General features: G+C 39.1%; 2 protein-coding genes across 6 annotated transcripts; both read left to right on the top strand.

The window, feature by feature from the left end:
- Positions 1–5,490: 5,490 nt before the first annotated feature.
- Positions 5,491–16,411, top strand: apip (APAF1 interacting protein). 2 transcript variants are annotated; one of them, XM_075466627.1, is made up of 8 exons: positions 5,491–5,569; positions 10,285–10,353; positions 11,336–11,436; positions 12,796–12,844; positions 12,932–13,049; positions 14,260–14,395; positions 15,526–15,693; positions 15,849–16,411. In XM_075466627.1, the coding sequence occupies exons 2-8, from the start codon at positions 10,288–10,290 to the stop codon at positions 15,946–15,948; spliced, it is 738 nt and encodes a 245-aa protein (XP_075322742.1). In that variant the 5' UTR covers positions 5,491–5,569; positions 10,285–10,287; the 3' UTR covers positions 15,949–16,411. The 2 variants fall into 2 exon arrangements, with proteins under 2 accessions (XP_075322742.1, XP_075322749.1); XM_075466634.1 differs by lacking the exon at positions 5,491–5,569 and adding an exon at positions 5,998–6,079.
- A 54,110-nt stretch (positions 16,412–70,521) lies between these two features.
- Positions 70,522–125,779, top strand: LOC142380694 (leucine-rich repeat-containing protein 4C-like). 4 transcript variants are annotated; one of them, XM_075466608.1, is made up of 3 exons: positions 70,522–70,973; positions 101,734–101,839; positions 120,953–125,779. In XM_075466608.1, the coding sequence occupies exon 3, from the start codon at positions 120,980–120,982 to the stop codon at positions 122,873–122,875; it is 1,896 nt and encodes a 631-aa protein (XP_075322723.1). In that variant the 5' UTR covers positions 70,522–70,973; positions 101,734–101,839; positions 120,953–120,979; the 3' UTR covers positions 122,876–125,779. The 4 variants fall into 4 exon arrangements, with proteins under 4 accessions (XP_075322723.1, XP_075322717.1, XP_075322731.1 ...); XM_075466602.1 differs by having other exon boundaries at positions 70,522–71,574; XM_075466616.1 differs by lacking the exon at positions 101,734–101,839.
- Positions 125,780–133,278: the final 7,499 nt, after the last annotated feature.

Raw genomic sequence — 133,278 nt, 5'->3', positions numbered from 1 at the left:
AGAGGTTAAAATGGGTTTTGTTAGGAAGAGGAGCTTTTATCACTGAGCTCAGACTCACAGTCATGTACATGTATGTGACAATAGAAATGTATTCTTTTTAGTAGAGATAGGTTTTCTTGAAAACTGTTGTCATGGATAGTCCTGTGTAACAAGAGGATTTGTATCCTGAAAGCAATGCTGCAGTTTTAGAAATACTCTGTTTACCTCAGTATATATTCTTATTTTCATTAAATCGATGAGTGAGGTAACATGGAACCTGGAAAAATCACTAGAATTTATTTTTTCCCAAACCAACTTAATGATCTTCAACAAAAACAGCTTGCTTTTTTAAATGTATTTATTGACTTAAGTGATGAGGTTTATTCTTGATGTTATAACACTTCTACATACTATTGAATTTAAGCACCAAAATTGAAGTTGTGTGATAATCCAGTTAATGCACCTAAAAAAACAACAACAAACATTTAATGAATCTCGAAAGGAAACAATATCGGCTGAAAATTCTGCTGAGAATAATTTCTGCTGGATTCATTCTGGCATGACTGCTTTGTCTGCAGTAACTTCACAGCAGGAACTGTCAACTCTTGTACACCAGCCCAGCTGTTTGCTTGTAGAAAAGCAATTGAGCTAATTAGGCTACATAAGATCACAAAAACACATCAGAATATGTAATATTTTAAGGTAATCACCAATTAATTTATCAACTGATGCAACAGCTGTTCAGTGAAGGTAAAGAGAGAAAAGTGATATTCTTTCAGTGCAAGAAAGAGTTTGATGCTGTAATTAATGGGAAGAATGTGGCGAGGCAGAGAGCTGTGCTGGGCTTAAACACAGTTTGACTCCTGGCTTTGGGGATGCAATCACTGAACAGTATAACTTTACATTCAACAAACAGGCACTAATCCAGCTTGTAGCTGTGTGAGCCAACAAGCTAAGCTAACACACACACACTAATGTGTAGATAAAAGGAAAACACTTAAAAAGTCTCTTTTCTTTTTCATTTGTTTAGATCAAAATTGTGTGTGACCCTGGACGACGAACTGTCGTTCTCGCCAAACATCGCATCAGTGACCCGTTCCTGCCGATTCCTCCTCTACAACATCCGGAGGATTCGCCCCTTCCTCACCGACAAGGCAGCACAGGTGCTCATCCAGGCTCTTGTCATCTCCCGCCTGGACTACTGCAACTCCCTCCTTGCTGGCGCCCCGGCTTCTGCCATCAGACCTCTGGAGCTGATTCAGAAAGCTGCTGCTCGTCTGGTGTTCAACCTCCCCAAGTTCTCCCACACCACTCCCCTTCTCCGCTCTCTACACTGGCTCCCTGTAGCTGCTCGCATCCAGTTTAAGACTCTGGTGCTGGCCTACAGGGCAGTGGAAGGAACAGCTCCTTCATACCTCCAGGCTATGGTCAAGCCCTACACCCCCGCCCGACCACTTCGCTCTGCGACCACCAGGCACCTGGCTGCCCCGTCACTCAGTGGTCCCTGCGCACGATCGACACGGTCACGGCTTTTCTCTGTTCTGGCACCCCGATGGTGGAACGATCTCCCAACTGATGTCAGGACAGTTGAGTCGCTGCCCATCTTTCGCCGCAGGCTGAAAACCCACCTCTTCAGGAAACACTACCCTGATCCACCCTCTTAGGACAGCACCTGCGCCGTCCTAGTTCCTTACGCACTTATTGTTTCCTCCACCACTGGCACCCTCTAAATTTTCATTACCCCCTACCCGAACCAGGGTTTGAATCCCAGTCCTGCTTTTCTTACCTCTTTTATGTCTTCCCCTACCCGAACCAGGGTTTGCATCCCATTCCTGCTTTTCTTACCTCTTTTATTTCTTCCCCTACCAGAACCAGGGTTTGCATCCCCACCCCGCTGTGACTGGTGTGCAGTTGGTGAGAGGCTGGTTGGTTATCACACTTACTCTAGCACTAGTTTTGCTCTTAGCTGTTTGGTATTAGAAGGAAATGCACTTATGATTTCTTGTGACCTGAAGTTCTTTTGCCTACCGATGTTGAACGCACTTATTGTAAGTCGCTTTGGTTAAAAGCGTTTGCAAAATGACCGTAATGTAATGTAATGTAATGTGTCATCTCTTGTGTTGTGCCACCAGCTGATGTAAAAAAAATACAAAAAAAAATGTAAAAAGATGAAAACCTATTATAAAGATTTTTTTAACTAAACACAGCAGCAGTCAGATCTAAACAGGTATATTTGTAGAAACACTTTCACAACATCTCTAATTACTCAGAGCGATAATGAGATCATCTTTCCTTATTATCTCACATGATTATCTCACAATTTCATGACTTTAACTCATAAAGGTGTTTAAATGTGTAGGAAATGCTAACAATTTCCATGACAATGTACTTTTTTTTCACATGACTGTATGCCAACTACTGACACTCATTTTGTTTTTGGTTAATGTAATGTTCTAAAAATGTTTTCCTGCATATGTCCTGTTTATGTCAAAATGTGCAATGTTTTTCCAAGATGAAGATATGTCTGCATATCCACAGAATTTCTCTTGAAAATTACTTTTTTCCTTTACAAGGAACTAACTGGTTTTACCTAACTGTTTCCTTATTTCAACAGTTTAGAATTTCATTTCCTGGAAGATTAAGATGTAATCTTCTCTCCTTGTTAAACAAAAAAAACAGCAATCAGGTTCCCGTGAACACTGACATATATAATGTTGTTTTTTAAAAATCTAAAATGCTTGAATATCACTTAATTTACTTATTTTTTTTCATGTTCATGTCACTTGTTGCAGCTGGAGAATTTGATTAAGCTTTATTCAGTTAGACTGTGACTAACCTTTGCCTAATTAAAAGTTACAAAATGCAGGGTGTATATTTAATGCCTCCTCTTGTGCACGTGGGTGCAGTGGACATCAGAAAGAATCAGTCTGAAGTCTTAAAAAAAGACTTTAAGACTATTTGAGAGTCTTGATAAAGTGGCGATACCAACGTTGATTCGTGGACCTCTCCCAAACATCGACAGGAGGATAAACAAATTCAGCCGGCTGCTTCAGTTGGCTTCAGAGGACTGCATTTCACTGAGAACTTTAATCTTTTCTGGCAAAGAGATGATCTGTTTTAAGGAAAAGGCCCACACCTGAACAGAGGTGGAGTGAGATGACTGATAGATAATCTCCTCCACACTCCAGGACCGGTCTGGGCTGTCTAAACGAGCTGTAAGACAGCTGCAGTACATCCAGAACGCTGCTGCTCGAGTCCTGACAAGAACCAGGAAATAAGACCATATTAGTCCAGTGCTCAGGTCTCTGTACTGGCTTCCTGTCGTTCAGAGAATAGACTTTAAAACAGCTCTGCTTGTGTACAAGTCTCTTCATGGTCTCGCGCCAAAGTACATCTCTGACATGTTAGAGCCATATGAACCAACTCGGGCTCTGAGAACCTCAGGGAGGGATCTCCTGCTGGTGCCCAGAGTCAGGACTAAACAAGCTGAGGCTGCGTTTCAGTTTTATGCTCCTAACATCTGGAACAGCCTTCCAGAAGATGTGAGACAGGCCTCAACTCTGACAATGTTTAAATCCAGGCTGAAAACAGTTCTATTTAGCTGTGCAATGACAACTGAAAGTATTTTATCTGCACTCTTCGCTTTTAATTTAATTAATTAATTTACTGATTATGGATAATTGATTATTTTTTATGTTTTATGGAATGATTTTGTTTTCCTTCTTGTGATTTTATGTAGCTATGAAGCACTTTGAATTGCCTTGTGTATGAATTGTGCTCTACAAATAAACTTGCCTTGCCTTACCTCTTCTTCCTCTCTCTCTTTTTATTACTCATCCAAATCTACAGTGTTGTCTACTTTAATATTCATGATTGGGCTTCAGTTTCACTCGAAGTTTCCAGCTACATCCACATACGCCCCCCAACAAAAACAAGTACTCTTTTACACCAAAACGTAACATTTGGCATATAAGGCTGATTCGCAGATAGGACTAAAATTGTTGGGGTTTTTTTTGGCACCTGAAGTCAAACTAAAGCATTTTGATGTGAAAACATCCTTAAAGACCGATAGGGCGATCCATTTCATAGCTTTTCCTTTCGATGTATCAAACACAGTTTACCCAGCTATAATCTTTTATTCAAAAACCACCAACTTTGTCAGTTCATGAAAGAAGAAAAGCCTTTGATTATGTCCCGCGTTATAACAATCTAAAATGGGAGAAACTTCTTAGCGTCTGTCAAATATTTACGCCACTATCATGCATCTGACTGATTGCAGTTCTGTATTGAGACGTAAAAGAGTTTGGAATGGAGCTGACGGATGATTGCTGCGAGGATGACTTGAATAAAGCTCCTCTCATTTGTCCTGTGTGCATGACTTAGTGAAGTCTGGCTGAAAAAAATCTCTGAGACTGATTGAAATGTGACTGTTGTGGTGAGTCTGAGACATATGTTCATGGGTCCTCTTCATGAAGGTTATTTTCATCATTGTTTGATTTGTTATCTAACCAGTAATACACAGCACTTGACTATAGATTGCACTTATAATCCTTGCTGTACTTATATATTTTACCCTGCCATAAGAGCCCTTTAAATGCAATAAGGAACGGCAGTAATCAAGATATAATAGCCTCTACAACACTTTTGGCATCAAGACTGTAGACTGAAAAAATAGCCTTTACTCTTAGGTTGGAAACTGAGGTTTCTTCTAATCTCTATTCAAATTTACTCAATTTAGTATAGTACTTTAAATTAACTATGAATCATTCGTACAAATGAGCAAAAAGTCTGGTTTTATTCAGCTCAGTTTCATGGTAAATAGTGAAAAAAGTACGACACAAAATTGACTTTATTTGTGCAGATGGACACAAATTGGGCATTTTTGTTGTTGTTTTGTTGGTTTCCGTAATGACATTTAAATTATTTTGTCTCAGTTTTATATAATCAGCTTGCTGGTGCTTTTGCAATCTGCTTATCTGTCTATGCCAGGCCTATAATTATTTAGAAGAAAAAAAACGAGATTCAACTTTATTATTGTGGCAACGAAATGCAGTTTAACATGAAAAAGTGCATGTGCATACTGTTCTGTTCAATGAGCAGGTTGGGAGACTGACTTGGCCCCAACATCACACTTCCACGGGTATTTTACAGCCTTCCATGAAGCTCCTCAGCACAAAGCAGGCAAGAAATAGTTTTTTTTTTCTCATGTGCAGCATCCAGTCTCTCCTCTATGGGACCTTATACAGAGCTACCAGGACAGTCATGCTGAATACAGACCATATCACAATTTTAGGCTGGAAAGATGCAACCTCTGCTCGCCAGTTGAGAGGATTCTTGCTGCATCCCTCAGGAACAAGTGTTCTCTTGAATACAGTCATTATTAAAGATTCAGTTCCACAGAATAAAACACAATAAAACACCAAGAGGGATGTCAGGAGTTGGTGCTTGGTTGTTTCCGCTGAAGTGACTGACGCGACCCAGTCTAGCATGCGATGCGTCACTTTTGGACGTCGTACGTTGATGACGTAATGTTCGCGGCGACACACTGATTTAGACAAGTATACATCCATGGTCTGATAGCATACGTGCGGTAAGTAGTGGTTTCCTGTCGTATGTATTTCATGGCTATTGACGCCACAGTTGTGAGTCCGACACACAATAAGTTTGGAAGCTGACCGAATCTGCTTTTAATGTGTAACAGCCAGCTGCAAGTTAGCCAGTGCTGTTAGCACATAACTTGTTTTAGCCTTTAACGAGATGACAAACCTCTTCTCGCGACAGAACTGAAGCAGAAGTACGGTCAATGAGCGTAGTCAGCTGCAGCTGAACGACACACGTCGTGCCCATAAGCCAAACGACTTAGAAGTTTCTTTTTTCTCTCCAAAATAAAATGAAGGTTGACATAAATGCTAGCACAACTGGTCAGATCTTGATCGATGTATCTCATAATTCTGCATATGTTGCATTTCTTTATGAAGGCTTTCTTAACGCGAGAGGCAGAGACAGTAAACTTCAAGACATTCAGCCGCCTCCTACTCTCTATGTGGGAGATCATTGAGCATGTTATTAGAGCCGAATCCACAGCACAGACGTTGTTTAAGTAAGTTGAATGGCGATTGTGTCTGATGGCTCTGTGTTTATGAAATCAGGACTTTATCAGAGCAGAATGACTGGGCACAGTCCTAATGGGCAGCTTTTCAGTCACATTTCATGATGCATAAGTCTAAAAAACGAGAAAATACATGAATGAGTTCGTCTGTAATAATATACACGTTTGTTTTACTGTTTTTACAAACTTTGACCATGTGTGGAGTGCTAAGCTGACATGATCTGTATTTTCAAAGCAACTCCAAGAGTTTCATCTCGGGAATCTGGCATTGTATGCGAAACAGCAAAGTTTATCTTTTCAGAGCATTTTCTTTCATTAGTTTTTATGGCTGAACCTATCAAAAATAGGGCTACACTCTTAACTCTTAAATTATCCTTATAAAAAATATGACCACCACCCTAATATCGAGTTGGTTCTCATGCTGCCTAAAGAGCTTTGACCTGTCAGGGCATGGACAAATAACATCAAAGGTTAATGAGCCGTGTTACTCACTCTGCCTGTCAGTGGTTTTGGTGTTGAAAGCTGAATTTTATGAAAGTTGATGGAGAGGCAGAGCATGGCTTAAAGGTGGGGTAGGGGATCTTTTTCTGGAGCATTTTTTTTACATATTGCTTGTAATACTCTTCACACCCCCATTGCAACCAATTAATTAAAAGTTTTGACACAAATATGAAAAGTTTTAGTGGCCTCTAGAACGTACAATCAAGGAAAAACACTATCCAATCATACTGAACGGACCGTTAACGATGATTGGATTCTAATGCCGTCTATCAAACTGCAATCTGCTCCTCCCTACCCCTCCTCCCCCCTGTGCGCGTACCCTTCTTCGTGAACGAATTACGCGTCCAGAAGCTTGGCAGGAAGCTAAACTAGAGCCAGCTTGGCTAGCACCTAGCATTATTAGACGTATAGTTAGCATATACTAAATACGGCAACGATTGCTGTCAGAACAGCGCTCATGCACCTTCGTGCTCGTGCACGTTCATGTACTCTAGAGGCGGGCCTTAGGGGGGAAAGTGAAGAAAATAGTTGGGACTTTTGACCTGTGTATTTTCAAAATGCAGCTTCGCTGGACTCAAAATCCAGGATCTCCAACCTTACCTTTAAGGCAGTGTTTCCCAACCCTGGTCCTCAAGGCACACTGCCCTGCATGTTTTCCATGTTTCCCTGCTCCAGCACACCTGATTCAAATAATTGGGTCAGGAATGCTGAGGATGACCCATTCATTTGAATCAGGTGTGCTGGAGCAGGAAACACTGGCTTAAAGGGATATGCCACCCCCAGACCAAATTAAGTGTATCCCCGCATTCCCGAGACATAAATAAGTGTGTGGGAGCGTTTTCCTGGCGACCCAGGCATTGTCCGAATCTCACAGCACTGACCACTGCTTGGTTTCGCGTAATACCTCCATGCTAGCGTCGCCAGTCGAAATATAACTCAACCTCTGTTTCGAACACAGATGGGACAGTGGGGGGGGGGATTCCCAATGACGTAGCGGGGAGTGTGCGTCGGCTGTGTTGTCCGCACCGGAAACTAGTTCCCAAACCGACATGAGAAAACCAAACCTTCCGTGTTGATTTACACACTCATTTGCACTCGATGTGAAAGTACACCACTCACACAGTAATTAGAAGGTAAATCAAGTAAATTAATTCACGTTGGGCGAAATATTTCGATTGGCGACGCTAGCATGGAGGTATGACGCGAAACCAAGCAGTGGTCATTGCTGTGAGATTCGAACAATGCCTGGGTCGCCAGGAAAACGCTCCCACACACTTATTTATGTCTCGGGAATGCGGGGATACACTTAATTTGGCATGGGGGTGGCGTATCCCTTTAAGGAAGTAACCTTTAAATTTTCGTCCAAATCAAGATGACACTCTTTAACATTCCAGGAATGAGCACAGATCTTAGCAAAAGATTGGTTTCTGAATGCCTTTCTGGTTTTTAAAACTCACTGCCAGTTAGACTATAAAAAAAACCCAAGAAAAAAACCTCATAAATATATTGCATTTTTGTCAAATGCAAAACATGCACTCTTTTTTTTAAATGTGTCTATGTTTGCCATATTTCTCATATGGCCTATATCCACAGATGTTTAACATTAACAGACTTCAACCATGCAGATGTTGAAGGTTTGAAATATGTTCTGCAAGACAATTGTTTTGTGGGTCAAATGCATAAACTCTGTTGCTGTACCGTGTGAGTTTGTCAGTTTTCCGTTTAATCAGGGCACAGGGATTTTATTGACACAGCTGTGAATCAGAGAGCTACTGTAACAACCTGATCTTATCTACTTTGTTTAATGGCAGAGGCTTGCTCATCCAAGAGAGTGTGTTCTGACATGTACCACATATTCAAAGCAGTTTCAAAAGAGTTTGCGGCTGTAAACAGGATCCATTTGTAAAGCAGAGATGCAAAGAAACATTCTCAACAATAGGTGGGATTGTTGCCTGTGATATTAAGCCTCTGCATTATGAATTAAAATGTTGGTAATTACAAGTGAACTATAAAAAATGAGAAAACATGAGACTTTTGATTATTTCCAGTCAGTTCATTAGCTGCTTATTTTACAATTAGTCTATAATGACTCAAAATAGTGAAAAAATGTCTGCTATGAATTTGCAAAGACCGAGGCAACTTTTGAACATTTCAGTGCAGAAGGTCAAGTGAAATGTAAACTAAAACCTCGCAAATCCCTGCTGCAGAGATACTGGAGTGGACAACTGAGCTGAAAAACTTCATGTGCTGATCCATCAAGAAAAGATGGCTGGTTCATAAAAGAAAAAGAAAAGTGAAAACGATGAACATCAGAGATTGAGCAGTGTTGGTTTTCCAGTTGCTTATACCCATTAGTTTGAGAGGGTAGTTTTTCATTAGGCTTATTTGTTGGTTTCAGCATTTGATATAATACATTAAAAAAAAAAAAAAGTGTAAATCTACTGAGTTAAAATGAAAATACAGCAGTATTGTGTCTGCATTTTCTCTTGCAGGAGTAGATCCATTCTTTAGGTGTTAACTGAATAAATCCCTAATACTAATAAACAGCTTCTTCCACAGCAGCTTCAAGTTCAAATGTTGATGCCGTGAAACAGTTCGCTGTTACAATTTGCCTCAGTGGCAAATAGTTAGCCTGATTGCTCAACCAATTTGACTATTAGGCTACTAATACACATTTCCGCTCTTCAAAATGTATCCATCCAGTCACATTTACAAAACTTTATTAGTATTATCTTATATTGCTCCCTTTTAAAAGTCATTGTGTGTCAGTATTTACTGAGAAAGAGCACCCTTCACCATGTTTGTGTGCACAGTTTCCTGCTGCACAATCCAAACATTAAAGCTGCATATACTCACAAATGCAACTGACTGTAGAGTCATTGCTAATGTCTTCGCAGCCCACAGGAAACAGCCAAAGGCTGCCTGTCATGGCTGGGTTTGGATCGTTTTTAATTTTTTGCCCCTTGCGTGTCTTTGTGAAAACTAATGACAGTGCTTTGTGTTTCGTATTGGCAGGTCTACGCTGCTCTCTGCTTAACAACTCAGCACAGCAGTATATCTTAAATATATGTTTTCTGTGGTGTGATTTTTTTTTTTTTTTTATCCAACGTTGCATGAAAGATTCAGCGGAAAATATGTTAGAGATAAAAAGAGACATTGTTTGAACACGTTTTACAAAAGTCCTAGATATTTTGTTTCCAGGTTAATTAGGAATAACTGCGTATCTAAGATAAAAATCAAATATATCTACAATGGTTTGATTGTTTTTCCATAGCTTATAAATGTTAATGATAGAAATCTGTCTTTTTCTTCCTTAAAATAATAGTGTTGAAAGTTTTTTTTATTAATCGGGGAAATTTAAATGATTGACAGTGTTTATCTAGTCTTCAAAAGGAAACCACAGGTTCTACCTAACCGTTGTGAGGGAGGGAAAGACAGAAGAGAAATTACTGAGAAAAGGAATTGTATTTTCTATCACACTTCCTTGTTATTTCCACAGTTACAAGGAAATAACACAAGTCAAAATAAGGGCGTGAAGCACTGACGGAAGATTTTTTTCCTTATTATTTAAGAGCACTAATTGTGTTTTTATATGACACCAAAATCAATGTAACTACAAACATTCCCCAGACGTCCTCTGTCGAGGTTGTAAGTTGTTCTCTGGTGTGGTCAACAGTCCTCTCGTTTTTTTACAGGAGATGTTGACTTTGAGTGGCACCAGCAATGGCTGCCAAGATGCAGGACAAGAGGCCACAGAGAAGCAGGCGAGTATTACTCCTGGCATAAAAAACTCTCAAATATGTCTGTATGAGATTACAGCCCCGATTCCAAAAAATTTGGGATGCAGTGTAAAATGAAAATGAAAAAAGAATGCCACCATTCCATTTTTTTCAATGGAAGACCTTTCATATTTCCAGACAGCGTGGCTTTGTAGTAGAAAAGCCTGGGTGCTGGACGAGCCCGCCTGCAGTCCACGCGGAAAACGTTTGACACATCAGAAAACACAAAATATGAAGAAGAGACGCAGGACTGTTGAGCAGCTGGAATCCTACATCAGACATAAACGGGACAACATTTCTCTCTCACACACATTTATGGACTTGCACAGGGGTAAACATGACCTCATGCCAACTTTTTTGTTACTTGTTGCTGCCACCAAATTCAAGATAAGCTCATTTTTGAACTGAAATAGCTCAATATCTCACTTTTAATATTTGTTAGTTCCCACAGCAGCTGGGATGGTGCTGAAGACATCTCAATATCAACCTCTGCGGGCAACATGCAATGGAAAAATAAAGTGCTTATCTCTTTGTTCTAAATGGATTCAACTTTTCCACTGAACATGAAAAGAATATGGGAGCTCATTCTTTGGTTAGATGGTCAGATAGGTCTATTGGCTCAGGTGGTGAAATAAGGTGAATATGCCCAAATGCTGTCTCACAAGATGACTCCCGGTGTTCAAAAGCTTGGCAGAGAGGGAACATTCCAGCATGACAATAAATCAAAGCACCTTTTGAAGAACTATAAAAATCCCCAGATATAATTACAACAGTTAACTCTCAGTAAAAGTCATCAAAAACAAATAAAGTGTTACAGTGGATACCCCAAAACATAATCATTAAAAGCATAGTGCTTATGAATGTATTGATGTGAATTTACAGTTTATTCACACTCACTGATGTGAAGCATTCGTACACTTGAGTCACTCACGACTCAGTGAACAACTTGGCTTTGTGTGTGTTCCAGGAGAAGGAGCATCCCCGTGTTCTCATTCCTGAGTTATGTCGGCTCTTCTATCAACTGGGATGGGTGACGGGAACGGGCGGCGGGATCAGCCTAAGACGAGGGTTCGTACGTAGATAAAATAATGTGAGGCATCAGTAGTGGTCAATTGTTTTCTGCTCTTATTCCATCCTAATTACTTTTAGAAAGGTTTCATCTCACTTCATTCCACTACTTGACATATTGTCATGTAACTCCTTGTTGCATATCTTGGTAATGCCAAATTACCCCTTTTGTTCTGGAGATTGCTTTAGAGGATGTGTGCACTGACAAGAAGCTCAGTGGGTGGTCACTTGTGATAGTTCAGAAAATGTGTGCGAATCTACAGAGAAGGCAGATGGCTTCAGCGTTGCTGTGAAGATGCAGAATTCAAACCGAAGCTTTTGACAGTTTATTACAAACATTTCTGAAGTGCGTTGTGTTAGATGGCAGCTACAAATAAAGCAACACCCATTTAGAAATAAGGAGTGGCAGACTTTTATTGAAGCCAAAGAATGGGTCTTGATAAATGATTATGCATACAATTCCTATAGAAACGTCTGAGCGTCTCTGCAGTACGTGAACAAAGGCTGTCTCTTGCATTTTGTATGAAAAGTAGAAGACTTTTGACACAGCTCCTGTGTCATGAAAGACTGTGCAGGTCATAGCTTATGGCCACAATGTTTAATATCTCCTCATAGTATTTTCTGAGAGTAAACTATATTCATCACGAGGAAACAAGAACAAGATTTTCCAAAGCAAATGTTAAATCGATCAAGCAGCTTTATTGCACATAATGATAATGTTATTCCATAGTTTAGAGAAAATGCCTGCCTTTTATCTGCCAGTGCAGGCCAGAATTTGAAGTTCTGATTCCCGTTTTCCCCCGCGGTTGCTTTGGTTCGACTTAGAAATGGCTCGCAGCCTGAGTCGACCTCACCAAACCTTACATGCAAAATCAAAAAGAAATGTCTTTGCCTGGGTATATTAGTTGCAAGATACACAAAAAGAGAGCACGGTTCTTTATTTTTTTTTTCTTTATTCCGTCACTTGTTGTCACCAAGGCCATTTCTAACTCACATTTACAGCATGAATGCAGTCTACAGCTGCAGAAGATTCGAACTGAAAGTAGCAACAAAGTTATAATACTTTGTGGATTGAGTTTGTTATGCAAGGCTGGAAAAGCCTTTTTATCTCTTTTTTCTACCCAGTGTTGTTTCACATTTTATAACAGCCGCAGTTTAAATCCACTCCACACTGGAGCATTTTCTCTGAATGAAAGACAAAGTAAAGTCAGAGTTGTTACCCAGTTGTTTTATTATCTTGTGGAAAACCACACTGCTCCATAATGTCCTGACAAACTAACTCTTTGATTCCCTCCTCCAAGCGCTAATCAATCAACCCTCTGCTTAATATTAATAAATACCTATTTCTTTTTTTTCCAGAGACCAGATTTACATTGCACCATCAGGTGTCCAGAAAGAGAGAATACAGGTGAGCCGGTTCTAAACACAATGTGAGACTTGACTCAGTAGCCGAGGTGATTCAGTTTTGTTTTTTTTTTCTAACGATGTTCCGCAGCCAGATGATATGTTTGTTTGCGACATGGAGGAGAGAGATATCAGCTGCCCACCTGCCTGGAAGAAGTTAAAGAAGAGCCAGTGCACACCGCTTTTTATGAACGCCTACACGATGAGAGGTTGGTCATTCCAACACATCACATCCCACCGATACTAATCTGTGCGCAGTAGACTGTTACATGTTATAAATAATCCATTTTGTCAGTGTTAAAGCCTGTTCTGTGGTGCACTGCCTTTTAACTTTAGGTGTTTTTAACGATAAATGTTTCTAATTTGAAAGCATTGACTGCATATGAACAAGGAACCTTCTGGTTAGTGAACCGGCCTTTTGAAGCCTCAAGTAGGACTCTTGGAGTTAGAGATTGGTACTCGTGACCTGACTGGACAGTATCAGATCTCTGCGGCTTAATATTTATTTTCTTTGAAAGGACTATATCTACATCTATGAAATGATGCCATAGTGACTCGTGGGAAAAAAATGATTGATGTTGGATTTAATTTCCTAGTAATATATGAGAGAATATTTCATGAGAGAAGTAGATGGTTTTGTTTCATGCTCCTGAATGATGTGATAATGTTCACTGAGACTTTAAACCGACTACATTAACATGTACGGCGATATTCTGATATCGCCCCGATGTCAGACTGCGTTGACTGATTACCTTAACCTAAATAAGGTCATATCGTAAGGAAAAATGATCAAGCTATGTTAAGTATCCCAATCCTAAGTGCATGATGGGGACATGTATGCAACTTAATCACAATATTACATCGTATCAGAGTTTCCATTTGTAGGCGCATCGGGCTGTCAGCAATTTATAGTTGTATTCACATTTTTGTTTGCGGAGTACAACTTACCGTGGGGAATTTGGCAGAAATACTAGTCGTAGTCTGTGTGACGACTGGATTTGGACTGTTTATCATTCTTTGATAGGTTCAGTTGGACCGTTGTCCTTGATATTCATGCTTGAAGAAACGTTACTCAAGTTTCTCCCACCTGTGCCAAGCTCCCAAGCTACTTTTCTTTCTAGTTGGTTTCATGTTCATGATGGCTAATCTGCATTCCGAATTATTTTAAAGAAATGAAGAAATTCTTTTGGCCGGGGGTCTTCCTTCAGGCACGAGCAGTTGCAGGGGAAACAATGTCACATCAAATAAACAGCCATCTTTACAGAGAGACTTTAAAATGGATACGTTCACTCTGAAAGAAAACTTACAAATGAAAGACCAGTTTAAAATTTCCGTCCGTTATAAGGATCATTGGAGAGAGAATATAGCAAAAGGGAAAACTCCCAAACCTAAATCTGCTTTTCCTTTGGTAAAATACAGAGGCGCAGGCAGTTATACACACCCACTCCAAGGCTGCTGTCATGGCAACGCTGCTGTTTCCTGGCAAAGAGTTGAGGATTACACACCAGGAGATGATCAAGGGAATTCGTAAGGGCACCTCAGGCACAAACTACCGGTATGTAATCAAGCAGCAAGCATTAGCAAAGTTAAAAGAAAGTTTTTGGTCAAGTGAAGGGTCCTAAAGGTGCTGTGAAAGAATTATTTTTGGTACTTAGAATAGAAATACAACCTTAACATGTTTGACTTGTAGTGTCTGTTTTTCAGTACACTATAGACCACTGAAGTAAACTAATGTGCAGCTCATCTTGCAGTGATTAGTGAATGGAAAAACTTCCCACCAAGAATAATTTATCACGCCAACGTTTTGGCACCCTTAGTTTAATCCAACTCCAGAAATTTCCCGCATCGTCATCATCATTAGCTGCCAACTCTTCTCTGGAAACCAACATGTTTGGCTCATCACCTCCACCTGGGTTAAGAAAACAGTCATTGTGCATCAGATCAATGCACGTAGGGAACTATTTCATCATAATGGATTTGAAACGGCTCTTCTTTGACCATGGTGCTTACATGTGCCCAGTCTTGTTTTATGTTTCTCAATAACGTCAATGAGGCTGAGAAATATGGGGCTCTGTCATGAAGCCGCTCAGTACGTCACTATTGTTACTGTTTTTTTTTTAATAGTTTTTTCACACTAGGTGTGTTTGTATTTAAGACTTAAAAGATCCAGTCCACAATCTTGTCATGGATAAAAAAGCCTGGGTAAACTACTATTTTAACATTTCAAAGGTTGAATGTTGAGCTTGCTGCTTATCCGTGTGGTCTAATAAAAGAATGTCGGAATGCCTCTCAGTGTAAACAGAAGCTGCAGCAACTGATCGTCTTGATTGATTGATTGTTTTGTCTTTAAAGTGGTGAAAAGGTCGAAGGTTATTGTATTGCTCAACAACCTGTCTGGATTTTGAAATAGAATAGACAACAGAACAGAGAAGCTGTTAGGATGTGGGGAGAACATCAAGTAATCTGACAAAAAGTGCCCATAAAGAGGTTAAGATACTGTACCTTTAAGTACTGAGCCAGATTTACAGTAAGCCTGGCTTGCACAGGATTTGATTTGAAAGTCAAACGATCAGGTGCTATACAGGTAACGGCAGTGTCAAATTTTTTAAATGACTATACTTTGATGGCAAAAGGTAATTAGTTTCTGGCCTTTGTGTCATTTGTATTTTGACTCTGCCTATACAGATACGATGACATGTTGTTGGTGCCGATTATTGAAAACACACCAGAGGAGAAGGACTTGAAAGACCGGATGGCACGGGCAATGGAAGAATACCCAGATTCGTGTGCGGTTCTCGTCCGCCGACATGGTGTCTATGTTTGGGGAGAGTCATGGGAAAAAGCAAAGACGATGTGAGCATCTCCATCCCAACACTATTAACCTTTTTGATCTTGTTTATGACAGAATTTATTAGTAAAATTGTACTGAGGATACATGTGACATAAAAAGCCCTGCTTATTGAAGTCCTTTGATGTATTTACCTCCAACTTTCTTCTGCATTTTGCAGGTGTGAATGCTACGATTACTTGTTTGAAGTTGCTGTCCAGATGAAACAGTGTGGATTGGACCCCTCAGCCCTTCCAACTGAAGAAAAGGGAATAGTCTGACGTTCATTGGTGCTTATTGTGAAGAGACATTTGTTGCAGAAATGTGTGTTGAGTTCAATCAGGGGAGCAGATTGTAATCATTTGCCTCTCACGGAAACCTGCTTCAAAAATTGATGACGTGATGTTAAGGGCAGATTTTGGGTTGAAGATCGAAGACCTGTAATCTGAAAGTACCTGGAAGAACACTGTAAAGCACCTCAGGACAACTCACAAGAGAGCAGCTGTCAAACCAATGTCCTCAGGTTCAAATGCTTTGCTGTTCAAGCCTGACTGCACTGAAATCAAGGTTGTGGTGCATGTCAGGGTGGAGTATAACATGGTGGTCCTTTGACCTGCAATGAATAAAAGATGATGGGATGTTGATAGTGAATAGCAGATTTATAGTTTTAAGGTTTACCTAAACCTGCCAACGTCATTTTGTCTAAAGCATGTTTCAAATTAAACAAATGATACAAAACTGGTACCACTCAAGTGTCTGTGGTCATTTTGTCACACAACTTTTACTGAAAACAAACCCGTGTTGCATAAAAGACCTCTTGCTGTGTTCATTGACATCCTTTAACACCCACACCAGCATTCCATTAGCAAGCAAGCGCGTTTGGTGCAAAAATCGCTCAGTGTCTGTAGATCCTAGCACAGCACGCGTTTTCTTCTGTGCGTACTCATTTCTCATGAAAGCCCGAGCTGTCGTTCTTTTAACAAGCTCCCTCTGCTGCTGCTATCCCTGTGCTGCCACAACTGTACTTGCTCAAAACAGAGCACTGTCAAATGTGCCGCAGGCTTATTTAAAATTGGAAAAAACAAGAAATGCAGTGCAAAACAAGAAAAAGCTTCTTTCGTGCTGCCAAGATTCCTCACTTCCCTGATTAATGAAGAATTCTGGTTAACTCTTCCCAAAAGGGAACTTAACAACAACCTGAGAGTGACATCTTTAAGTTTACAAGAGACAAAATTGTTTGAGCTGAAATGACACTTGATTTTTGAGGAGTGTGTTTTGCTTTTCTGCTGCTGTTAAGTGATTTTTTTTTTTTCTTTTTTTCAGTTTGTGGACTGAAACCACACCAAATATTCAATGTCAAAAGTCAGACTGGAATCTAATGTTCAAATTTTGTCAACCTCAAGCTGCTCATACCAAATCTTACAGCATATTGTCCAGTATTAACTCCATTACGCATTAATATTAAAAATCTTTACCTAATAGCCAAAAGAGTTCAGCAACAGAGATACAGAATAGAATCGGAATACAGAGTTGCACAGAGCTCTAGGGGGCGCTGTGGCACATCCATCGTACCCAGATGCAGGGAATAGGACAGAATGATCTTCTTTCTTTTTCTCAAGGGGGTCTCATTTTTGCTGTGTTGGAGCAGACTATAAAGGAGGTACAGAGGCTTCTTTTTTTATTGCATTTTGTGCACAGCTCCTACCATGTCATCCACTTAGATACTTCTGGGTCATTTGACTCAGGAACCTTGCTGAACATTAATGACTATTCCCAAAATCAGGTTTGTTTTTAGGTAGTGAAAAGAGCATGGAGCAAAAGTATTTAATTGGTCACTTTAGATCTAAGCAATTACATGGAGGCAGAGGTATTTTTTATGGATCAAAATACATCTCTACTTATGTCTTACTAGCAAAGAAAAAAAGCATTTTGGTCTCCTAGATAATTTCAAAATGTTAGTGTCCCAGAATGACCTTTTAGGGAATTGGGAGATAATTACAAGGTAAGACCCTATCTCACTCCCACTATGTCACATTGTATCACTTTCGCTTTTTTCCCCCCACCGATTTAAAAACTGCAAACATCTGACTTTTGAGAGTAATGGGAAATTGTTTAAACAGCATTCAGTTATACTGCTGTAATTTGCATTGATGGGAATACAACACCTGGGTGTACAAGCTAATGTTGTTTTTACATAAAAAGTAGCTTGATTTAATGGGTTGATATAGGAAAAACCCACAAAGACAAGCTTTCTGAACCCTTTCCCAAAGCTAGTAGTAGCGTGTTTATTCTCAGTGTACTGGAAGCTACAGTGTATGTGTTCTGTGCCGCTGTTACATCAGGTCAAATTCCAGTATACGTTGTACATTTGGCGAATAAAGAGTTTCTGATTCTGATTCAGAACCAGTACAGAATCTATGACAACTCCCTGGAAACAAACCAGGAATCATGACAACACAAAGCAAATGGCATTACTCAGTGCACTTTTAAGCTCATGCTTGTATTCGTGCATGGACAAAAAAATATTTCTGCCTTTCAAATATGAGTAATCAGTTATAGAACGTAGCTTTTTATCAAACAACTATCCCGAGGAAAAATAATAAAAACACTTTCACATTGAAGGTAAATGGTCTTGTGATAAAAAGAAGATTCAGTAGATTAACTGTTCCAGGCTGCAGACATGTCTGCTTTTATTCATTCATTCAAATCTGCTGTGTTGTACAGCATAAACAACAACAATTATGAAGATCACTTGAAGACAAAAGAAATAGAAATAGAGGAAAAAATTAGAAGGGAGCTCAGTGATTAAAGTGTTTAGTGTACAGTTAATGGTGTGTGGTGTTTTTGATGTTATGTTGCTTGAAAGTCTTGACAAGAAAGTTAACATCCAATAGAGTTTGGCAATAGACATCACAGTGTAGTGCATTATGTAGCGGTACTACCATACTTTGACAGCTGCCAAAAACCAACAACAAGCACTTTATACCATGACTGTGTACACAACCAGTGCCAAACTCTTGCTGTTATTACTCCTGGGTCATGTACAATCTTGTGAAATAGAAAGTACAACTTTTTCCATTCTAATCTTTTACACTTTATGACTTAAAACATTGTCTAGTCATATATTCAACACGAACAAAGCCTAATTGTATAAGCAATGCCTTTAAAAGAGAAGAAGAGTACGCTCCATGATTCAGCAGCTTGTGGAATCACCTGTAGCAGCGATAACTTCAAGTAATCGTTTTTTTGTATGACATTATCAGTCTCTCACATTTTTTTGGAGGAATTTTGGCCGACGCTTTACAAAATTGCTTTAGTTCATTGAGGTTTGCAGGTATTCATTTGCGCACAGCTTTTTTTAAAGGGACACTGTGTAATTTCTTCCCCCATTTAGTGGTGCAATTTTATTTTGCAAAGTCGAATGAATTTGCTCTCTAGCGCCTCGCGTTTTCAAATGTGCGTTGCAACTTCTTGAACTACGGCAGGCGGTATGTGTCAAGATTCAAGAAGCTATAACTTCAGACTCACGGTCCATACAAACAAAAAGACATCAAGACACACAGTACAAAGGATTACATAACACACATACAATAACACTATAAATACAGATGACAGATAACATGTCAGATAACATAAGTTGACATGTTGCCTTTGGTGTGCAAGCAATGCAATTAGTCATATTCCGGGAGTTACCGGAAGTGACGTCGACGCAGCGTTAGCAGCAGTGTGTAGTTGCTATCTGGAAAGTGTTCTTTTAAATAAACTCCCGGTAAACTTACAAACTTTCTAATGCCTCGTTTTGTGAGTTAAGAGCCTATGTGTACTACGGCAGAAGTTTGGTAACAATCAATGCATTATTAGTGGGATAATTTACGAGATAAAATCTGTTTAGCATTAGCGGCTGTAATAAGCCATTCGGCAGAAATGACGTCACAGTGACGTCATTTCCGCTTGCAGACCTGGCGTTGGGGGAAACGCGATTCGAAGTGCTTTATGTCCCTCTCGGCATTTCGTCGTTTTTCATAGACCGGAAGGACATGGCGGCCTCCATAGAGCTTGCCCGCTCTATGTAGATACAGACAAGTTATTCTTCACTCAGTAGGATAAGTGAGATTTTTGACAGAGATAATTTTACAACAATGAGGACTAATTTATGAATGAATATGTTGATTTGAGCTAATAAATGACTTAATTTATTAGCTACTGTCCCTTTAAGGTTCCGCCACAGCATTTCAATCCGGTTGAGGTCTGGACTTTGACTGGACCATTGCAACACCTTGATTCTTTTCCTTTGCAGACATTCAGTATTTGCCGCTGTGTTTGGGATCATTGTCCCGTTGCATGACCTTCCTTCAGTCAACCATTTAGCTGTTGGACAGATGGTCTCATATTGGACTCTGCTATAAATTAGTATTCAGAGGAGTTCATGGTTGACTCAATGACTGCAAGGTGCCCAGGTCCTGTGGCTGCAAAACACACCCAAATCATCAGCTCTCCACCACCAAGCTTGACATATGTTTGTGCTGATATGCTGTGTTTGGTTTTTGCCAAATAGACTGCTGTGCGTCATGGAAAAACATCTCCTCTTTGTCTTGTCTATCCAAAGAATATTTTTCCAGAGGTCATGTAGTTTTTTTCAGATGCACTTTGCAAACCTAAGCCATGCTACCATGTTCTTTTTGGAGAGAAGTTTCTGAAATAATGTCGCGTTATAACGTGTCATGTTGTTGCTCATCTAAGGTCTAAGCTCAATAGGTAAATATATTTACCTATATTATTTTTCCAATTGACTGTAGACATACGTTTTGATAGTCAGGTCTGTTTTTAATTGTGATGTAAACTGCTGTTTGTTTTTTCGTTTATATGTTGAAGATTAAACTAACTAACATTAAATTGTTATTCCTTAGTATACTAATCTACCTCAGCAATAAGGAGCTGTTTTTTAATGTCATGGGACATTATTTGAAGCGTTAGTGAAGCAGGCACTGTTACTATTTTCACAGTATTTTTTAATACTGGAATCAGGAAAAACACAAACAATACCCAATCCTAGGCTTAAAATTGATCAAGTACAATTTTTTCAATGTGATAATCCATCCTGAATAGTAACAAATAACTATAACTGTCATGTAACTGTTGTAAAGCACAACATGTCCCCTTTGAAATAAAGAAGAGATTTCCTCAAATATAGTATTAGAGCTGATGTATTTGGCTCCCTGTGGATTTTTGAGCTCAAGTAGCACAATGGAGCTTCTATAATAGGGGCCAACATTATGTGTATCACATGTATTCTCACGGGGATGAACATGTGTATATGAAAATGGTTGAGAGGAGCACTCTGTCCTCCCAGTGGTTTCACAGTGAACAACAGAAAAGGAGTGTCATCAAAGGTACAAGACAAAACTAAAAAAGAACAATGTGAGCAGTTTTTGTGTTCATAAATACTGTATGTCATGAGGAATGGAATGCAGCCAGTATTTTTGTCAGACCGAAGGCTACACACAAGATACCATTTTTAAAAGGAAGGAAAGAAAATACTTTGATGGCAATTTATCAAAACATTGGGGGTGGGGGTTGACTGGTATAGGATCTACTGACTGCTGTATATTTAAAATTGATGTAACCTTTACAAAAATTGTTCCATAATTCACTTCTCCATAAAGGAACTTTTAGTAGCAGATAGTTGCTCTTTGAACAAGGCATCTGTGTTTATGAAAAACTGATTTTCATTCCATGTGGCAGACATATTTATTTCTCCAGGAAAAGAGTTAAGTAACTGCTTTAGAATCAGTTTCTTTTCAGGCCCTGAAAAATTTGAAGAATATCATCATCACTATTTTTTTACACTTGCACTGTATCTGTAATGACTGTTGCATCTGTGCTACAGAATCTGCTGCTGCAATCCCCAGACAATACAAACCCCAGCTTTATTTAGGCCTTCCATTAAACGAGTCCAGAGATAGCTCTCTGTTTATTTCTTTGCATGTTGCTTTGAACTCCCTCAAACATCACAACTGATATTTACGTTTGTCGATATAACCTTAAATGTTTGTTCCCCGGATAACCAAGAGATCACATCACTGTTTTTGATTCCTTCTCTCTTTCATTACTGTAGCCATTAGCAGTCCTTCTTGGAGCACATTACCAGTTGCTGTGCAGGGCATCTCATTAAAAGCATTGTGGAAAATGTTATTTTCACCAGCCTTTTCAATCAGTTGAGGGATGTTGAGGGAGCAGCTCAAGTGCTGTGGTGGCGCCTCTCAATCCATAAATCATGTTCAAGTTGTATTAACGTGTTTGGCACCCATGTCTCAGGAGAAGAGGAACACTCATTGCTGTGCCATATTTTTTAGGATATTGATTAAAGTGTAAATGTGTTTATGATTTTTAGCTTCAGTAAAAGCGTTGTGACGGGCCAAATGGTGATATGAATTAATACTATCGATGCTCAGACACGACATGTGTATCAGCCACTCAGCACACAGTCACACATCCATACAGAAAACTCTTGAATCTCACTAATGTATCTTATGGTCAACATATCAGGTAGCACTTTTGCATTTTGACTTTTTGTGACGTCTTCCTGGCATTCTGCCCCTCTTTCACCTTGCATACAGAAAGATGACAGGATGAGAAGAGAAACTGTTTTATATAGTGATTGAAACCATAAAGTAGCACTTTGATTCAGCATGATACAGCCAGCTCTTGTATATATTGCCACTTGTCTTCTATGTGAGATGCGTTTAATTTTACTGCAGCTGCCGAGCTTAAACGCAATGTTTTTCTCTGTACACTTTACCAAGGTTACGAGTATGCATTTTATATATAAAAAAAAAAAATCCTGTAAGTTTTTGAATGGAGTACACTTCAGTCAGTGATTGGTAACAAAGCAATGTGGAGTTTCTTTTGTGAACCCTTGCTTAATACTAAGAGGCTTATCCAGCGACCGCATCCGTGTGACTCATGGGTAAATGAATGAAAGATCATTGTACATGTGCTGATGGACACAAACTGTTCCTCTTTTTTAAAATCAAACCCAGAAAGAGCTGTAGAGCAATGCCCTTCAGCCTTCTTTCATGCCCGCACCATGTTTATGTCTCTTCTAAATGGGGTGGAACTTGTTTCCTGTTAAGACATGAAAAATAAATTGAACAAACAGTGGATATAATTGTTAGTGTCTATTTTGAAACAGGCTAAATAACGTTAAAATTATTTAGTTCAGTTTAAGAAAAGATCGTGGTTGGTTTTAAGATTCATCACCTTGATCATAGCGTAAGTTTACCCGGCATGCAAAGCGGAAGCTACTTTTTAGGTCTATTTGTGATGCCAGGGGTCCTGACAGAAAATCCCTGAGAATGTGTTCGGTGTGACTTGGTGCTTCCGGTCAAGCTAAAAAAAGGAGATTTCACATTTGGTAGATGTCGAGAGACGGCCTACAACTCTAATTCCAAAAAGGTTGGGATGCTGTGTAAAATATAAATTAAAACCGAACGCAATAATTAGCAAATCTCACATGCCGATATTTTATTGACTGTGAAACATATAAAAAATATTGAATTTTGAAAAGCAGGACGTTTCACTATTTTATGAAAAATATTAGCTCATCCTGAAGTGATGGCAGCAACATGTCTTTAAAAGGTTATGGGCCATGTTTATAACTGTGTAGCATCCTTTCTTCTCTGTTGTTGTATGAATATGATCATCTGCTGAGACCACTACCTATTAAAAGAAAACCTATATCGATCTTGCATTAGAAGAGATTATGTTGTTTTACCAGACACAGGCATGTATTGCCAAGGAAATAAATTTAGAAATGTATTATCTAATTAAAAATGCAGCCAATACATCAGAAGTACCTGCAAATGGCCCATCGCTTCATGTCCTCTAGTTGCATAAAGGAAACTGTTTGTGGCAACATGTAAGTTTTAACATTAGGATGGAGTTACATCGAAGCTGCTTTTCAGTGCGTCCATTTTGAAATCTCGCCACCCCCTGCTGGTTGAAAGCCTCATAATAAGCTAAATTTACCGTTCAGCCTGTCTCACTTCTGATTGGTGTGAACAGTTACCAGCTATAAAATGTAATGGAGATAAACACAAGCTGTTACAGACAAAGGGACTGTGTCAGACAAATGCCCATAAAGTGTACTCATTAAGGCTTTTTACAGAGATTCTGTAAATATATCATTCAGGTAGCACCATTAAATTTCCTGCCTGTAATTTCAAGGAAAATGCAGTTAATGGGACAAGGAAACAGTGGCTTAATTAACTTTTATGAGATCTGGACAAAAGCCAATGCATTGAACAAACAGAAAGAATTCAACATTAAATAACTCAATTCTTTAGATATAAAGCACTTCACCTGACAAGTTTAACAATAAATATTTTAAAAAATATGTCAAATTCACTCAATATGAGTTATTTTAATCTCTAACCACAAGGTTAAAAGCAGACCAAAACCAGGACTTAAGATAAAGTGCTGCAACTGGCTCAGGTTACCATTGAAACTTAACCTCTCTATCATGATTGATTTACTGAGCTGAATCCAATATAATAGCATCTAGAGAGCAGACTAAATAAGCATAATAAGCCATATAAATCAAGTGAAGTGGCAGTAGCTGATGGAAGTTCCTGCTAGCAAAGTAAAAAGGTTTTCTTTCCATAATTGCTGCTACAGGTTTCTCGCCATGGCTTGGGAAAAACAAATGATCTGCTCCTCATATTGTCCTCTAAATTCCAATGTGAATCCTTACCCTCAGCAAACTTATCAAACAAGCTGCAGCACTTTGCTGTGAGCCCTCATTTGTTCCTAATCCTTTCACCAAGGCCTCACTTTGTTTTCTTGCCCTCTCTGACTTTGTTGATATAGCTGTAAAAAACCTCACTATTCTTCCTCACAAAACCACTACTAATGTTTCCTCTTTACTGTCGTGCCCAGTGTGTGCCAGACATGTAAGTCAGCAAAGAATACTTAAGAGCGTCTTATTCTTTCGAAGTTGTGAATATTTAAAAGCCCAACCCTTTCTTTGTGTATGTGAGAAATTCTTTTATGCAGCAAAATAGCTTCATTTTTTTTTTCAATCTACTTCAAGGTAGATTGAACATATTTAACATTTTTTCTTTTTTTCCTTCTTTTCTGCTACAGCATTATTTTACAAGAGATCCTACTTCTCCCTGCTACTTTTGGATGTTTTCTATAATGCTGCTCTTTGGCTACTTATGACTCCTGCAGTTCTCAACAATTTTTTTTATCTCCCATACTCTTTGAAGACATAAACTTGCATTCTACCTTTCAGACTTTACATTTCTTCAAATATAGAGCCCAGCATTTTATTTCCACTTACAATGTTACTGTGTTTTACCACCTTTTGATTGATTGATTGATTTTTTAAATTTATTTATTTAGTCATTTATTATTATTATTATTATTATTATTATTAGTAGTAGTAGTAGTAGTAGTAGTAGTAGTATTTTTTATTAGAATTGGTATTATTATTGTTGTTGCTAATATACAATCATTGTAAATATTTATCATTTTTTTGAGCACTTGACTAATTTGAATTTCCCCCATTTTTATTCCCCCATTTAGTATTTTTCTATTCTATTCTATTCTATTATTTGTCCGTGTCTCATTGAGGATCAAAATTTTTCAGATCAACCAGTCATCACTGGACATGTGCCACAAAGGAGCCAATAATTAGATCAATGGCAAAGATGACTGAACACTAGAACATACTGCATGAACTACCAGTTAGAAGTGAATGTTGTTTCCAAAATCTAGCCTGAAAATAATTTCAGTTTTATTATAAACCTAAAAATTGGAGTTTTCATTTTCTTGTTTTAACAATAATGCCTGTTCTGCTCTTAGCTGCATCCTATAACAGGATAAAAAGAGTAGTAACGGTGTGATGTGAATGATCAGTTTAAAACACAGCTTAGGGACTTCAATAGTAAATTTCTTTATTGTTTTTCAATACCACTTATGTGTCATGGTTTATTTGGACTTCCTGAGCAACAGCTTTTGCATTTCCTCTGATCAATACAGAAATGCTGATCTCCATTATGATAAACAGCAGTTTTATTTATAATGCAGGAAACTGCTAGTAGCTGTTGACACTCATTCAGCAGTTATTGGCTCAGTGACAAGTGTTTGTCAGTGCAGTTATATAACTAAAGGAACTAGTTTATCCAACTCTCATTGACTGCTGGCTGGGCTCTTTGAGAAAGCCTTCAGCTTCTCATTTTTCAGTTATGAAATGCTTCACATTGTTTTATTTACTCTGGCTCTGATCTGCAACACGACAAAACCAAACACACACGTACACAAAGGGCAATATTTTACAAAACATGATATTTCAAACAACATATGTTCAATTTTCAATGTTCTGAAGTTGTTTTTTCATTGTTCTGTTGTGGGAAATGTTTTTTTTTCTTTTATTTGTAGGAATAAGTGAAGAACTTACACAGATAGGCATTAAACAAACTGCATTTTCTGCCCTTATGTTAGAAGATTTCTGGTTTCAGTAGGTTTTGAAGACTCTAGGTTTAAATAATCAGTTAGAATCATGTTTACATTCACTTCTCTCACAAGGAAAGATAAATTCGTTACCTACTGGTATTCTATTAAAACAGGGTAAGTGGGGTAAAACCATGAGATGCAGCTTACTCTGACTTGCACTTAGGTGCTGTTACATGTCAGTGCACTTCAGTGAGAAAACCGACTGCAATCAGTTACACAACAAAGAGATAAATTAGAATAAATAGAATAAAATAAATCAATTCAGGGCAGTTACCAACCAGTCCACTTTCAGCCGAAGGAGCATGAATGTATGACAGTGATTTGAATTGATCACTTTTGTTGCTCTGAAACTTGTGCACTGTTATTGTCTGGTGTCTACACACCTTCTACCCAAAGGTTGCAGCCCAAAAATATCCCAGACAGCAGAATAAGAAGAAAAGAGAAAAATAAGAACAGAAGATAGTTTTGACTGATCATTTTTAGCTTGGCACTTTCTGATATGTGATATTTATCTTGTGGTTTTATGATTTATTTAGGCATTTTCACTTCTCTGTTGTGTGTGTGGTGTGTTGTAACTGTGTGACGCTGCCGTCTCGGCTAAGATGGTCTAGCAAAAGAGATCTTTTATCTCAATATGACTGATTAAATAAAGTCTATACGAAAAACACCACCACACACCTCTAAAGGGTCATGTCACATTATTGAGGAATATTCTGCTTAGTATGCTTTTCACTTTGGTCTTTTTATGTATTAATCCAATCACTGCAGTAGAGATCTTGTTTGTTTGTGTGTGTGTGTTTAATATGGTGATGTCATGTTTTGCACCATACTCTGGATATCTGACTGTAGCTCTGCAAATTCACACCCTGTCTGGCTTAGCATTGTCAATAGTAACAAGAGCAGAGAGCAGTGATCACAGCACTGTAACTAACTCCATGGTAACATATATATAGCTGTAGTCTTGAGAAATGCTCCACAATCACAGCCTCAACCAGATCAAGCCAGGATGCTGTCTTAGCTCAGCTCTTTGAAAGCAGGAATCAGCAGTAAATGCATATTATTAAGTGTCACATCATCTCCTCTTTCTGCAGCATCTGCAAAATGTTTGCTTATACTTGCAGTCTAAAACTCTTTGAGTGCCTGGACCAACTTAATGCAAGGTATAGTTTCCACGTTTGTCAGAAAACACACTCTAAGTGTACAAAAATATTTAAATATAACATATATGTTTGTCAAATATATAACTGGTAAACAAATTTCTAATGGCTTTTGCACTTTATAAGCACAATTAAGCACAACAGTAATAGTCTGCCAAGATCAAAAGCATTATCAGCAAATTTCATAGAATCCAATACAGCCTCACTGCATTTTGTGAAGCTGTCGCAACAGGAGTGTTGACTGGTTTTAATGGGGGGAAAACGTTAGCATTTGAAGGCTAGAAAGAGTAGCAGAGGAGTTATCAATGACCATTTGTCAGAGCTCATCTCTTGTCAGACAAAGTCATTTTTTCATCTTTTTTTTTTGTTTTACAGTGTGTAAGATGTAGTGTCAGCTGGTAGTGAAAGCTGCAACTAGCTACCACCCACTCCCAAACTAACAAAAGCTCCATAGCTAGCTGGTTTGTTGTCCCTTCAGGGCTGCTGCAGTAACATTGCTTAGGGGTGTGGAAGGTAATCTGCTGTGTTTTTGAATATGAATAGTTTGTTTTAGGGTAAGGACAAGAAATTGATTCTTATTTTAAGGATTAGTGGTTTAGTTCTACACTAAAGAAAGTTGTTGCACATTGATGCTTTGAGTTTAGGCAACTAAAACACTTGGATAAGTTTAGACATTCAAAACTTAGTTACTCTTATGAGTTGCCTGATAATACACCCTCTTACAACACCTTTAGCATGTCAGACATCACTTTTTTTGTTTAAGCCCTGCGCCATGTGCAAAAGCACAAACACAGAGTATGGATTAAAGAAAGCTTCTAATTAAAGTCATACATTTTCAAGTTTTTCATGAACAAGAAAGACAATTTCAAAATTTTTCTTTCATTATCTATCCTTTGATTGGGTTGGTCAGTCATCTGTGCAACATGACATATAGATCATGAGAAAAGTAGCATGGAAGATTTGTAAGAGAACGCATTATGTGACACCAAATCATTATCCCGTCAAATTCCCTGTGTTTCAGTCTGATAAAGTCAAATGTGAAATAGAATACTGAAACCTAAAACATAATTTTAAGATGTTTGCCAGTTGTATTTGCCAATTACTATTCTGTTATAAGAAATGTTTTTTTTTGGTTGAATATCAAGTTGTTTTTATCTAAATTATGTTGAAATATATACAATAAAAACGTCTTTGTTGGTTATCATTTACTATAAAATTTCATTGTGAATACATATTTGATTCCTTTTCATTAGATTTTGATATAATATAGTAGGACACAATCTCAATAATTCTTTTTTGAAATGTGTGATGATCAATAAACAAAACTTATTTATGGATACTTTATCCATTTTACTGCATCAAAACAGTTGAATTTTATATTTGAGTTTAAGATTCTTTGAGGAGATTCCTGCATTACTGTGCTTCAAACAAGTGGAGATCATTATAACTTTGGCTTTGAGAACACAGCTTTGACTCTGACTTTGGTTTCCTCCTCAGTCGAAGCGCTTTTCCCCAGAGCTCTTAGCAGATCCTCAAACGGATGGATCGTACAAGAAAGACCATCAATAAAAAGATATATTACCTTATGTTACCTTTTTTTGTGCCAATATGAACCCATAGCTAAATCTTTGATTATAAATGAGGGTATCTCTCCTTTATTTCAGAAGAAATCAGAAATAGACTAAATATATAAAAGAAAATGAGGAGCTCTGATTATGAGCCAGACTGATCATTGATTGATGAGAATTCCACGAAATCCTCATGTCCAAATGACAGATGCACCCTAAACTGGGCCTGTAAGGGGACAGGCATTTTATGTAACTCAGAATCTAAGTCTGCAATACAAATGTCTACAAAGAAATCCTCCTGAAAAATAATGCTAATCACAGCTGCACCAGATACTGTCTTTCAGGGCCAGGTCAGTTAAGAATTGTTCAAGTCTCATAAAATGTTTTATTATGTCAAAGTATGGATTAAATTAGCTCGTTTGAACATAGATCTGACTACATCAGTCACCTCGTCAACAGCCCCATAGCCACATTTATGATGTTAAACTGTCTTTGAAACCCCTGAGTCACAGCACAGTGAAAAATGTGCATAACCTGACAAAGATCAAATGGATTATGATCATAAATTCCTGTTATGCACCCTTTCACATTAGTATTGTAAGAGTAGTCAGGAAAGTGATCACAGCTGTGGTAATATGCCTATGAGAAGCTGCACTGACATTTTCAAAGGTATTATAATAATAAAACAAACTCTGCAATGTTGTTTAAAACTAAAAGTTACTTATATTACTATGAAGAATAAGACAAAGTGTTGCAAAGCAACTGGCGTCATAAAACAACGTAAAATAGGGAATAAAAGTAAAGAAAAATAAATTATGGGTTAGTTTACATTGGCAGGCAAATGTTTTCGCACTCCCGGTCGAAATTTCTGTTCATTTGAATATTCAAGTGAGAAGAATATGCACTGAGAAAACAAAAGTAAAACATTCTTTTCAGGAAGTTTAGCTATATGAGTTCATTGTTATAATTTATTCAAAGTTAGGTCATGCCCCAACACTGGTAACATTTTCTAGGAAATTAATACTTTACTACTTGAGTAATTTTGCTAACAGACAAACAAAATAACAAAAACTTGTTGGCAGAGATAATTAAAGTAACTGATCCTTACAAAGAAAGCTATAAAAAGAAAGTAAACAGTTTCCAGGTAGCCATTTCTTAAGTCTAAAATGAAAAGTGGAAGTTTTTTTTGGAATTGGAGATCAAGTGGAAGTCAAGAACCACAAAAACGTCTCCCAGGAAACTGCTCCTTGGATTGCTCCAAAGACAAATTTGAATTTAGAAGAAATTTGTTCATCTGCTCTATTAAAAAATAAATATGTGACCATGTAAAAAAGTCTGGTGGATTCTGCAAGCCCTCAGGGCTGATAGTTAGGCTTCTACAAAAGGACAACGATCTTAAATACAAAATGTGCTATTGACCCCAAACGTTTGCATGTCAGAATGTCATCATTATATTCTATTTTAGACAATTTAGATATTTGATCCATAACTACATTCAGATTTTATATCACATGGGAACTAGATTGTTGATAGCTCATCTTAGAGTTTATAGTCTCATCAGTTTGGTCATAACACGGCAAAGTAAAGGGCAACAACAACAGTTTCTTGTCAAGTCTAGTCAAACAAAGCGCTTTCTGTTTTTACATCATGTTAGCAACGAGAAAAGGAGCGATTTGAATAAAGAAAGTGCAATTTTAAATGGGGGCTGCACGGTGGTGTGGTGGTTAGCACCGTTGCCTCACAGCAAGAGGGTTCCAGGTTCAATTCACAACTGGGGCCTTTGTGTGTGGAGTTTGGATGTTCTCCCCGTGTATGCGTGGGTTCTCTCTGGGTACTCCAGCTCCCTCCCACTGTCCAAAAACATGCATGTTAGGTTATTTGGTGTCTCTAAAAATTGTCCCTAGGAGAGCGTGTGTGGTTGTTTGTCTCTGTGTGGCCCTGTGACGGACTGGCAACCTGTCCAGGGTGTAACCCGCCTCTCGCCCAATGACTGCTGGGATAGGCTCCAGCCCCCCAGCGACCCGACCGACGGATTCAGCGGGTATAGAAAATGGATGGAAATGTTAAATGGTAAAGCTGCCATACTGTAATATTATGTAACATAGCTTTATACATCTAAGACGATCATGTGACAGTTTTGTAGGTGTGGGGGTACTCGCTAAGATTTTTTTTCACAAAATCAGATATGTTGGATTTACACAGGGATATTATGGCAATAATATGGCATGAAACTAACAAATTCATAATGCTCTCACAATTTTTTTTAGTCAACATCAGAAACCTACAAATATTGCCTAATTTGCAGTTGTCGACTGGTGTTTAAGCTGTGTAAGCCTTGTGTAGCAGTCACAGTGCCGTGTGGATTAAGAGTTTTTCAAACTTTGACAAAACCAACATTCCTGTGGGGGATGTTTACGTATGTGGATATAAACCAGATCTTCATTTTCTTTCCACATAGGAAAAAGAGACAGAAACTGCCTAATTTACAACACCCTTAAGAGCTTTTTGGGGAGTCGAACTCCAACAGACACTTGCCATTAAAATTGGAAAACTCGAATGAACAAAGAACTCACTCTTGGAAAAGTGGGACACTTACTATCTTATCTAGACCATAACTCGAAAGTTGACACTTTAACACCCCTTTTCACCAGGAATCCGACCAGATGGCTATACACATGAACTAAGAAGACTCACTTTTAGTCAAATCTTAAACTATATTAAATGTGTTTGATAACCGTGTACAATTTCTTTCAGGTTTCCAGCTTGATCACAAGACGCATATAGAGACAATTTGTACGATTCTGGCTTAAATATTGACAAAGAACTGATTTTGGTGGAAAATGCCCAACCTGCCTGATGGAACCACATTGCCCCCTAGTGGTCTGCAGTGTTGATTAGTTGAGAGGACTCAGTAAAATGGACAATATATGCAACTAGTAACTTCTAACGATGTCCCTTCGGTATCTATTTGGTATTTGTTTAGTGTCCCCATTGTTAACACAGAAATTTGCATCGTGTAATTCACTATTCATTTGTCACGATTTCATAGATATTCATCTGAATTTTGAAAGTCATAATTGTCTTTATCATGTGTGTTATTTTGATGTCTTTATATTACAAGTCTATGTTATATCTTTAATCTGCATATCTTAACAAGATGTGGTGTTTTCAGAATCACCGAGACAAATGTTCTATGAGATGGGAGTAATGGAGAAACACAAAGTTCTTTGTCTAAATCCAGAAATCCCCCTAGCACAGATCACCTTACAGAGACATGCACACAGTTCAAGCATGTCATTGGCTGAAAAAGTAGTGTAAGCCCCGCCTCCGAGAGTCAAAACCCGGAACCGCGGAAAACACAGTCTCTCTTGCTTTCTTGCCCTCTGGCGCTCGGGTGCTTGCTGGCTCGCTTCAGGCGTCTGCGCTTGCCCTCTGGTGCCCTGGATCTTGTTCCAGAAGGGTTCCAACCCAGAGTTTCAGAAGAAGATTTGAGCAGAAAACAGCTGCTCATAGACTTTTAGAAATGGTTTAAGCAGAAGAGAAGAGCTCGCCGGAGTTTGGGAGTTTTCCCATAATCTCAGGAGAGAGCGGAAGGAGGTGTGGATAACGATGCAGCGGACGACCGGAGGAGACCCTCCAGAACCCAGTGAGACCCCGGAGACGAGAAAGAAAGACCCGAACAAAGAAACAGATTGAAATACTCTGAAGATGCACGTTTTACGTGTTCGTGTTCGTCCCTCGCCATCCACGTCCTAACCTCCGCTGTTTCACGCCATCATCACCTTTTCTTACCAAGAAAGCCAACTCCAAGCAACCTTTTATTAATCTTCTGTGAACTTAAGTTCACTTCATCAGAGAAAGCAGCAACGGACCAACTCTGACACAACGATGGATTTGATCATCCCACAGTAAAGCCCTCGACACCATCGTCCCCGTTTCCCGGTGAAAGAAGCAACTGAGACGCTAAAAGGGTCAGCCACCACAGCCAGGAAGGCCCAGAGAGCGGAAGAGAAATCCCCTCGGACCCGCGTGGCCGCTACCATTGGTCCGAAACGACTGAACAGAACTTCAGCACAGTAAGACCGACCCGTTTTCACCTTAAAGTGGGTTTGATGGATGTCTCGAGGCTTTCACAGAATGATAAATTAATCCGAAATGTCAGTACAGTATTTAGATTCAAATAGTCAGCCAACCCAAACTATTTGAATAAATCCAGTATCTTCCCATTCCCCATATTTTATTTTATATTCACTAAGTGTTTTATATAATCACCCATATTCCATGCATCTCCTGTTTGTTTAAAGGTTCATGTCTAAGATCATATCATTGTAATAAACAGCTCATATATCTATATATATGTTATAATCACAGATTGTGTCGTATGCTTTCTTTACGTAATGTCTGTCCAACCAAACGAGAACTTCACGAAAGTAGCGAGATATGAGACTGATTAGGCTATTAATTGAATATTAATTTAACACCAGGATCGTAAGATTCCGAACAGTTTTCCGACCTGACTGTGACTTAAAATTAAGTCAAAACCTAGGTTGGTGGTGCCCCTAAATTCGAGGTAAGGTTTATTTGAGACTGTAAGAACATCTCATAAATCCTTATATTTAATAGGTATATAAATACCCGGTAACGCTACATATTTTTGGTGCCCCGTGCGAGGCGTTTTACGGTAGACTGACTTACGTGAAGGAAAGCATAAACATGATATTGGCTGGTTCATTATCTGTGTGTGAGCAATGCAAGCAGTGGCTGTGTCTGTCTTTATAAACTTAGAATGACTAAAAGCACTTTATCAGAGTAATCGTGGACGCATGATAACTCTCCAAATCCGTGGGTGCGCAATATTAATTGCACACCGCAGAAGAGCAGCCAGCTGTCGCTGTCTCGACCCAGAATAAAGATTGCATGCACAGCGCAAGAACGCTGAATTTAAAGGCCTGGCCGTAGTTGCGAGTTTCCAACACGGTTGATTTGATTTTTTTTATGAGTATCACAAATTCAGCCGCGAGTCCCGGTGAATTTAGTCAACTCAGAGCCTCCTCAAACACAGGAGTTTTGATCCGCTGTAATCTTGCAGCCGGACATAAAAAAAAAGCATCAAGGTGCTATATTGAAACCCCATGAAGTGGGGGAGCGAGTTTAAACGTTGTTTAACGGAGCGTTGTGACGCCTAAAATAAAGTAATACAGATTACTTATTGAAAGTTAAAGCTGCTGAGCTTAACTGAATGAGTCAGAGCCGTCGCTCCTGATAAAATAAATGAATAAAATACACACGGTCACAAAACGTGATCGCATGAATGACTTAAACAGTCAATTGTTTTTGTATTATTAAATAAACGACCGGAACGCCGTGTCTGTTGAACCCAGTTGAAAGAAAAAACTGAGGGTGTGTTTATTTTTAAAATGCTTACAAGCCCTAACTAAAATAATATACGGCAGTAGTGGACAGACCAATTTTGCTGCAGAAAAATTGAGTTGGTGACTCTATTCGTTGTTATTATCAAAGTTGGTGACTTTTAGAAGCATTCTGAACTGAGGCCGCCGTGTCAAGCATTGTGAATGTTGCAAAGCTGTGTTTAAAAGTTTGTGAGCAAACTACAACATCGCTTGTGCACTGTCTGTGAGAGACGTTAACCCTTTCATTCCCCAGTTGAAATGAGGCGAATTCACTGAGTGCTTGAAGGACTATTGGTGGGCGGTGCTAGAAATCGTCACCAGTGACGTCAACTCCTCACTCCCTTCTCTCAAACCCGCCCACTTGAAGCTTTTTGACATGTGAGCGCTTCAGGATCACATTAAATAGGATCACGAAGAAAGCTGATCATTTTGCTTGGTACTAACGAATACCAGCTTTATTTGAAAATTCTTTAATGCATTTGAATCAATTGTTTGACATAAACAATACCAACTTTGTTATTTGGAAACATTAATTGAAGCTAATTTATCTAAAATGTGTGTCTTTCACCAAATCAGATTACCTTAACAGGAACTGATTATAAGACACTAAGGCTTAAAGAAAACAACAGCCCAGAGCTTGTATGTTCCCTTTTGTGTTAGCATTAATGTTTTCCCTCTTTTACCATAACGGTTAATGATAAGCTTCTAAATTAAATGCATTTCTTCCAGTTTTGAGTAAAATAACACAGTCGTGTTTATTTTAACATCATTCCTTATTTGTTTCTCAAGTAAACAAATTCAAAAGGAAGAAATTAATTTCAAGAGAACAATCCTTATTCCCAACTACCTTCACATTAACCCAACTATTTTCCCTTGTTCCAAACTCAAACTTATTTTCAGAAAGAACCCTTTCTGAGACAAGCGAAAAACAAGATGATGGACTTAACAAAAAAGTTGATACTGGGTTATGCCTTAAAGAAAAGATGCATTAAAACACCTGAAACAGAGCCAATCAGTTTAAAACCATCGGCTGAGACAAAAGCTAAAAAGCCCAAAGAAGAATCTCTGACCAAAATGTTAAGTAGTCTAGCTGTGGTGTTCGTTAAACATGCACACCAAGTGATGGAACAAGCCGCTGACAAACTTAAAACTCGGTCACAGAAAAAGCCACAGTTTCAGGAGGAAACCAAATTCCTCCAACACCAACTTGAAGCCACTGAGAGGGCATCCAGCCAAGCTAATGCCCAAGTAACAGAGTTAACAACACAGGTTGAGAACTCAAACCAACAAATTATTCAACTCAATGAAAACAACAAAAAGCTTGAACAGCTACTTCAAAACTGCCAACAAGAGTTGATTTCAACCCAAGTCCAACTGAAGAAGGTGGACCAAGCACAAAAACAGTCCCAGCAATCTCTACACGTGGTTCTGCAGAAAGTGCAGGATTTAACAGCCAAAGTGCCAACTGATGACCAGCATCTTAATGTTGAAAAGGAACAAATGCAGCTGTTGACAGAACAGCCAAGCAAAGCTAAGGATGAGCAAAACGCCGCTCATCCACAGCAGGAACACCTATCAGATAAACCAGAAGGTGTTGAGATAGACCTACGTCAGTCTTTGGAGACTGGACATGAACAGGAAACACATGGTTTCCCCCAGGAAGACAGCAGGAACCCTTTTCCTGAAGTGAAAACAGCCTACAAGAGCTCAATTATTTCACCCCCGTCTTCAACGACAACAAATTCTTTCAGATCTGAAAAGATCGTTTATGATCCAGGTAAACCGGATCAATCATTTCCTACTCTAGGACCCCACGTTCCACAAGCTCCTTCTGACGAAGAGCTTGACAAAATTGCTCGCCATGTGCCCAGATTCGAGCCGACTCTTGGGACGCCACATGACACCCGAGCATATTTGGACGACATTGATTTCTTCCTGCGAAGGTTTCCAAACGCATCAGTTAACAACAAATTCTACTTGATTAAGGTTACATCTAGCCGCGAAGTCAGTAGATTCATTGAACGTCAACCCGATTACATCCGGAACGACTATACACTCCTCTGCCAAACACTCGAACGCGAGTTTTCAGATGAGCTGACCCCATCTGGCTTAACCGCTGCCATGATGGTTAAACAGGGACGGAATGAGCTGCCTCAGCAGTATTATTACCGCCTCCTAAAAGCTTATTTTGGTTTCAGCAACAAGGTAGGAATGGAAGAAGACATGAGTTTCAAAACTCTTTTCCTTCAAAACCTCCATCCAACTACCAGCTATCACTTAGGAGTTATAGCTAACCCTCACACTGCTACCATTCAGCAGCTACGTGAATGGGCCAGTCTAGGTTTCCAAAAACATAGACAAGCTAAACAGCCAGAACCCATCACCACACAGACCCAGAACCCTGGTTCTTGGTCCCCAGAGTTAGAAGTGGGACAAAGTGGCAGACCTCCAGCAGAGGTCCCCCACTGGCCACATTCTCAACGGCCTAAGAAAGGCTCCAAACACAACTATTCCAAATCCTCATGGCCCAGCCATGAACCAACTCACTGCCACAGTGAAAACCACAGTGTTCATTCAAACCCGCAAAAAGACATGTCCTTTCAAAATCGACATGACCAGCAGTCTGCTCGAAACCGCAACCGCAATTATAGACTTCGGTCTCGCTATAAACCATCACACACTGCATGGTCACAACCATCACCAGATCAGAAAACAACTGAGATGAGCAGAGTCATCGACAAGGACCACATCAAATCTCAGCAATGGTCTAGTGAAATAAGTGCCTTCAGTCAAGATGATATTGATAGCCTGAAAAGTCTGCTACTAAAAGAAAAGAAAAAGTTCAGAACCCTGTAATGGCCAACCGTGCTAACAGAGACTTAGAAATGCTAGCCTGTTCCTGGAGGTAGGACCATACACTCCAACAAACATTCTAGTAACCCCGAATACCAAACCTTTAACCATAGCTAATTCTTAAAGGAAGCAAAGAAGCTTACCCTCAAAATATCACTTACCCAATCACGATAAAACTACTCCGTAGTATCATGATGCCTCAAGATTGAATCCAGGACACCTCAGTGTTCAAAACTTCAATTTTCAAGTCTATCATCATCTGGTGACACACTCAACTTACCTTATTTCACCCATGTGACATCTACAAATGGGGGAAACTGGTCTACAACTAAATTAAAAGCAAATTAGCAGTGAAACACTGACAACAGCTTTCACCATGGATCCTTTTAGTTAGAATATCACTCGTTGCTACTGTACAGTGAAGCCCTGTCCAGGACCGCCGCCGCGACAAATATGTTACACATTACTGTTCGTATAAAGTCCTGCGAATATGCTCACACTCAGGTAGTAAACGTGCTCATTTCCTAACTATTAAGAAATACCATTCCTAGATCATGACTCTAACAATGAGTAAAATTCTCCCCTAACATTGATCTTTTTCCAAAAGAAATCTGCATGCTTTTACTAGGATTTTCCATTTGAAATTATATAGGCTTAGAAACTTTTACTTATGAACATTATCTTTAGCTATTAGACATTTACTACGTAGGTTAAGTAAGCTTAACAAAATTACGTTTATAGCCATTGTACGTTTATAGCCATTGTTGTGTCAGAATTGTATTAGGCTGTCTCGAGACACCCACCATAACCCTCTTGAGAGTCCTAGCAACCACCAGACTCGGACACACTGGACTTCTTCACCTGCGATTCGGATCAGCCACGAGTTCAGATCCGATTCGAATGGGGGAATGTAGCAGTCACAGTGCCGTGTGGATTAAGAGTTTTTCAAACTTTGACAAAACCAACATTCCTGTGGGGGATGTTTACGTATGTGGATATAAACCAGATCTTCATTTTCTTTCCACATAGGAAAAAGAGACAGAAACTGCCTAATTTACAACACCCTTAAGAGCTTTTTGGGGAGTCGAACTCCAACAGACACTTGCCATTAAAATTGGAAAACTCGAATGAACAAAGAACTCACTCTTGGAAAAGTGGGACACTTACTATCTTATCTAGACCATAACTCGAAAGTTGACACTTTAACACCCCTTTTCACCAGGAATCCGACCAGATGGCTATACACATGAACTAAGAAGACTCACTTTTAGTCAAATCTTAAACTATATTAAATGTGTTTGATAACCGTGTACAATTTCTTTCAGGTTTCCAGCTTGATCACAAGACGCATATAGAGACAATTTGTACGATTCTGGCTTAAATATTGACAAAGAACTGATTTTGGTGGAAAATGCCCAACCTGCCTGATGGAACCACATTGCCCCCTAGTGGTCTGCAGTGTTGATTAGTTGAGAGGACTCAGTAAAATGGACAATATATGCAACTAGTAACTTCTAACGATGTCCCTTCGGTATCTATTTGGTATTTGTTTAGTGTCCCCATTGTTAACACAGAAATTTGCATCGTGTAATTCACTATTCATTTGTCACGATTTCATAGATATTCATCTGAATTTTGAAAGTCATAATTGTCTTTATCATGTGTGTTATTTTGATGTCTTTATATTACAAGTCTATGTTATATCTTTAATCTGCATATCTTAACAAGATGTGGTGTTTTCAGAATCACCGAGACAAATGTTCTATGAGATGGGAGTAATGGAGAAACACAAAGTTCTTTGTCTAAATCCAGAAATCCCCCTAGCACAGATCACCTTACAGAGACATGCACACAGTTCAAGCATGTCATTGGCTGAAAAAGTAGTGTAAGCCCCGCCTCCGAGAGTCAAAACCCGGAACCGCGGAAAACACAGTCTCTCTTGCTTTCTTGCCCTCTGGCGCTCGGGTGCTTGCTGGCTCGCTTCAGGCGTCTGCGCTTGCCCTCTGGTGCCCTGGATCTTGTTCCAGAAGGGTTCCAACCCAGAGTTTCAGAAGAAGATTTGAGCAGAAAACAGCTGCTCATAGACTTTTAGAAATGGTTTAAGCAGAAGAGAAGAGCTCGCCGGAGTTTGGGAGTTTTCCCATAATCTCAGGAGAGAGCGGAAGGAGGTGTGGATAACGATGCAGCGGACGACCGGAGGAGACCCTCCAGAACCCAGTGAGACCCCGGAGACGAGAAAGAAAGACCCGAACAAAGAAACAGATTGAAATACTCTGAAGATGCACGTTTTACGTGTTCGTGTTCGTCCCTCGCCATCCACGTCCTAACCTCCGCTGTTTCACGCCATCATCACCTTTTCTTACCAAGAAAGCCAACTCCAAGCAACCTTTTATTAATCTTCTGTGAACTTAAGTTCACTTCATCAGAGAAAGCAGCAACGGACCAACTCTGACACAACGATGGATTTGATCATCCCACAGTAAAGCCCTCGACACCATCGTCCCCGTTTCCCGGTGAAAGAAGCAACTGAGACGCTAAAAGGGTCAGCCACCACAGCCAGGAAGGCCCAGAGAGCGGAAGAGAAATCCCCTCGGACCCGCGTGGCCGCTACCATTGGTCCGAAACGACTGAACAGAACTTCAGCACAGTAAGACCGACCCGTTTTCACCTTAAAGTGGGTTTGATGGATGTCTCGAGGCTTTCACAGAATGATAAATTAATCCGAAATGTCAGTACAGTATTTAGATTCAAATAGTCAGCCAACCCAAACTATTTGAATAAATCCAGTATCTTCCCATTCCCCATATTTTATTTTATATTCACTAAGTGTTTTATATAATCACCCATATTCCATGCATCTCCTGTTTGTTTAAAGGTTCATGTCTAAGATCATATCATTGTAATAAACAGCTCATATATCTATATATATGTTATAATCACAGATTGTGTCGTATGCTTTCTTCACGTAATGTCTGTCCAACCAAACGAGAACTTCACGAAAGTAGCGAGATATGAGACTGATTAGGCTATTAATTGAATATTAATTTAACACCAGGATCGTAAGATTCCGAACAGTTTTCCGACCTGACTGTGACTTAAAATTAAGTCAAAACCTAGGTTGGTGGTGCCCCTAAATTCGAGGTAAGGTTTATTTGAGACTGTAAGAACATCTCATAAATCCTTATATTTAATAGGTATATAAATACCCGGTAACGCTACACTTGGCTGAAAAAGCGAAGACACTCCCCTCTTATTTTCAGAGCATAACGTCTCACATGGAGGCCCTACAACTAACAACTTGAGACAAAAATGTCCTATTCTTTTTACATGTCATCGAGGCAGATGGCAGCTTATTCTCTGTCCCACTGCATGGGGCTGATGTCCTGACAAAAGTAGTAGTAGAGTAAATTATGATCAGAAGCACAGCCTAACCATGCCACTTTGAATCCTAAACCTAACTAAGTAATTTTGTTAGAAACTGACCAAGAAACTGTGTTGCCTAACCCTAACAAGTAGTAGTGATAGCTAAACCTAAGAAAGGTTCAGGTGAAACAGTGAGCAAAATCAAAATACAAGGAAGTAAATGAATGAGAAGAAAGTAGAGAAAAACAACTTTTTTATTGTGGCGTCAAAATTGAGTCTCCAATGTTTTTTTTGTCAAATCCTCATCAAGATTTTTCTTCACATCACGCATATCATGCGCCATACCTCCTTTACAAATGGAAGTAGATGAAAGGATTTCATGCAAAGGCTCCTCTGGCAGCCCTTTTCGTTCTTCTTTCCTCCAGGTGAAGTTAAGTAACTGAGAGATCCTTTGAGATGTTTTTTCCTTATATCAGTTTTTGGGTCACATGCCATTAAGACAGACCGCTGGGATAGGCTCCAGACCCCCCGCGACCTGACCAATGGATTCAGTGGGTATAGAAAATGGATGGATGCCGTTGGGACAGATGAGAGAGGACACAAGGAGGCACAAAAAACAGAAATGAGCAGAGCCTTACATTTCCAAAAATGTTTTTGACAAAATTACAACATGGCTGTAAAAAGTTTTGGATCAGAAAAGACTAGATTTGCCTTGTTTTGAAGTTTCGCATCAGAAAAAAACAGATAGAAAAAGGAATTTCTTCAGTTTTACAATTTTAAAAAATCCTATTTTTTTTTCTTTTTCCAAAAAGAGCAGATGGAAACTCCTACTACAAATTAGTTCTGACACAATCAACACCTGACTCACATGACTGATCACATTAACAATAAGCTTTTTCTTCCTCACCAGAGAGTAAACAGGGGAAATACTATCTATTAGGACTATTCAACAGGTACACAGCTGGAATAGTTTCCTGAAGAACTCTCTCCATTTTCTTTCATATAGCCAAGGCAAGTGATTTGAGTGCTTTCTTCCTTGAAGTTTGGTTTCCAGTCAGAAAACACCACCAGGTTTATTACAGTCATAAATGTACCCTATAAGGTCATTGCCCAATTTGGGATGTCGTCCATCTGCACAGGAAATAAAGTTGGTTAAAAAGGACCAAGAAGTTGTGTGCTTTTATGCTTTATAGTTTCAATGTCCTTTAAAAAACTCTCAGCTTTCAGTGTTTGCAGCTTCTTTGCATTTTGACTAGTTGACTGAGACATTTTAAGTTTGCTTAAAATTTGCTTTTACAATATGATCCAAAGAAAGTTTTGATTCATCCACTGATCTCTTGTTCAATCATCAGAAACAAGATGCATCAAAACACAAACTAACAGCTTATTTATTTGCATTTTAAACAGACATGAGCTCACATTTTTGGACTTATTTAGTGAATGTAAGTCCTACTGATTCATTTCTAAGACTGTTTTCACTGATTATGTGTCTATATATAACTGTCAGTGCTGTTTCTATCTATTCAAGTCACTTACGGAATCATTTCTGAGTAATTTTTGTCACTGTTTTGTCAATGTTACTTACCATTTACTGCAGATATTGTGAAGATGGTTCACAAAGTGCTTTTTGTTTTTGTGAGGAAAGTAGTGAGATATAAACGGTTGATCTGTTTACAGAAAAACAAAACAAGGGGTTGAAAAGTGCTAAAATGCTAAGCTGAAGGAAACTGCAGAGTTCAGAGACTTGAAATAGTTACATTTGCAAAAATAAAGTTTCATATAGCCTGCTGACAGTGTAGAAATTACATTTCTTGATTGGCTAATGGACAGAATCAAGAATGATAGACAGATTAACCAGCAATGATTAATTGTTGTATATCACCCTTTACCCTTTTCTGATCACCCACTCCAGTATCTATTCCTCTGGAAAGGGTGGTGTTGACTCATACAGAGGAGGGGAATACAAAATATTCAAAGAGATGAAGACGGAGGGTTTGAGCCCTGGGTCTTCTTTGGATAGGCAACCACATATGTCCACTGTACACAGTGAAGTAAATCTATCCGGCTGCTTCCTCGCTAAATAAACTGCCACTTCAAAATGGGGTTTCAAATGTATCAACCAAGTGCATTGTATGAGCAGTGGAATCCTTCTCCTGACTCATTTAGCTTCCCGGGAATGTGCGTCATTCAACCTTCCCTTTATCACCTCCCCCGATTGAAGCGCAAGGTTCTGTCATGCAAACTACTTTTGCCAAATCAAATTTGAATGGATCGAGGGGATGACAACCATCCCCAGTGAATGGATTTGCAAGGAACTTAGTTCCTTCTTGGCACACATGCCTGCTTCAAGAGGCAGAGACATAAGCCAAGAGGCAGCCACACAAGTGCCTATGCAGCTGCTGCCACACAACTCAACTATCGTTGTAGAAATATTCTGTATTCTTGCATTGTGTTTCATACATAATGTGATTGGATACATCCAGAGGAGATTTGGCAGGTTCGCCTCTAATCTAGTTACCTCCACATCTGGATTAAATGAACTGCAAGCCAAGTAGATGTTGGATGATACATTATTTTACACATATTTCATTATCAAAGCAGAAGCTTGTTTATTTGACATTTGAGGAATCGGGGTTTTTTTTTCTTGTGAAAAAAGTGGATGACTACATCATTACATTAGAGCTTACTTTGAGCCTCAAAGATAAAACAGTTTATCCTACCATGGTATTTGATAAAAGAGCTCCAGTGTGATATATGTAACAACTCTACAGCTCAAACAGGTTACAGAAAGCAAAATATAACAGCCTCTGAAGTGAGAGCTTTTGTGACAGCCAGTACTCTCCGGTAGCCGAAAGCTTCACTGCTGTCTCACAGCTTAAAATGACAGCAATATGTTAGAATAGTGGAACTGTCAAATTTAGATCCCATGAGCATGTGCCTGCCACAAAATGGATGCCTTGTTTCGAGTTGTTCCCACTCGTTGAGTTCTTGTTAAATGTTGCTGTTGGAGGTGCCCTACATACAGTTGGCTGGGGAGATGATGATTTTTTGTTGCCCTCTGCTGGTGTCCTGTCAATAACTTCAGGAGTGCTATGATAATGCTCTGATTAATTTTTAATTACAGCTGAGTGATTAAAGCTAATTTTGAAAACCACGAAATCTAGGCGAAGATTCTAAGTCATACCTGTCTTTATCAGTTTTATGAATAAAGATTCGAATTATTTTCAAAAAAAAAAAAAACTGTGAAAACTTATTTAACTTTTTTAAAATAATAGAGAAGACTGAAAAATAAGCTTTTTTGTTCTAATTTAAGATAAAAGAAAAATGCATTTGAGTTATTTTGTTAAATATGTTTAAAAAAAGTGGTTGAATTTAGCTCAGCTCTGTCGTTGCCATAGAGCTGCCTTCTCTGCACAGCGGTATCATGAGGCAAATTTTGGTAATCAAATGTGAGTCTCCTTCAGAACTGTGCATTTTCATTCTTCACTGCCCACAGCTTGTCAGAATAAATCATTTTCTACGTGATTTACAGTTAGACGTGTTTTTTTTTTTCTGCCTTCATCTGCGACGAGGGAAAAACTGTGTATTAAATTTGTAATTTGATGTTTGTATTTCAGTGTAAGTATTTATTTTGAAGATGATACTCTAAGTGGTCCACTCCAAACAAGCAAATGGGGACCAGAACAGCAACATGTCCTCAGGGTAATATGTGAAATAGCCACATAAGATATATAACTAGCTAAACCTAATAAACAAATAGATAACAACAGTAACACCAAAAAACATAACTTGAAATATTCATAAGGAAACCTAGATCTAACCTAGATACAGCTTAAATTTTAAGTCTTTCTACTGCACTCTCACTGGTGAATTAACGTGCATGGTCAGGTACAAGTTACCAAATATATTTACACACATTTTACAATCAGCAGCCATGGAATGTGAAATTTAGTGTTTCGGATGAATGGACAAATGCACGCGTTTTCTGGTGAAACTGAGCTCTAAGTGATGACATGTTCCCACCACAATTTGAAATTTTTCAGCACTGAAAAAGGTTGTAATCTTGGCATTGTTTCGGTGGCACCAGCATATAATTTTAACTCAATCCAATTTAATGCGTTGTTAAAGAAGATTGTGCATATTCCATTTTGATCAAGTGTGGAACTACACAGTAAATGAAAGCAGAAGGAGATGTGACTGAAAGGGTAAAGTGGTATGGTTTTAAACATGTGGAAAAAAATCTGCTGCTTGACTCAAATCAGCGTCCAAACTGTTTTTTTGCCTGTTAAAACCTGTCATCGCTCCCTTTGATACGGTTTCATGAAATGCCATGTGACTGCATTCCTACTTGTTTCATATTGACATGTGCATATAAGATATAATTCATGTTCCAGGACACAAATTAATACTTAACATTTTGTGTCACAGTTCAGAATCTGCTGTGAAACTCAGAAAACATCAGACCACAACTGTTAGGTACCTGTTAGCACCTATGGTTTTATAATAATGGTTTTCTTTTTTAAGGTGGACAGTGCCATCAAAAAGTTAATCTCTTCATAATTTACTGTTGAAAAAGATGAATTTAAATGAGAAAGATGAATTGTTCAATGCTGCTGAAGTCAATATTTTCCATGAAAAATGAATCCCATCACCCTATTTTAATGTGGAGGGGCAAAGGGACATCAATCACATAGCTCTGCAGTTCCCTTCAGCTCTACAGAGATTTTTTAAACATCACCTCATCATTCTTGTTTTTTTTGTTTGTCTGTTTGTGAGATATAACAAATGCCTTCCTCATCTGTGAAGGTAACTTATCGTGTAACAACACTTTGCAATGACGGGCAAATGGAGGTGGAGCGGCTTGGAGGATGGCCAACAAGTGCATTTTATAAAACCTATCCTCGAGTTTGGAATGTAGGATGAAAATAGGAGTGGAACAGAGTGCAGTGCACTCTCAGGCTGTCACACTAAAACAGGATGATTTCAATCACCAACTGGAATTTTGGATCAAAATGAAGGTGCATCATTTCAATAATAAATAGAGTAAGAATCTGCGTGCTGAAAAATGGGATTTAAAATTGTCTGCTATTAGACAAGAGATGCATTTCAGTGCTGTGCCCCCATTAGCCTGTGTGAACCTCAGTGTAGGTAATTAATGAAAATACTAAAGTAAAATTTTCACAACAGAGATGACTAAGACAGTGAGTCAGAGCAGGGATCCAGTACAAAGAAGTGTGGGGGTGAGGAATGTCTTTGTACTACACCTTTAATGGAAGAAAGAGTGCACTCTTTCAAATAGTATTTCATTATAGGAATACTTTTCACACACAGAACATGACAAGAAATATTTCAGTTCTGCAGATTATGGTTGATATTTGCAGTTTTATTGATAGTAAAAAGCATGTGCCTAGAGGGTGCAGGGAAGCTACCCTTGCAGCAAAAAAGAAAGAAAAAAAAGTATTCTTGTTGCCATTTTGTTTTGCAAATATATGCAAATCTTGATACTTTATATTTGTGTAATTGCTCTGCATAAGAATAGGTCCACTTTGTTGTGTTCTGGATTGCATTGTTTGCCCTATTTTCCTCTACACTGACTTGGCATGCTGAAGCTCCCACTCAGCTCTGGCCCACAGTGTCTGGCAGATAGATACATGTGTGCAGTTCACATTTCTGTCAGCGTCCTTGCCAGTTATTCTTTCTGGGGCCGCAGTGAAACACAGAGAATTGGGGCCCTCGCTATCCAAGCTCACAGCAAGAGAGTCTGCCTGCAGGGAGCAGATCACAGTCATGCATGTTTTTTTTTCTAAGTCTTGAATTAATGAGCATGCAGAAGGATTTATCATTAGGGCTTGTTTGTGTCAAGTATTTTATAATAGCAGTAATCGCTTGAGACCAGCTGTTCCTGGATCATAAAATTTAGCATTGCATACAAGCTCGTCATGTACTATATCCATATTGCCCTGCAACTTGGCAAGCGATTGTGTAATCTTGAAACGTACACCGACATATTCTGAAGCAGTCAGTGTTGAAGTAAAAGAGAAAAAAAAAAAGAAAGATTTGTAGATCTGAGATTCCCATTGCACCTGGAAAAGAAGCTGCGTGACCGACTGCTAACAGCACCTTGCACTGACATCACTTCCATTTCTTATATACTTATGAATCTTCAAATGTAGCAGCATCACAGCCTCGAGGAAACAGCAGGCACTGGTTAATTTAACAGCAAGAGGTATGCAGATGATTATCTTATTTCCCGGAGAAAGTGACTGATAAAAGCGAATTTGTGAGCCTACAAAACCTAAATGTCTGCTGCTTCCCTTGGATAACACACGACCGGGCTGAACGCTACAAATGGCGCCGAAGCGGGGGTAATAATTTAGACGTGTGCCAGAAGACAGGTCTTACTGAGCTCTTAGGAAACCATGACGGCAACCTCATCCGTCATCTGTCATCTTCCCTTCAGCCCATCTCCTGGGCCCGGCTGGAGAGCATCCTCCGCCTCTCATGCCCACATACAGATGCATGCACGCTGAAATATGATGGATGAAGGGAACACACACACAAGCCTTATTCTTTCAACAGAGTATGACTCCATTTACACCTACAGCATTACCGGTGAGTGTTGTCAGGCTGGTGGATCCCAGAGTTGTCCCTCACCTGACCAACTTTGTGAACAAATGCAGACAGATGTAGGGCACACACTGCTCCATTTTCACTCTTGTTCTCAACACTGGTGCGAAAATGTGAGTTGTATCAAAAAGCTGGTGCCATCAGGAAAGGAAAACATACATTAGCATTTTAAAATGTTCCTTCTGGCATCAAAATAACTAAATAAAAAGTTAAAAATAATGAGTCAAAGTGAGATCTGCATTTAAATTATTTCACTGTATGTCATTAAATCATTTTTTGCTTGTATGTTGCATTAACTTTGTTGGGTTCTGTTTATTTCAGTTTATTTTGAGGTACCTAACCGACAGTAAAAAATATTTTTTTGAATTTTCATCTGAATGAGACCATTTGAACAGCTTTAATTAAGGCATTTTCTTGTACCTTATTGCCACTTTACCTGGTAATGTCTTCTGCACTGACAAAACCTAAAGTGTCAGACTTTTATTACAAAGAATGTTTTCATTAGTTTGGTTTATTTTAATTCGTATGGACAATATATGCATAAAACATTAATCTCATAAGAGAAGACATGAGTGGTGCCAGATTTAGCTACTATAGTTCAGAGAGCACATCTTCCTTCAAGGTCATTGCTCTATTTCACAGTTTTACTATCACAGATGTCCCCATCTGCAACCTCACAATGCATTAAAACACATAGGCTACTAATAAAAATACCCCCTCCCTCTCCCCAATTCAATCTCCAGACCAAACTATACATCCATAATATAATAATGATTAAGCTGATGGCTTAACCAACAATAATATCTTATCATCATGACATAACAATCAGTGTTGGACTTTTGTCTTTGGCTTCTTATAACCCATTTGCTTGCATCATGAGGAAACATATTAAGCTTGTTTCATTCCAAGATGGTCTTTGAGGAGACATATCGTGCCCTTTTTTAAAAAGTTGACACAACATCTGAGGTCTCAATGACACTTTTAGTCAAAACACCCTAAAAAAAAGGCCGTTTAGCATGAGCAACTGCAAACTCCTCTCTTCCTTGGGGTTAACCTTTTTAACATCAGTGGTACAAATTCATTGCACCATTTAAACATACATTTGGAAACAGAGTAAACCTAATGAACCTTAAAGCATGTTATTACGGTACAGAAGAGCAGACACACTGAAAAAAGTGTAACATGCAGTTGCTCATTCAAACTAATAACTGTCATTAGAAACAGGATACAATCATTGATTTGATTGTGCAACTCGTTCTTTTTGCATTTTGAGACATCAAGTTTGATTTAAACTGAACTAAATATACGTCCAAAGGACCCAAAACAAAGTTTTTGATTTCTCTCAAAATATATATATTTTTTTCATGACCTGAAGGTTATATTTTTAGTTTATTTTTAGTCCCAGAACGTGAGAGCTCTCTTTCGGTTGTTTACATCCTGGGTGTAATTCGTCCAAAAATAAACGTAAGTAGCAAAGCAGTTGCAGATAATCAATGTTTTAATAGTTTGTGTTATCAAAATTGCTACTGGTAGCTAGCTGTGCCGCGTTCCAGGCAGGCTCTTCAACTCGTAAGTTATGACTTCAAGTCACAACTAACAACTTTGTAGGGTTCCAGTAACTCGTGTTTTTCCGACCTGTTACCAGTGAAAGTGCACTGGAACTAGCCTAGCAAGCCAGACCCGTACAGCAAAAAGCAAATTCCATTTGAGGCCGCTAGGGGCATCTAGATTTCTAGGCTACACTGGAACTGCAGTCAAACTCAACTTCCTACTCGAGTTACGGGTTGCCTGGAACATAGCTTACACTAGCTGGCTAGTTAGCTTGCTAATATTAGCTAGCTGACATTTGAGTTGGTTAACGCATTTATCGGTAACATTATGACAATGAATGGTTCATAAAGATGAATAAATACAGTTAAAGTAATCTGTTGGCAAACTGTCTTTTTCTAATAGAATTTATAAGATGGGAAATGCAAAAAAAATATTTTTGAAGTAAAGTCAAATGAAACGTGAAAATTATAGTTTGGATATAAATGAATTAATTGTGTCAATGCAAACAATTCATGTTCATTTAAATCAAATCAAATCAAATTTATTTGTATAGCACATTTCATGTACAAACAGTTCAAAGTGCTTAACATAAAATAAAAGCATTGCAGCAGGAAGTGCAAGAAGCATTAAAAATACATGAAATAATATAAAGAGAAACAAATAAAATCATTTAAATGAATTTAAAATCAGGCAACAGTCTAGATAAGTTAAAAGATATTTCATGCATAGACACATGAGAAAAGAAATGTTTTTAACCTGGATTTAAAAATGTCTACATTTGGTGAAAGTTTAATCTCCACTGGCAGTTTGTTCCACTTATTTGCAGCATAACAGCTAAATGCTGCTTCTCCATGTTTAGTCTGGACTCTGGACTGGACCAGCTGGCCTGAGTCCTTGGATCTAAGAGCTCTGCTGGGTTTATATTCTCTGAACATATCACAGATGTATTTTGGGCCTAAACCATTCTGGGATTTGTAAACCATCAGCAGGCTTTTAAAATCTATTCTGTGACTGACTGGAAGCCAGTGTAAAGATTTTAAAACTGCTGTGATGTGTTCAGATCTCTTAGTCCGGGTTAAAACTCTAGCAGCAGCTTAGTTAAAAGTAAATACATTAGGTTGGTTCAATTTCAATATATTAGTTTGGTTCAACAACTGAAATGTTCTGAAAATCATTTGGATCAAGGCAAATATTTAAGGTTGGGTCAAGTGCAGTAGGATTGTTTACATCAGCATAAAATAATCAGGTCATAACAACTGACTCAATTTGGACTCTGTGAAGTCAAACATTTTAGATGTGATATCTGGAAATCATTTTTTTTTTTAAATTTGAGCAAGGTTATACTTTTTTCCGTGCAGTAAATAGCCTGAAAGCTCACATTAGCACACACAGCTAACCAAGCTCAGACTAGCACACACCAAAGTGACAGAAAAAATACTTGACCAAAAATTTTACTCTTAATTACTTGTACTTTTATTGGCTGCTGTTAGTCCACAAACAAGTGTGTAGAGATCCCCCTTTTTGGTGCAATCTCATTGCGAGTCATTTGTTGAGCCAGCCCTAGTTGTTAAAACACTGCACTACACTGCACTCGGAAATAATGTAATGGTCAGCAGTGATTTCAGATCAAATCATATAAAATCAAATTCATTTGTATAGCACATTTCATGTACAAAACAATTCAAAGTGCAGATGAGGCTACTAATCTGAATATATTTTCTGACCAAGGCATCCTCAAACAAAGAGACTGGGTTTTGTTACATCCTAGTTTTTGAGTTGATAGTCAACTTGCACACTCAAATATAAAAAAAATTATTCTTTTTATACATAATGTTTCTTTTAAAGGAAACAGCAGATTGTGCAATCGTAGATGTTTCCATTCCTATAAAACTCTTCAATTATTACTGACTTAAAAACTTACCTGTGCTGCTGAAGATTTTATGATCTAATAAGCTAAGCTTGTGTAAAGCTTAGCGATGATTTATACGGCACTTCACAATTTTTACAATAACATCCTTGGGTTGGATTTGCTGTCAGGAAAATGTGCCTTTAAATGTTCCACACTCTCACCACCTGTTAAAGACTCACCATCTAGATTGCCGACATTACTCATTCTTCTGATACTAGTAGATATCACAGGTACTTAGAAAATGCAGCAAATACAAAATTGCATTTTGGTGTAAGTGTTTTATCGTTTATCATTAAAAGTATTAATAGAAGTTTTTATGGTTCTCATAGTCATGGTATGATTTTACATGTCAATTTTTGGGGAAGCAATCACTCTTGCAGGTATTTGTAGTTTCTAGAGTAGAAGAACCATAATGTTGTTCATTTAACGCAACTGATGCTTTGGAGAACTGGGGAGCTGATGCAACACATGCTTCTTTCCTAGATCTGTGCAACAATCAATAAAAGGCAGCATATTTCCTTTGCTCTCATTCTCCCTGGTGGAAAATGAGTGATGAGAAGTGTTAAAACTTTTATTGTTCCCAACTTCTTTGCAATAGAATTAAACAGCTCCATGACAATGGTGTGCATAAAAGTGTAAAAGACATAAAAACTATACTTTTTAACTATGCTTATCATTGAACATATTTCATCAGAGGGCATTCTGAGAAAATATTAATCATCACAACTACAACAACAACGGCTCGGGCTCTTTATTTTCAGCTCAGATGGTTGAGAGGCATCCCGAGATGGTGAAAATACTGTAGGTTTATTTATGACACTTTGTTATCAACGGCAGGCAACAAAGGAAAAACAAGAATGCACACAAATCCCAGGGAGAATTTCCCACCAGTCTCCAAATCAAATCTTTTTCATTCATGAAACTCAAAGCTGACTATTTAATTTTAAATAATGGTATTTCTAAATTGATAAAATCAGTTACATTGATAGAACTGTCTGCATTAGCTCACTTTGGTCCAGGTGACAGTACATATCAGTTGATTCATTTTATTGTATCAAAAACAACTGGCTTTGCATAATGAATATCATTGTACTGGAAGTAATCAAACACCTCACAGTTTGTTAAACGAACACCAGTGTTGGGAAATAAATCATTTGTAAATAGACCAGATATACACAAATAAAATTACGTTTTAATATTCTTTATATATCAGTTTTATGCTTGCATATAAACACACACACACACATATATACATATATATATACGAAAAACATGGTTTTCTGTACACAGTTATTAGATGACTGATTTGACCCTGCAAGAACCAACATTCTCTGCTTTTTTACTTCATATCTGTGAAAATCTGATACTCCAAATAATCCCTTGTGCATATTTTTGTTATACCCTCCTACTGAATTAGGAAAATTCCTCTAATTTGAAGCAGAACAGAGTGGGTTATTTTATCCTAAAACTGACTTTTTGTTTTTTTCCATTTCAGGTCTACGCAAACGGTTATCACTAAAGTGATCCAGGGATTTAACCAACACAACTCTACTTATATAAGTGCATTAATATGCTAAATCAGTTAAATAACATAAAACCGGAAGCATTTGAAACTAGGATTCTAAAAAGAAATGATCATTTGTCATGTCACGGTCAATGTGTTTGCTTGGTTACACTTTTATTTCACTATTGCTTACCTTGTTTATTCAGGTATTTATCTCTCTGCTGTGATTTATTTATTTATTTTTGCTTATCCCGCTCCTATCGATTGGCTGCACTCTGTTGTATCTGAGAGGGATGGGTAGGTGGTGTGTGGGCGTTTTATGATTCGGCCTCATCCTTATTCTATCCTGTAAAGTGCTTAACGACAATCAATCTTAACTCCCCTCCTTAGGAGATAACGTCGTCCGTGAGGTTGTATTGATTTGTGAAGAGGCCTCCAGGTGATCTTTAGTCATTCCACAAACCTCACCTATCTGTCGACAGTAAAAAATACTGATTTAGAGAGAATTGAGTATCTGTGATGAATAGGGCACAGTAGCACCAATAGCAACACAACATCTGCAAAAAAGAAAATATCCCTGATAACCTATGGTAGACACAGCCTCTATTAGTTAAATTAGTTGGATGGTGTCAGCTAGATTAGTTGGTTTTGTAATGAATTGTGTAGCCTGTCTGATTGTCACACAAATTTATGTCCTAGTCACCATTTGAAGGTGAGGATATCCTTCTTCTGACATGATTTGGATTTCTTTGTGAGCATATTGAGCAGCAGAATCCAGGCTTCTGTGTGCTCAGCCTGGATTATGGATAAAGCTGGTGATTTCTGCCATCCACCTGCCATAGTATTTTATAGGATAGGAAATCTTGTTAAGATGAAGATTTTCTTCATGACAGAACTTGAAGTAGGTGCATTGGTCAACAGCGCAAAACGTTGCAGTTTCACAAAATGCTAAAAAACACGCCTGCATGCAATTGCTTGCTTCTCCACTGCACTCTCACCTGCAAATTGTTGGGCGCAAGCTTTTAAAGTGCACAGTTAGGTAGAATTATTGTGCATGGTTAGATAGTTACAAAAATTTTAAACTTTTTTATATTCATATATCACAGTTCCCATCACGTGAACACTGCCAACAGAAAACAACAGCCTAGTGACATGGTACCATCTCACAATTTACAACCATGGATTGCTGCTAAAACTTTGCTGCTTTTGTATTAGAAGTAACTTTAGCTTAAGGATTCAAAACTAGAATACATGAGTAGTACTGAGAGATCGGTGTTGCAGACAAGTTGCTAAAGTTATAAAAGGCAGTCCTACAAATGGAAGGTCACTGTCTCTGTCAGTTCAGTCAGTTCTAATTAAGAAAGTCACTGAGATACATCTTTGCTGTGGTAACCACCTCTATCGGCCTGCCATACACTGCTTAACACTGAGAGGCACTATTTTCTTTTTACCCTTTGGTAATACTGGATAAATATGAACTCTAAACTGGGGGGAAAAAAATAAAAAAATCCGACCTGTCACTTAAATTTCATCTGAAGGTTGTCAAATCATTCAATACATTATTCATTCACCATTCTCTTTCATTCCTAATAATTTTAACTCTTGAAAGCATAGAAATGTTTTATGCATAAGGATCAGGACTTAGCCCTACAGATCAAATATGACAGCATGCATGTAATAAACATACAGGGAAGCATCATAACTCAGGAACCTGTGTTTTCTTTATTGTGGTACGTAATATATAAAATACAAAATTTACAGTAACTACTGCCGCTATGCAACACCTAAAGCATTTGCATTAATCACTCTAAGGCACGTATTCATCTGAGCTATCGGTTCATCTGAGGCGATAAAACTGTCGAAAGCTCCCAAGATACAAGATATAGCACTCGCGCCCATTTTAGAAGCTTTTTTTCTGTCTCCATGTTTATGCTAATAGGCCTCATTATCATCCTTCATAGAAATCTGGGCGCCATACAGGAAGTCACATGACTAGGACTTTGTACACTCTTTTGGAGGTCATTCAAATTCAATGGGGACCTTGTGTAATTAATCAAAAATAATGTATTCTGGAGAAACAAGGCCTGTTGGACAGCGGTGTTCAACAGTTGTGTGGACACTGAGCATATTTGACCGTGTGCCAACATATTTATATTGGAATGGTAGAGATAGCAGCTCTCCATTGTTTTGTAATTCCTGGAATAATCTGGACTAGAAACTATAGCAGGGGGTTGAATTTGTGTTTTCTTTATTAAATGTAACACACTTTTTATATTAAAAAGAAATTACTATTATTTTTAATTCTACGGTTTTAATCTCAAGGTTTTATCTGGACATAATAGAAATGCATCTAGTCTTTACCAGGTTTCTTGATTATGTAAATACAATTTAATGAACAAAAACATAGGACATGTTACACAGCGAAATTATTTATTTAACAAAAACTAAGCCATAAGGCAGAGGAAGTGTGTGAAAACTAATTACACCTCATAATTGAATAGATGTAAGAGACCCACCTTAAGCAGCAATACCTGGGAGTAATCATTTTCTGTATGATGTTATCAGTCTCTCACATAGTACTTTTTAATCTTATTTCAGTTTATTGAGGTTTTACAGGCAATAATTTATGCACAGCACTCTTAAGGTCCCATCAAAGCATTTTCACTAGGTTGAGGTCTGGACTTGGACCAGACCATTGCAACATGGTTTTTCTTTTCTTTTTCAGCCATTCTGTTGAAGATTTGCTGCTGTGTTTGGGATCATTGTACTGGTACATGACCAAGCTTTGGACAAGCTTTAGCCGTCAGACAGACGGCCTCACACTTTACTCTAGAATAGTTTTTTTATACAGAGTAGCTAAATGTTGACTCAGTGACTGCAAGGTGTCCAGGTCCTGTGGCAGCAATCAAGTCCAAGTCATCAGCCCTCCATCACAGAGCTTGACAGTTGTTCTTGCTGATATGCTGTGTTTGGTTTTCTCCAAGCTTGGTGCTGTACATTATGACCAACCTCTTTGGTTTCATCTGTCCAAAGGACATTGTTCCAGAAGATTTGTGGTTTGTTTCAAACCTAAGCCATGCTGCCATGTTGATTTTAGAGAGAAGAACCTGCAAGCCCTTCCAAACAAATATTACTTGTTGAGTCTTTTTTTTAGTTTTACTGTCATGAACTTTAACATTTAACATGCTCTCTGAGTCTTGCAGTGTGAGAAATAGCTCTTAGGTTTTTTGCAGTTTCTCTGAGCACTGGATGGTTTGACATTTGGGTGAATATGCTGGGACGTCCACTCCTGGGAAGATTTTAAACTATCTTAAATGTTTTCCACTTGTGAACAATCTTCCTTACTGTAAATGATGAACTTCAAATTGTTTAAAAATTGTCATATAACCCTTGTCAAATCGGCTGCGACAATTGACAAGATCATCGCTGATGTTTTCCTCCTTTGCATGGTGTTAACACACATGAATACTCTGACCAGTTAACGGCCAAAACCTCTGCTTTTATAGAGTTGCTCACACTAGCTAATGGTCAGTTCACCTATTATATTTGATTAGCAGCACATAAATGCTGCTTACATCACCTGGGGTGAAAAATCCGCCTCTCAATTACACCTTTGTAATGACATCATTAATTAAAATGCTGTATTTTTTTTTAAGAACTAACTAAGGTGAGGCTGGAAATGTCAAATGTTGATGTACAGACACGTTCTTCATTCTGGTTTTGATTTGAAATTATTCTATTGGATTAAAGGAATAATCAGACACAAAGGGCAATGAGAAATAGGGGCCTCTCTGGCCAAGGACATGAGGGTCAAAATGTCAATATGGAAGGCAGTTCTTTCATTAATGTCAAAGAATATTAATAGACCATTCTCTCCGACCTACATATAGATCATTTGGGAGCCTTTGCAAGCCATAGAAATTATATAATAATTTTAAGAGTAGATGATTTCAATGCACTTACAAACTGCACACAAACAGTCTGATTTCAATATTAGTGTATTAGTGGATCAGAAAAGATTAATAGAATATTTCTTTATTTTAAATTCATGTTAAAACAGCAAATGTTCTTGTTGCCCCCAGGTGCAACCTTTAGCTTTCTATTCAGTTCAGAGTAAACATTTACGGTCTTCATAGCCATAGCCGAGTTATTTTTTTCTTTAATCCACAAAAGGGCCTTTAGTATAATATGCATACACAGAAAGCCACTTTAATTATCTGGAACTGCTATAATGAGAGGAAACACAATCCATTAAGGTTCATCCTCCTACACTGCTCTCTGTGATCACTGAATACTAACACAACAAAAGGAAATGAATAGAATTAAATTAAATAAAAACACAAAAAAGTCAAATTGCCTCTGAGGTCTCTCTGGGGGGAGTTTCTACTGAGTTACATGCACTAATAAATCAAAGACAAATATTAAACCTCACCACCAGCCTTGACGCACATAAAAAAGAAAGAAAGCAAGAAAGAAAGGTGACAAAATAATTTAAAAAAAATCATAATACAGACGCAGATGATTTTATGGAGGGCACAATGGTGCAAATGTGGACGTTGCAGTCATCAGATCTGGTTCATTAGACAAAATAACTCTTTTCTTGCACTTCTTTTTCCTTTCTTTTGTCAAATTGTACAGTTGCATAACTAAATGAAACTGAGTGTAGTGCAATAAATCATATTATCAATTAATAATTTGAGTTTTACCTCAGTGCACTTCCACTTTGAACATTGCAGCATTAAGAGTATTTCTTTGCTTTGTATTACTTTAAAAACTGCATACTTCATCACGAGTGGCACATAGAGGGAAACTTGCTTTCATACTGACAGCTGAATGAACTCGTCTAAACACGGTCTGACAGCTGTGCGTCAGGGAAAGGTCGGTGTGTGACACAATCCATCGGACACATCAGTACAATGAAAATCACAGTCTTGTTTAAGAGCTACGATTAGAAGGAACCCAAGTCTGGACCGAGTTCAGGTTTATTAAGGAACAGTTTTAAGTTGGCTTTATTTCTGATGGTTAGCGGTGCAAGAGCATAGCATTCAGAGACTGCAGGTAATTTTCATTCTAACTGACTGTTTTAGTTTTGTCGACATTACATTATTAATAGGATTCTTTTACCATCAACATTTAGTGTCCGAAACGTCTGCTTCCACAAATGCTTTTCTTTGTTATGTTTTTGGTCTGACATATAGCCTCCTGCACGGAATAGACAGACAGAACCATTTTTTTCTGGTTGTCAGGGTGAGAGTCTCTATCCATTTGATTGGCTGCTTAAAAAAAAAACAGTCATGACAACATTAAAACCTCTCTGAAAAGTCCAGAGATTTTCAACTCTGTGCACAACTTCAGTTACAACTGTCAGATTGCTATACATGTCAGGAATTGTCACTAAAAAGCAGCCCGTTAGCACAATACGTCAACTCTGTTCTAATAAAATCCTAGAACAGGACCTGGACAGAAACAGCTGTACCTGCCTCTAAAGGATAGGCCAGATTATGGTCATGGTATCCTCATGAGCCACCAAATGAGACTTAGTGGATGGGCTCTTGGTTCATACCATTTAGACATAAGTTGATCAAAATGTCAGCAGATTTCACATCATGCCAATTTGAGGTTACAGAATTGTTGAAAAATAAATTTTTCATACTTTAATCTTTAATCTAAATGACAGACATACCAATTGTAAGCTTGTGCTTTTCTCATCCAAGACCAGCTCAATTCTTAAACACAAGGAGGAAACTGGGTAATTTAAACAGCAGTTAATTTCTTACTATTTTGTAATATTTATTACTATGCCTTATCTAAATTTAAATTAGGTCTATATTTCACTTTATTCTGAACAGTGTGCTGGTTTCTGCTTCTTTGTTTAATACAGTCTCATTGTAAGTTAACATGAAAGTTTCCTTTTCTGTGAAAATTAACATTAAAGGAGAAGTTCAGTTTTTTTAAACCTGGAACTTATTTGTAATGTATTTCATGCCAGAAATAAGGTCCCGGTTTAAAAAAACTGAACTTCTTCTTTTAAGGTCAAAAGCACAAGGAGCCTCTGAACATATATATTTCTTATAGTATCCATCTGCAGCTTGTTTTCTACTAAACAACAATAACTTACAGTCACATATTGTTTGAACTGGTATCCCTACATGTTCTCCTCATCACTCATTTCTCCATCATCATTCTCATCAAGGGACTGCAGGCAATTTTCTGCATAAAGACTATAAAATAACTTTTTATTTTTTATAGATTTTACTGCAAAGACAGCTTGTGCTTTAAATGGTTTGGAAATCTTGTTTAATTTTACCTCAAATTATATTTGTAGAAAATTCCATGACAACGAACATGCTGAAAACTTGACAGTCTGCAGTAATCACGAGACTCATCACAATTTCTTCCTTTACTTTGAGTAGCTGGTCCTGTGCTCATTTGCCCCTTGGAAAATATCTATTAAATTCACAAATTAGGCTGCATCACCCACCAACACTATTTGTTTTTCGCATTTAACCTTTTCAGCCCCTTCTTGCATATTCATACAATCAATCTCCTCCTTTTCAAAACACTTTAAATCGCTACGACATGAATGCCAATTAAACAGAACTTGTGAAGCTGGGCTGTGTGGTCTCAGCCACCTTTAACAATTTGGGAAGGGGTGGTAGCATCTGTCTTATCTATTGCGTGTACAGTCATGAGTGTAGAAAGTAAAACATGCACACATTGAGCAGATTAAGTGGCCTAATGATTGCCAAAGTAGCCCTTTTTTCTCTCGACTGGAATACCGGCCCATTTGTTAAGGGGCCCATTGGAATGCTCCCAAAGCTCCCGATTAGCCACTCTGGTTATGAATACAAGATTCAGGTTTTACATTAGAGACTTTAGGAGAATATGTAATACTGTAAATAAAATATCAGCAAAATTAACCTTTACAACCACTTACTTTAATGTCAAAATTCTATTTCATAGCTATTCATCCAAATGATATTATTATTCACTTATGAACATAGCAGCAACATTAGTGTCAGAAAGGTTAGGTTTGAAGGGAGGACGCGGATGCAGAATTGAGGATGAAAGCAAAACTGTGAGTTTATTTCACAAAAAAAAGGTAAACAAAAGGCGCGGCTGAGCCGGATACAAAAACCTAAACTGTGGTAAAATATATAACAAAACAAAACAAAAGCATGGAAACTTATCTGTGACTTATCCGTGGCGTGGCGTGGCGTGGCGTGGCGTGGCGTGGCGTGGCGTGGCGTGGCGTGGCGTGGCGTGGCGTGGCGTGGCGTGGCGTGGCGTGGCGTAGCATGGATGGTGACGGGGAAGGATCTCACAAGAACTGAAAGGAAACCTGGAAACTAAATACTGTGGAGGGTGATTAGGGATTGAGTGCAGCTGAAGGGGAAAACACAGGTGAGGGACGTGAGGCTGATGGCATGACATGAAAACTAAAGACCTGAACCTAAAACATGAACTAAGAACTAAAGACATTATCTAAAACCAAACATGATCTAAAACATAAAACACAAGGCATGAGTCAATGGCATGACAATTAGGACATTATTAGTATTTTTTTCATTTGATATTTTGTTTAGCTGTACGTTCAATAAAGTCCCTCTACAGGCATTGATTAAACCCCTTAAAACAGATCTTTGCTCAGTAAAGTAAAATATTTTAGCATTTTTCCCTATGAATATAATGTCTTTATGTATATAATTAGCTTGGATGCAATTTTACACATTGCCTCATTTAGTCTTCTGGGATCTGCAATTCTGCAATTGAGCCCTGCGTCTCTCCTCTTCGGTCAACACCAGTGAAGCATTTATTCTTCCAAGCAAAAGAGAATCATACTATGCAAATGTTTGTTCACAGCGGTGACTGGGAAATTGATTAAAAAAAATGAAGGAATGGTGGATGGTGCTAAAACTTATTTTACAGAGTTGAGCCTGGAATGGAGGTTCTCCACTTTGCTTGACTAGGTCCATAAGCATACTGTTAAAGCAGAAAAATGTCTTGGAATGGCCTGATCAAAGCCCAACTCTCAATCCAATAAAGATTCTGTGGTATGACGTAAAGACTGCTGTACATCAACAGAACCCAGGCGTTAAAGCAGTGGTGTATTTAGAAATGGGCAAAGTGATAGGTGAAAATAAGTTTTAAGAAAATGGTAAGCATATTGAGATCACTTTATTGTCATTAATCACACAAAATTATTCCTCCACATTTCACCCATCCTGGCACACAGTTGCACAGGGTCACACTCATGGAGACGATGCCCTACACTGGAGCTGTGGACAGCCAGTCACAGCCCCCGGGGAGCATGGGGGTACCTTGCTCAAGGGCACCTCGGTCGTGGCAAGGAGGTGGAATTCCAGCCCTCCAGCTGTCCACCAATCTTTTTTGATTAGCGAGAGTGGGACTTAAATCACTGACCTTCCGGTTATTGAATGACCCACTCTAAACACTGAGCCACGGCCACTGATAAACAGACCGAAAAATGAGGATCGAACATTCATTCTTACGTTGATATGAACAGAAACAAGTGCACACAGATAAAATGGACCTTTCACTTAACTATGCTAGCATATAGCTAATACTATGTTGCTAAATGCTAATTGAAATAAAGCTTATTTTTGATTGGAAATCTTGAAAACTTGGCACCATCTTTCAAATTGACAACAACATTTCCTTGGGTCCCTGGGTTGAAATATTTTAATCATGATCCCACCTGATGACCCCAATGATATGTTGGTCAGCACTGCTCACTGGTCTGTATAGGGAATTATTCACTGAGTCTGGTCCCTTTTTTTTTTTTTTTTTTTTTTTTTCCTTTAGCACAAGTTTCTTGTGTTTACCTTGAATCCTCTAACATTTGAAGGACTCTACAAAAGAATGCTAACAAGGTGAACATTTTGGTTTTCACCAATGCCAAAAATAATTCCAGCAACCCTAAATTGCATCCTTGGTTTAGTTCATTTTTTTTTCAGAAGAAGAATTGGGCACTCCGAGTAAGGTTGACTGAAAATCTGATCAAAGTAAAGTTAACTATATCTGAGCAATGTTATCAAAACAGTATAGGTCCAAATTATGCTGTATATTAGGGAAATCATAATCTTTAATAATCTTAAAAGTCCAAGTAAGACCAGGTCAAGCGCTTAAACAAAGGAAAAGGAACTGTAATCACTTCAAAGTGCACTCTTGAGCGAGATTTTTCTTTCTGTTGGGTCACAAGTATAATGCTCTACTTGATGCTAATAATGCAGTACCACATACTGCCTTTAATGGAATTTAGGCCATACGTGACAGGAATACCTTCTTTTCCAGTCATGCAGAGAGTTGCATAGACAGTCTCCCATCCATCGACTGTTCTGGCAGAGATGTGAAAAGTCAAGCGCACTCAGCCTTTGCTCTCTGCGTGGGCTTCATCTTCTGGGTATCTGTCTCTTTGGGGGCAGCCATTTTAATATTCAAACCAAGCAGAGAGAACAAGTGCAGAGGGACAGCGGCCATTTGAATAATTGAAGAGGCTCCGTAGTGCTAGAGGAGCCTCTCTCTGTTTCTCTCTCTACCATATTTTCCCTTCCATCTTTTTTTCCAGCTTCTTGAAGTTTGTCCCAGAAAGTGGTCTGGGATATATGCTTCCACAGCTGCTGATCCAACAATCTCAATGGGATGATGGGGAAAGATAGAAAAGAAGAAAGAAGGACAGGACATGTCTCACATAGAGAAGGAAATTCAGGGGAAAGATCCATTTTGACAGAGAAGGGGCTTTGGACGAAAATGAGGGATAAAAAGGATCAACTAAATCCGTCTCTGCCCATAATTTGTTAAACATTTTCACTTAGCTTTTCTCAATTGTGCCCTTCAATTTGTTTGACAGACTTTAAAGCCACAGTGTGTAAATAAGTTAGGGAGAAAAAGCTCATCTTCCCAAAAGACTGAAGGAGGTATAAAGCAGTTTTAAATTTTCAATGTTCTCTTTCACTTCTACCATGTCTGAAGCAGCAACCTTGGTTTCCAAATTATGTTTGCAAAACACCAGTGGGACAACCTTTATCTGCAAAATCTTTTTTATGTATGAAGCTTCACATTTACACATGCATAAATAAGTGTATTGTGTCATTTGAGGGTAGACTTTTAATGTAAACTGGACCCTTCATTGACTTTAAATTATCCTTATTTACTCATTTCTTACTAGTAAATCCCTGACTGTCTGTCAAGAAGCTGTAAGCCAGTGCCTTTGTGAAGTGTGAAGTTGCTCTCGTTACTTTTGTGTATGTATCCTTGCAGCCACTGGTCCAGAGTCCAATGGAGTTCTGTGTGCTCATCCCATAAACCCGCTTCTCTATCATTTAGTATCACAGCATAACCAACTCCTGTACAGTTCTTGAAATCTTCTTTCAAACTAATGCAGAACAAATGTTGTTGATCTATCTTTGCCTCAAAAGGCACATACAGAAAAATCACTATTTGAGTCTGAACTCACTATGGACAGAAAAACTCAGGAAAAACATAACCCTGCCATTTTGTTTTAGGCCCAGTTATTTTAATAAATGTGTCATTCAACGAGTCGGTCAGATTTGCATGATCACTTTACCAAGTTGTTCGAGCCCTTTTTTTCATTTTCTATGCCCAGCTTCAACTTAATGATGCTTCAATCACTTCCTAGTTGCAGTGAATGACGATCACTTCTTCTATTCTCACTTTTTTCTTTGACATTAACATCAAATCTCAAGGTTATATAGTTTGATTTACTTAGGAAATTAATTGAAATAATGATGATATACTAGTGCTTTGTTTATTTTTCTGTTTCCAACAAGAAAATCTGACATGTTTTTGGCATTCTATAATATTTTACTGTTCAGAAGTTAGAGAATCTTATTTTCCATTCGTCTTTAATGCACCACCAATACAGTAATGGTTACTGCAGTTATATTGGTGAAATATTGGCCATATTAGCAACAGTTCTTAATGTTCACTGTAAAAACTTGAGCAAAACACAGAAGAATGGATTGACATTTAAGTCCAGAGTTTATGATGCTCAAAGGTTACGAAGGAATGAGGATGCAAGCGCTCAAAGGGGTTATTAACCGCCACCGGCTGTGATGTTCTGCGGTGCATGTTTTAACAACTTGAGGCAGTTCAGCATATGATTCCTGATAAGATTGTACTGAAATTATAGATCTTTAATTTACCAGTGGCACATGGTAGAACTGCATATGCAATGTGGAAATGTGAGTATTTGCAAATGAACTTGAAGATCAAGTATTTTTATGTCTGTTTGGTGTGAACTCACGGGCTATTTACTTTATATTCTCTCATGCTGTAATAACGTACGCCAAGAATTATTAAGTACTACAGATTTCAAAAGAGGCAGAACTGTAGGAAGTGAGGGGTGGAGTGAAGTTGAGAGTGTCACAACACACTACAAAAAGACCCGCATGACTAGAGATATAAATCAGTGGAGGAAAAAGGAGCTGCTGCACTGTCTCTCTATGTTATTTTGACCAAAGCATGTCATAGACATTTTATTAAGACCTCAGGAAATTGTGCCAGCATGTGAAAAAAGGGCATACTATGTCTCTTTTACCAAATCAACTGTAGCATCACACAGATGCAGAAAGTTTCCACACTGAAGCAAATTTCACACATTCACTGCGAACATAAAATTTTGAGGTCATTTCCCTGAGGAACTACATGTCAAAATGTCAGCAGCAGTAAGAACTAACTTTTTAAATGTTTACCCAGCCACCTCTGTAACATTAAGCACAGCAAATATTTGAATGAGCTCATGTGCAAATGGAGCTGCTACTGCATGGAAGAGTTCTTGGTGAATGACTGCGTGTAATTGAAGATTGATGCTTCCCAAATTCTTCTCTGCCCGTCTATGTATTGGTTTCCACTCTTTTAATGATATCTATACTACAAGCATCCACAATATCAGCTAAGAAACAGTCGTCATCATCAAGGTAAAGTCATGGGACCTCATCTGCCATTCTTGATGTGCTGCTAACAGAACAGTACGATTTCAACAGCATACTTTTTGCATCATGTCCTGTATCCTGTACACTCTACTTTGACATCACTTGGGATTATTTCTAGCTGTAAAAAAAACATCTCACATAGAAAAAAAAGCCAAGTGCATGGGTGAACAGGCAACTGCAGGCAGCACCTGCTCTCACTTTTCCTTCAATTCTTTGGGAAAGTGGCTTAAGTAGAAAGATTTCTGATTCAGTCGCATTAATCTAAATGCTTTATTACAAGTAAAGAGCTTAGCTGTTGCTCATAAATACACACTTCCTCACATTTGCTACTAAGCAGACTTGAATGAACAGTCAGAATAAGTCAATATTTTTATATAGTCAGCACAATCCAGAGTTTTCAATTTTGCTGCTTGAATATAATAACATTTCTAATTGTGGAACTACTGAGAGCAAACTCGTGCAATCACTGGAGTAGAGAAATAAAGCAATCGACAGTTCATTCACATTGGGCTTTTGAATCACTGCGCATAACTGCGTCAGTTTCTTTGAAGGGTGGGGATGTCAGTGTTTCTGGACTGGAAACAAAAAATAGAAAAGGGGACGACAAAGAAAATGACATGTCTAAAAAAAAGTATCAATGGCAGACTAACAGTATCTGAAAGTGATGTCCTTCAAAAAAAAAAGAAAACAAAATCCAGAAAATACTGGATTTTGGACAACAGAAATGCACTTGCCCCTCAATTGATCTGTTTACTATTTTAATTTACTTACAGTATTTATTTATTTATTTTTTAATCTAATTTACTGTTCAGAGAAGCCTCTTTAGAAATGGTCTCGATGGAAGGATATCAAGAAGCCAATAAGGAAGGGAAACGGAGCAAAGGCTGAGGCATGCCAAATGACACTGGGTGAAAAATTAGTGTCAACAGATTATATGGAGTGACAGATACTCTCATGAGTCCAGACCTCAACATTGTTGAAGCAGTGTGGGATCAACTTGACGGAGAAATTAACAAAAGGCAGCCAACGTGCAAAGAAGAGCTTTGGAATGTTCTTCAATAATCCTGGAGAACTATTCCTGAAAACTATGTAAAGAAAATACAGCAAAGCTCGTCTAAGAGAGTTCAGCTTGTCAGAATTACAAACACACTCTTCTTGCCACATACACCTTTCTTTCCATTTATGTTCAGATGTTTCAATAAATCACTCCGTTGCTACTGCCTACTGTATACATGCAGTCTGTGATCCTGACTTCATTGGATAAGGATTCCCTCTCCTTACAGAATCCAGTTTAACCCCTGCTAACTGTTCTCTTTTCAAAATAGCCAAGTCCCCTGTCTGCGTCTTTGTTTTTATATCATTCTGTTCATGTCATCAGTGTACATTCCTCCCATACATATGGGCCAGTAATAACTTTTCTCTGCCTACTAAAAGAGAACTGTCAACCATTCAAATTAGTGCATCATATGTCATTATAAAGTCTTTACCTGTGCAAGCTTTTTAAACTTTTCTATGACATCGTTAAGCAAGCAGCACAGTTCTGGTTAGGTTTAGACATCTGAAACTACTTTGCTTAGGGTTAGAAATCCAAAATGCAAGATTAAATCTAAGAAAAGGTCATGACTTTGGATCAAATACATTCTTGAAGATCAAGATTCTGATTTGAAAACAACATTAGAATGGTAATGCTAACATTGGTTGAGCTCAGAAACACGGGTCATAATCAGTTCTCTGCAAGCAGGCAAATGCACAAGCACAGCATTAGTTGATATAAATCACAATACAGCCACAATTACGCTTCTGTATAAACAGAATGATATTTTCCTTTGAGGCAATGCTGCACAAGGTTAAAAAATAGGTATTTAGAAGTTTTTTTTTATTTTTTTTTTAACTTTCTTTGACAGAAGGGAGAGCCTTTTGTTAAAAGATTGCATTCAGAGGACAAAAGTAAAAGTACATCCAACTCCTATTACACACAGTATGGTGACATCTGTAGTATCCTAGAGGCTCTTGGTTCATTTGTGGGTTTTAATAAGGCTGAAAGTGGACAGATTTCCCCATGTACAGATCATATAATGTCCATGAAATCCCTTAGAAACAATGCATACAAATATAAACATGGTCTAAACAATATCCAGTTTTGCCGTTTGCACAGAAAATAGAAGTAACAGAAGCTGTCAAATATCCTTCAAACTCAATGTGTTAATTTACGCCCCCGGAGGAAATTTGTGGGCTAGAAATCTTTGCTACTGAGTGTTTGCTGTTCTATACTGCAGATTCAAAAAGGTCTAAATAAGACATTCAGTATATTTATATTGTCCTTGTATGAACAACATTATAATGAGGGAGTACATATTTGAAGCAGTGTGTGGCTGACATTGATTTGATGGTACAGATCTGCTGAGGCTTTCATTTATAGCAACGCAGGGTGTGCATCCCTCCCTCTTGTTGCCTCCACTTTTATTTTTAATTTTCCTGCTCCAGAGATCGAGGAATTAAAATTCATATTTCATCAAAGCATAAATAAAATGCTGAGAGCTCAAAATACAGTGTTTGTAGAGGAGACTGGAAGTTTCTTATGGTTATGCAACGTTACCACATAATAATTAGTGCAATGTATGAAATATGATATTGAGGTTAAGACCAATTATGCCTGAATATTCGTGACTTCAAGGATACAAGGTCCAGTTTTGTGAACCCGAGTCAAAGGGAAGGAACGATGCAATCTCCAATCAGAGACCACTGATTTAGCTTCTTAGATCAGGATTACGTTTAATGTATGTGAAATTGCCTTGTGTTTTGACAAACTACCTTTTAAGTTATGCATAAGGAGGAAAGCGCCGACTTCCACAAATGAGGAAAATGCTGTTATATCATTTATGAGTGTAGCAAGTGTTTTCAGTTCCAGCAGCTAAAGTCAGATAAATTCAAAACTGATTGAAAAATGGGGACATATGAACCAATGTCAGATTTGATTTTGTTCACCAAATTAATTCCCTTTTAGTAATTTTGTCATGTCTGCCAAATTTGTTCATGCTTCAGTTGTTTGTTTTTATCGTATGCTGATGTTAATTATGTTTACAAGTTCATCAATTGACAGAGTTTTAACAATGACAGAAGCATCTGGAAAGAGTTAACCTCTCTAAATCTGATTTTGTCAAAAAATTAGATATAAGTCTCACTGTGCTGCCAAACAGTTTTCAGACCCTTTCCGCTTTTCCAAGCTTTGTTAAAGGTTTAAGTCTCATTTTAAAATTGATACATTTTTTTAGTTTCTCATCGGTCTGCGCATATATCTTTACAATGACAAGGCAAATATTAAATACTGTAAGTGTTTAACATTTACATGAGTATTCAGACCCTTCACCTTTGGCAGCAGCCTAAAATCTTCTTGGAATTTATTTTAGCTTGCTTGGCACACTTTTCATTTGGAAGTTTCTGCCATTTTTTTTCTAATTTGGATTTGAAGTATACATGCTCAGCCATTTTCATGTCTCTCCAGAGATGTTCTACTGGGTTCAGGTACAGATTTACTGGTGGTAAACTTTGGCACGTTGACTGATGTGTGATTCTAAGCAGTTTGGAGAAGTTTTTTATCGGAATTGTATACGATATTTTTCTGCATCCATCTTTCACGCTTTTCTGAGGTTTCTCAGCTAATTCAGGAGGAACATACCACCACACTAGTCGCAGCCTGCTGCAGTAGCTCTGGACATATTGTGTCTTTCTTTGTATCTGGATATTCTACCACACTTTTTTTGGTGAAAACAGATTTTTTTCAAACATTTTTCTGCACTTGTTAGCATGCTTTGCTGCTGACATGATTTCTGCTAATAATTCTGGTGCTTTTTTAAACTGTTATGATGCAAAACTATGCCAAGTTAGAGGGTTTTGTTGCATCTGGGAGGAGCTGATTGAGCTTTTCAAACCACAAGCAATATCTTAAATGTGAGCCCAAATCCACATGAATTTCCTCATTCATAGTTTTGTACCTGTGTGACCATGGCTAATTTTCTCTGATTACTCAGTATGGCTGAGCAGCTAGACGTAGTAACATTGTTTGTGGTTTGAAACTTCTTCCATTTTAGAATGGTGGAGGATGCTAATCATTTGGGCTCTTCAAAGGATGCACAGATTTTCTTGTAATCTTTCCCATATCTGTGGCTTGACATAAGCATGTTATCCAAGTCAATGGACAATTATGTATACCTCAAAGCAATGTTTCAAATATATTTTTTTGCTCAGTCATTGTTGAGAAAGAAAAATTTCATTTGGAGAATTGGATCTGTTTTAAGATGAGTCTAAAAGAAAAAATGTGGAAAACTTTTGTCATGTTTCAATGCTTCCATCTACCCAGGACTATTCTCACAGATACTGCAATCAGAGAGCAAAACAGAATGATTAAAATTTACAAGACAATCCACCAATGTGGTTCATTAAGGTTTTAGGACACTATTATTTGCCACAAACTTCCTCAGACCTCAAGAGCACAGATCTTATAAGTCTCTGGAATGACATTAAGACAAAAGATATTTCCTCCAGGACTAAATCAATTGGCTAGAAGAGTGAAAGAAAATTACAGACAATTCATTTGCAAATATTTTGAATACCAATTAAACATAAACGTAATTAATTGTGAGTCTCACTGGCAGTGTTTGGTATTCTTGTCAGTTAGTCTTCCTCATTGAAATACTGTTGGAGGGATTTTCATGGAATTTCTTACAGGCATTTAAGATGTATAGATGATGATTCTGTCTGACTTTCCTTGACGTTTCCTCTAGCCACCAGCAGGTTGACATTCATGGTTCAGACAGAACAACAATTTATGATTTATGTGCACTCTGATGATCCTTTAGAGTTCTCCGGTTTATCTAAAAAAATTTTTTTTTTTTTATAGGGACAGCCTCAGAGAACGTAGACTGCTCTTCGAACAGATATGAAGAAGACATTAACATGTTCACTTAAACAATTCACAATGCTCAGGTTTCTATTGCGATTATTATTAGAGTATTTGATTGTCAGTTTACTAATAAGGACTCAAATCATTCATTACAGTTCTCATTTGGTAATTTGAAGATGAGTATAGAGAGCTGTGTAAAACATGTTAGTGCAAAATCTCTCGTTTGAGTTCATCTTTTGATGTGGTGGCAGTTAGGGCCACTGCATACAATTCAACTCATTTTCATACCCATCAAACCATTCAACTGACACCTCCTGCCCTTTTTGAAAGCATCTGCTTTCACTGTTTCATGTATATGAAACAATTTATTCAGGCCGTAGCAACCCCCTGTAGATGAACTTTAATTATTTACTTTTGATACGACATAGACTTTCAATCGGTTGACATTTGAATTTTATGGTGATCAAAACAACATTATCGTTGATACTAAAAGGCTTGTATGCTGAAACATGTCCGTTTTTACAGGTCAAAGACTATGCCATGAAAATGTTTTTTAAAAGAGAGTGCCTTGTAGTTTTTTTTCACTTTTGACAAATGCCTATAATAAATCCACACTGTATCCAGGAAGCACTCCAACACAAATAATATTAATTTTACCATTATTGCTGACTGATTTTTTTTTTTCTTTCTGTGTGTCTTTCTCAACCTCTGACTGTGGCCTCAGCGGCCAGGAGCCCCTCTGACACATGGCCGACTGGTGGTACATTATGCCACTTAATGAGACAGGCTGTTCATCTCAGATCAAATGAACCAATTCACTTCTGTCCATCTTCAACTCATTAAACCTCACCTTCTAGGTAACACCAACCTGTGTGGCACACAGGTCTTTGCAGTGGAAGAGTTTTTTTTTTTTTTTTTTGCGTTTTATGACCATCGCTTTTATCTCTAAGCAGAGTTCAACCACACTGGAGAGTAATAAGGCAAATTCTTTACAATTAAAAAATAACTTATAAGAAAAAGGAAAAAAAAGTATCAGGAAGGAATAATAATAATGACTCTGATAATGTTCATAACCTAATTTATACAATCATATTTTTCCTGATTTTGGTGTACATGTTATTCTACCTGTGGTTTCAAAGTGGAGGAGTGGTAAAACCATTACATGTTGAGTGTGAATTTATTTGTGGATGCTGACGGTGGAAATGTTCCTTTTTGGATGACTGAATAGAGAATAACGCCTGTAGGTGGCAACGATACCTCATCAACAACTGAATCACACGTGCACGCGCACCCCACGTACACACAAGCCCACACTCAGACACAGCAGATCCGGGCTTTAAGCGTTAATGCTATTGATCCCTGATAAATAACGACCGCCGGGTGATTTAAATGGGGAGATGGACACGCAGGCAAAGTGGTCAAAGTTAAAGTGGTCCCCGGGCGACACGGGAACACGCTCACGCCTACACAAGCGCGTACCTATTTACCCACGCGCACGCGCTTCGTGAGTCACACACACGCGCAGCAGATCTGCGCCTGGAGACCACGATTACAACGTGCTCGCTATTCAAGTCATGGACTGCAGCGAGCGGGGGGACCATTAGGAGCCGGTGGCAAAATCGCGCTTTATTTGCAACACACGGATGGTGCTGCCTCACCACGCGGACTGGACACACGCTCCCTGACAGGCGGAATTATTACTTATGTAATCAATACACCAAACTGCTTTGGCGGGGAATAAAGCACCCGAGAATCTTCCCGTTCTGCTTGTTAGAAAACGTTGTGTGCCATATGCTGTGCGTTTTTCAGAGCAGCCTATGGCAACCCATTTGTACTGATGCGACGCGTGTGATGTTTGCAGTGGGACGGATATCCTTAATTTTATCCAATAGGCGTTCTCAGGTTTTTTTTTTTTTAGGACGCTTCTGCACCTCTTTCTGCGCTGACCTTCTCCACAATGCTTTAAAAAGGTAAATGTTAATTGTCATGTCTGTCCACTGATCTCGTTAATCCGATTTAAGAACACCACAGACTGCCACTTCTTCTTTTTTTAAGTTTAGTTGTTTTTTTTTTGTTTATTTTCCCTTTTTTTTCTTCTTTCGGTTGAATTTGATTTGGCGATTTTTCGAGCCATCGGTTGGGAGTCAGTTTTGGACTGTGACTGATTTGAGAGGGGTAAAAAAAAAAAAAAAAAAAGGGAACAAAAAGCGGCCTATACGGACTTGAATCCCCATCAAAAACTCTGCAGGATTTCCTCCTCCTCAGTCCAGACGAATACGTTCAAGTCCAGGAGGCTACCGCTGGTCCTCTGAGGGTTTTCATAGGCGCGCGTTGCATACGAGGGGATGGTGGCTGCACCGCAGATACTCGCAACTCTTCCTGAGTGTTCGGCGTTTTTCGCAGGCGAGCATCTTGACTTGTGATCGAGTGAGAGACGCGGACTGCTGCAGCCTTCAGCCCCTTTCACATGGAGATTTGCGTCTCGGTCGCACTGCAAATCTTGAAAACGTGGACAGGGGCCCTGCTGATTTTTCCTGCACTGTTCTCATCTTCATTTATTCGACAAAATGCGTAAGTACATCATTAGATTCAGTCCTATTGAGCCATTAATTGGCTAGATTTATTGGGTTATATTCCTGTGTTGAACCATCTTCCATCGCCATTTAACCCGTGATTTGCAGTCGGCTCACAGACTTAAATGTAAAGCTACTTTTTTACGTCTTTATTTCATCTCTGTAGGTAGGTTATGGGATCTGTCGCATTCCCTCTCGAGGGTGAGCGTTTCTGTGCGTTTCTGAAGATGTGTGCGAGATATAAATATAGAGAGATAAAGATAGGAGCAAAGAGGGGGGGCTGAGGAAACGTGGGGTGACTGGTGCAACAAATTGCCTGTTTGAGCGCTTGGTAGAGACTACGAGTCTGTGGTAGTCCCTGTTGCCAGTTGGACATTATTGATAGAAAAAGGCCTACGTCATATGGTAATTCATATTCAGTTCAGGTATTCTCAGCATTCACGTTTGCAGCAAAAAGGGCGCCGGATTGGCCAGGTGGACTGGCTGCCCCACGTGAAGGGCGCTTTGAGATCTTTGAGTCATGTTTTATGTTATCCTACTCCTGTATTTTCCCTCTTACTATCCTTCTACATTTTGACCCCGTGTGTCTGAAACAAAACCTCAGCCAAGCCACCCGCGGATGGTACACCTCGAGCAAAATGAGGTTATTTCTCCCCATCACAGTCTGAGCAGGTTAACCAGTAGAACAGCTTGGATTTTAAAATTTAAACCGTCAAATCTTTGGAGATCTTTGCTTTGGCCTGCGTAGCCCCGAACAAACAGTGAACAGGAGCTGTCCACCAGTGTGTGGTGCTGAAAATGCTCTGGCTGAAATGTGTGGAGGGACCTGCATTTAGAGCGCTGACATCACAACTACAATTGCAAGTGCTGCTGCAGTCAAAAGCTTCCCACTTGAAAACTGAACCGACTCGTACTCAATTCTACTGTACCATATTCGCACCTGGTGATTTTTACAACCAGCTTGTAAAATGAAGGACAAGCCACAATAATAGTTGCATGCATGCAAGAGAATAGCCCGCTCATAAAGCCTGTTTGATAGGTTTGGCTCTTTGATGACTAAATGGTGAGGTGAATTTAGAGTCTGTCAATTGCAGGAAAATGAACATTTTATCAATCCTTATGTTTAATATTTAGTATTTTAATGACAGAGAACTAAGACAAATGGTCATTTAAAGGGGAAACATCACACATCGAGTTGTTATAGGTGCTGTTATAGTTGTTCTTACCAATATGTGATATATTCTTTTAAATAATATGCTTTGTATTCTCTGTGTAGAACAATTTTCTACTGTTATTTTTTAATATGAGATTTGAAGTCAGATTACACTCTGCAATGTCTTAAAGTGTATTGATATCTTGTTATTTCAGTGCACTCTAATTTTCTTCTAAGTGCTGAAATTATGGCCACACACAAAATGTCTCAATAGGGCAATGGGCCACCTGAGCTGCCACAATGAGCTTTTAGATTCTTGAGAAGAACAGCTGGATATATGTATATGGCAGCATGTTTTTTGAACTTAGTATAATGGTCTGCTTGGCAGAGAATTCGTGGCCATTGAGGGTGGCACACATGAGTTCTGTGTTTAGCAAACAACACTGGGACTCGTAATGGCTTCCGAGCTTGAGTTTATTGCCTTGTTAAATTCCACACTCATCAGGAGAGAAACACCAAAACATAAGAAATGTCATCACCCTGACAAGTATTGTAGGTTTTGCCTTTTACCGGCCTGCTAAATGGATGTAAAGCCTACCAGGGCTGCTACAACAGCCCTGACAGAAGCCGTCACTGTGGGAAATAAACACTTGGGTGAATGGATTTTCTTTTCATGCGTGACACACATGTAGTCAACCACTGGTACAAAACAGGGTGAATGGTAACTCATCTGACTATGAAGCGTTTTCCTGCTCACTAAAATGTAGCTTTTATTCTTACACAACCTGCTCCATAAAAGAGGAAATGTATGCTATACATGATAATATTCCTACATAAATTGCCAGTGACAAGCTGCCTTCTTACCCTTCTGACAAACAGTGCACTGAGTTGATTCATGTAGCCTTGTCTGTTTTCTTGCTTTTGGAAATAACACAAAATAGCCCAGTTGGATACCGAGTCCCTGTCCCCTCATGGTATTAATGTTTATTCAAGATATTTTAATGCCATTGTAACCTTATCCATATCATCAATCATCAGTTAGTAAAGTACACATCGCAGAAGCTCCAGAAAAATGTACTTTAACAATCAGACATCTTATAAAGCTTTATGTTTTTTAATGAAGGCTTTCTTTCTTTTTTTGAGCCACAGGAGCCAAACTAATGAGTCAGCCTAGGGTTTTTACACACAATACTAAGCCTGGTAGGACACTAATCACTGAGCAATCTTAAGAGCCACTCACATACATGTGCAATTTTCTTAGTTTAAATGTTAAACAACAAGTCAGCCAAATATGTGTAATTGTTTCTTAATTTTCCCCAAACCCTCCGGTTATGGGTCAACCAGAGAAAGTTCAGAAGACTAAGTCAGGGCTGTAACCAGCTCTCAACCTAATTTCAGTGTGACATTTTCAAGACAAGAAAGTCTGCTTGTAACACTTTTTCACTTCCTGGCAGTGATGGTTCTGAAATGCGCCAAAGATTAATCGTGTGCTGAAAAACTGGTTTATAAATGAGCAAAGAATGAAAAAAGTTAGTAAACTAAAAAGCAAAATTCGAATTATTACTATTACATAAAGTAATAAAGAAATAAACAAACATTAGCTCATTTTTAGCTGATGTGGCACAGTGGTGCAGTTGTTAGCACTGTTGCCTCACAACAAGAAGGTTTAAACCCTCAGTGTTGAATGTACATGTGTGGGTTTTATCCAGGTGTTTCAGTTTCCTCCCAAAGTGCACAGACATGCTTGTTAGGTTGTCTAGCTGCATGTTTGAGCATGAGTGTGTATGCTTCTCTGCCTTGTATGTGAAATGATGACCTGTAAAGGGTGTACCCCACCTCACGCCCAATATCAGCAGGAATAGAAAACAGCCATCTGTGACCCTCTGAAGGATCAAGTGGATGTAGCTAATGGATGGATTTGCTGATTTTCTTATTCTATACCTTTGGGATTTGGTATCGCAATTTAAAGAGATTAGTTTGGACTTTAGGAGACTGGAGAGTGTTTTACTATATTTTAAAGGATTTAATAAACTACATGTTTAAAATCATAATCAAAAGATGAATTCCTATTAATACTAACCAAAATAATATATCTGATACCAAAGCCTAAGTGTCTCTTTGTGTGATGGTTGTTTTTGGTTAAAATACATTAGGTCATTCTATGCTGAAGTGTACTTTGTGTTCATTATCGGGGTGTAGATTAATGTCTGTTTTTGAAAGCCTTTGGTTGCAGCCTGTCAACAGTAAAAAATTGCTGATTCATTTTCAAATGACTGTCCTCTGCGTTGCGTTTATGCTTTTGGTGACTGATGGGGCAGTCACAGTATTTGAAGAATCTGTTTTACTAAACTCGGACCCAGTTTTGTTGTTTCATCAATTTATATTGGTGCCCTGCGCGTTTACATACTTTTCTGAGTGATAAGAGGATTGTTGATGGGAGTGGGGCTAATTTAGGTCTGACATTCAGTCCGAATAAAGTGAAAAACAGTCCAGCTTGCGTATTTAATCCTGACTAATATTGAGGGACTGTTTGCATTTATGTATGTATATTTGCACTATACGTCTCAAAGACAAGTGAGTGGGATGAAGCTTGAGATTAGACTGACTTCCAGTCGGCTCCATTTTGACAGATAGCTCTCTGTATCGTCCTAGTTGTACCTCTAGAAAACATGTGTTTGTGTCAAGTCAAGAGACAGGCAGATCTGATTTGGACTGCTCGGGTGTGAAAGAGTCCATGCATGCCAGGCTGGAGAGAGACTTAGTATTCACTGTAGCAGCTTAAGTAATGGTTTTGTGCACCAGAAAGGGGAATATTCAGTGAATCCCGCTCTGTGTCATTCATAGTTTTGCATTTTTAAATCAACAAATATCAGAGTAGGTACATATGAAGTGATGACATCCATGTATGTACCTACTCAATGGAGTTAAGTGTTACTTATGTAGTGTGACAGTGCTGATGCCTATGAAAAATTATAACTTATGGCACAAATGTCATAATTGTTTTGACTGCGGCTGTTGGTGCCTTACTTCACCATCTGTGTTGTGTACCATGTGTCTGCAGTGGCCTGCAGCAGGAGCCAGCAATCAACTCCAGTGAGAGGCTCTGATAGAAAGAGTATGTTCAGTCTATGGGTACCATGTTTCTGCCTCTTCAGCAACTAGCCACTTTCTGCAAATGCCATAATGACCTTTATAGATTTCTCAAAAGAGTCCCAACAGCCTACACATATACAGTTAGCAATAATGCACAAGTCAACATTATTTTCTGTGATTATACAGTGGGTATGGCAGTGTTGTGATATGAGGCACAGCTGAGTTCCGCCCCCTGCTCTGAAGAATGCATAATCACAGTAAACAATGTCTTGAGGGCAAGTTTCTGTTTTTTCTTTAACCAACTTACTTCTTTTTTTTCACCATCTTAAGTTTCTTCAAAGTGTAAGATCATAAAATAAAAATCAAGACACATCACAGCAACAAACAAGAAAGAAGTAAAAGCTGTGTATCATGAGAGTTATTCGATGTTCCTCTGTAGAGATCTTTAGCCGATTAATTTAGGATCTAATCTCAAGTTGATTGTAGTAGACACTGGTTACTAAAGTTCAGAGTCAAAGACATGTCCTCATGATCTTTTACTCCTTTATCTATGCTCAAACAGTTTGTTAATACCACTAAGCATGGTGGACTCAGTTTACAAGTTAAAAGATGCAGTCTATATTAATGTATTTATATAGCATTTGTTTTTATATTCATTACTTACATTTATACTGTAGCAACCAAAAACTACATTTCAAGACAAAGCATATCCTAATTGCATATCTAAATAACATTCAGTGGAAACAGTAGGTTTAACCATTACTGTGTCCACACATTTGCCTGATTCATCTGGCAATATAACATCAAATGGGGGTTTGTTGGTTTAAAGAAGAAGAAAGAAATGATCAGTCCAGTGAGCCCCACATATACACCAACAACTAGCTAATCAGAGCCATGGGTGGGACTTTTTGCAGTGGCAAAACTGTATTTGATTGGAGTTAAGCTGTGCACTACTAAAGGGAAGTTCTTACACGGTGGCTACTAAACAATAAAAGACAAAAAAAGAATTAATTAAAAAAAATCTGAAATGATTTTACTTCCAGCGTTAAGTTCAGGCTGATACGTTGGTCTGTTGTGTTTAGTCCTGTCACAACGAACAAACTAACTCGTGAAAATTGCCTGGATGGAAGCAATGTCAGAGAGAAGCTGTAAACTCAGAGCTGATGAAGCTCAGGAGCAAGAACAGTCATGTGCCAATCAGAAGATCAGTGGTTTGACTCCCAGACCACATGTTCAAGTGTCCTCGAGCCCCACACTGAACCCCACGTTGGCTACTGATGCGTCCATTGGTGTATGAATGAGTGTGATAGATAAAAAAGGCACTCTGTATCCTGTAAAATTCAGGAAACTCGGTAAAGACATGCTGTATGAGTGTGGGAATGTGGCTTGTTGTGTAAAAGCACTGTGGTCAACTAGACAAGAAAAGCACTAGTCCATTTACCATTTATTATTCTAATATTAGCTTCAACCAAGACAACTGGGTATCTTTTTACCTGCAAATATCCAAGTGAATGCTTACTGTACTATAAAGAAATTGGCTGGAATGTCAACCCTGTAATCTTTTATTAACAATTTCTATTGTTTTGTCTATATTAAGGTGTTGATAACCTATTTTATTGTTAGATTACTGTGATAATTTTATTTAGGATTTTTCAGGATCTGAAGAAATAATTGTCAAACCCAAACTTTGGGATGATAAAATCAACTCAGACTGACTTTACATTAAGATGACATACAAAGATCACAGAAAACATAGTTAAACTAGAATATAGATCTTCTGTAGCTGTGACCAAGAAATTAAGAATTAAAAATATGTCAGCGATTCAACAAATAGTTATTGAGATATTTTAGGATTAAAATAGTAAACCAAGTGATTGACTGACCATAACACATCACATCACTTGAGCAATGTGGCTAAATTTGTAAACCGTAAAAGGAATTTCAGCATTTGGATATGCTGGATATGACGCTTCGAAACCCAGCTACAAAGCAGAATCCAACCAACACTAACGGGGTCCATGTGAGGCTTCTGCCATTTGATGCACGACGTTCAAACCTCATGTAGGTGAAAGGAAGCCCTTGGAAAGGCTTCGCCTCATAGTGCGGGCAAATCTTATTGTGTGCTTATCAGCGTCAAATTTACTCCGCCTGACTGAGATGTTCCCCACGAGAATTAGGGATAATAACTGAAGTGATGACTGTCATGATGAGTCTCTATCTCTCTTATGTTCAATGCATGCTCCCTCCTCTCCCCTTCTCATTCTCTCTAACTTGCCCATATTTATCTAATTCCCCACATATTCATATACATTTTATCTCCTGCCAGCTCATTTAGTTCAGATGTCTTTGAATATCTTAGCAGTACTTAGAGTTATGCATGTACGGACTTTCATGTTGCAACTTACCAGGAACAGACCGATTCATGTTTCATGTCACAATGACAGGAGTTACCAAATTAGTGTAAGACTGAAATTAATATCTAGTTAATTACTGCTCTGGCAAACAGCACAGATTGTACTTGCTGGAATCCACTAGATTGGCTTCAATGGCAAAGATAAAGCCCCGGTTACTGGCGCCAAGTCAAACAATACAAAGCCGAGAAGGGATGGCAAGATTGTCTCTTTAGTGTGCAACTCCAACTCACCTCTCACTACAATTTTCCTCTTTTATGTCAACACTTTTCTTCACTCCGACTGTTTTTCTTGAATTTAGCAAGGCAGTAAGATCTATGTACATCATACATACATCATACTCTTTCATTGCCATGCATGCATTACTAGTGAACCTCACTGATTGCCACGATCATTTTTTTTCTTCAGTCCTTCAAAAGGAAATAGAAATGCTCTCATGAAGCTTTTATTTCTTGCATTTGACATAAAATAGAACAAGCCAAGTACTTGAAGAACACATAGAAAGGAAAGTTGCAACAGTATGTGAAATTTTATTAATTTCCAGCCTCTTGGATATCACAGAAACGTATGCCCAAATCCCTGTCTTGCAGCTGATTCTAATCAGTACTGCCATCGATGCTCTGCCTTTAAATTCAACAATTTTTTGCAGTTTTTCAGTTCAATAATTCAATTATTACAAAATGATGCAGGTGGTAAGCGTACATAGTTCATGGTGCTACGGAATAAAGTAAGTAGATAAATGTGTTAAAACCCTAAAATAAGTGAAGAAATTGCTGTAAATGGGGCAAAAATGAAATGGCTTTGCTGCAGGAAAATATAGCAAGCCTTACAAAATGTTTTCTATAATGTCAGTTGAAAGAGAGTCACCGCTCTGACCTTGTTGAGAAAGAAGAGTCTGGTCAGAATTAAGCCCTTCTCAAGTGTAAGAGTGAAAAAATATTCAAGCCCAAGTCAGAGGTGTGGCGCTGACATGTTAATCATGGTGATATATGGTGCAAGATTTTAAGGCATGTAAGGTACTTACTGTTGAGAGTATTTTTATTAGTTGCTCAACTTCATTCATGGTTTAGTTTAGCTGTGTCGGTTCACTCTGTCTCTCTATGCACTCTCAGATGGGCTCGGGCTATATAAAGACTCCTTGTTCTTTACACTGGAGTAAGTTTTTTATTATTTTGGCTGAATATTTGAACCCATCATGATGCAGAATGAATATCAGACTGTATTGAGGTATAGATAATTTCATTTCTGAGCTCTTCAATTCACTTATGTGTCACTAACTTAAATAACTAAGACGCTTAGATGGCTCATTGACCAGAAGCACAAAAAAAGATTTCTATAGATCTGATTCTATTACTGTTACTTTACCTAAAAAAAAAATGCCTGGATGATTTAATGTAAAAATACTTTGTTTATCATTGAATGGAAATTGTAGCGTTGCAGTAAGAAAATCTGTTTACTAAAATGAGAATAAATGAATGAATAAATATAAGCAGATACATCATTCTGTTTTGAGGCTCTCCTCCTGGCACAGAAAGTCATTGTAATGCCTTCAAAGTTAAATAAAGAAAAACAGTACCCCACTATTACCAGGTGATGCATTACCGGCTCTGTCTCTTGATGATTAATGAAACATTTCTTGAATTTGTATTTATTTCTAATTTGAGAAAATAACCCTGATTTACAAGTTTGCATTACTGAAGATTTTCATAAATCATGAACCAACACGACTTTTAAATCACAGCACGTCACTGTTAGGGACATTATGTATGTCGAGTCAACACATTTTAAACTTCTATCTAGTCATTTCACCTATTTCAGTTCCTACTGTGAAGAGGACCTTCACTAACCAACACGGACAAGATTGCAATGTAGAGCACTCGACCTTTAACTACAAGGACAGAGGTTCAGTCCCTGGTCTTTCCAGATGGCAGTGACGCCCTAGCACATATCGGCCACCTTGGATCAGCATATGGTTCTGAAGGAATGATGAAATTTAAAGCTTGTAATATTTTTAGATATAAATTAAGGTTAAGATTTATGGCTAGGGAAGCTGCAATTACCTGTTTGAGTTGCTTCTTGACAAACATTTTTTTTGTTATTTCCTGCCTTCTGCAAACTGGACCGTTGATTAAGTTATCAACATATTAATCAGTAATGAATGCATAGGAGTGCATTACACTTACTGAGCACCAGAGCTGTTGCTGATGATTGCAATACACAGCTGAAGCAGAATTCTGCTTACTCATCTAACTAGCACCTGCACGCTGGACTTTAATTATCCAGGCAGGAAATACCAACACAAACTAAAGAGACGTTTTTATCTCACTCCCACATTGTGAGTTAATTAATAATGTTAGAGAAATCAGTGCTGTTTGACCACGCTATCCAGATTGGATGAGCATGCATCTCTGTCAAGCACTTTGCTTTTGCCGTGAGACTGGAGACTCTGTTCGCAACGATAAGTCATGAGCAAAAAGCAGACCAGAGTAGATAATCCTTACATAGTTTCTTAAAAAAATACAACCTGATATAGCAAGGGAAAACATAAAAAAGTGTCTTGCTTTTAAGTTTGCCACCTTATATTGTAGAGTTATTGTAAAGGGTTTGAAAATGCTAAGTGTACCTTTTGTGTTCATGCCACATAGATTATATCACAACATTGTGTAAATGTCAGTTAATAGCCCCTTTCACACTGAGGAATAACCCGCGTTTAATCCGCGAATTTAGCGTGTCCGCTGTTGCATTCACACTGCCGACCCGGGCTGCCGCGTCAACTCGACTCGCCTTTTGACCCGCGTTGGACCCTAGTCTTTTTGCCGAGCCGAGTTTGGTGTGAACGCAATTGACGCGGGTTGGGGTTGGACGTGGGCGTGGCGTGACGTGAGGAGTTTAAAAGACAGAATGGACAGCTGATTCAGAACAACAGTGACAGGTGAGGACAAGTTTTACTCTGTTTTAGCCTACATCAAGTTCGAGACATTTTTTAAGATGGCCAACTGGGGAGACAAGGAGGTCCGCGAGCTCCTCAGCCTCCGAGCAGAGGACGTTATTTACCGCCACATTTCGGGGACTATAGTGCTCTTGTATTCTCCGTATATGTTCTTCGGCGGCATCCCATGTTGTAACCATCCACACCCCGTAAAATAACATCTCCATGAACTGCATATACAATTGCAAAAACGAGTCCTCAAGGTGTATTTAACCCTACCTCCAATGCATGGCTTGTGCCTACGTCATTGTACACGCCCAGCGTTTTATGTGTTTCGTGTGACGCTCTGCCACTAGGCAACGCCCCCTGAGCTCGGCTTCAGGCGACACGGGTCACCTAACACGCCAAGCGTTCACATTGCTCGACGCGGGTCGAAGGTGCAATTTGGACCCGCTAAGGTAGCGGGTCGCAGTGTGAAAGGGGCTAAAGTCTCACTTATTTCCTTGATAAATTGATTTTTTTTAATTTCTTAAAGCCCCAAGCAAAACCATCAGATCCTCCTATTTAAGATTTTTAAGGCGATCCGACAAAATTCCGCAACAAATTTTATCTCAAATTTACGGTCAGATGAAAAAAGCAAATCAGTAGATCTAAACGAAATGAAAGCCTGTCTTTCTTTGCCAATATGCTCGTAATAGTAATTTTTGTTTTTCAAAATTAGGTCATACCAAAAAGACTTTTTTTTTTTTTTTTTTTTTTCAAACAAAATTACTAATATATGGAAAACAGTCAACAAACCGACCAGCAATAACAGAAATGCATCACAAGAAGACGTTTGTAGTGCAATTCATTTCACTGAAACTATGCCACTGTGAGCCAGAAAAAAAGCGACATATCTAGTCACTAGAATTGCTTACCAGTTTCCTCCAGTTGTTTTTCATCATACTTGGGTAGTGGTGACATGTCAACTATGTATCATGAGTCATTTAATATAGCGTAGAGCAGCTCGGCTAAGGGGCATATGGTCATGTTGGAGTAGAGCCACACGGCTTAAGGCGGGGTAAACGGATGGGTAGAGATTGTTGGTGCATTAGCTGTTCAGCTCTGCATCATGTTTCAGTGTTGTTTCGACAGTGGGCTTACTGTTTTTTCCGATGGCAGAATTGTAAATAAAACATTACAATCATAATTTTGCCCCATGATAGTGAAAGTTGGTCTTCAAGGGATCAGGGCTGTCACAGTGTAAATACCAATTGTCTGCGCATGTCGATTAGACGGACAGAAAAGGGAGACAGAGTGAAAAATAGAGTGCTTGCAATCCACTAAAATATCTTTTGCAACAAAAGGCTGTATTCATATTATTGAAAGGCAGTTTGTCCCAGCACTAACACTCTGCTAAGGCTATGATCGGCTGTGATTATCACAATGTACTGGAGAAAGAGCTGCAGCAGAACTACAGAGCTGATGACGGACCGTGTGTGTCGACTGTTGATTATGGGGAGAGCCTGTGGTTCCATCTATTTCATATTCATGAGCCAAATGGTGCACGTTGTAATATTCATGGATAAATTAGACGTTCAAAACACCAGTGTGAGTTAGGCCGTACGTAAAAAGCATAGCATCTGACAAACCTCCTGCACTTTTCCCTGCTTCATTGGATGGATTCAAATTTAGTTTCTTTCCATCCCTAATCCCGATGCTGGGGTCCCACTGGAATGAGCTACTGATGCTGAATTTATCCAACCAATTTTTTTTTTTGGGTACAAAAATTCCAGGCTGTTAGTCTTACATCAACCCCCCACCCCCCCACACACATACCTCCCCCCTTCCATTACCAGTGGTGAAGCAAAGACAGTCTGCTTCATGTAAAAATACATCCAGTTTACTGTACAAGAGGTTGAGAGCGGACTGGCTTGTAAGAGATCGGCTTTGTTCTGCCTCTCTGATCAGCTGGCTTGCTAGCTGTCGGGAGGGAGCAACAGAAGTGTGTCCAATCAAACTGAGCCCTGTTTTAAAAGGCCCCGCAGTCCTTGGGCAGAGGCTGCGTTTATGACCCAAAATCGAGGAGACGAGCCTGGCACTGTTCCAAGCCCTCGAGCTCGTATATTCTGTTAGAGCATATCCAGAGGAAAGTGCAGCACAGCAAGCAGGCCTCATGAGACACCTGTACTTGTGTAACTGAGTGTGTGTGTGTAAACAGTATGTAGGATGAAAGAAAACCATGTTTCAGTTTGAGCCTGCTTTGAATTTTTTCAAGTACAGAAAGAGTAGAAGACCATATCAATTAAACCTACTGATAACAGAAGCTGCAAGATGTAAATTAGATATTTCTGAAAAAGAGATATTCTTTCTTGTCAACAGAACAAAAAAGAAATGTATATATTGACAAAAAACATGTTTAACTTAATCAAGTTAAAACTGAACCAATTTACTTTAGACATGTGGGAATCTACTGTAATTTCTGTGATTAAAGTGGTCTATTATTGTAATGGTGTGGATTTATAGCACATTTTGCCCATTAGGTGATCAGGTGTTTTATACCACAGTGGCTCCTATCTAGTCAAGTACTGATCCCCATACAAAAGCGTACAATCAAAACTAAATGTCCTTGTGTGTCCCTCTGGGCCTTTGTGTGAAATATGTTGTTAATCAAACACATCAGGAGTGATTAAATATTGGTAAAGAGCTCCAGACAATTTAACTAGGCCCTATATTTACACTGTCAGGACTAATTTTACTTCACAAAATCATCCATTCTTTCTAAAGACTTTTCTTTTTTAATGTGATACAAAGCACGTGGAAGCCAAAACTACACCAATGCCACAACAGGAATAGCTGGATACAGATTTTAGGCTACGTTTTTCTGTTGCTGGACTATAATGGTGTAATGGTACCAGCTAAGGGTTTACGTTGAAAAAATGTTTATTTGGAAAAGGTGAGATGAAGAAACTGGTGAACAGGATCTGGGAACTCAGGAACGAGACATCCACTGTATAATGAGTCGGATAGTTAGTTATCTGAATGCAGATAAATGGACTGAGGATGTGAAATATGAATCGATGGGCAAGCTTACTGGTCAGTAGATGATCAACGCCAGGGAGTGATGAGTGGGGTCCGGGAGAGTGAACTTCGGGAAGCTGAATGATCCAGGCTTGACCGCTCGAGATGGTGTGCTGAGTGGCTTGGAGGGTGAGCAGGGTTCGGTTCTGGGAGAGCGATCCTTGGGAAGCTGCCAGCATGGAAACCTCTGGAAGCGAGGTAAGACTTGGAGACTTGCAAGGTGAATTCTTGGTTAAAGATGTGTTCAGGGAAAAACCTCTTTGGACATGGAAAGTACCTGGGAGGAAAATACAAGATCGTGAGATATCTTAGAGACAAGGCCAGGAGCCAGGAGGTAACACGTGTACCACTCAGGTTAACACTCTGGCAGAGAAGTGCTGGCAGCAGGAATCCTTTAAGCCTCTCCTGATGAGGTCTAACTGGAAACACCTGTCAATCTCAGCCACCCAGAGAGCAGACGCCATCTATAGGAGGGAAAAAGAAGCAGCAGCCAAAACAAAGGGAGAGAACTCCCAGACCCCGACATCATCCCCCCCTCAACGGCCGCCACCTGGCGGCCCAGAAGAAGTAGAGGGGATCGAAGACAAGTAATCAGTGATGAGGGAAGGGTCGCAGATAAAAGACCGGGGCACCCAAGATCCGTCCTCAGGACCGTAGCCCTCCCAGTCGACGAGGTACTGCCAGCTACGACCTCGCCGACGGGAGTCCACGATCCTTCGGACTGAGTAGACTGGGTGCCCCTCAAAGTCCCGTGCGGGTGGAGGAGGTTCGGCCGGAGGGCATAAGGTACTGGTCTGGACAGGCTTGATCTGGGATACGTGGAAGATAGGGTGAATGCGGAGGTTTGAGGGCAAACGGAGACGGACTGCTGTAGGACTAATAATGGACTCGATGAAACGAGGGGCTAGTTTCCTGGACATGGACTTTAGAGGAATAGTCTTAGCAGAAAGCCATACCTTTTGGCCGGGAATGTATTGTGGAGTGGGTGTGCGTTTCCTGTCAGCATATCTTTGGTTCTGTTCTACTGTTTGTTGGAGAGCTGTAATAGTCCCAGACCAGATGTGTCTGCAGCGGCGAATATGGTGAAAAACTGAGGTGACAGAGATGTCCTTTTCATCAGAAGGAAAAAGAGTAGGTTGGTAGCCAAGTGAAATCTCGAAAGGGGATAAGCCTGTAGCTGCAGAGAGCATATTCGACCCATGGTAAAAACCTACTCCAGTCAGCGGGATTGGTGGAGATGAGACATCTGAGGGTGGATTCCAATTCCTGATTCATGCGCTCCGTTTGCCCTTTCGACTGAGGATGGTAACCAGAAGTTCATGAAACCTTAGCATTAAGGGTAGAACAAAACTGTTTCCAAACTTGAGGTGAACTGGGGGCCACGGTCGGAAAGGATCTCCAGAGGGATACGATGCAGACGGAAGACGTGCTTAACCAGAAGTTAGGCTGTTTGGAAGGCGGATGGGAGTCTTCTGAGGGGAACCAGATGACAGGCTTTAGAAAAACGATCAACAATTGTGAGTATAGTCGTCATACCTTGAGACAAGGGAAGACCGGTAACGAAGTCGAGGGCGATGTGAGACCAGAGTCGTTTGGGTATAGAGAGAGGTTGAAGTAGTCCAGCTGGGGGTCTATGGGAAGATTTGTTGCGGGCACAAGTGGAGCAGGCTAGAACATATTCTTTAATGTCCTTATGAATAGACGGCCACCAAAAACGTCTTGAAATGAGAGCTATGGTACGACTAGTACCTGGATGAGCAGAGAACTTGGAATAATGGAACCAATGAATGAGATGGGAGCGAACTGAGGTGGGAACGTAAGTCTTATTGGGTGGTCCGGTGCCAGGGTCTGGTTCATACTGTTGGGCTTGATGGACTGAATCCTCGATCTCCCATGTGAGGGCACCGACAATGCAGCTGGGGGGAAGAATGGTAGTGGGTCTCTTGTCTGAGTCGTCGGGTGAATACTGTCGAGATAGTGAATCAGGTTTGGTGTTCTTGGAGCCGGGACGGTAGGAAATGTTCAAGTTGAACCGGGAGAAAAACAAGGACCAGAGGGATTGTCGGGAGTTCATGCGTTTAAGCTGAAGACAGATAGGAGAGGTTCTTATGATCAGTCCAGACCAGTACGGGTAGCTCTGTGCCCTCCAGCCAATGACGCCACTCCTCGAAGGCTAGTTTGATAGCAAGAAGTTCTCGGTCGCCGACATCATAGTTCCTTTCCACTGGGGATAGCCTTCGGGAGAAGAAGGCACAAGGATGGAGTTTTCCAAAAGGATCTGAACATTGTAAGAGGACTGCTCCTACTCCAGTGTCGGAGGCGTCAACTTCCAGAATGAACTGTTTGTGGGGGTTAGGGTGAATGAGAATGGGAGCTTGGGAAAACCTGTCCTTAAGAGATAAAAAAGGCAGAGTTAGCTTCTGGAGTCTATGTAAAGGTCCTCTTAGTGGAGGTTAGGGCTGTCAAGGGTGCATCTGTTTGACTGTAGTTTCGTATGAAGCGACGATAAAAATTGGCAAAACCCAGAAATCGTTGGAGCTGTTTGTGGGTGTTAGGAGTGGGCCAATCCAGGACAGCTTTAACCCTTTAGGCGCCAAGATTAATATTTCAAAAGCTGGTGGCTGAAAGGGGGTTAAAGATAGATGCCTACTGTACATTAGAAAAATGTTGCCCATGATCCATAGTTTATGTGGGGTATGAAATTATTGATCTAATTTGCATATTATGACGTCATCAGGTGGCAGCCATTTTGAATCTCATTATGTTCAGGAAATATTGGAATTGAGTGATTATGAACTTGTTTTAAAACTTTTTTTTTTCTTTTTGTCTATTTATCATCATCTATAATGATCAGGGAACAGGAAAGCAACAATAAAACAGAATAATGTAGTAAAATATTACTATATCATCATTACCATATAGTAGGAAAACACATGCGAAAAGTTGCCTATATTTTTTCAGGAAATGGTGGATATTGACTTGATGTTTGAACTTATTTTCATTTTTCTGTCTTTTACCATCATTCATAAGGAGGAAACCAACAATAAAACAGGAGAAAGTGGTAAAATACTGTCATCATTAGGCTACCATAGGGTAGGAAAACACATGCAAGAAGTGGAAGACATTGAATTGATTTTTTTTTTTTTAACCTGTTCAACCTTATTCATAATGATCAGGAATGAGGAATACAATAATAAAACAAGTGGTAAAATGTCAGGATCATTGCGCTGGCGGATAGGCGCGCCGTGGCACCGGGGGCTGGATGGAGAGAGCGCATGCTAAAGAAACCAGACCCACTTCTCCCACCCCTGATTCCTCGACCAACACCTCTACGGACACTGCGACCGCGTTCCCCACTACCACCCACTCCAGTGAGGTTGGATAACGGCACCGAATGAGTTGGAGTGTGCTTGGAGAACAGCTTCGCTTCGCATGCCGGCACCATTGCCTTCGGAAGTTTCACCGTGGGAAGCATGAGTGCTCGTCCGATCCTCCTCCTCACGAGGTAAAAACTCTCCTTCGGAGTCGGAATCGGCAAATAGCGTGCTCAATACTTCCGCACGGTTCAACTTATTACAAACCATGGTGTTAAAAACTCACTAATAGTTCGCTGAAAATAAAAATTCGACTCGCACGTCTCTACCGAACAGCTCTGAATAACTGCTTCCGTCTGAGCTCCCGCGGCTTTTTTGCACTGCCTTATAAAAACACTGTGAACTACAAAATGACGTGAGCTTGGTCTTGTTTGAAAGGGTAACATGTTTGCCAACTAGTGGTAGGAGGACTGAACACCTTAAAGCCCGTTTAGTTTATCTACAGACTGTTTTGTTTATGCTGACGTCATGTCGCAATTCTGCGACTTTGGCGGTTAGAGGGTTAATCTTGTCTGGGTCTGACCAAACCTGCCCACCCTCGAGGATGAATCCGAGAAAAATAACTGATGGTTTATGAAACTCGCATTTCTCTGCTTTGATGAATAATGGGTTTTCAAGGAAGCGTTGAAGGACCAAACGGACATGACGGCGATGCTCAGAGAGGATCTTAGAATAAATGAGGATGTCGTCTAGATAAACAAAGACAAAAATATTCAGAAAATCCCGGAAAACGTCGTTGACCAGTGCTTGGAAAACTGCCGGTGCATTGCAAAGTCCAAAAGGCATGACGAGATATTCAAAATGACCAATGGGCGTCTTAAATGTCATCTTCCACTCATCTCCCTGGCGGATTCTGACAAGGTGGTAGGCGTTACGGAGGTCCAGTTTGGTAAAGATGGTGGATTCCTGTACTGGTTCGAATGCTGATGAGATGAGAGGTAGGGGATACTTGTTCTTAACTGTAATGAGATTGAGTCCACAATAATCAATACATGGCCGAAGGGACCCGTCTTGCTTCCCCACAAAGAAGAAGCCTGCCCCCAGCGGTGAGGTTGAGTGGCGGATGATTCCAGCAGCGAGGGACTCGTTGATATAAGTTTCCATGGCTTGTCTCTCCGAGCTATTGAACTGAGATATTGTATAACCTACTAGTGGGTAGTGGGGCTCCAGGCAGAAGTTCAATAGCGCAGTCATACGGTCGGTGTGGTGGTAGAGACAGGGCTTTGTTCTTGCTGAAAACTTGCTTGAGATCATGGTACTCCTCGGGAACCGGGGTCAGATTGGCTTCATGAGGAATCACCGGGAGCAGGTTTGGAGGAACAGCAGACAGTAAACACGAAGACAGACAGTTGGTGGACCAAGAATTAACACGGAGGTCTGTCCAGTTGAGATGTGGATTATGGTGTTGTAACCAGAACTATGTCTGACTGTTTGATGGGTAAAACAAAGAAGGTGATGAATTCTCTAATATTTCCTGATATAATGAGTTCCAATGGCTTGGTGCAATAAGTAACCATGGGGAAGGCTTTACCGTCCAGAGCAGAGACATAACGGAGTGGGGAGTAGTTCTGTGGTAACTTGGGCTTTATGGACAAATTCATAGTCAATGAGGTTCTGTTCGCAACCTGAGTCAATCAAGGCAGATACGTTGAATCACTGTGTATTAAAAAGAATTATAGCAGGTAGGGTGAAACGTGGAGATTTTAATTCAGGTGGTTGGTCCGCCGGTTTCCCCGTTACAACCGGCGGACCCTTTCTTTTGGTCGAATCAGGCACACAGCGAGGAAATGATCTGGTGAGCCACAGTAGTAGCATGAATAAGTCTCTCTGCGTTTCTGCCGTTCCTCGGGGGTTAGACGGTTCCGACCGATCTGCATGGGCTCTGGTTCAGAAGAAGAGGAACTGAATGACAGTTTGAGAGGAGTGGAAGTCGCAGGGAACATATGGGGTCTGACAGCAGATCTCTCCAGTTTGGACCTTTCTTTCTCTGATCCGGTTATCCAACCTAGTAGTTAAAGCTTTTAGCTCATCTAATGACTTGGGCTCATCTAGTGGAGCCAATTTGTCCTTTAAAGATTCATCAAGAGCCTGGAAAAAGGCTGCCTTTAACGCTTTAGAATCCCAGCCAGAAGCAGCTGCCAGGGTGCGAAACTCAATTGAAAACTCAGAAACTGGCCTGTTTGTTTCAAGGTCCATAATTGACGAGATTCACCGGTTTGATCGGACTCAGGAAAAAATTATATTTTAAATTCCTTGATAAATTCATCATAGGTACAACCAAATTGACTATAATTCGTGAATTGGGCCTCTGCCCATTTTAACGCCCTTCCGGTCAAAAGACCTACAATAAATTAAATCTTGGCATTGTCATGAGGAAATGACTGAGGTGAGCGATTTAAAAATTAGGGAGCACTGCAGTAGGAAACCCCCACAGAAACCAACCTCTCCGGAGAATTTCTCAGGGTTTGGGGAACTGACATCATGGGAGTGGAGGACCTGCTGTGAGACCGGTGAGGAGGATGCGCCATCTGGAGGCATGGTGGTGGAACTAGACTGGGTGTTCTGCAAGAGTTTAGCCATCTGTTGAAGCTGTTGAGCAGTATTTTGCTGTTGATCCAGGAGGGCTTGGAGGATGGATTCATGTGACTGGAGCTGTTGTTGTTGGTCAGATAGGGCTCTCCTGAGTGTGTCTGCTGGGTCAGACTGGCCAGAGTGTTCTGTCATGGTACCAGCTAAGGGTTTAGCCCACATGCAGAGTACACTCAGGTTACGTTGAAAAAATGTTTATTTGGAAAAGATGAGATGAAGAAACTGGTGAACAGGATCTGGGAACTCAGGAACGGGACATCCACTGTATAATGAGTCGGATAGTTAAATGGACTGAGGACGTGAAATATGAATCGATGGACAAGCTTACTGGTCAGTAGATGATCAACGCCAGGAAGTGATGAGTGGGGTCCGGGAGAGTGAGCTTCGGGAAGCTGAATGATCCAGGCTTGACCGCTCGAGATGGTGTGCTGAGTGGCTTGGAAGGTGAGCAGGGTTCGGTTCTGGGAGAGCGATCCTTGGGAAGCTGCCAGCATTGAAACCTCTGGAAGCGAGGTAAGACTTGGAGACTTGCAAGGTGAATTCTTGGTTAAAGATGTGTTCAGGGAAAAACCTCTTTGGACATGGAAAGTACCTGGGAGGAAAATACAAGATCGTGAGATATCTTATGGCGCTTTTCCACTCGCTCGGCACGGCTCGGTTTGGTTGTGTTTTCATTACACTTCGTGCCTCCTCGACGTGGGTGGGGTCGTCGTAACACGGCTGCGCGACCAGAACAACAACAACAACATACGAGGAGGATAGCATGGAGGACATCGAGGCGCTCGTGTTGCTGCTCACCCTGTGGCTTTTTGTCGCACAGAAGGCAAGAGAAGAGAGCCAGAGAAGACTCCTGGCCGCCAGACAAAACAGTATTGAAAAGGCAGTCGGCTGACGTCACGTTTTAGTAACGCTTCGGCCCGCTTGGAACCAAGGCTGAGGTGATACGGAAAATCTACCCGGTTGCAGGTACTGCGTGCTAGTGGAAACACACAATAGCGCGCCGAAACGAGCTAGTGGAAAAGCGCCATTAGAGACAAGGCCAGGAGCTAGGAGGTAACACACGTACCACTCAGGTTAACGCTCTGGCAGAGAAGTGCTAGCAGCAGGAATCCTGTAAGCCTCTCCTGATGAGGTCTAACTGGAAACACCTGTCAATCTCAGCCACCCAGAGAGCAGACGCCATCTATAGGAGGGAAAAAGAAGCAGCAGCCAAAACAAAGGGAGAGAACTCCCAGACCCCAACAAATGCTTTTTTTTTCTTAGGCTCACAGTTTTGCCTCCCTCATGGTGATCAATAGGAATTAGGATCAAAACAACTGCTTTGTCAAGTAAGTTGTTCAGTGAATGATTGGCAGCTCGCCACTTCGCTCAGACATCAAGGCTGAAACCTTCCTACATCTTAACACCAATGCTCACTGGGTGGCGGCCACAGCACTCACCTGTCACTCAGAGTGGTCAGAGCCTTAAACATGCACAACTTGAACTTGTAACATTGCCTAAAAGGGAGAACACCCCCATACAGCTGTTTTTAATGGAGAAGACAAGACACAGAGACCATGTATATGTTTTATTTGTAGAATTTTCAACACAAACATTTAATTCAGTATATGAATCCCCACATGTGTGACTGAATACATGAAATAAAAGAAAAGTGCAAAATGAGACAGACAGTGGCATAAGAGGTGGTGTAAACAAGACAAGGGGATCACAAAAGTACAACCACGGAGAGAAGGTCAAATAAAAATTGAAAAAACAAACTAATACATGATAATACTAATAATAAGTAAATTAATAAAACAAGGACAAAAAAACACAAAAAGAAAAAAAGAAAATTCCCAAAGAAAAACAAAACAGACAGACTATGTGATACCAGCATGAGGTAAACAGAACTCAACCACAAGGTATATTCATGTCAACACAACACAAGACAAGACAGTGCACTACAGTACAAGGGGGACCATCAATTAATGGAGACACTATCAAATTGGAGGAACCTGACATGTTCTAACAAGGGCTGCCAAATTTTAGAGAATTTAACATTGGAGCCACAAAGAGAATGTTTCATTTTTTCTCATTTCACAAAATATATGGCATCCTTTATCCAATGTGAATGAGAAGGGGTACGAGGGGACTCATCCAGTGCATCAGGAGAACACGCCTTGCTGGCAAAGTGAGAGGGTCTGACTAGTTTAATCAAATTCATACCAACAACTTACATGACAATGAAGTGAGCAGCAAAATATGACATTTGGATTACATGCATATTTGATAACCTGTGGACCTACATTTCCAAAGGGAAAAAAAGAGCTGGGATGCTTAGTGAACTGCAATTAAAAACAGAAGACAATGATTTTTAAATTACTGCACTCTGTTGTCTTCATCTTACTTCCACTTTATTTTCCATGTGCTGTTTAATTTTAGGACAGTTATTTTAATGTGTAATTAAATATTGATAAGTTAAACAAGTTGTTGTTTAAATTGGAATACAGTGGAAACCGCTTATAGTGGTCACGGATATAGTAATCAACCGCTTATATAGATCAAAAGGCTTAGGACAGAATCATTTCTATACAAATGCTGTTTAAATAATTTGTTTATAGTAATCAAGAAATCCGCTTATAATGTTCATTTTTGGCCATTTTATGAATGTAAACATGTGCAAAAATAATTTTAAAACTACGTGTAGCTATTTTATTTTTTACTCCCTTGATTCCTTTCTGGACGTTTGCTTCTGCCCTATGCTTCTGCCTCGCTAGCTAACGTAACGAGTTGACACCGGGCAGCAAGCGCGCGAATCATGGCTGGAAAAAGGAAGTCATTTTCTCTGAATGAAAAACGTAGTCTCCTCGAGGCGCATGACAAATTACCAAAAACGAGCCAACGAGATGCTGCAGCGTTGCTTGGCATACCTCAGGCTACCTTGTGTAGTCTAATTAAGCAACGAGAGACAGTCATGAATGCTAACGACGGAGAAAGAAAACGACGGCGGACTGTGCAGTACTGTAATTAAACTTGCATGATAATAAAATTCAGTAAATGCTGAAGCTATCCGTTTCATTTAATTTTTCTCATTGAAAAACGATACAAATGGCATTTAGATGATATGCATAAAAAAATAAGTGAAATACCTGTACTGTAGTACAAATTCAGTTTTAGTAATCAACCGCTTATAGTGTTCAAATTGGCTCTGGACCAACGTGATCACTATAAGCGGTTTCCACTGTATCTCCAGGAAATGACTTGACACAATCAGTTCAATTCCCCAGAGAAATGGCACCACTGTGTTGTTTTTATTGAGCTAGGAACATGCAATCCACTAGTGGCAGTACAATGTCAAAGGAATTCTTGACTTGAATGTTGACACAGTCTTGCTGAAGCACACCTGCCAGGCAATAACCAAAAGGTACATTCATTAACACGAGGGAAACCATTAACTTAACAGCATTGTTCATAAAAAGAGCAACAAAGTACGAACATTTCATAGAAATTCTCAGATTGATTTACAGAAAGCTTCCACACTCAGTCTGATGCTTTTATATTAATTATCCATTGGGAATGGGAGTGTGAGGGGAAAAACATGGAGTCATCAAGTGGTTAGGATGCTTTTGTGATCCTCTCACTTCTTCACAGTAGAAACAGAAAATAACTGGATCCATCTGATTGGGCAAGAGTTTCACCAGATGATAAAAGAGCTGAGTTGTTCCAGTGTGTTTTAGAATGTCAGTTGTTCCAGTTTGATTCCCTGTCGGCAATAAACTACAGATATCAAAGCAGGTTTCAATTTCTGCAACCCTATTATTTCTGTATTCTTTAAATTGTTTGTCGTAAAGTGCGTGGAAAACTGGGAAACAAAGTGAATAAATCTGTCAAATGTCTTTTATGATAATGGTGTTTCTACGTACGGTGGCTCTGAGCAACCAAACAACTCTCAAAATGCTATTCTTGCTGTGAAAGTACATGGGAAACCAAACTTGTTCTAAAAGCTTTGAAGAGAGACTAAAGTTTCAGTGTCACTGATTGACATGATTTGATGTTTTTTTTTAAACATGTGATATTGTCAGAAAAATTATATTAACTTACATTCTTACTACATACTTACACATTTTTATTAAAAGATCTCAACATTGCGCTTTTTGCTCTAACACATCTGTGTGTTGAAGTCTTTTCTCTGCTCTGATGACCCACCTCATATTGGTTCGCCTGTGTTTTTCACACTAAAATCTTTAAGCACAACTAACTGCAAGATATATGGCTTTGTACAGCCGGATCCAAACACTGGTTCGGATACTTTCAATAAGCAAGCTGTTGATATTTTTCACTCCAATTACTGTATTGTATGTGATGCAAATGCAGCCCCAGCTGAATTGATTTTCTTTCATGTCTCCACTGCAGTTTCCATTCATCTTTGCAACAACATGTAATAAGTCCCAAAGCAATTTGCACAGGTCTGTGTCCTGACTTTCTGACTTTCAAGTTATACAGACATATGATCCCACAAACATGTAAACTGACTATGCAGTTACCTTTACTGGATTACATACTGATCCAATGGATAACACCTCACTTTGACTCTTAAATGTATTCAACTATAAAGTAGCTTTATACCCATAACACAATTCTCTGCATAGAAATAGTGTCTGAAAAAGGGTTACACTAAATTGTTTTTTTGCACAGCAAAGACCTGATCTTTCAGGGGCTAAGAATGCAGCAGTGGAGTTGATATGTGCAACAGGATGGATAATTTAATCATTGAAAATCTTGTGGCTCCTTCCTCTGCTTTCCTCTACCGTGTCCGTGTTCAAGGTTAATTGTCATAAGTTCAGGTCAATCTACCACCAAGGCACAAGGGAGTAGACCAGAGAAGAGACACAATTCAATTTTATTGTGATGATTGTGCATTCAAGCAATATTTTCCATTAGGCATTGATTCTGTATTGCAGATTTTTTTTTGTGGCAGCTTTAAATAGTTTTTCCAATTCTCCACAAAAGAATAGTCTCTCCCCTCTCCTTACTGATATTACAGCTAACAGGAAAACCAAAGCAATTCATTTACTGAAGAATTAAGAGTAAGAAAAAGGTAAGCGTACCCTAAGCGAAGGCTCTTGGCTGTGAGATGAACATAGGAGTTTGGCACTGCAAAGGTGCTGCAGAGGAAGGCCGTTCCAGACACCAGCATGTTAGCTTGTCTCAGCTGGTTAGAGGATTGCTTGTGTAATGCCATCTGTATTCAAGGGATGAACACCTTCTTTTACACCAGGACAGAGAGAGAGGACCAACAGTGAGTTCAGCCAACATCTTTTCCTCGCCTTCAATCTTCCATTCACTCATGGACTGGTTGCTTTTATCACTTGGAATTTAAGACACAAGCCAGAAAATGTTAAAGAAAGAAACAATTAAAGGAGAAGTTCGTTTTTTTTTTTTTAAACCTGGACCTTATTTCTGGCATAAAATATGTTCATCTACTCACCGATAACAGTTTGGTGAAAGTCGGCGTCGTTCGGACGATATTTAGATCCGCGTATATCCATATATAGGGGCATCGGCCGATGCCCCAGTTCACTCCCATTATATGGATTTACCCGGATCTAAATAGCCAATGTAGGCTCACTACGACTGTGAAATTTTCACTTGACTGTACTCAAAACGTAGTGATCACTTTGACTGTAGCTTTATCGCCAATTCAAATTCATATACAGTATATATACATATGTTTCAACATACTCAAGACTAATTTAAGTAGGGAAAACAATGGAAAGTGACCTTTTGCACATCTATTGGACATTACTGAGACTCTTGTAGGAATTAATGGATTTTTGGTGGGCTTGAATACGAACACACATAAATGGAAACAAGGTATTAAAGTTTGTTGTCTAGTCAGCATTTTCCTAAACCCATTGGTTTATATGATAGATTGTGTTCTTATATTTGTAATAGCTTTACCTATAAAACTGCTGGAGCGTTTCACGTCTGAATGAGTAGGTGTTTACCTTTCAATCATTGTAGGATTTTGAACCTGTGTCACAGGGAAGTCTGAATGATTGTCTCCTTTGAAAAGTAAATCAACAGTTCAAAGGGCCTGATGAAGGGTCCAGTCAGCTGTTCACTGACCGGACACTGGTAGATGACAGCCTGCGCAGTTTTGTCCCCTCTCAATGTTGTTATGATGATGAAAGGCTCACATTACATGTTCGATCTCTCTCAATCTCACATTACACACAATCAAACAAACCAATTCTCGATTCGAGCTTCCTGAACTCAATCTAATCTAGTAGAGTTTTGTCTTTTAAAACCTCTGGGAACACGACAAAATGGTCACAGTGTGGAGGCCTGCACAAGTAACAGGTTGAATTGGTGTTGTCTGAGAGATAATAACTCCCTTTGATATGGACTAAAGGCTGTTATTCTGCAAAACCTTTACATGCATACCCGAGTATACCTGAGCCAAACCAACCACGTAAACCAAAAACCTTTAAATGCAGAATCCCCAATAACCTTGAGGCATGGCACGGCACAGTTCAAGCTTTAAATTATGAAAAATTAAATCATTCAAATTTGTGTGAATTTGCTCATAAGAATTAAGCATGTCACTATCCAGCAGTTCTCTCAGACGGTTCTCAAAAATTAGTTCTCCATTCAGTCCATGGCCAGAGGCCCTTTGCATCTCATGTCATATGAACATGGTGCATAAAAGAAAGAGCTTTAAAGAGAAACAAGTCTGCAAATTTTGCATTAGTCAATATATATGTATAACCTTTTTTGTTTAAAGGTGTCGACAGTCGCTGATCATGCTCATATTAGCAAAAAGCTTCTTTTTTTTAAATCAAAGTTTGCTGTTTTTTAACAGCCTTGTAGGACTTAGTGGTTTATATTCAGCCTGTCATGCATATACGATTCAGTTCATTTCTCTAAGCAATATTATCATTTCATTCATTTATTTTTTCATTTATTTTAAAGAACATCTCACTAGAATGTTGTATCATGGGGCAAAAAAAAACTGCCAACATCAGACTGGTAACAAGTTCAAAAGCATGATCCAATACTCTCGTGTGATATTTTCTTAAAGCTTCTTTATAATGATGTCATCAGATACAAGATGAAAATGTGTGGTGGTCAGAAGATCTTCGCTCCCGACCAATTTTGTGAAGGCAGAAGTGACCATTTTAGGAAAGTGCTTGCAGACACACCCAGACATTCAGCTAATAGGTGTAGTTTGGTGGCTCTTCGGATTTTTGAGAAAAAAGGTGTGACACGTGTCACCTCTGTAATGGTGGAAGAGTGTGGTTTATGGTGCAGATCCATAAGACGACTCTCCACCCAAAGTGCTGACATTGATGCTCAATTGTTTTTGAAACACTTAGTGTGTCTAAATGTGATGAGATTTTTTTTCCTCTCCATTTCATTTTGCCGGCAGCTTTTGTGGTGATCATTGCTTTGTCTACAAAAGGGAGCAGTCCGTTTAGTTCCTCAATGTCCCGTTTTATCCTTTAGTGCTTTTTATTGTTGAGACTTAATATCGGTCACCCTGCTCTTGACTTGCATGTAGTTATTTCTGTGGCCTGGTATTTATGTCAAGCAATTCATTTGTCCCAGTCTTTTTTATTTTGTTGTAGGGCTGCTCATGCAAAGTTCAAAGAGTCTTCTATTTTTCCCCCAAAAAAGTTGCTGTTGTTGATTTCATGAAAGCAGAAGTTTTTTTTCTGAGGTGAACCTTTTCATGCTTTTGTTTCTTCATAATCTACTATACAATGAGTTCTAATAACAGCAAATGTAAAAGTTACTGTCTAAGGATTTATGTTGAGCGACTGCTATGTGGTGTTAATAGAGGGAAACAGATACTGAAAAGTACTTTCGGTTTTAATGTGATCATGCACATGCAAGCTACACCGAGCAAGAATTTAGACTGTTGTCCAGGACAAAGTCATCGGGGTGTAAAAGGTTATAAAGATACATCACCTGGGGAGCCCTTGAGACACTGGCCTTAGTGTGTTTTTTTTTTTTTGTATTTACAGACATTGCAATTTTTCTTTGGTTAATTAAAAGACAGAACTGAAACACATCCAAAAGCTAACTATTACATCATAGTTGTGAAAGTATTAGCCTTCATTTTAACAAGGAAAACAGCCATCTGGGCACATTGAAAGTTGACACGTTGGCTAAGGAGCTGAACTTATGGCTGAATAATTTTTTTGAATGATAACATTAACACTAAATGCATAATCACCTTGCATTTAATATTCTATACAAGCAGTTAAAATGGCCATAATTTGATATTAATTCATATAAATGCAATAATGCATTAATTCATATAAATGTCTATACCCGTTAGTCAAACTTTCCTGCCTGGTTACTGGTGTGACCAGCTTGGTTTTGATTAATCATCATTTTGACCTCCACTCGTGTGAGTGTTTGTCCTTGTGCAATGTGTCAACAGTGGTCTGCAATTGGACCCCCAAACCCTTTGTTGGTGAGGAGTTTTCTGACATTGCTTCAAACAACAATGACTGAAAACAAATGTTACTGGATGCAACTATGGTTCTGTGACTATGAGGGAGTGTTTATTATCCCTAACCCAAAATGCAGCACAGATGGGAGGGAAGATGTTAGAGAAGGTGATGTATACAACAATTAAACTGAATGTAGAGATGGACAAAGCTTTTACCTTGAGAAAATAGCTGCTGAAAGAATGCTGGCTAATGTGCTGGCATTATGAGCAAAGCTGATCTAATTACAGCCCATTAAATTTTATATTTGTGCTCCACAGGGGCGTTTTGCTTGAGCAAAATAGTGTGCAGTATAAACACATACCTAAAGGACCAATCACATTTGTTAGAATCAGCATCACCTGTATGTGTTATCAAATTTATGGGGAAAGGCACATCAGGGATTTTTTTCCAAACCCAATTTAAAACGGACGGAAAGCAAGAAAAAACAAGTTACCTTCACCTTAGTAAAAAAGTAATTGAAAACTCAAGTAAGGGGAAACCACTCAACGTTTACACTCAGGAGTCGTAGCACGTTTTTTAGGTTGGATGTCTTGTATTTGTTAAGGCCCTTCTATCCCTGATAAGATGGTTTTCAAGTATTTATGTTTCCTGAAATGAGCAAGCAGTAGCCTTTCCACCACAACAGAGCCACTAAATTACTTTTGCTGTCATTTTTTCCCAAGATGCCAGTAAATAAATAAATAAATAAATAAATAAAATAGCTCAAATTTCAACCTAATCGGGCCTACAATTTGCCAATTAATTATATACAATGGATATTTAATCCAACCCCTCCCTCAAAAACTCATAATACACATAATAACCTTATTAAATTAAAATGGTTATTGATTAAGTAGTTTGTCATTTGTCATCAACTGTCATTGATCATACATTTGCCAGAGACATAATTAGTCCACTTGTTGGTATAAACTGGCACATTACAAATACATATGTATATTGCAGAAAACCCCCCACCCCCAGCACACACACACACTTTACTCCTTTAAATAACATGACACTAATTTGTTGATGTCAAATAAACATTTCCTTTTGGTTTTTTTTATGCCACATGACATCAGTATTTCGGTCTTTCATCAACTTTTAGGAATTATTGAAACATAAGTGGAATTTCTTCTTCAGAAATATCTAAATGGGTTTATCTTTTCTGATTATTACATTTGTGTTTTTAATTAGTGATTTCCTTACACATACTGTACAATACATAAGCAACAGTTTTCTTTTTATTTACAGGTCGTGTTGCACACTTCAATATTTCCGTTTTAGATTCATTCTCATGTGAGAAAGATGGAACCCTGTGTACTTTCTGCACTAGAGGAGGTCTTCAAATAAGTTGCAGCATTTAAACATGCAAACATGACTTTGAAAACCCTGCAGCGATAGTATTGAAAAAACGCTTCTTTAATATTGTACATAGAAAACCAGTCTATCATAGCTCATTCCATTTTAGCCTTGATTTTAATTACTATACACGGTGAATTAGCTAATGAATAATGAATGGATTCCTCATACTAAGTGCTCTGACTGCTAATGCACTTGCAACTCTGTCACTCTACAACCCCCTCACACACTGCCAATGTTGCTTTCAGATTCTGTCCTCTTTAACCCCCCCCCAGTCTGAATCACACACACAATTTCTTCCCATCTCTTCTTTTCTCACTCTCACTGAGATTTGATTAGATTTCCCTCTGTAAGAAATTATTTAGTGATGAGAGTAGAGAATGAGAGGCAGACAGAAAAAAGGCTCTAGGATAGAAGGAGACAGATAGTGATTCTCAGGAGAATGAAGTAGAAAGAGAAAGATGCTTCGAGGAAAGAGAGTGGAAAAAGCTTCCAGGATTAAGGTGCACTGGAGCTGCAGACATGCAGAGATAGACCGGGACAGACAATGTTCTATATGTGCTCAGAATGCTTAGCCTCAGATTCTATAGGAAAAATGATATCTGCAAATGTACGTCTTCCAAAGTACAAAAATCTACGTCGTATGGAAACTCTCAGGCACAGGTTTGTGTGTTTGACTCTGAAGGTCTGCTAGTAAAAATATGAATACAAAGGTTCGGTATGATTTATTTTATGTGTATATTACCCCCTCCCCTTTATCAGATTCATATGTGCTTTAGCGTTCTTCCAAGGCTTCAAAAGAAGCGCAGGAAATATTACCATCCTTTATCTAATAAAAGGTGATTACCAAGTACAAAGTGTTATTACCAAAATGCCCTTTTAGGTGTTGAAAGTAAAAAAAAAAAGGCCCCTTGTGAATATTACTCAACTATATTTGTCTCATTAGATCACTTTTGCATTAGGGGCAGATTAGGAAGAATATGAGAAAAACACACCTTCAAAATGAAGAACGGGACCCGTTCTGACTCCCAATGAGTCAATAATGCTGTTTTATCAGGGACTTCCTGGCATCACAAATCCTTGCAGAGGCCACCCTTTATAAAGAGTCCATAAACAAATTTAAGCCAAGCGACTATCTTAGGAAAGTAGCTTCAGTGCCTGAAACAAACCAAGTAGTTTATGTGTGTAAACCTAACCTAAAGATGTTATGGTTTTAAATAGTAAGTGAAAACAAAAGTTGGTATAACTGTCCTTAGATTGCTTTTGAACTATTTCACGACAAACTATTTCAACGTAATACAGGTTTGTACAAATCAGTTTTTAGTTTGGTCAGGCTGTTGTACTGTTCATACAATCTGGTGTGCTTCTCTTGTGAGTTTTGAAGTCCTAGCGGGTTCACACACCAGTGATCTGTGGCAGGGAGTCACACATGACAGGATTTTTCACCATCTCAATTTCTCCGTCTGATTTTAATCAAGCAGCTCCAGCTGACGTTCGTACCACTCTCCTTCTCCTCATTGTTACAAAATGAATCAAGCACAGTACTTCAATCTGTTTTGCTCACCTGGTTGTTGAAGAGAACTGGCAGTTTTTCTTCTACCCTTATCTCGAGTCTGGACATGTCAACAAATCTCAGGTGTTCTCGCTAATGTTTAACCAAATAGCCTTCTCACCTTGTTCTCTGACAAATTATTTTCCTTTTCCAGGTTCCCCCTTTGTTTCATCACCTGACTTCATCTCTTGCCCTCTCATTGACTGTAGCTCCTCACTTACCATCTCCTCTCGGCCGACAGCTCCGGAATATAAAGAAAGGTAGATAATCATTTGGAGTTGTGTCCATAAACCTGAAAGTCTTGTCTGAAAATCGTCTTTGAATTGTTCACGTACAGTGGCCGAAGATTGCTGATCGAACTGCAGGTTTTCCTCAGTTCTGGGACATTTGTCTGGAATTTGCTCGCTTAAAGCAGTACTATGTAACTTCTCAAAAAGCCCATTATGGAGCTCCCCCTACAGGCTTGGAGGTAATGTACGGTTAAGACACTGTCGTAAATCTCTTTCTCTTCCTTGCTTCATCAGTCAACGTCTTCTTCGGTTTCTCCGGTGCCTCTGCCATGATGATCGTACTGACAATGTTGCGCTAGCTTAGCCTTATACCTGGGAGCGTGAGAGGGGTCTATTTGTTTTTGCGGTAGGTGTGCCAGAAAGCAAGTCGAAGTACTTCCGCTCAGCTCCCGGGCCGGTCCAGCAAAGTTACATAGCGCAGTTTTTCCAACTCAGACCCCCGAAGGGCATAGGAGACAGGCCAATCGTAATATTAAAACTCATTCTAGCCGCACAATTTTTTTCAAACTGTTATTTTAAGGTAGAAACGTTACATAGTATTGCTTTAAACTTGCCTTGGTTTATCCACCCTGCCTCTTTATGCAGAACTTGTTTGTTAATCATATGGTAACATTCCAGTATGACCAGACAAACAGGCACCTTTCGCCATTCATAAAGATAGAGCGTGTGGTGGGAATATGCACGCCTCATGACCACGCAAACACACTTCTATAGCAAATAAACCATGATATGAGGTGGACATGGAGGAGGCCTTGTCATTTAGTATAACACGGAAGAGACAGCTTAACAGAGCTCAGCGTGATTTGTTTCTCCTGGTCTTTTTTCACAATTTACTTTTATCAACAGTAATTGTAGGTGCTTTAAGTAACTGCATGTGTTGTGAGGACCTCTCCAGTTCAATTCCATAGGGTTGTTCATCCGGTATAGATAAAACAAGAGTTGTTGTTTCTCGACCGTTTCCCTGATGCGATGAGTGAGCTCATGCCATGTTTTTTTTAACCTCCGAAATGTCGTTTGTTCTGCACTTACAGAGCCGATTGCTTGTTACTTTTTTAAGTGAGCAGTTTTTGTTTGTGATTCCAGAACAGAGATCAACAAACAATACAGTTTTCCTTCTTCTCTGCTTCTCTGTTGAAGGTCTCAGTTTTCTAATTTATTTAAAAGTTTTTACTGTAATGTCTATTTAGTTGTGGAGCAAACAAAGTATTGTTATGCAAATAACAAATTAGAGGAGTGTCTGCATTCATTCATGGCCGGGGACTGGATAGTGCAGTGTAGTGGTAAGATTAACACCTTTCGCGGTCCTTCGGCAAGACCCCCTTACCCTACCTGTAAGTTTCTTTGGATAAAAGTGCCAAATGCATAAACATAAACATGGCTATAAATTTACATGTACACTGCTGGAGATTTGTAGAAGAGAATAACACATATGTATAGTTCTATAAATCTGATGCAAAGCATGCTTATGCACATTTCTGCTTTTGTGTGTACACGCAGTTGTGTGTCCCCTGATGTGTCACAGTACAAACTTAAAGCGACACCTTGCAAATTATTGCCACTGTATTTGCAGTGCTATGGTGCAAGGTATTTGCAGCCTACAGCATGTATGATGCCACAGATTTTGACTGAGGTGGCATAATTGTTTTCATGCTCTGGAATAGAGAATATGTTGAGTTAATCATTTATGACCCAAGTGAAGTGTGTTGTGGTGTGTCTATCAGCAGTATCAATCTATCACTTCATATCTCTCTGTGTTGAATAGCAATAGATCTTTTTCTTTACAGTTTAATCTGCTGATTATTTACCTCATAAACTAATCGATATATAAAAAGCATAAAAATCAAAGAAATGCTGTCACATGTGCTCAATATTAAAACTCCTGCCAATAATCTGTCATCGACTGATTAATAGACTGATCATTTTAGATATTTTCATTGTTTAAAAAGCATATTACATTAGTTCTGCATTTAAAAATTCTATTCATAAAGTAAGCAGCAACCCAATTTATTGAAAACATGATGGTAGTAAAATGGACAAATATTGCTCTTGGATATGAGTGTTACAGAAGCAGTAACAAGCAGGCACTTAGAAACATCCCACCACAGCAGTCCAAAGACATCTGAGTTAAGTGACCTGGGACTCTAAAGTGCCTGTAGGTGTAAATGTTTTCCCTGTCTGGATGCCTCAGCACGGTGACAGACTGGAAACATGTTCAGGTTGATTCTCACCCGATGAATCACGAGACAGACTCCAGTCCTTAAAGGCACTTAATGATACAAGTGAGAAAAAAAATGGATGTATGTTTTTACTGAGAGTATAACAGTAAATACATTTTAAAGAATTGAAATTATCTAAAAAGGGGACAAAAAGGGACAGGGGCGAGTCAATAGGCCAACAGACAGAGTGATGATTTGTTGCAACAGCTCCATAATGGTTGGAGTAATTACAAGAAGTAAGGTGACATAGTTATAGAAAACCAAAAGGGAAGGAAAGGGGATAGACGAATGCATCAGCTGCTTCTGAAAATGACCCCTCAATAACCTAAAATGACCCCCCACATCCTTCCTTGCACCTAATCTAAGTTGTTTTTGGATCTGACCAAAGCCATTCAGCATTGAAAATATATCTGTGCTACGTATACCATCATGGGTGGCCATGTGTGTTCGTAAAGCTGTAATTTGACAGGTGTTGTGGACAGTAGTGAACTCTCAGAGAGTTGCTGTCCCTTAGCTCATTGTCTTGGTTTTATGGCCTGGAAAATGGATTGGAATCACAGCTGGTGGCTGTTTTCGGTAAAAGAACCTGTGCGTTACGTGCTCAGCACTAAACTGCAGACAGAAACAGTCAGCTTGTGAACAATTATCAGCAGAAGAGCCAGATAAACAAAAGTGGAGTTAATATTGGATTTAAATTAATCAAAGAGCAAAAAATCCAATATAGTGCGGCTCCATGTCTGTTTCATGTATAAATTAAATGTGTTTTCTATCAAATTAGTAATATAAACTTTAAAATAGTCATTCAGTTTTCTAAGTTTATTTCTCCCATGGCTAATGAATTTTTTTTATTGCATCTTATTCATTAAAGAAATGACTCCCGTTGTCTTAAAAAATTTACTGTCTCTAAACATATTTCAGTTAATTCATTTTAGGAAAGACATCAATAAGTTTGTTCTCAATCACTTGGGTCATAAAATGTATTTAGTTTTGTAATAATACAAATCAGGTGGTAAATCATTTAAATGAGTTTAAAGTTAACTCAAAAGGTTTTTTTTAGAATAGAACTATAGTTCACCTTGTAATGTTACTGTAAATCTGTGGCTGTCATGTTATTATTATCTGGTATAAGAATATAGAAGCTTTATATATTTCGACTACCAAATATGGAAACTGTATATAAGTAGGCCTGTCACACCTGCTACATTATTATCTGAAAGTAATTATAAGCGTAGACAACGGCCATTTTGCAAAATCATTTCTATTTATCTGTTTGAAATCAACTCGACAAAACCAAGACAAGTGACTTCTTTCTATCTCTATTTACACGTCATTGTCTTTCCCATTGTTTCCTTCTGCTATGGTTTAGTGGAACCAATTGTTTATCACAATGGACTTGACGAGAAGTAGTCCACTCACTGCATTTTGATGAACATTCACATCATAATTTGAAATCCAATGAAAAAGGAGAGCCGGATACGATGACGGAGGTGATTTGTTGAATTCACAGCATCGAAGGCTTTAATACTCCTTATCTAAACACTGGCCAAAAACCAAAAGACTAATTATTTGTAAATGATTTGTATACCTGCAAGAATACATATGATAATTAATCACCAAGTAAAAATATCATGATTGTGAGGGCCCTGGTGTCAAGTGAGTAACATGTTTAACTCGATGGGAGAAAAACAAGCAGCTTCAGATGAAGAATAATCAGCATCGCAGTGGTTGGACAATGCTGCCTCGGGCTCATCAGGATTAAAAATAAATGTAAATATTTACAAACATGTAAAATAACCCAGAGCAGGTTCAAGTGTGAAAAGACAATTCTGTTTAGACCATGGGCCATTTAATTTACCCCAATTAACAGCTGCAGAATGATTAAATTAAAATAACTGTCCAATGTACACATCTTTATCTTAATCCTTGTGGTGATATTTGCATGTGTTAACTTTACAGTAAAAGTGTTTAATACGTCACAAACTTGATGTGAAGGCTTTTAGAAATTTAAATGAAGACCTAAAGGATGTTTCTGGAGTTATTGTAAAAGTTCTGCACTAAATGTCTCCCCTCACAGCAAGGCCGGAGTTTCATGCCCAATATCAGTCTTAATCGATGTGAAGGAAATCGGCAAGATTATCAACAGTTGAGATCTTATTATCCTTTAGTTTGAACTAACATTTTTTATGAATAAGTAAATAAAGCCTACATTACATCACTTGAGTTCAAACAGTCTACAATTTACTATACAATCCTTTTTCATGCAACTTTATTACTCTGTCATTGTCAATGGACATGAAGATTTCCTTTTCTAATGTGCAATTTGAGTTTTTAGGCTGAAAACTTGAGTTCTCACTTGATGGAAGTTTTTGATCGGTAGGCTTCGACACTTCCTGTTTTTAAGTCTTGTCTTAAAACACTTCTATATTCCATAGCTTTTAATTCTGAGAGTTCCTTTTTCAATGCTTTATTTATTCTAACTGTTTTTCTTTTGTTATTTGTGCTGCCTTACTGCCTTACCTACAGCACTTGTTTTAAATCTGCTTTCCAAAAAAGGACTTTAACCTACTATTTATTAGTAGATCTAAAGTGCAATGCAGAACATTGGATTAATATATGTCAAATACACCAAATTGATTTGGCTAAATTTACAATGTAAATATTAGAAGCCTCTGAACAGTTATTCACATATGTCCTCTCAGCAGTCAAATCGTGACCAATTTGGAGGTCATCATCAGTCCGTACAAGGGCTGGATTATTTGCTGGTTAAAGGACACAAAAGCATTTATGGGGTTATTTCCCTATCCATGCAGATAACTTAATTTTTCTTTATTATTCTTCACATTAAGTAAATTGTGTGACTGGTGATGTGACATTCTTTTTTTTTTTTTTTTTTTTTTTAACCAGTCCTGTTCTTGTTTCCTCTTGAAAACTGTCTGCTAGCTTCCTACATTTGACTGCATCACCCTCCAACTACTTTTGTGTTTTATATCTAAACTTTCTGGATGTCTCCTTGTGTTTTTATGAAGTCCATTTTCTCCTATATCAAACACTTTTTATCACAATGTCAAGGGATGAACAAAAACAATTTCCTGGAGCTGGACAGTATGGTCCCTACCGACAATTTGGGAGGAAGGAATTGCTTTAAAACTGATTCACTGCAGTCCTAAGGCTGTGCAGTCTCAAGTGTAAAAAGTGAAACGTGCACATGTCCTGCAGAATAATTGTGTAATGGTAGTCAAAACAGCCATTTATTTTATGGCCAGAACACCAGCTAAATTGTTAAATGGCACCCTGGGAATCCTCCTCAAGCACCCAATTGGCCGATCTATCTATGCAACTGTAGTAAAATAGAATATATTTGCATTTTTTGTGAATTGTAATCCAATTTCCAATTGTTTTAAAATGGAAAAATCATTAGAACAGCAAACAAAATAGATAGGACAAACATAGATAAATTAACAGTAGAAAGACATTTCTGGGGGTGACACAAACACAAAACCACAGCTTATCAGCATGCCAGCTAAGACGTCTGAGCTTGAGCAAATAATGACAGAAAAAATATGGCCTACAGACTGTGTGCTGTCATCACTAGCTACACATAATCAATCAGCTATTAGCAATGGGAAAACTAACCCAGTCCCTTATGTAGCAAAACCACAGTTAATCTTTTGAGTGGATGATAGAATGCATCAACACTTAACCTTCAAAACAAGATGAAATGATCATCAGGGTGCAACAATACAGAAAATTCCAAGCCTACCTAATGACCTTGCACCAGCAGAACAATTATGTGGCTCATGGTGCTCATTTGTTATTCTCTTAGTAGATATGGATGTTTCTGACATATTTGGTTTACAGTGTCGATGTAGCTTTTAGAAAATTGTTGACTGCAAAATGACTCCACTGAGAAAACGTCTGCTCCTCTGCTTTCATTTGTCGAATCCAGATATATTTGATGGGGGTTATTTTTAAACAGACCTTAATCCTCTTCTCACCCTTCATCAGGAGGTAGATAATTATAGTAATCTGGTCAAAGGGAATTTCATTCCAACATGTAAATTGTTGCAGTGGGATCGAAAAAGGAGTTTGTAAAAGGAATATGGTGTCCTACAATTTTGGCATGTAGATAGCATATATATATACAACAAGAAACATTGTTCAGGATCTACTTTTGTAGTTTTGTGGTAGTAATTAGTACCTAGGGGTGTCAAGTACCCATATGAGACAACCAGGCACATGGCAGGCATGTACTTAATGAAAAATATTTGAGAAGTACCCATTGTTCTTTTGTTCTATATTGAGGACTAGTTGAAAAGACTGCCTTCAAAGTAGAACAACTTCACAGTGTGTTCCTAATGTTCACGTAAAATAAAAAAAAGTAACAGCTTGTCTAATGTTTCAAATTTCTTTTGAAGATAAGTAGAGGATATTAAAGATGGCCCTTCTGGTGTAACCACACAGTTAACAGCTCATAATGTTGTTTTTTTTTGTTGCCCTTGATCAAGTCATCAATTCCCCACAAACTTGCTGCCACCTCTCTGTAGAAGATGACCTGATACCCTAACCTTCCTGGAAGGTGCAGGGCGAAAAGAGAGGGATCAATAGAAGTATTAAATTGTTATCACTACAATCAAGTAAATTAGGTAGTTTAGGAAAGACAGATTTATCTTACCTTAATCCTTAGCCAAGTTATCCAGGTGACTAGTGTATAGGCCTGTCACGATATCCAATAAGTCAATAAATCGTCCGATAACTTTTTCCAAGCACGATCACTTTTCTGGCCACGATAAGTCTATTTAAAAAATAGACTCCCGCCCTTTCCCTACCTAACCGAATGATGGGCGGTTTCACTCAGCGCAATGATTGTTGAACGTTAGAGCATTTTTTAATTTTCAGTGCAGGCCTCCCTGAAAAAAAAAAAAAAGGTCGTTGCCCCGGTAACATATTCGCGCCGTTTCAGACAACCAACATGATCATGCACCTAAACCATAACCACCCGTTGCAGTTTTCAGAGCTGGGGAAAGGTGGGTAGGTGTTCTTATTGTTTACTCTGTTTGTGTGTGTGTGTGTGTGTGTGTGTGTGTGCGTGCATGGGTGTGTGTGTGAAATGCCCCATGTTTGTTTACAAGCAACTTTGAAATAAATTCTTCATTGTTATTTTAATAAAATCACATTTATTGATATTTAAAAGGGTGTATTCGCATTTTTATTGCATTTTTTATCCCATTGTCATTAAATTGTTTGAAAGTCGCGAAAAATTCAATATTATCGATTATCGCAATAATTTCTTGGCCAATTTATCGTCCAGCAACTAGCCCTACTAGTGTATTTATGTGTGTCTATTTGTATTTGTAGCTAATGCAGGATTAAATGCTACCATACCTTACATGTATGTGTTCATTACGCAGCTAAATGTAGTCATATTTAGGTGCATGGTGCTTGAGTGTTTATAATTCGGCTATATATATTTCTATTATTCTGCATTAATGTAATCTACCACCTCATAACAGAAATCAAATCCTAAAAGTTAATAAAGACATCCATCCATCCATCTCCTATACCTGCTTAAACATTCCTCTGGTGGTAACAAAACCATATTTAAAGAGCTTGGACTTTACTAATCCACACTAGGACAAACTGTGAACAAATAGCAGAAATTCTCAATCACTGTTAATAACCCTTTCTAGCAGTGGTTGACCAACAAAGATCACACGGCAATAAAAAGGTATATGCAGCCTTTTTGGTGTACATGATCGTTTTCAAAGAGGATGGCACAACTGGGGCAACAAAAATGGCCCATCTCACTTTTTCTCTATGCAGAAACACATGTTTGCCATCTCACATAGAGGCTATGAAACTGACAGCAGCAATTGATTGACAAAAAGAGACAAGACAAATTAATGTGATCTGACTGCTAAGCATCTCTGACTGCCATGGGGTGATATAATAAACTAGCTGAAAAAGTCATCCTAAGTTGTTTAATTGAGGGCAATTGGAATTCACCTCATGGTTCTTTAAGATGTTTTACCTTCTTCAGTTCTGAAGAAATTAAGTCACTGAATAAGAAGCCTTATTAAGCTTTATGCAATCACTTTAAATTACCAAGAGAAGCTGTTGTCCAAAAAGCCTGTAGGATACAGTGTAATGCCATCCCTTCATGTTGTAGTTACAGGCTTGTCACCTTAAAGCTACCTTAGTTTCTGGACCAGTCATGAATACATTGAAACCCCAGAGCACTATAATAAATGTGTATATAAACACACTACTACTGGCAAAGGGAAATGATTTAATCATCTGATTAAAACTGTCTGCTTTTAAATGTAAAAATGGAAATAGTCATATAAGCTCAGAGAAAAACTTTAAAGTAATTAACGACCTTTCTCAAACTGGCTTCTGTCCAAGCTCATGAGCCAAGGGAACACTGAACGAAGGATAGTGTGTATGACTGTCCAGAAAAAAAACATTGTTACCCATCTTTAGCTTTTCAAAAATCATGTGAATAATCCAGAAAGTTATTAGAACAACAATGATGAATTATTTGAGTTAGTTTTGTTGCTTGTGGACCAGGAAAGCTGGCCTTTTGGAATGGCCAAGTCAAAAGTCCTCATGTAAGTCTAATAGAAATGTTAGTGGAAGAATTGGAAGTGAGCAGTTTGTGTGTGGAAACCCAGTAATATTCCAGATCTTAAGTTGTTATGTACAGAGGAAAGGGTTGACATTCCTCCAAGCTCATGTGGAGGACTGATCAACAGAAATCTGTACAGTAGCTGCAATTGCACTTGCACAGAGGGTCACACAAGATAGCAAAAGTAAAGACTCAGATAAGTTTCCTCTCACAAAAACATAATATTTTCCTGAGTGAACATGTGATCATGTAGAACATTTTGGTCTCATTGGATTTATCTAATTTCTTTACCTACTTTTAGACATTGTATAAAAAGGTGTTTGTGTTTGTCTATCTATCACAAATACAGAACAATTCCAATATATCATGCAATACCGTGTGTGTTAGAAGTTACAGAAAACTTAAGAATGTTTCTTTCTACATTTTAGATTTTCACTGCAATATTTAATTCTGTAATTATGCAGAAACAGCCTACACATAGTCTCACAGGTGCACACAGTATGCTCCTCAAGGAGGCATGGATGATTGCATGCAGAGTGCTTTTTAGACTATACTGTAGAGGCCAATTCATTCGGTGAAATCCATTAACTATACAGGAGCTATGTTGCCTTGTAGCTTTCATCTTGGGCATTTTGTAAGCCTCCAAACATGATTATGAGTGCTGGAGTCTGGCCTCAGACTGCATAGAGATAGATCTAAGCCCAACAAGAAGTCTCAGCACAAAACGAATTCATCACTGCTGAATTAGAGCAGCAACATCCTCTTTTTAAATTTTGAAGAAGTTCTGTTCAACTTTACATATTTATGCTTTGAGTCACGAGCAGTGTGTCAGCTAAGGAAAGATGAGTGGGGCACTTTATTTCTGTTTGTTTTTACCGTTTCGTTATTTTTTCTGCCTGTAATAAAGCTTTGTATTATTTGTTAGCAATTTTCTGCTTTTTCTTATTAAAACCTGATCAAGCCAGCAGGCAAACATAAGAAAGAATTTTCCTCCAGCTACAGTGAAGTGTCTTAAGAGGTATATGAGAAACAAGGCTTGAACTTCATTGCTTTGATATTTGTCACAGCCCGACTCTAAGGCTGTAACAAAAATGGGAGACAGACGAAAGTTTCCAAATTTCAAAACAACTTTTATCTAACAAAATAATCTAAACTAAAGAAACGTGGAAGTCAGTTGTCAGTCGTGTATGCATGCCTGAGTGTGTGAATGTGTAAGCGATCAAAAAACAACAAAACAGCAGCCATCCTGCAAGTCAATCACAAGTCAAGGGGGGGGGGGGGATCGTAACTGGCAGGAGAGGAGCTTTTAAAGCACAAGCCCCAGGTGTGGCTCAATCAGTCTGACGAGCACTCCGCCTTACTCTCTGCAGAAGTAAAGAAACAATAAAGAGAACGGGGACAACTAGTGAAGCGGAGGGGTCGTCACATTTTGTTTTTCTTAATTTTTTGATTGAATTAAATGCATACTATGTTCAATATCATGTTCTGCTACAAATCTTGCCGAGCATATTTAAATGTATGGATTTGATAAAGGTTTTAGATTAGAGCTATTTCTACTTGTTATTATGTATTGCTGGAAAACAAAGAAAAACTTTAAAAACAAATCAAAATAAAGTTCTTATATAGATTCTGTTATTGCAATGTTGATGCACACATACATAAGAAGAGAGACGGTGAATGATTGTGTTTAATCATGTGTTTACTTCTGTCTTTCACTCATACACCCACACACAGACACTCACCAGAGAGCCAGCAGGCTGTTTCTAAATAATGTGATTTTGAACAGATGGAAATGGCAGTATAGAAGTGATACCAACTAAATTTTATTACACCACCAAAGTGAAAGCACTCATTTTTTACAGAAAAGTCTCTCTAAGAAATAACTTCAGGATGGTAATTAGCTGATGTTAGCTTAATTAATTAGCCATGTTATTTGCCTCCATAGCAAGCTTGTAGTAAATTATTCATTTCACCAATGTTGGACATGCTGGACAGGGGACTGGGTACTGCCACCTTTCATGTAGCTGACCTGAGGTCAAATCCTCTGAATGCAAGGTACTACCTCCAGTAGGGGTCCTTAGGCAAGACCCCCTTACCCTACCAGTGTAAGTTTCTTTGGATAAAAGCGTCTGCCGAATGCATAAACATACAAACTGTTAGCAAACATTCATTTCAAGAAAGCGTGACCATAAATTGGGCAAAAAGGGATGGTTTGTGCTCCTGAAGATGTGAAAGCATATTTAAACTATTACCTCCTCTGGTAGCTTCTCTTCACAAGCATAGCCTATTAGATGCTATATAGAACTTTTTTAACAGGGAGAAAGTTTTTGAGTGTTCATCTTCGTCAGCCATCATAAGGACTTTTTCATATATACCTTCCAAGCTGGGACTGATTCGACTGTGTTGGACCTGAATATTATTTATATTTACACGTGTACTGTAATAATTTTTTCATAAGTTAACTCTTGTGAGACTATAGACACCAATCCTCATACCCACTGTGCCTCAACATAGTGATGTGTGACTACATAATGGTCTCAACATTGCACTTATTAGAGACGTGTGAATGACTTCTCACATAACAATAGATGGGGCAGAATCCAGAGAACGGATTTCCAATGAGAGACAGTTGCTCTCTGGTGGGCAACAATTTTAAACAAAAGAACAAATGACTGCATCACGTACAGTGTCATTTGTTGTCAGTATTTTGTCAGCTCCCGTTTGAACACAAAAGCTCCAGAAAGGACTGCCTGCAACTTCCTCTTTTCAGTCAATTTGCAAACTAGAATGGCCAGAATTCATTGGCAAATAGCTGTGACTGAACAGAGGACACTTCAGTGAACTAATCCCTTCAAGCTCTCTGCATTTTGGAGGGAGTGGAAACCTGCCAAGTCTGGCCATTGAAGCTACATTCCTATTGTGTAATTTTTAATGCAACACTATTTTTGTCCTCAATACTAACAATGGACACCAGCATTTTGGCTTTTTTGAGGCATTACCAGAGATTACAATTATACCAGTGACACACCACAGTAAGGCAGAAATCTCAAAGATTCTGGCAAATTGCAGTCTCAAGTAGTTTCTATCCCTGAGCATTAAACTTTTAAATTTATAGTCATTAAAACATAATTTCCACTTTTGAGCTTTTGAAGCTGAAAGAAACCACATTCACTATGTTATTTACACATTTGCAAAGAGCAAAGTTATATTGGTGAAGCATGCAATATAATGAGGTCATCACTGAGATGTGGAACCTTTTATGTGAATATTTAATCATATATTTTTCAAGTCAAATTGAAATATTGTGCATGTAACTTCAAGCAGTGATACAGTTAGTCTGACTACTGTAAAAAAAAATTTTAAAAAGGCAGTTTACGGTGCACAGTTTATTCAACCAATGCCTCATGCTGTATGTACTAATCTGTACTTGCTGCAAACACTGATTCGGAGCAATACTGTCTTAGACTTAGTTTAGTCAGTGATTAAAGCAAAGGTGGAATAATCAGGGTTCTTGTTTATATAATTTAAGCATGATCTTTGTATGAAAAGGGCCCGACACTGTTACTTACCTTTGTACACCACATCAGGTGGAAATGTGTTTAAAAAGTTTTCCGTTCACCAAGACCAAATTGTTCTACAGTGTCTACACGGTATGTGTGCAGCCAATTACCAAGATTACCACTACTGGCTGAGTCATGCTAACATACTGCACTGTGCCATGTTTTTATTTACTTCAATCAGCCTCAACTCTGCTGCCATGCCCTTCCATTTACAGTTGGCCAATCCTGCAGATCTCTTTTTAGGAGCACAGTCATGGGAGCAGATTGGTGGGCAAGACAAGTGACACGAATACTAAGAGCGCCCTCGCATTCAGCCAGTCTGCCACCCAGGGCACGCTGTCTTAATCCCTTTGCAGAGACCAGACAGTGCCTTGGCAGAGTGCATTTGAACATGGAGGTCCCTGCAGATTATTTAGCCCATGCAATTATCATAATGGAGGCAGCATAAGGTAATACATGAATAGGAATTGAATTATCACTTTAAAGGTGTCTCTATACCCACTTGCTCTACATCCACCTGTATTAGAAGAGTGTAATCTTCTTTTTACTTACCTTAAATCAAAGCACAATAAATAGCTCACAGGAACTCTATGTCCTACTATCTGATAATGCCTTACACAGTAACAAAAGGCACAATGCAAGTGTTATCACACCAAAGGGAGTTTACAGAAAACACAGGTTCTGAGTTCCCTGAAACATGTCACTCAGAAAGAGGTGGTGCATTTGGGGAGGGTGACCCTAAAGACGTATGAGCTAAAACTGAACATTTTAGACGTGAAAGGAGGTTTTGCATCAATGCAAAGCATATGAAAAATGTGTTTTTAAACGTTGTTTAAAGTTGGTCTCTTTAATATACAAATAAGTACTGCTGGACTGAAGTTCAGCTTTGCAGTGTTGTGCAGTACAAGTTAATGAGCATTGGGGCTTTTAAGCTTGTCATTTATCCCACCTAAACCTTTTAATGTGATCCTTTTGATGTGTTAAAGTGTTTTGATGCTTTGAAAACCCTTGTTTCGTTTAAGGAAATTTGATTTGATCAGGTGGTCTCATTGAAAGGGAGATCTATTATCCAGTTATATTACAGAACTTCACAACCTTTACATCTGTGGTTTTCCTGTTCTAAATCACAAAACCTTATGGCAATTCCATAGTCATTTTATAATGACAAAGAAAAATCATAATATAATAATGGGGTTCACATATCCTAGGGCTCCTACCTAGCAATCATTAGTCCATAGGGCAAAGTGGCTGGTCAGCTGATAATTGTATTGTATTTCTCATCAGAAAAAAAGACAATGATTAAAAACAAAGACTTTTGCTCTGTTTTCAGAAATAATATAACAGCATACTGCCTGATGGTAAATTGAAATGTGTCTATAGGTTTTAGTCCTCACTATGATTGTCTGTCTGACCATAATTCCAGATGGCAATTTGATTGGTCTCAATTCAGCCCTTCTTTTAATTGAATTTATTTAATCAAGAACTGGAGAAAATGAGCCAGGTCGCCTAAGTTTGTGATGATCTTCAATAAAATCAATGTGTCATCCGGAAGGACAGACTTTGCTTAACCCCTGCCACCCCTTAAGGGGAAGCAGAGGTTAGGCTAAGGGCAGAATGTCAACTGTATCACATCTTGATGATGAGCGAAGGATTATTGCCCATTTCAGTGATCTGTACTGAGGAGACAAATGATCCAAGACCTACTCTAACTGGAACAGAGTAATGGTAATAATTTGTTAATAAATTAGCAGGAACAAACAGTGTATTCTGTGTTTCCCCTAGTGCACAGAAATACACAGGCTGAAAAAAACCAAGGCAACTGCAGGATAAAAACAAATCAACGAGGCATATGTGAAAGCATTCAGTGATAATAAGTCTAGATTGTCTCTGCAGTCCTCAGAGCATCCTGCACTCCATGACTATATAGAGCCTTTCCCCCTTTTCATGAGCCATTCATTCATGTTGCATTTAATCTCTATCGAGATTAGAGAAAATACATAGCGTAACCCACTATAGTGCCTTTTTTATTTTAAATGTACAGCTGAATCAGTGACTCTACGTCGTCTCTCAAAAAGATGTTACAGATTGCCTCACAGGTTGTATCTCTTATGCAATAAGGATAAAGAAACCTTGCATCTATTACAAGTGATTTTTTTTTTTTGCTTCAGACACTTGTATAAATCTTATTTACCTTTGGTTTAATATCTCTATCCTTTTTCAGGACATCCCACTTAGTAAAGAAAAGGAGCCCAGCATTACATACACAGGATTTCTACAAAAGAAAATCCCCAAAATGTGATTTGCATCATTCATTTTTTGTTATCTAGATTGCAGTATATTGCAGTAGTGGCATAAAATTCTTTTCAGGGACAGATAAAAGCCAAAACATTGATTTTAAGCAATTACTGATTATGCACGACGTGAACAGTTCTATCTATAAAAGCATTGTTGCTTCAACAGTTGACCCAAACAAGTTACACGATGAGGTTCAAAATCATGTCAGGTTTGCAATTAAAAAAAAACATAATTCCCACTTCAGTTAAAAGGAAAAGTGCACCTCTGATAAGTCAGCAGCCTCCAACTGTAGGGTTACAGTGTTACAGCCTTTGTGTTGAAAATGTGATGGGACGCAAAAACTTTCTACTGCTTCTGTTTTATCCTTTTGAAAAATAATTATTGTGTTTTCTTTAAAATGATAATCTTCTGAAAGTATGAAAAGAAAAACAGTCTGTCTCTGACACTGGGTCACAGCTCCGGCTGGCAACTGTCTAAATGTAAGAAACACATTTACTAAGATGAAACAGTAAAATGCATTTAATGTGCATCTGATCTGCAAAAAGACTTGATTAATTTTAGGGCTGCTATCTATTAGTTTCAGTATCCATCAAGCTGTTGTTTTCCTGATTCATAGGCTGATGACTGTAAAATTTCAGAAAGCATTGCCCATTCAAATTTTTCAGTGCCCGATGTGATTAACAGTCCAAAAATATCTTAGTCCACAATCATGAGACTTTTGAGAAACCGGCACAAGAGAATATTTAGCATTCTTGCCTTTTGAAAATGTCTGAAACAATAACCCACCAGGCTAAAGTCAAATCTGATAGATAGACACCCCATTTGACAAAAAAATAAATAAATAAAAAATCAGCTAATTGTTTCAACACAGCTTTAGTTTTTTGTTGTTGTTGTTAAATACTGACACCTCGTTAAGTATGGTTTTCGAAAAGAAAAGTCAAAGAAAGACAGAATGAGAAATTTGATAAACAATATATGTCATTGTCAATTTTGACAATTTATGTTTTCTGTAGGAACAAATAGGCTTTAAGCAGAATGTAACATATATCCTCGGAGTTTTTTCCTGGAAGAAAGATAGTAAATTGGCCTCCCCGTCCTTCAAAATACAATAATGTGATGTATTGTTTTAGGTGTATATACATTACAAATGCTAATATATTTATCAGGGTAATCGTAACTTCAAACACTGATACAACAGACTTGGCATCAATCTACATCTCTGAAGCATGCTGTCTGCAGCCAGGTCTTCAAAGACCCAGATGGCCCATGAGGTTACAACATCAGCACAAACAAGGTTAAAAAGAAGACATGCAACAAACGTGTGCAAATGTAATGAATCGGTAATGTGCTGAATGAATAAGCAAGATGATATTCAGCTCATCAGACAGTCCTCTTCGTGGACATAGGCTTATTTCTACATCATTAGAGTTTGCCATATTTCATATCACTTCATGCTTAACCCACTCTATTAATTCCATACCCAGATGATTAAGTGCAAATGATCAGCGACAGTCTCCTCAACAACTCAACCACATCTACTTTGGATATGTTTAGATACTTTCTCTCCACAAAACAGCTACAGTATTTAGTGACTTCAGTTATATGGCATTATATATTTAATGAATAAGAATATATACAGGGTGTGAATATAATGAAAGTGTCTTTTTTGAGTGCTGATGGAAAAAAAGAAATTACCATAGTAAACGGTCTTCTAAATATGAAACTTCTTTGTCAGATTCTGCTAATGCAAATCGAGAAGTTCACTTTGGGGTTGGGGTAATCGTGTTGTACATAAAGGAATCCAAATTCCCCATTAGAACCCAGAGGGGAATTGCTAAACATGCCGACAAGCTCAGACACATAACAAAATCTAAATGAGACTGCAGAGAATGTTACTCCATAATGCAACACTTTGTGCTCATAGTTTCATCCTCAAATATTTATTATCTTCCTAAGTTTAATTTGTATCGGGCCGGTTTAAGAAATTTCTTCTCATATTTACGCCATTTAAATGTCAGAGCAGAAAATATTTTTTTTCCCCCAAAGTGTTGGGCTACTCAGTTTCTTAGGAAGACATTTGTATGCATTTGTGCTAAGCCTGCTTAAGTGATGTATGGGAATGTCCAAATTAACACATCTCGCTAGTTGAAATAAAGCATCGCCCCTTCAAGTGCTCCACAGTCACAGATTTGAATCATCTGACACTGTAATTTAAAGGCCTTGAAATACTATATCCCACTGTGTCCTTGTGCACCTCGATTAAAAAATATGTTTCCCATCGCACTTTTCCAACACATTCATTATAACAAATGCATTTTGAAAATCCCAGTGCTGTCAGACAAAGCCTGCAGCTGCTGGTACAGAAGCTGAAAAGTAAGGGTGGGTGTGTTTTTATGTTGCTGGCAGGATTTTAGTTGTAAGCAGCTACTGCTTTCACTGAATGCATGTTGAGCACAGCTAGATGAAATTAATCCATGCCGTGTTGCACCAACAAAGGGATGAAGAATTTTTTTCTTCTGCAATATATATGCCATTTCTTTATGTAATGAGGCATAAGGCGCTGTTACAATGTATTCATAACAAATGCATTATGAAAAAGGCATGTGGCCAAAGATGAAATCACTCTTGGAAGTGGTATTTCAACATACTCATCTCTTTAAGCATTCAAATGGAAACGCATACATACTGATGTGTGTTATTGACAGCAGATAATCACTATCAATGTGTTTGCCATATCTGACATTTTCCTCTCTTTGGTGGCTGTGCGGGCTTGTTGTAATTCCAGCCAGACAAAATGAGCTCCAGCCAGTGGGAAGCCTTATTCGATCTGATTCCCCTGCAGAAGCTCGTCTCTCTGCAACTTCGCTCCATCACAGCTATCGTGGCAGCATGGGTGGTGCAAAACCAAGCCACATGTAGACTCATTTCTTCTGATTAAGCCAACCACTCATCTTCACCAGAGAGCATTTCCACATCAGTTTAACATTTTTACAGTTTAGAAAATACCTGTCATAATACTTTTGTTTCTTATTGCCTGGGGGGTTGACAAAAATAGATGATTAACAAATAACTTCAATTTGTAAGAGCATAAAAGAGACAAGGAGAATATTCAAATACAAGAACCCAGTAGGGAAGGTTCATGTTTTTTTGTTATAGACCAAAGTGCTTTGCTCCCGGCAAATGCATCGTCTGCGCTAAAGAATGGTGTCTGAATCACTTAACACCACAGCTTGACTGAACACACTCACATTTTATACTTTCACCATATATATGTGTGTGTGTGTTTGTTCTACAGCATGTATCAGTTTATTTGAAGATTGCCATCTTTAAAGGCGGGACAAAAAATGAAGGGTGATAGCAACATATCAACAGAGCAGAGTGGAAGTGGGAGGTACAGGCTGTGCTGTATGTGTAAAATTTGTTCAATCTATTTTAAACATCAGCATGTTCCTGCATATTCCTAGATATGTTGGTTGAATAGACTAATATAATCTAATTTAATCCAATTTAGGATAACTATAACAATTGGGAGACATGTTCTCCTAGTTTACTGTAACAACAATATCAGAGTGTAAAAATAATTTGGATTATTATATACAGTTAACAGCACTAGTAGATTGCTCTGTTTTTAAAAAGGTCACTATTTTACCCTATAATGGAGCATACATTTCACAGACTGCATTACATTTTGCAATATGTTTAGCATGGACACATTTCTCATTGGCATTCAGACTGTATTTGTCTTTTGTGCCTTAAACAAAGCAAATTACTTCACAAGTCCAACAGATTGCATCGTTTCTTTTAAATGTTTCATGATGAAGCCATTCTGTATTCAATAATTTCAGGCTTATGATTCCTGAGAGTAACGGGTTTAAATAATGTATTCACCAGTTCAACTCCACTGGGAGGCACGGGCTGAAATATTTTTTTCTTTTTTATATATATATATATTTTCGCTACTGTGTAGATTCATCAACCTATGGAAATTGGGGACAATCCAAGGTTAGAGAATAAACAGAAAGCTTGTTATATTAAAAAAAATGGTAAATAACTGAAGCTTTCAGGACTTTCAGGACTGAGTATGTTGTACTCGTATGGCAGTTCATAGTGAAATATTCCATTTTTGATTTATCATCTGGTCTTACTTGTCAAGCGTAAAAAAAATATATAAATCCCAAGGATGTTCAATTTAAAATCAAATAAAACTCATGGAAAAAGCAACTTCTCATATTTAAGAAGCAGAAAAAATCAAATGTTTTCATCATCATAAATTCATGAATTCCAAAAAAGATTTTCTGTCTTTGTGATTGCCTCAATACAACATCAGCACTGTATGCTTTGCTATTTTGTGGTTAATAAATATCCTCCCCCTTTCTTTTCTTCTCAGAGAACACAAACACCAGATGAACTATGAATGCTGAACACAATGATCTCTTCCCTCCAGCGCCAGACAATGAGAGGTCGTAGGCTGAAGGGGGCACTATCCAACCCCCTCTTTGTGCTGCTTTTGGCCCTTCAGATCCTGGTGGTGGCTGGGCTGGTTCGAGCTCAGACCTGTCCCTCTGCCTGCTCATGCAGCAACCAATTCAGCAAAGTCATATGCACACGCCGTGGTCTACGGGACGTACCAGATGGCATTTCAACCAACACCCGCTACCTGAACCTGCAGGATAACCTCATTCAGGTCATCAAGGTGGACAGTTTTAAGCATCTGCGCCATCTGGAAATCCTGCAACTGAGCAAGAATCATATCCGCAGCATTGAAATTGGCGCCTTCAATGGACTGGCCAGTCTCAACACATTGGAGCTCTTTGATAATCGACTTACGACAATCCCCAATGGAGCATTCGAGTACTTGTCCAAGCTGAAAGAATTGTGGCTACGGAACAACCCCATCGAAAGTATACCATCTTATGCCTTCAACCGGGTTCCCTCGCTTCGAAGGCTAGATCTAGGTGAGCTCAAACGTCTCTCCTACATTTCTGACGGGGCTTTTAAGGACTTAAGCAACCTGCGCTACCTGAACCTGGGTATGTGCAACCTCAAGGAGATACCAAACATTTTACCTTTGGTTAGGCTAGAAGAGCTAGAAATGTCAGGTAACCAGCTCTCTGTTATCAAGCCCAGCTCATTTACAGGGTTAGTGAACCTTCAGAAGCTGTGGATGATGCATGCCCAAATCCAAACTATTGAGAGGAATTCCTTTGATGATCTTCAGTCACTCGTGGAGCTCAACCTGGCTCACAACAATCTTACTTTTCTACCACATGATCTCTTCACACCGCTGCATCGTCTGGAAAGAGTCCATCTCCATCATAACCCTTGGAATTGCAACTGTGATATTCTGTGGCTTAGCTGGTGGCTAAAAGAAACAGTTCCTGCCAATACCAGCTGCTGCGCACGATGCCATACTCCTTCAGTCTTTAAAGGTCGCTACATTGGAGAACTGGACCACAGCTACTTCCAGTGTGATGTTCCTGTTATTCTAGAGCCACCCTCTGACTTGAATGTGACGGAAGGAATGGGTGCTGAACTTAAATGTCGTACAAGTTCGCTGACATCTATCAGCTGGCTCACACCAAACGGCTCTTTGGTGACGCATGGGGCTTACAAGGTGCGATTGTCTGTACTCAATGATGGGACACTGAACTTCACTAGTGTCACAATGCAGGACACTGGGACTTACACCTGTATGGTTAGCAACACAGCAGGCAATATTTCTGCTTCTGCTGTGCTTAACGTCACTTCTGTGGAAAACAGCGGGGTGACCTATTTTACTACAGTCACCGTGGAGACCATTGATATCCCTGGGGATGATAGCCAAACACCACTTCCCCCATTTGGCTGGGTGTCATCCTCAACCACAAAGGGCAGTCCTGTTTCAACGAGGACCACAGAGCGGACTTATACCGTTCCAGTTCTTGATCGGGAAGGAGAGGAAGCCCCAAATGGCCTGGATGAGGTGATGAAAACGACCAAGATTATTATTGGCTGCTTTGTGGCCATAACACTTATGGCCGCTGTTCTGCTGGTTATTTTCTACAAGATGAGGAAGCAGCATAACCAACAGGACCCTGATGGCCCTGCCTCCTCGATGGAGGTCATTACCGTTGAGGAAGAGCTTGCAGGTGTTGCTGCTATGGAGAGACACCTATCGCTGCCCCCTCTGGAGCACTACAACCACTACAACACCTACAAGAGCACTTACCACCACCCGCATATGCACAGTGCTATTCACAGCTCAGCCACACAGGAACCTTTACTGATTCAAGCCTGTTCAAAAGACAATGTGCAAGAGACCCAAATCTGATCTTAAATTTGACTACATATCCAGCATTACCAGTGTAACACTTGGAATACAATGGACCAAAACATGATGATAAAAAGAATAGAAAATGCAGTTGACTTGACAGTTGACAGGCAGTTAATCAGCATTTGGCAAAGGGACAACATGTGATACTTTAAAAAGTGTCTTTTCAAAACAAAGATTATTTATTAAAAATATGTCTAGTGGCTAAATGAAGAAAAACAATTTGTGATAGCTCTTTAGCTCATTTTATTTCTCTCTCTGTGTAACACTGCACAGGGGAAAGAATGGTTTATTAAAAGTGAATATGAAAGGTCTCAAACGCAACTTGTGAAAAAACTCTAGGCATTGCAAAAATAAATACAATATTATTAATCTAATGTTTTGACTAACATAAAAATAATATCATTTGTTAAAAGGAAATTGCTTAAACATTTGTTTGCAAGTTGATCAGCATACAACATCCAATATGGTGAAAGTTTACAAGGCATTAAGAAAAAAGGATAGGGAGAGGGTAGGTTATTTTCCTCACCATCATATTCAAGTTGTCATTCACCATGAGATTAGATCTTCTAATGACGCAGCTCTGGATGATATCACAGTGAAACCAGCAAGCCTGCAGAGCAAAGCTGGCAAATGACTAAATGTGCATTTCCCCCGTGGCTCCCAAACAACAGCCATACATCCTTCACTTTAATTAAGATTAAGGTCTTGCTCCCACTCCCCCATCCTCACATTTCTTTACATTCTTTACACTTAACCGTTTTCCTTCTAATCCTCCTGTCTTCTTTTATCTCTCAATCCTCCATTTTCCCACTCAGCACTCTCTTCACTCTCTTTCCTCCATGTCTTGCTTCTTTGATTGTCTCTCTGTCACTGAGCTCAGGCACATTCCTCACCCCTCGCCATGTCTCATTTGTCTAGCTTTATTCGCTGGCGTGTGCCGCACGACAGCAGAATATTGCTTAGGAAAATGAAGGGTAGCATAAGGCTGTGGTCGGCAGCCTCGCTGTTAACCCGGTAATGATGTACGTCCACTCGGTGTCGCACTACCTTGCTATCACCCCAGGGTTACACGAGCTCAGGCGCTGATAGTCCATCTGTTGGTACAGATAAAAAGGCAAATGAGGCTGCTTTGTAATGTAGTGTGACCCTGTCAGACAAACGCAGACAGGGCTAACGTAGTCAGTGATGCAGCTAGGAACCTGCAACAAAATAAGGGATGATGGGTTATAGCTCATTAATCTGTATCAGCAGTTCATTTCCACTCTAACACAGAAAAGCTGATAAGAAAACAGCATGGGACTTTGCGCCTAACATCTAACATGGGGTAGAGGCCTTTGATATTGAAGCGACCCCTGCTCAGTCTCATTTTTGTTAGAGAAAAAACACAGACACTTTGATGTAGCATCATTTATAGACCATCACAACAATTTTCTGCCCTTCAGTCTGTTTACTTGCTGCTTTTTCATTTAGTCATTCAAAGAGGAAGGCTTAAGGAAGTAGAAGGAAGGAATGAAAAGGGAAGAATAGCGGCGTGCTGAGAGGATAGGGGGGGGGTTAGACCCACAACGGTCAGGAGTGGTCTTCAAACAGAGATATTGCAGATATGATGGGACAGAAAAAGAAAAATAGATAGGAAATAAGGAGGGAAAACTAGCCATCAGCTCGTTGCCATGGCAACAGTGACCTGTACAGAAAGTAAGAAGAGGTAGATATTGCTTTTGCCTTGGTCTCTGCGCAAAAAGCTTATTTTAATTTATTATAATTTCTCAAATGGAACTGATTATCAACAAAACTGGCTTAATGGAATGTGTATTTACAGGTGGATTTTGATGGGATTGGACCCATATCACTTTGACAAGCAATGTTCAGTTTGAGTAATTTAAAATGAATCACCAAATTTGGCTTTTAGGCAGTTTCATCAGCCTTTTTTTAATCTTTTCTCTGGAAAGACTGCAAACTATAGCTTAAAGTATAACAAAACATTGTCCCAAAATCAAACTTCGAAGGAGTCTCATTTATTTATTGTTATGTCATCTACAACAACGAGATGGCGAGCAAGCAAGATGGAAGCAAAATATCCACTTAAAGACTGGTCATGTCTGCTAAGTACAGACGGTCATATAAAAGCAGCTGAAACCGGAATCTACTCACCACCAGCCCTTCAAAAAGTTTTATGAATGATGCGAATTGTCCTGTCAGTGGTATTGCCAGTGAGTAAACCATTCTTTCCCTTTTCACTGTTTTGTTTTTTCAATGCTCAATTCCTTTCAATGCTTCTGGTGGCTTAATGATTCAATGTTGATGCTGGCTACAGTGAAAAAAGGTTCAGACTTTTTATATAAATATATATATATTTGGGGGTTGTGACTTATTCAGAATGAATGGGATATCTGTGTATTGGTATTTGCTTTACCAGGACGGCTTACATGGGGGGAATAATTGAGCGCTGGCATGAAGTTGACAGTAGACTGACATGGAGAATGTTGGACTTGAAATACCAGCAGACTGAGCTTGATTTCTGTGCAAAACCCTTAGCCAAGGTGATCAAATCATTGTGTGTTATTCTGCCAACTGTCCATGTATGGGGAGGGTTACTGTATGTGGGAACATTCTCTCTCTTTTTTGGAGAGAATAATCATCACATGGTTAAATTTCTACAAAAAAAAATAGAAAAAAATATTTTGAAAAACATAATGCAAAAAAAAAAAATCTTCAAATCATAATTTTACATGTGCTCAAATTGTTAAAAAAATATTAAAAAGCAAAACAAAAACAAAAACAAGAAAAAAAAAGACCGTGCTTGTAAGGAGTCCAGCTGATTTCCCTGAGGATGATGTTCAATTATTGATACTTGAGATTGTAGTTCATACTGTACATGAATACAAATAAAAATTATGATTCCTTTTTTTCCAATAGATTTCAATGTGTCATTAACAGAAACCATTTTGCCATCTTTGTTTCATTTGCACATGATCACGTGTAGAAAGATAGAAACAAAACAGACTGCAAAGCAGCTTTCAGAATGCTTAACAGTGAAGAATATGCTGAAATGTCGTGTAGCTTGTTTTATGAGGTCAGAGGAGGGAAGTGGATCTTTTAAAAGGAAAGGGAAGTGCTCTTTTTGCATTAGACATGGGAAACTGTATTTCTTTATCTGATTTGAATCACTCCATCTGTCTGACAGAACCATTTTATTCATGCAGGAAAATCTGAAAATTTCTTACCCAGTAGCACAATGGAATAGCGCTCTTCTCCCAGCGAACTCAAATGATGTCTAAAGAATCTCACAGAAGCTTGGGGAACATTGCACCAGTAAGTCTCATGGGCAGTCCATTTCAAAATCCAATAGAATCAATGAATTGCAATCTGCAACAGAACAAATAAAGTTGAGCTTTAAAAAAATAACAAAACATCAGTGAGGAGCCTGCTTCTTATTATGACATACTCATCGCCCAAATAGCACAAATTGGCTTGAAAACACAACTGCCTTTGAGATTGCTCCATTGCAGTTATAAAGTACTTGTGGGATGGTTGCCCATCCAATGAAGCAAGTGGAGCTGGCTTCATTCAGATGCTACTGGCATTTATGGCCAGTGCTGAATACTAGGATGTCAATTCCAATATTATAATTGATTCATTAGCTAAGTGATGACTTTATTGAGGCTGAATGAAATCATGTCAGATCCAATTCAAAAACTGAACTGCACCGTGTGTGAGGCAGATTGGTTGTCTTTTCCCCACATGGAGGAAAAGTTAATTATTTTCCATGGGGCCGGGTGGGGTTTAGATATGAATGTGGACATCTTTATAAGAATATTTTTCAGTAAACTTGACACATCATTGTTGGTCATACAGAGTATCTAGCTCTTTGTCCAGAAAAGACAAGTTACAGTGCTTCTGAGCATGTTCCATCAAGGAAAAAATATATAAAAAAACTAAGGAACATGTGTGGTAACTTGACAAAAAGCTGCAAAAGTGCACAATATTTTAAAACCATACTGAGCAGAAACAAACCCCTGAAAAACAAACACTGGTCATTTCCCTCTTCAGTTTTTTTTAGTTTTTTTTTACGCCCATTAAAATCCCTACTGCTTGTCAGCTCATAGTCAAGTCTAAGGTGTAGCTGTGCCATACAGAATACAGTCAGAGTACAACTCCACAACAAGTGTCAGCAATGCACAGAGCAGCCTGAAGATAAAAGGAAACAGAGGCTGTCAGAAGAAAGAATAGCATGCATTTGAACAACACAAGAGGTTGCATAAATGCAGCCATGCTACCACACAGAGCAGCTAAAGCGAAAAACTCATTAACAGGGGACAAGTCCACTTAAGGCTCATTAATTACTAAAATACTACATGGTGGTTTATACAAAGCCTGTCATCACGCCTGGACTATCAACCACAGTTACTCTGGCCTCACAGTCTCTCCTTGAGTGTCTTTTTTTGTGCCTTTCTAACAGAAAAGTGAGAAGAAATCTCGGCATTTACCATCTTTTCCATGTATGATAAATTTCACATAGTTGGAGTCTACCCAACTATCACTATCAATATGACATGTTCTCATGCTGCCATTCTTCCTTTGAAAAAAAATCCAGAGAGAGACACGGAAATGGAGCAAACCATTGTTGGTAAATAATCAGTTTGTAGTATTATTGCATTGTTACAAGACTGTTATTTTTAATGACATTTTCTCACTTCTAGAAGAGGACCCAAAGTTCCACTTTCACTTTTTGGTTCTCTGTACTCCTTCGAGGCAGGACTGCTCATTTCCAAACAAATGATCATTATTTTCTCCTTTGCTGCCAGAGGGGTCACATTCACACATTTTTTTTTTATGAGTGAGTGTTAAAGCTGCATTATGACATGTGCACATAGTTCCATTGCAGACTTAAAATGAAAACCTCCAATTTCTTTAGATGAAAGAATGCAATTATCTTTTTTTTTTGGTGTAAAAAGCACTTCCCTTCTGGTTAATACTGATTGTGTTCAAAGGCTATATTCAGTGTGGACATTGTGACAAAAGCTACTTTATATATTTGAAATAGTTTGCAACATTGTATGGATTCAGGTGTTGAGCATCAGATGCTAAACATGTAAACCCAGTTTGAAGCTTTATCAATCTTTGATATATCATCCACACTCCTGAAAACCTGATTAAAACAACTTAACAGGAATGTGGAAAATCAAGTGTTTTACTTTTAGGGCTGATGCTGGGCAAACAGTTCATGGGGGTTTATGGCCGCATGGATACATGTACATAGAATCTGGACAGACTTTCACAGGCTTGGGCAGAAAATGAAATTGACGCCACATGGATGCTTGCATAAATAGGAACCATGCCCTGACATTTAAAGGAACAACTACTGTTATATTCACGATGTCTATTGAAATAAGTGATAAAATTCCTCATTACAATCAGGAGTGCTCTACACAAGCCAAAACACCATTGTATTTTCTGTCCTTACTCTTTTGTCTGTGTGTTTAATTGAGTATAATTTACACAAAATGATCAAACCAGTTACATCTCTTTGGTCACAAGCTGAAACGTCTCCTTTAAGAAAAGCTCTGATGAGGGAGTTGAGTTCTGAGAGACGAGGCAACCAGGTTAAACAGACCACCTGCAAGCTGTGAAACAGATGGTTTCCCACTTGACTGCTGTTGTCTATAGTCAAGCATCCACTAACACCTGTTCCACATATGAAAGGTGGACAGACAGGGAAAGGATGTGAGGCTGCCCACCGGTAGCAATGGACAGGTGTGGCACGAAATGTCCTTTAAGAGTGTAAACTCTGCACTGTGCTGATGGCTCGGTTTCCGTAAGTCATATTTTTACACAGGGCATGTGTGCGCAGGATGCTATCAGAGCAGCAGCAGCAGCCCGGGTGCTCAGTGTGTCTAAATACTAGGAGATATTAAGTCACAGTATTGAGCTGAAGGTCACTTGCATTTTGGAAGCACTCAGAACCTAATCAACATAGGTATGTCTATAATATGCAGCAAAATGGACTGGAAGGTTGGGATGCACCAACAAAGATTAAACCTGAAAGCCTAAGGGAATTTCTAAAACTTCTACTTGAAATATCTTCAAACTCAGTAACAACTTTAAAGCCAAACTGAACAACCTTAGGCTCTATGGATGAGACTACTGGAGGAACTCTGAAATACAGTAAGTCTCCCCACCCTCTTCATAAACTCAGGGAACTCCAGCAGAAATTTCTAAAATCTGCCAAAATATGATTGCAAATTAGAGGGGGAATGTCATATCCAAAACTCTGTCAATGTGGTCATATGCACAGCTGAGTCAACTCAGACGACTTGGCCATTTGACTGGATCACCGTCCTTGTCCCAGAACAGATGCACAACAGCAGAATGGAGCTATTGACTGAAGTATGTTCGACATCACGACGCTGTGAACTGTGTGAGGAAACATACCAAAACGTTTTGCTTCATCTAACCTTCTCTATGGGAGATCATGGTACCTGTAAGTTTGACTTCACTGCACAGACATTGTCTTTAAGTTACTTGAAGGGTGACTGAGTCAGAAGATGTTGGGGTTGTTAAAAAGAAAAATATAAAAAAAAATGTGAAATTTATTAGAGCACAGCAACAGTGGAAATTATTTAAGCAACTGTGAGTTCACAAGTAGTCCTAAAAGGCTGATTTTTGGTCACGATTTCTTAAGTATTTAGTAACCTGGCAAAGGAAAAGGAAAAATATGTGAATGTAAGAAGCTTTTTTGGGAATTTTGGCTATATTAATGCACACATTATCAATATGTTTTTACAAAAAGATGGAACTTTGAAGCTTATGCCTAGACCCATTTGAGCCCAGTTGATTGTATACATGCAGAGTGACTTGATCCTCAACAGCATTTTCTTGGTGGGTTAGTCAAGATTTGAGAATCTCAATTTTGTACGATTTCAGTTTACATGTATTTAAAAATAAGGTTTTATCTAAATAACAAAATCATATGTTTTCCTCTAGTGTCATGTAAATATACTTAGGCATGAGGGCATCGAACCAGTTATGAAAATTCTCCACTAAAAGTCAACCAAGAGCCAAATTCAAAATAGTACTTGACAGCCTTTTTTCTGACTTGAAAACCTGTCATTAAATGGTGACAGTTGAATTTTTATATAAAATTCAGCCAAATCCAGCACACGGGTGTCCAGGGTGGAGAAGTTTATTTAATCTAGGATTAACTATAATTTGAGATGAGCTAAACTTGGTTTAAAATGAGTAATATGGGATTAAAACAGGGCTGTTGTATTATTAATTATCAATCTTTGTTCAACTCTAAGTTTCTTAATACACTCTCAAATAGAGTTACTCTATGCTTAATAACCCAAATTAAAATAAATCTTTACATACAGAGAAATTACATAATCGTGCTGCTGGAAAATGCCTCGTGAAGGGGGCTCTTAACTTTTGGTTGGAAGACAGGCACCAATTTGGCAGGTTGAAGCTGTGTAGACCACATAGGTCCCCTTTTACACTCAGTAAATGTCTTATTGCTGTACCAGTCTAAGGATAATGTGCTACAGCTGCGAATCCGTCACTGCCATCTTTGACAGTTGGCCCAATCTGTCAGGTTTGGGTGTGGAAGGGAGGACACGGACTTACAAAAACAAGGAAGATTTATTAACGAAAAACAAAGTAACAACATAAAACGCGGCAGAGCCGGAGAAAAACGGAGCTATAAACAAAACAAAAGAACATGGCATGGAATAAATACTTATCTTAGAAATACCGTGGAACTCATGGGACGTAGGAACCTTAGCGTGGATTTTGAACTTGACATTAAACAAAGAGCCCGCAAAACTGAAAGGGGAGGCAGGAAACTAAATAGGGAGTGAGAGTGATTGGGGAGTGAGTGCAGCTGAGGGAAAAAACACAGGTGAAGTGAGTGAAACTGATAACCAAAGTGCAGGGAAACTAAAATGGCAAAAACTAAACATGGAGTGACACACAAACATGACCTAAAACATGAAACTAAAAACGTGAGTCCATGGGTGTGACAGAGCCCCCCCCTCAAGGGGTGGATCCCAGACAACCCTTAAGAAATCCGAGGGTGGGAGGGAGGGGCTTGAAGCCGGTCAGGCTGAGGACCAGAAACGGGTGTGTGGTACCGGCTTCGGGCAGCAGGAGGCAGTGGTCTGGCGGACGCCCAGACGGCATAGCAGGAACAAGCAGTGGTCTGGCGGACGCCCGGACCGCAGATGGCATAGCAGGAGCAGGCGATGGTCTGGCGGACGCCCAGACCGTAGATGGCATAGCCGGAACAGGCAGTGGTCTGGCGGACGCCCAGACCTCCGTCGGCGTGGCGGCAGGAGACGGCGGTCTGGCGGACGCCCGGACCCCCGATGAAGTGGCAGCAGGCGGTGGTCTGGTTGGCACCCAGACTTCCCTCTGCGTGGCGGCAGGAGACGGCCCGGCGGACGCCCGGACCCCCGATGACGTGGCAGCAGGCTGTGGTCTGGATGGCACCCAGACTTCCGTCTGCGTGCCGGGAGGAGGAGCCGGGGACCTCCGACGGGGGGGAGCCCCCCCTTCAAGGGATGGATCCCAGACATCCCCAAAGTCTGGGGGTGGAAGGGAGGGGCTCGAACCGGTGAGTCCATGGGCCCCATGGGCTCTTGAGGCTTTGTCGGGCTCTGCCGCTTCGTGGTCAGGCCCGGAGGCCTCTTGGTCGAGGTCAGGCCCGGAGGCCTCTTGGTCGAGGTCAGGCCCGGAGGCCTCTTGGTCGAGGTCAGGCCCGGAGGCCTCTTGGTCGAGGTCAGGCCCGGAGGCCTCTTGGTCGAGGTCAGGCCCTAAAGCCTCGTGGTCAGGCCCTGTGGCCTCTGGGACGGCTGGGGCCGGGGCCAGCTCTGGGACGGCTGGGGCCGGGGCCAGCTCTGGGACGGCTGGGGCCCTGGTGACTGTGGCTGAGGAGAAGCTGTACAGCATGGTTACCTGGTGTGGCTCCAAGCCAAAAATGTCCTGGGTTGCTGAGCGCTGCACGCTCATGACCTCCGCCCAGATGTCTGCCACATCCGGCAAGTACTGGAGGACCTGTTTTTTTAAAAAGAAGTCCACCAGGTCATCAGCCACGTTCAGTTGTTGCCAGGCGGTGTCGTCCCGTGCCAAGCAGCACCAGAACTTCCCGACAAGCTTCCAAAAAGCGTTCTCGTCCGCCGCGTCCATTTCTGGCGGGATCTTTCTGTCAGGTTTGGGTGTGGAAGGGAGGACACGGATGCGGACTTACAAAAACAAGGAAGATTTATTAATGAAAAACAAAGTAACAACATAAAACGCGGCAGAGCCGGAGAAAAACGGAGCTATAAACAAAACAAAAGAACATGGCATGGAATAAATACTTATCTTAGAAATACCGTGGAACTCATGGGACGTAGGAACCTTAGCGTGGATTTTGAACTTGACATTAAACAAAGATCCCGCAAAACTGAAAGGGGAGGCAGGAAACTAAATAGGGAGTGAGAGTGATTGGGGAGTGAGTGCAGCTGAGGGAAAAAACACAGGTGAAGTGAGTGAAACTGATAACCAAAGTGCAGGGAAACTAAAATGGCAAAAACTAAACATGGAGTGACACACAAACATGACCTAAAACATGAAACTAAAAACGTGAGTCCATGGGTGTGACACAATCTCCATTTTTGGCTCGATTACAGTTTCATTGGAGGGAGAAATTCAGCAGCATGGAGAGAGTCGGGACTGGATAGTGTAGTGGTAAGATTGCCACCTTTCATGTGGATGACATGCGTTCAAATCCTGATACCCCTGCATGAAAGGTTCTACCTTCAGTAGGCCAGACTCCCTTACCCTACCTGCCTACATGGGATATGAGTGTAAGTTGCACAGTGTCTTATCTGTAGAAGACAGCAGTCAAAATGGACTTAATTTGGAGAATCACATGGTTTCTTGATGGACAACTAAATCCAAAGCTTCTCAGCGGGGGGGCCTTGACGAGAGTGAAACAGTGTTATAATACAGACCATATTGAAATGACCACAGACCATGCATTGTAACAATGTAAACAAGTGTTTGATGCAAAAATAGCATGGTGTGAAAAACAATCTAGCTCTCGATCCTCTATACATTTGTTTGTGGTTTGAGTTGTTTAGATATTGAAAAATGTGCTCTTCTCATAAATGCCCTCTGAGCAGCTTTTGGCTTGGGTTGTCTGTCAAGTTTAGTTTGTGATTCTCCAAACTGTAAACACTCTCACCTCTGTCTACTGCAAGTAAAACAGTAACTACTCATGAGTACTTCACACAACCTGGCTTCGCAATTAAAACGTCCATTTAGGAAGGCTACCCCACACCTAAAAATGCCTGTCTGCTCCAGCTCAGCAGCTTCAGTGGCCTGATCAGACAGCACCTCCCATTCAGCACAACCTCTGC

This window comes from Odontesthes bonariensis, chromosome 1 (genome assembly GCF_027942865.1).
Source record: "Odontesthes bonariensis isolate fOdoBon6 chromosome 1, fOdoBon6.hap1, whole genome shotgun sequence".
In the NCBI taxonomy this organism is placed as follows: Eukaryota; Metazoa; Chordata; class Actinopteri; order Atheriniformes; family Atherinopsidae; genus Odontesthes; species Odontesthes bonariensis.
The sequence above is the reverse complement of the archived record's forward strand: the minus strand, read 5'-3'. Positions and strand labels throughout refer to the sequence as shown.

Bases quoted from the DNA above. Each gene is read 5' to 3' on its own strand.
- apip (XM_075466627.1), top strand. From the start codon at position 10,288: ATGTTGACTTTGAGTGGCACCAGCAATGGCTGCCAAGATGCAGGACAA. The intron at 10,354-11,335 runs GCGAGTATTACT...TGTGTGTTCCAG, and splicing joins AAGAGGCCACAGAGAAGCAG to GAGAAGGAGCATCCCCGTGT. The intron at 12,845-12,931 runs GTGAGCCGGTTC...GATGTTCCGCAG, and splicing joins TCCAGAAAGAGAGAATACAG to CCAGATGATATGTTTGTTTG.
- LOC142380694 (XM_075466616.1), top strand. From the start codon at position 120,980: ATGCTGAACACAATGATCTCTTCCCTCCAGCGCCAGACAATGAGAGGT.